Raw genomic sequence first — 144,179 nt, 5'->3', positions numbered from 1 at the left:
CACAGAGATGGATGTGCTTGTTTATTTTTACATAAAGGATTAAATCTGGCCTGGATATTTGATACTGCAGGACATGGAACATCAGAATTGAATGGCATTTTGCTTTTTATAATTGTCAGTTTAGAGAAAGCAGCTTCATGTAAATATAGCACAAAACGGTAGAAGCATGGGGAGACTTCAGAAATTTCTGGCCTAATCCCAAACCCAAATCCTTTTTATGATTTAAAACATTTTTCAAATGTATTTACTTTATGTGTATGGGTGTTTTGCCTGTATGTGTATCATGTGCATGCCTGGCACCTGTGGCAGTTAAGAGAGTGTTGGATCCTCTGGCCCTGGAGTTACAGATGGTTGTGAGCTGCCATGTAGGTGCTGGGAACTGAACCTGGGTCCTCTGTAACAGTAGCAAGTGCTCTGAACCACAGAGTCATCTCTTCAGCGTCATGGGTTTTATTGTTTTTGTTGTTGTTTTAAATAAAACCCAAGTCAGAAACTCAAACATCAATTTTAAAAAAATCAAACATTCTAGCTGGGTGGTGGTGGTACACACCTTTAATTCTAGCACCTAGGAGGCAAATGCAGGCAGATCTCTGAGTTTGAGGTCACCTTGGTCACAAAGCAAGTTCCAGGACAGGCTCCAAAGCTACATAGAGAAACCCTGTCTCAAAAAACCAAACCAACCAAACAAAAAAACCCACAAACATTCTACTACAATACAATAAAAAAATGCTAACTCAATATTTAAGTGATGATCATGAAAAAATACTAAAAGTTCTTGTTTCTGTTATTAAACCATGGCATTTCTATAAGAGAGCTTACTTTGTACACCTAGTACAAACACACAGTTCACAACATGGAATTGTCTCAAATCATGTTTTGTGGCTTGATGGCATGTGCAGGAGTAAGAGCCCACATCTTGTATTCAGAACCAAGGCCGCAGTGCTGTGCGATGCAATGGATCTGAGGGCTGGATTCATCGCCCATTTGATTTCAAATTAATGTTTTTGGTGCACATTCAGAAACCCTTATCACACACACACACACACACACACACACACACACACACACACACACGAGTGAAACAGCTGTGTCCTTTGGGAATTGTTTATCTCTTATCCATAGTGGTGATGTCAGTCTACAAGAGGACCAGTGATGGAAGAGCTCCAATTTCCCCACAGCCTGGCCAGGGCCTGTTACTTGTGGGTTTTGGTTTTCTATCCAGCCTAGTGTTTGGAAGGGCTATTTCATGGAGACTTTGGTTTGCATTCTTACTGACTAAGGACACTATATAAGCCCCTTCTCATTGCTAATTGGCCATTTGTATGTCTGTTTAAAATATTTGTGATTTAGAAAACACATTCTACCTCTTTCAGAGGGACATCTGTGCTGTGTGCTCGGCTTCCTTGGTCCTCCTCACTCTCTACCACTCATATAGAATCGTCTCAAATCAGTTGAGCCAATGTGTCATTAAAGTGCCTCACCTCAGTCAGGGTACCCTTCCCTGTGTGCTCAGTGTCTCTCCACTCTTTCATGGATACCCAACTGTGCTGGTGAGTTCTAACTGTTCACGGGACACAGCCCACAACCACCTTGAAAGAGCTTCCACTGAGGAATTAACTGGATCAGGTGGGCCTATGGGTGTGTCTCTGGGGGACTGTCTTGACAGTTAATTGATGGAGGAAGACCCAGACCACTGTGGGAAGCACGGTTCTCCAGGCTAGGACTTGAAGTGGGAAAAATAAAGACAGCCAGCAAGAGACCAAGCAAGCAAATGTGCAGCTATTCTTTATGCTGTTAACTGTTATGTGACTAGGATCTTTGTGCTTCTGCCTCCATGTCCCCCCAGTGATGGATGTAGCCTGGAACTTTACACTGGTATAAACCCTTTTCTCCCTCAGGTTGCTTTTGATCAAGGTGTTTTATCACAGCAACATAAGTGAAACCAGAACTTGACAAGGAAGCAGCTCTCTCAGGGAGTGATTAAAAGTAACTGTTTTATCAGGGGTGTTACTTAAACCACAGAGAAGTAATTCCTGAACACGTTAGTTGGAAACTCTCACTCTTGTGATAAATAAACCTCTAAATACTGGTGATTTAACTCAATACAAAGCCACTGAGTCATTTGGTGTCATTCAAATGCAATGTGTCAGGCAGGCTAGAGAATATGTGCTCCATTCGGTCTTCATAGGCCCACCATCTTTCTGTCTTGTGAATCTCCATATTCAGTTCAAGGCTCCAGTAATCTCTGAGCAATGTGAAACCAACAGATGACTTCGTGGTGAGCCCTGGAGACCAAGACCTAAATCACATGGACCCTACCAAACTGCAAGCATGCTAAAACATGGAGCCCAGCTGGGGACCTGAAAGGAAAGGGAAATGAAGTCAGTGAATATATGGCCAGCATCCACCATGCTTAATATGGCAGAGAGGGTCCTGTTAGCTTTGGTCCTCTGTTACTTACTTGTCCTCTGGCCTTGGGCCTCAATAATGATGGTGACACCAGGCAAAGCATCTTGGAATTTTTTATAATGATTTACATGCTAATTGAACATCAAGGAAATAATTCGGTGGCCACATTCATTCTTCCTTTCCTCCGACTCTTTCTTCTTCTCACCATTAGACATTTCACTTTTTTAAAAAAACTTATTACATTTTATTTACTTGTTGGGAATGGGCGTGTGCACAGCATGTGTGTGGAGGTTGAGGGACAACGTTCAGGAGTTTTCTCTTTCTACCATGTGGATCCTGGGGATCCAACTCATGGCCTGGGGCTTGGAGGCAGGTGCCTGTATCTGCTGAGCCTTCTCACCAGCCTATGGTCACGTTGTTACCCACCCCGACCTTTAGCTCATGGTCTCGAGTGGTCGTTCCCCACTTAGCCCCATCTTTCTGGGTAGCAGTACATACTTGGCAGTGTCACTTGCTTATGGGAGCAGTTTGGAAGGACACTGAGGACACTCGGACAGCCACGTTGACAGGATGTGCTATGGGTAGGTAGTGGATAGGGTTAAAAGAAGCCAGGTGCACAGTGTGGACCTTTCCTGTGACTTTGGAGCATACAGCTGGAGCTTCGGCCGTTATCTATGATTATCAGAACTGAGTTTTTTTGTATTGCATCTCAAGCACATCTTTCTCCCTTAAGGTTTTGTAAAAGCTGCCCTGTACCTCTGTTCTCCCAAATTAGTGCTCTTTGCTAGCAATCAGCATATGCTCTCTGCTTTACCTTGAGTCAGGATGTGCTCAGCACAAGTCAGTGTGAGTGTCCAGGGACCTCATTCGATGGTGATTGTGTCAGAGATGCCTGTGTAAAACACTCATCAGTATATCATTTTGTTGCTGTTGTTGTTTTGAAGTAGGGTCTTGCAATATACCCCTGGAAGGCCTCCCACTAGAGAAAATTCTCCTGCCCAGACCCAGCTGGGTTTGTTTTGGGACTGCATGAGTGGATATGTAGGGCTTTTCATTTGTGAATTTTGTTTCAATATGGTAAACATGTCATCACAAAGAATTGTTAAAAAGCAATGACAGCCAAATAAAATATTATATTTATTTTTTATTGTTGTTGTTGGTATTGTTTTTGGAGACAGGGTCTCTCTATATAGCCCTGGTTATCCTGGAACTCACTATGTAGATCAGGCTGGCCATGAATTCACAGAGATCTGCCTGCCTCTGTCTCCACCTCCCAAGAGCTGGGATCAAAGGTGTGTGACACCACGCCCAGCAAAACATTTTTAATTCATGGTGAATCCAACCTGTGAGTTTGGCACTTGGAAGGTGGAAGCAAGAGGATCAGGAATTCGAGGCCATTTCTGCTACACCCCAGTACACACTGAGTCAGAGGTCAGCCTGGGCTTCATCAGATGAAATGAAGCAAGAATGGTTCGGTAGAGGGTGCTGGTCTGGCGAGGTTGGGTCTGCTCCAGGCTGTGTGACCTGCTTCGGCATAGAAGGAATGACTGATGGGTGAAAGGATGAGTATAGATATTATAAACGCTTCGGGTGATCTTCAGTGATGTAGCATGAAGCATGAACCTGTGTGAGGTGCTGGGTTCAGACCCTACAGCAAATCAAACAGTTGTTAAAATACTGCAAGCAGAAAATATCCAGCTGATCTTACCTCAGCCTGTCAGAGAACACTTTGGGCTATGTGAGGGGGAAAAGATTATTGGGTTGGTGTTCATGTTCCACTTGGAAATCTCACACTTAGGTCTAAACCAAATTAAAGAAAAACAATCTAGATTGCTTTTTCTAGTTCTTAGGAAAAAAATTGTAAATGCTACCACCAAGAGGAAATGAAAGAACAGAGTAAATGTCTTCAGGAAAAGGGTTAATGATACCACCATTAGCATAAGAGAAACGAAACTCCTCAGAGTGCAGGTGAAGGCCTGAGGAGGAAAGTTCCAGTTGGGTCAGGACTACAGAGAATATGTAACCCTGTAGAGGTCCAGGGCTTCATTCCCAGAACCCACAACAGGCAGCCCAGGGCTGCAGGGAACCCGAAGCCCTCTGGCCTTCATGGGCATCTGCATGTGGTGCTTGCCAGAAGGCATGTTAGACACCCCCCCCCCAAAGCTCAGGCCTCCGGATCTCAGCCAAGGACGGAGGTCACCCCAATCACCAGGCAGTGTCGAAAGCTTGATGCAAACTGCACGAGGCTTTATTGTTGTTTAACGAGCTAACCCCATGTTAGCTCGGGTCTTTCACCCACCTGCCATGGCGGATGGCTAGCAAAGACAGTTTGAACCGGCTGCATAGAGATCTTGTAGGGCAGCGTAAGGGGAGTGTCTAGGGGTATGCAGAGGCTCAGGATTGATGTGCCTCCAGGCTTGGAGGGCTTGCACTGTGTTGATTGGTCAACTGGTTGTTATGGCCCATAGGCCCTCCCAGGGTGGTTGCTCTGCATGTCATTGCTGTGCACTTGTCCATAAAGCACACCCAGAGCCATAAAGCATAGCACCACCAGCTAACTTCTGATTGGTTCCTTGCAACAAGGCAGGCATCTAACTTCTTAGTGACTAAGACAAGGTCAGACAAGCTGTTATGGCTGCCGAAATGGGGAGCTGGTTCCTTCAGGCAAAGGGGGATAGATCTTTGCACTCCAGCCCAGTCACACACACAAAACCAAACCAAAACAAAACAAAACTGCCCCCAATTTAATCTTCTTAGTGTGTTTATTTCAGAAGCCTTAGAAACATCTAAAATACTTTTAAATTGAAAAAAAAAAAAATCCAAGAGATCAGACTATTCAAGGGGAGCTATGGAGGAGCAAGAACCGGAGGGAAGGCAGAGATTTGGGGACAGGAGGGGGGCAGGGTGAAGAGATAGAAGGGAGGGCAGGGGTGCAGGGATGAGGGAGGGCAGGGGTGCAGGGACAGGAGCACCTAAATGCAGACCAAATGTCGCTTTCTGAACTTCTGCTGGTCTGACTGGCTTCTGTGCCTCCAGCAACTCCTAGGCTGTCTTCTGGGAGCCAGTGGCCTCTCTTGAGGACTTGGGCTGGAGGATGTCACCAAGCCATTCTTCAGTGCTTTTTGGGTTGGGTCACTGAGGTAGACTGGAGCCGCTACTTTTATCTTTTTAAATTTGGGATGAGTTTGTTTGTTTGTTTGTTTGTTTGTTTGTTTGTTTTGAGACAAGAGGCCACATAGCCCAGGTTGGCCTGGAACTCAAAGTAACAGAGGGTGACCTTGAACTCCTTACCCTCCTGGCCCCACCTCTTGAATTCTACAGTTGCCACCAAGTGGTGTTTGTTCAGTGAGGGGGACTGAAGCCAAAGTTTCCTGAATGCTGGCAAACACTAGAGCAACTAACTGTGAAAGGGGAAATTAATAAAAGTCTAAAACCCAGACTCCAAAGCCCAAATAGAAAACTCTGAGTTCCCAGAAGGCAGCCTAGCAGACAACGTTAAACAAAGGTCCACAGGACTCAAGCCCTTAGACCAGAGATCACTCCCTAGAATGGTGTCCACATTCCTCTGGTCCAAAGAGGATCAGATAGTTATCAATTGTAGAAGTCTCCAGCCCAGGAGACAATTAACAAACTCATTTCATCTGCAGCATCCCGCTTAATTGCACCTTGCCTGAAGCATACAATCTTTTCCTGTCCTGTGTAACCACGGAAGTTTTGTAATCCTGGGGCTTCCAGCCCTACAATTTTGCCTTATAAAAACACCCCTCAGTCGAAAGTGGGTACTCCATTTGGTCCCAAACCAATGAAGTTCATATCAAGTCAATAAAGAAACCTTTGTCCTTGCATTCGGTGAGTCGTCTCTTTGTTGGCGTGTTCTTTTGAGGTTCTGAAATCAGGGCACAACAACTGAACTATGTGACAGCCATTGTTTTATTTAATTTTCCCATCCTTTCTCCAGCATCTAGGTTATTGCAGCAACTTCAAGTGAACTCAGCCTCTGTCTCTTCTTTGCCCCATTCATGGCATGCAAAACAGATCCATCTTTCTGAAAGGGAGTCTTCACCATGACCTGTAACATTGACTGCCTCACAGTTTGTGATTGGGGCTCAGTTCAGGGTCTGCCAAAGCCAGTTTTTGCTCAGGTATTGACTTCAAGTTGAATTTGACTGTCTTTGTTGTGTGTGTGGTAGTGATGGCAAAGGGTGGGGTGGTGTTGGATTCTCAAGACAGTGTTTCATGTAGCCCAGGCTGGCCTAGAACTCTATAGATAGGAGGATGACCTTGAGTTTCTGATCTTCCTGCCTCTACCTCCAGCCCTGGGATCATAGGCATGCAGTACTCTGGCTAGACTGTATTGTCATCTTGTTAGTATTTAATTCTGAATTGTTCTGTGAAAGTCAAAAGCAGCAAGGGGTAGAACACTAGCCTTCTCTATATAGCACCCAGATTAACATCAACCCTTTTCTTTATGTTTTACAAATCCCTGCTGAACTTTGATACATTATTTTAGGTTACTTGGTTACAAAGTGTACAATCATTGTCCAAGGCATATATTCCAGTCTTCTCCAATTGCCAGAGACTGATACAAAACCCCTCACGATTCCTATGAGTAAAATATTCAAACAGAAAGGCTGTCTCATCCCTGCCATGTGCCTACTGGATCCTTCACCCCTCAGTGTGCCTCAGTTGACAACCTCATCAGATGTACACCTGTCAATCATGATGGCTGACTGGCAGGGTGATTACTTATAGACCAGAGTTTTCTACTACACTTGCTCTTAGCCAGAAGGCATGTACCCAGAGTTTGAGACTAGTTTGTGCAACATAATATCTTTGTCTCAAAAGAAGACAAGAAAAAAATCCCACATGCAATGAATGAGTGAATGAATGAATTAATGAATGAGCACCAGTGCTCACTCCCTCTTCCTCATTCAGTTCAGGGCCCTGTCCATGAAATGGCACTGCCCACATTCAGGGTGGGTCTTCCCATCTCACCCCAATTAAGATAATCCCTCATGCCCAAGGCCAACCTAACTCAGACCATCCATTGTAGAGATTCACTTTCCTGAAGATTCTACATTGTGTCAAGTTGAGCACAGGTTTGCTGACCTCATGTATCCAGGGGGAAGATATTATTTGATTTACTGTTCACTATTTAGTCCAGGTTCTCCGACTTTGACTTTTAGAAGTGAAATATCTTCAAAGGAAGTTGGGCAATACAACTCATACCTGTAATCCCAGATTTTAGGAGATGAAGGCAGGAGGACCAAGGGTTCAAGACTAGCCTTGGATACATAGTGAAATTGATGCCAGCCTGGGATACAAGAGACTCTTGTCTCCAAAACCCAACTAGTAAAACCAAAAATAAATAACTGTGTTACAAACTATCTTTAGAAGAGATGCAAAGATTTTGACTGAGTATAAGCACTGACCTCAAAGCTATGGTGTAGCCTATGGTACAGCAGATATTTTTCATGTATGTGGGTGTTTGCCTAAACGCATGCTTGTGCATCATGTGTGTGCAGTGTCCTCAGAGTTCAGAAGAAGGCATTAGAGCCCTCGAACTGGAGTTGCAAACGGTTGTGAGTTACTGTGACCCGGAGTCCTCTGAAACATCAGCCAGTATTCTCAGCTGCTGAGCCATCTCTCCAATCTCATTCAGCAAGCATCTTTGTGCCTGAACCAGCATACACATTCCCACACAAATCTGTTCCTGGATTCTTTCCACAGTAGCTCTGCCACCCAGTTTGACCTCCCCTCCGCACACAGGCAAGAACAGAGGAAGATGTGCCAGTGTGCGCTGCAGGTGGTGGCGGTGGCCTTCTTAATGTTAAAGGATCAGGTTGTCCTCAGATCGTCAGCTGGTGGAAGATGTGTTGATCTCTATTACGTCATCTCTGCTTCTCTCCCTAACTGCACCAGTGCTGTCTCCATCTCTAACTATATCATCTCTATCTATAGCAAGACATCTATAGTAATACTACATATGTATGTGCGTATGAGGTTCTGTTACTTTACATAGCTCAAAATGCTCTCTGAGAGGTTAGTCTAAAATCAACTCGTGTTCCGAAAGACTTTGTACTGTAGCTATATGTCTTCAGCTTGCTTTGCAGACAGTCTTAGCTCTTCGCTCTAACCTAGCAAGCAGAGAGAAGGCTAGCCACCAACCACCACCCACCTCCTTGGTTGAGCAGCTATACCATGTTCCTGTTTGCTAGACAGCAGTCTGCACCTGGGCTGGACCCTGGCTCATAGTGTAACAAACACTCTGTTTTCTACTCCATGGCAGCACATGTCATTACAGGGCACACGCTTTGCTGTTCCAGAACCCCGTACATTCCAGGCAGTGGCGTGTATTCAAGAGCTGGGCAGACAGAATTTCTGTTCACAGGGAGTTCTATATAGTCCTATGGGATAAACAAATAGAGACATTATGAAAAATTGGACAATTTATACAAAATTACAAGAATGTAAATAATGTTTGCGGGGACTGAGGAGATGGCTCAGTCTTTAAAGCACTTGCCTCACAGTGTGAGGACTAGAGTTCAGATCCTCAGAATATTGTGTAATGACCAGTGGATGTGGCTCTATTGCCAGATTGGACATGGAGACATGGGATCCCCAAAGCAAGCTGGAGAATAAGACTAACCATATCAGTGAGCTCTGAGTTTGATTGAGAGAGTCTGATTCAATTGACTCAATTGAGAGAGAGAGAGAGAGAGAGAGAGAGAGAGAGAGAGAGAGAGAGAGAGAGACATATACCACACACACAAAATGGGAACATAAAAATAGTATATGAGATTCATATTTCTTTTGAGACAATCTCATGCATCCTAGGCTGGCCTTGAACTCACCACACAATGAAGATGACTTTGAACTCCTGATCCTCCTGTGTGTTCCTGCCAAGTGCCAGGATTACAGATGCGCATCTATTGTAGAATAGAGCAACACTTCAATTCACAAAACAGAATTAGTAAGGCCAGGCACTGGTGGTGCACACCTTTAATTCCAAACACTCATGAGGCAGAGGCAGGTGGATCTCTATGAGTTCAAGACCAGCCTGGTCTACAGAGAAAGTTCAGGCAAGGGCAGGCTCCAAAACAATACAGGAAAACCAAAACAAAAACAAAAACAGAATTAGTATTCCTAAGGTCTGAGCTGATGAGGCCAATTTTCTAGACAAAGACAGACCAAAGCAATGAAGAAACAAAACCAAGTCTGGACCAGGCCATTTCAAAGGCTCTTGCCATCTAAGGTGGGGACAGGAACAATGGAAAACTAACTGACTGGTTAATGTTTGATTATTTCAGGGTTTTTGTTTGCTTGTTTGTTTTTTGGGGGGTTATAATGATTAAAGAATGCAAGAATGCAGGAAATAAGGCAGAGGAAACATCATTACCATGCATGAAAGTTAGCTTGCTGGGGGAATCTAGAAGTTACCTCTCATTTCTTTGGCTTCTTGAAAGGTCAAATAAATGGCTTAGGATTGGTTTGATGACATGGAACTTTTTAGTATGGTGACTTCCCTTTGATGGTGTATGTATGTGTGTGTGTGTGTGTGTGTGTGTGTGTGTGTGTGTGTGTGTGTGTGTATGTATGTATGTATGTATGTATGTATGTATGTATGTGTTCCTCTGCATATATGCATATGTGCAGATGCATATGGGGGTCAAAGGTTATTTTCCTCAACCAATTTCCACCTTACCTGGGTTATTTTCCTCAACCAATTTCCACCTTACCTTCTGAGAGAGTCTTCCACTAAACTTTTTGATCCCTAGGAAGATAAGGATGAATTCATCTCTAGAAGTTTCCTTTTCAGCCACCTGGCAGTTTCCTGGGGTTTCAGCCCTCAGTCTGGAGAAGCTCTACGCTGTGCTCAGTTCCTGCTGTGGACATCACTCAGCATGTCCCTCCAGACACACACGTGGTGCTCTGTAGGATATCCTGGTGCTGATGTGGAAACCCTCAGGTGAAGTTGGGCAGCCAGATCAAAGGAGGCACAGTTGAAAACAGCCCCTCCCCATACACACACACTAAGTGCTTCCCGATTAGACAAGGCTAGCCTTGACCTTCCTGGAATACCTCAGCCTTCATATCAATACAAGTTTCCAGATTTCTCCTCAATTACCTTTTGATCTATACTCCAAACTCTAACTTTTTAGCTTGTATTTGATATAAGGAGAGGGAAGGCCTGGTATGTTAAGTGCTATTTATGGGCCTCTGACCACTCACTGTCATTTTAACTTTCACAGAGCTTCGTTCTTTTTGTTTGTTTTTGAAACAGGGTTTCTCTGTGAAACACTCCTGGCTTTCCTGGAACTCTCTCTCTGTAGATAAGGCTGGCCTTGAACTCATAGAGATCTGCCTGCCTCTGCCTTGAAAGTGGTGGGATTAAAGGTGTGTGCCACCACCACCCTGCTAAAGCTGCATCAAAGAGGTCATTTGACTCTTGTCATACTTTTGTTGTGACCAATACCTGGGAAGAAGGCTATCAATTTCTGTTTTGCTGTTATATTTATTTACTTTGGTGAGACATGCATACCACATGTCAAAGTACAACTTGCAGTAGTTATTTCTCTCCTTCCACTTTGTGACCTCAAGGATCAAGTTCAAATAGTCAGGTTTGGTGGCAAGCACCTTTACCTGCTAAGCCATGTCACTGGCCAGGAGGAATTGTTTACAGTTTGAGAAGTCTTAGTCCATCATGGTGGAGTGGAACAGCTCACATCTCGGAAGGCCAGAAGCAGAGTAGAGCAGTTGACAGGAAGGGTGCATTCTCAGGGGTCTCAGTCCACCAATGGATGGAACCCTCCCTTAGGTCAGAGTACTCATGAGACAAGCCTCTCCAGGAACTACTGACAGACACTTAGGGCTGTGCTTCACTGATGAATCACCTCTCAGTTCAGCCAAGCTGACAGCCAAGATTAACCACAATAACTCTTTGAAAAGAAACGCTTAAATAATAAAAACATAAGCAAATTCATCTCAGAAAGAAATGTACCATTTTCCCAGAAGTGGGGTTGCATCCCTTTAATCCCAGCACTAGGGAGGCAGAGGCAGGTGGATCTCTGTGAGTTTGAGGCCAGCCTGGTCTCCAGAGCAAGTTCCAAGACCACCAAAGCTACACAGAGAAACCATCTTGAAAAATAAACAAAACTAAAACTAATTTAAAAAGGAAATCTAATACCATACTCCCAGGCACCCAGGCTTCACATAAGGAGATGTGATCAACAGTTTTCTCTATCATGCTGGGTTGTCTACAGGGACACAATGTAGAAATGTTTCTTCACACCAGCTGGAGTTGGCACCCATCTTTAATCACAGGACTCAGGATATAAGTATTCAACTTTTCCTCATGTTCTTCCTTTTCATTTTATCTACACACAGAAATATGCACAACCCCTGGGTACTTTCAGTTCTTCACAAGAGTCATTTGGGAAATTGTCAAGTTTTCTTTAAAGAACTTAAAAGGGATGTTGGGTGGTGGTGGCACACACCTTTAGTTCCAGCACTTGAGGCAGAGGCAGGAGAAATCTGAATCCAAGGTCAGCCTGAGACATTTTTTTCACATGTGAAACATTGTTTTTTTCACACATGCACAGAAGGATGGAACTTTGGGTGTGAGCAGGAGCCCTCAGAGGATTTAAGTCCTATGTTAAGATGGACCGTGTTGATTGTCTTATTATGGAAGCTGAGAGGGATACTGCCATTTAGTAGATGGGTCCAGGGGTGACAGATGTTACCTGCTCCTTCCAATAGATGTTTAGAATCGAGCTCCAATTTACCTATCAATCCTCCCTCCATAATTCTTCCTTCTTTCTTCTTTCCATATTGGTGTTTATCCCATTCACTGTTGTATCTCAGTGGCCAGACCTATAACTGGAATTTAGTATCTCAAAATGAATGTGTGTAAGGGAACAGGAGGGATGGGGGGTGTGGAGAGAAAATATTGGGAGAAATAACTGGAATTGGGGGTATTTGGGGGGTGAGGTGGAAACCTAGTGCAAGGGAAACTCCATGGAATTTATAAGAGTAACCCTAGCAAAGACTCCTAGTAATGGGGGGACACAGAGCCTGAATCAGCCATCTTCTGTAACCAGGTGAGGCCTCAAGTAGAAGGATTGGGTTACCAACAGTCACAAAACCTTCCACTTACAGCTTGTCCTACCTGCAGAGTGTTCTGGGACCATGAGCCTAGCAGAATCCTCATCAGAGAAACCAAAGAGACTTCATCCAGCAACTGATGGGAGCAGACACAGAGTCCCGCAAACATTAGGCAGGGCTCAGGGAGTTCGATGGAAGGATTGGAGGAAGACAATGGGCCAGGGACATCATGAGAACATGGCCCACAGAATCAATCGACAGGGACTTGAGGGGGCTTGAAGATATCAGAGAGCCTGTATGGGTCTGACCGAGGTCCTCAGCATTCAAGTTATGGCTGTGTAGCTTGGTGTTCCTGTGGAAGTTCCAACAACGGGAGCAGCGGCTGTCTCTGACTTTTGCCTGCTTGTGGGACTCTTTTCCTCATACGAGGCTGCATCTTACAGGCTTGATGTGATGGTATGTGCCTGGTCTATTGTAGCTCGTTATGACATGTTTGGTTGATGTCCCTGGGAGGCCTGCTCTTTTCTGAGAGGAGGCAAAGGAAAGGTGAACCTGAGGGAGAAGGGAACTTGGGGGGAGGGGAAACTGCAGCCAGGATATGAGAGAAAACAATTCACCTTACATTAAAAAGTTCTCAGCCGGGCGGTGGTGGTGCACACCTTTAATCCCAGCACTCGGAAGGCAGGGGCAGGCGGATCTCTGGGAGTTTGAGACCAGCCTGGTCTACAAGAGCTAGTTCCAGGACAGTCTCCAAAGCCACAGAGAAACCCTCTCTCTAAAAAACAAAACATTAAAAAGTTCTAATAATATTTACCCTAACAAGTGAATTTTGTCACATGTGGTAGCCCAAATCACAACTGTATGGCTCAAGGGTTTTATTTTGAGCAAATAACCACATTGCCACTATTCAGATTTTTTTTTTTTAAAGTGTGTGTATACAACTTGTGGGAGCCATGTTTGTGCCACAGCAGTGTGTGGAGGTCAGAGGACCGTCTCAGGTATCTATTTGTACCTCAGCACAGGGTCTCTTAGGTTCATTGCTGCAGATGCCAGCCTAGCTGGTCTGCAAGTTTCTTAAAATTCTGTCTCTACCTCCTGTCTCACAGGAGTTCTGGGATTACAGACACATACTTCTGCACCTGATTTTATAAGGGACCTGGGGATTTGAACTCAGATCATTAGACTTAGCAACAAATGCCTTTACCCACTGAGCCACTGCCAGGCCCACAAGTACATGCTTTGAAAAACAATTCAATTAAGACATCTCCAGTTTGTGTAGTTAGGATCCAAATGTGAGAACCACTGTCAGCTCAAAAGCACCAAGCAGGTGGCTAACTGTGACCTGCAGATGGTAGTTGATGGGCGTGGGGCTCCATGGGTGGAGCTGAGGAGGTACAACTGGCAACTGGCGGGGGGGTGGAGCATTGGGGGGGTTGGGGGTGGCGAGGTGAGATCCCTCTCCAAACCACTGAGATTTAGACTTTGCAGCTAGAACTGGGCCAGAGTCCACCAACAGAGACATTTGCCGAGGTGTATAGGCCACAGGTAGGATATGCTCCCCAATGCCTCCCCATTTTTGTTACCAACAAAAGGGCAAGCCAGGAAAAGGGGAGGAAAGGCCCCCTGGCTTGTTTCTACTCTACAGTGACCTTCTAGTGCCATCTACTGGAAGAGACTAAAAGGCCAAGTGGTAAAACCAGACTAGTATGTAAGGCCCTGTTTTAAGAGCCAATAATTTAATAATTCAGGTAAGGACACTAACATAGTGACAAAAATGGTTTCCTCCGTCTTTCTTGCCTTTACATATCTCCTGGTAATATCCTAAATAAAATAAAAATAGAATAAATACAAACAGCACATTGCAGGAGTTGGCTCTCTCCTTTTTACATTGTGGGTCCCAAGGATCAAACTCTGTAAACCAGGCTTGGTGGCAGGCACCTTTACCCCCTGAGCCCTCTTGCCAGTCCCATAAAGGTTAGTCTACTCTTTACTATCCTCTACGCACCCATTCCTATCTCCTGAGCTCTCTCCTATCAGATACTCCATGTATTCTGTGTGTTTATTTAATGCTTATTTTCAAGATTCTAATTTTTATAGACTTTATAGCAAAAATCTGCTTTACACAAACTCTAAATGTTTCTGCAAATACAACCATCAGTTTTTCTTGTTTCTAGCATCTGGCTCTTGTATCTTGAACAAAAACAGTTCTCTCTTGGTTGGGCATGGCTGTGAATGGCTTTAAACCCAGCTATTCTTGCCATGGCCATTTCACACAGTACATGCACACCTGCTCATCAGACACCTTGGTGAAGGCTAGGTAATCCTGTAGCCAGTGTTATGAAACCTATGTGTGGCAGGGCGCTTCCCTTGATGGCCCATCAGAAGGCTTGTGACTGGGGATGAGTTGAGAGAGCTCTTGCCTAGCAGGCCCAAAGCCATGAATGAAATCATCGGCACTGGGAAGACAGGGGGCTTGACTGGAGCAGATCGCAATCCTTTTGTCTTCTCTTGAGCTTCGTCATTAGTAGCAGGGCTGAATAGAGACAGTCAGGAGTGGATGGCAGGAGCAGCTTCAGAATGGCAGCAATGGCAAAGGTGGAAGCAGTTACTCCCCCAGTGGCTTCCATGGTAGCAACAATGGTAAGAAAATGGCTGGAATTTCCAGAGTGGCCAGAGGCAGAAACAATAGGAAGTGTAGGTCCTTGGAGACAATGAGCCAGAGAAAGGAAAGTGGGCCCTGACTATAGAAGAGTTTCAGGGAGACGTAAGATGTCTAATGTCCCAGGCTCCAGAGCTGTAGCCCAGGCCTGTTACAGGAACTGAGTGTTCCAACACACAAGACTGCTGGGGAGCTGGCAGCTACTACCCACTTCTGCTACCTGCTGCTCGGAACCAAAGACAGCTGCCAAGTGCTAAGGCTTCTGTGGTTAAAACATCTCCAGCTTAGTACCTAGAGCTGCCTTGATTGACTGGCTTCTACAGCCTCTGGCACTTAAAGTTCCTGGATCTGTCAGCTCAGCTCAAGGGCCTTGGGCACTAAAAGACCTGTCTCTACCAGTACCAGAAGAGGGTTCCCATGCAGACTCACAATTTCTATACAAGTAGAGCAAATGGACCACGTTGGAAGACTGACATCTATTGCTGCGAGGTCATTTAATCCATCCTTACCAACAGAACCAAGTCATTGACTTTGGGACCCCCAAATGCCCAAACATCAGTAGCAACTGCCCAAGATAGCTTCATCCCACAAATCCCTCTCCTCTGGTTCCTTCTTCTTTCTGTGGGAATGGTGTCTGCCTCTGGTGGTGTCCCGTCTATCATGGCTGGTCCCCTTTCTGTGCTTGGACTTCTCTGTGCCCAGTGGATCTGCTGAGGCCTTCTTTCTGCTAAGGCTCCTGTCTTTGAGTGAACCCCTCTCTCTGTGGTGTTTCCTTTCCGCCATCCCTGGCTCTGCATTGGTGCCTCCTCCCTGCTCCTGGTGCCATGTCTTTTCCTTTCTGTCTTGATTGACTGGCTGGTTCTGATGCCTGAGATATTCCAGTCTTGGTCTGCTGTGAGGTGCCAGGTTTTCCCCTGCCAGCCCTTCATAAGAGGGTCTGGGGTGCTCTCTGAATGAGAACATTGGAGCTCCAGAGCTGACATGGTCTCTTTCTTGGTGAACAGAGTTCTCTGCCTTATTTCTGAAGTAGACCCTTGGATTTAATCCCCTGGCTTTCTGCTTTCTAATGAAATCTTCAAGCTCACATTGAAAAGAGTCATTGGTCTGAGGCTTTTCCATTACACTGACGATGAATGGATTTCTCTAGAAAAAATGGGAGAAGACCATCTGTTAATGCATCATTCTGCTAAAGACATTTTCTCTGTCCTGAGGGAGAGTGTTGTGTACAGATTATACAGTCCATAGCGAATAGTCACTAATGTTGGACATGGGTACTTTTGACATACTGGGATGGGAAAGTATAATGGAGGAGGAAAATGATTGCTCTTGTTTGTTTAGTTTAAAATTTTTAATTATGTGTACATGCATAAGGATTTGTACACAGTGTCCACAGATCAATGGTGTCCGATGCTCCTGGGGCTGACAGGTGGCTGTGAGCCTCCTTATGGAGGTGCTGGGAACCAAACTCGGGTCCTCTCCTAGAGCAGCACATCCTCTTAACTGTTGAGCCATTTCTCTAGCCTGCTTTTTTCTTTTTCAATGTGGTGACTTGGTCTTACTGAATAGCCTTAGCTGGCCTAGAACTCACTCAGTAGAACAGGCTGGCTTTGAACTTGTGTTCCTTCTATCTCTGCCTCCAAAGAGCTGGGATTACAAACACGTGTCATAGCTAGTGGGAAACGAGTCTAAACTCACTGTAAATGTTAGGATCTATACAGAGGAATAGACCACTTACTTGAGTGGGCATTCATTTGTGTGCTGCTGCATATGTGTGCTCAGGCTAGAGGCTAAGCCCAGGTGTTATTCCTCAGAAGCCTTATTTTTTGAGACAGGGTCTCTCGATGGGACCCAGGGCTTGCTTGCCCTTTTGGGTGGGATGACTGGCCAGTGATCCCCATGGATTTTCTGTCTTCTCCTCCTCAGCACTGGGCTACACTTTTCATGTGGGTGCTGGAGATAGACTTGGGTCCTCCTCTTTTGACTGAGCCATTACCAGTGCTCAGGGGTAACATTTATTAATGGGTAGAAGGGTTATCAATGGCGGTGACAGGTTTAAATCAGGTAGTTTGGGCTAAAGAGATGGTTCAGCAATTGAAAGAGCTGGCTTCTTTTACAGAGGACTGTTTGGTTCCCAGCACCCACAGGTTATCACACCACCATCTGTAACTCTAGTTCCAGGGAATTCTATGCCCTTTTTTGGCCTCTGCAGGCACTGCTCACAGATGGTACATAGACAGGCACTCAAGCAAGCTTACATACACAAAATAAAAACAAATCTTTAAAAACTCAGGTACTATTCCATGTATAAGATTAAGACATTTAAAGAGGAAAACAAAAAGAGACTACCATGCAACCAAACTAAGTTGAAATCAAGCTGTGTTTGTTGTTGCAGGCCATTCATTAGTCCTAGGACTTGGGAGGCAGAGGCAAGTGATCTTCATGAATTTGAGGTCAACCTGACCCACACAGCAAATTCCAGGCCGGCCAATGCTACATAATGAGACCGTGGGTTTTTTCTTTTCTTTTCCTTTCTTCTCTTTTCTTTTCTTTTCTTTTCTCTTTTCTTTACATGCATGCTCAGTACTTTATTCTTAAGTAAGACTGAAAAGTAAAGTTTTAAATGGACAGTTTATAAGGATAAGTTATAACCCATTGGCTCAAGTCATCATTTTTCTTTTGTCTGCATAGATGTCTCCTCACTGGCTGTCTTCTGCTTTTGTTGATGATCTCAGAGTCCCTCTGCTTTCTCTGAGAGGTAGTCAAGCTATCCTCTTTTCTTTCTCCTTGCTAATTTCCTGGTTTTTTTTTATTTTTCATATTTTTCTGGTGGGCAAGTTCTCTTTGATTTCCTTGGGCCATTCCGACCACCAGCCGGAGCCTGGAAGACAGCGACATGGAGAAATAACGGCTGCTTGCGCTCGCAGCAGCTTTTGTTGCCTGGCGCTGAAGAAGGCTGCCGTGCCTGTGTTGTTTTTTTTTCTTTTTTTAAAACATGTACTAGAATTAAGACCAGCAACATCTAATGGGTCACTAGTGGCCTCTTCTGAAAACTTGACTTAATTTTTACTGTATGGTTTTCTTTCCATTTAGCTAAGGTAACTGTTCTAACAAAAAGCTGTTGTGGTGGCAGTACCTATTATACAATCTAATCCCTGCTATTCTACCCTTCTGGGCTAATTGTCCTATTATAAGTAGAATTATAAATACAACTCACTAAGTGTGAAATCAGATTTGTCATGCTGGCTTGAGATTTAGTCTCCTTCTTCTAAGAAATATATAGTCACGGGCTACGTAACATTTTAGTCAAGGACAGAATTCATATATACAATGGTGGTCCCTTAAGATTGTATTACTGCTCAGTGAGATGAATCAGCAGGCAAAGGCACTTGCTGATGACCTGGGACCTACAAATTGTCCTCTGGACTTCACATGCCCTGTGGCATGTGTGCAAGCACACACACACACACACACACACACACACACACACACACACACACTAAAGATATAATAAACTTTTTTGAAATGAAAGTCTCTTTAAAGCAAAACAAAACAAAAAGACTGTGTGGCTGGAACACACAGATGTCTTTGTTAGAGGTCACCTAACATTTCTCAATATATCACCCTCATTGATAAGCAATGCACAGCTCTGTTAAGATCCATTTCCTGTTTCTATTTCATAATGAATGCAATAATTAAGAGAGCTGCCTGGTATGCTGGAACAGCTTTGGAATGTGATTTTATTTCTAACCAACTCTCTAAATTTAGGTTATTTGTGGTTTTTAGGTCTGGCTAATGAAGCAGCAGTGTTCTGAATACAGAGTTTGCCATGGATATAGGGTTCATACCCAGGAGGCAGGCTCTGGGGCCAAGGCCCCCATTCTTGGGAAGGCCTGACACCCTAAGTCTAAAGCAGATGCAGAAGCTGGAGATCCCACTAGGGACTTAAGTCCGTCTCCCTTTCCACTGGTCTTCCCTGTCCTCCCTCCCTTTTTTGTGAGAAAGGGTCTCATGTAGCCCAGGCTGGCCTGGAACACTCTGTACGAAAGGATGACCTTGAACTTCTGATCTTCCAGCCTCTACCTCTTAAGCCCTGAAGCTATGTGGGTGCACCACCTGCTCGGGTTTGTGTGGTACTGGAGGGCAAACCCAGGGCCGGTGCTCACCACCAGCTGAGCTGCATCCCCAGCCTTGGGTTTTATTTTTTCTGTGGAGGGACTGAAATTGAGTTCAGATTTGGTTGAGGTGAAATGATTTTCATTGGCTTTGGGTCGTTTCCTCCTATGGAAAGATGAAGAGTGAACTGTTGACAGTGAAAACCCTTGGTCAGTTATTGGAAGGTGGTCAGCACCCTGGTGCTCGGAAGAAAGATTCCAGGGAGAAAAGACAGTGCCTACCCACAGGGCACTGGTGTGGCTGGGTTTCACTTCCTGATCCTAGTCTGAGTCTCTTTGAGCAGGTCACACAATAGGTGACTTAGGAGCCACACAGTCATGTACTCATGCATCACCCTACTGGACTGTCTTGTTTTCAATACCTCAGCTCCTCCTGTGGAAGGGTCTGTGGTGAGTCAAGCTGGTGTTTATAGTGTGTTCCTGCATATGAAGTATTTGCTGGGGTTCTTTGAGCTGTACTAGGCTTGGCCTTGAGCACACACCAGAGCTTCCAGTATTGTTTGAAGTTTGGATAATACATAATCTTTGACCCCACCCCAAAACCAAAACAATGGATGGGGATATCATTCAGGAGAATGTGGGATGGCCATATTTAATCTCTAGCACGCCCCAGGTGAGGCAGGTCTGATAACAGGAAAGGCAGGGCTGTTCTTTTGTTTAGGTTTTTTCAAGACAGGATTTCTCTGTGAAATAGTCCTAGCTATCCTGGAACTCACTCTGTAGATCAGTCTGCCTCTGCCCCCAAACACCAGGATTAAAGGTGTGCACCACCACTCCCCAGCCAGGCTGTTTTATTGGGAAGTGGATGAGAGGAGATCAGGGTCGGTGACACAGGGTGGAATGACTATGCCTACTTCTTTCCTACTAATGACCTTCTTTAACTAGGACTTAGACATTGGCAGAAATAAAGACACCCAAGCTTCACAAAGTCTGGCCTGTCTGCCTACCCAGCATCCAAGGAGTTTACCTAGTGCCCTCCATTTTGAAAATCTGTAATTGAACCCCTCAAGTTTTTTTTTTTTTTTATTGCATTCATTTTTTGTGTGGGCATGTATATAAATGGGGGGTACATATTCTGTGAGACATGAATGGTCAGAGGCGGGGTGAAGTGGGGTGGGAGGTGGTTGGTTCTATCCTTCTGCCATGTAGGACCAAACTCAGGCCATCCCATCAGTCTTGGCAGTGAGAGCCTTTACTCACCGAGCCATGTCACCAGCACATCCCTTTTAAAATTGGGCTTGGACTAGGTCACTTTACCTCCACCTCAATCATGGGATTACAGGTTTGTGTGACGAGACCCATCCAGTCCTAGTCTTTATTCTTCTACTTTGACCCACCTACAAGCCATTTTCCAAGAAGCAATAACAGAATTGATTTAAGATTCATCTGTGTCATTGTCAGCCAAAACCCCCATGTTTTTGATGGGGGTTGGTGGCCCACGCCTTCAATCCTAGCACTGGGGAAGAGGCAGAATCAGGTGGATCTCTGAGTTGGAGGCCAGCCTGGTCTACAGAGAGTTCCAGAGCAGGCTCCAAAGCTACAGAAACCTTGTCTTGAAAAACAAAACCCAGCTGGGCGTTGGTGGCGCACGCCTTTAATCCCAACACTCAGGAGGCAGAGGCAGTCGGATCTCTGTGAGTTTGAGGCCAGCCTGGTCCACAGGTAGAGTTCCAGGACGGCCTCCAAAGCTACAGAGAAACCCCGTCTCAAAAAAAAAAAAAAAAAAAAACAAAAACAAAAAAAGAAAAAAACAAAACCCTAACAACAACAAAACATGTTTCTCCTTGGTTTAAATGATACTTACTAAGATCTCAGGCTGCTCACTTTGAGTCTCTACTTATTCATCATTTTCACCCTGTTTAGGATCCAGGTTTCCTCTCTCTGGTCATGAAACATGAACTGGGGTTCCCAGAATTCCTACCCCCAGTGCTTGCCTAGTCAAGATGACTAGACTGTCCTTCCCTGCTTCCTATTTTTCTTGTATTACAAAGTGAATACTACTATTTGTACAATCGAAAGAAAAAAAGCTTAAGAAATACTTAGTTGAGAAAAAGAAGGAGGGAAAGGAAGAAAACGCCATGTTGAGACCAAACATTTCCTTCTGCTCAGAGTTCTTCCTAGAAGCAGGAGACTCCAGGTGGTGCTCACAAGGAAATCTCATTTGTCAGGGTGCTCCCTCGTCACCAACACCCTTCTGTCCTTACCCAGTGAGAGGTTATCTTCTGCTCTTTGCTCCTTCCCCACCTCAAGGCAGCTGGCTTTCCCTTTTCCTTTTGAGACAGGGCTTCATCTATCCAAAGCTGGCTTTGAACTACTTGGTGACCTTCCTCCTGCCTCTACCCCCAGAGCACTGGAATGACAGGCATGCCCCACCACACCCAGTTTTATGCAGGGCTGGAGCTCCGTGCATGCTAGACAAACACTATCAATTGTGTTATACCCCTAGCCCTGGCTCCACTTTCAGTATCTAAAATGCTCCTTCCAGGGTCAAACTGCCATATATCGCTTCTGGATTGGGGACACTCTTACTTGGGCTCCTGAGTCTGTTTCCAAACCCACACTCGGAACAATCCTTTTAGTTTCCTTTTATTTGCTCGCAGGTTTCCCTCCTTCAGAGGGAAGCTCAGGTGGTCTCCCACAGGCCTGGGGTCCCTGCATCCTCAGGACAATTTTCCTCTTGCTCTGGCCTTGCAAACACACCGTCTCTGCCGGAAGGGCACACACAAGCCCACTGGTCTCGGGGCCTCTGTGCTCCAAGTCTCTAAGCAAGCACAGCAGAATATTAATCATTACCAGGAGCTTGGTTGGAATGCTTTGATGACCTCCACAACATCCCTCTCCTATCCCTTGCATTATCATTCCGTAAGTTTCCCCATGTGCAAGCTTAATTGTCGATTCCGATATGGGGTATGATGGCGCATGCCTGTAACCCCAGCACCAGGGAAGCTGAGGCAGGATTTTGAGTTTAAAGATAGCCTAGCTTGTGAGTCCTAGTTCAGCCTGGGCTGCAGTCACGAACAGCTGATTCCAACTCTTTCCCTTTCTACCCGGCCCCATTCTGCTGCTGTCGGCACTTGGCTCACCTGGTCCACACAGGGCAGCAAGAACCAACACACTTTCAGGTCACATGTGTTCCAACTTCCCATACGTCCACTCAAGGTCCTTATGAGCAGAGATTCTGTAGCCACCAGTTTCCTCACCCTAGCCAGTTGTGCCTGGCAGCAACTAGGTGCTTCACAAAGAAACCAGCGAAGACCGGCCCTGGCCTCTCCCAATGTGTTGAGGTCCACTAGGACCCCCAGATCCATGGAGCCCCCCCCTTCCAGTCCCAGCGTCCCCTTCTTGTACCTGAGCCATGGTCCTTACTAATGCTCCAGAATGCCACCAAGCATCAGAATGAACGAGACATACGTTTGGGTCAGTTCTTATCCGGAACCATCACCTTGCATAGTTTACTGAGAAAAAAACGGCCACTCAGAAATGGATTTCTGGCCTTGCGAGCCTTAGGGATCACCAACGCAGAAGACCTGTGGGTACCACAGAGCACCAATGTCTACCTGGCTAGAATCTGCAGAAAGGGCTTCACACGGGTGGCGAGTTACAGTGAGCTCCTGAAGAGAGCAGCTGCTGTGCTCTCCTGGACTGGATGCCTGGGAGCCGGAAGTAGGAGGTCACGCCCCTTCCTTTGTTTTGGGTTCTGGTGCTTTCTGCCTTCTCCACCTGAAGTTCTAGATCACAGGGGAAATAAATCCAATCTTACACCTTACCCTCACTTGAGTTCACTGCCTTGAATGGAAAAACCAAAATGTAGCCAGATCAGCACTAGTCAATCCTGTCTGGAGTTTATCCCCCCCCACCCCCCCCCCCGCCCCAGCCCCTGCAAACTGAGTCTCTGTATAGCTTTGGAACCTGTCCTGGAACTCACTCTGTAGACCAGGCTTGTCTCGCATTCACAGACTGCCTCTGCCTCTGGAGTGCTGGGATTAAAGGCGTGTGTCACCGCTGCCTAGCTGCTTTTTTTTTTCCAAGTTCAAATTCTGTCTTTATTTATAAAATATTTTGATAAAATATAATCCCCATACTTACAGGTCTCTTCCATTGAGCTTATCTTTTAAAAGTACATAAAATATCCAATTTTTAGCATACCGCACCCCCACCGAACAACTCATCTTTCTCCTTTTTGAGACAGTTTCATAACATTGGTTGACTTCAAATTTTGTCCGGAGAAGACCTTGATTTACTTCCGGATCTTTCTGGCTCCACTTCTTGGGTGTTGGGATTACTGGTCTGTGGATTTCTGTGGCATTAGGGATGGAACCCAGAACTAGCCAGCCAAGCAAGCATGCTTACAAGCTACAATCCTTAGTGCTGTACTTAAAAAAATATTGTCAAGTTCAGCAACCAATCTTACAGGGCTAATTTTTTCCTATTCATCTTTTGGATGTTAACGTCTAACAATTATAGAATCTAGTGGCATCATGGTGACATTGCATTTATGTGTATATCTGATTCAGTCCTATTGTGGATGCCATCCTGGGGATGGCTGTTCTGAGACACTCTGACCTCGAAACAAGGCTATGCTCAGGGCAAAGTCACCTCGGTCTTCAGGCAAGATCATAACCTTGTCAAAAGAGTTAATCCTCTCAAACCCTAGTTGCAAATGCAGATGCCAGTGTAGGGTGGGTGGGCGGCCATGCTTGGCATTTCTGACACAGGGCAAGACTGTCATTGCCTTGGGGCTAGACTACCGCTAGCCACAGTAAATTCCAACTGCAACTGTTCCAGTATCTTTGCCCACTGTGGCTCTACCACAGAATAGCTAATGAACTCTGCTTCAGAGTTCCTCTGTCCTCCACGAATTCACTCATAACCCATGTCTCTGGTCCCTGGCTGCTGTTGAAGGGACCAGCTCCCCATTTCGGCAGCCATACAGTCGAACACATACTTGCCTGACCTTGTCTTGGTCACTAGGAGGTCAGACGCCTGCCCCTTTTGGCAACCATGACAGTAACACATGCTTGCCTGACCTTGTCTTGGTCACTAGGAGGTCAGATGCCTGCCCCTTTTGGCAGCCATGACAGTAACACATGCTTGCCTGACCTTGTCTTGGTCATTGGGAGGTCAGATGCCTGCCTCGTTGGCAAGGAACCAATTAGAAGTTATCTGGCGGCGCTATGCTTTACAGCTCTGGGTATGCTTTAGGGACAAGCGCACAGCAATGATGTGCAGAGCAGAGCAACCACCCTGGGAGGGCCTATGAGCCATAACAACCAGTTGGCCAACCAACACAAGGCAAACCCTCCAAGCCTGGAGACACACCAATCCTGAGCTGTGAGTACCCCTAGACACTCCCCTTACGCTGCCTTATAAGATCTCTATGCAGTGGCTTCGCAGCGTCTTTGCTAGCCATCCGCCATGGTGGATGGGTGAAAGGCCCGAGCTAACATGGGGTTAGCTCGTTAAACAGCCACAATAAAGCCTCATGCAGTTTGCATCAAGTTTCTGCCTCCACCTGGTGTTTGGGGTCGTCAAGATCCTGAGCTGACATCCTGGGGGCCTGAGCCTCCGGGGGTCTTACACTGACCCTGCATGGCAGTAACTCCCTACCCCCTCCGCCCCCACTTGTGCTCTCCACCCACCCCTTTCCTTCTTGGATTTTCAGGTTATCCTCGTTTGGGTTTCTTAAAAAAATACTGACCAGGCAGTGGTGGCCCATGTATTAAATCCAGCACTCAGGAAGCAAAGGCAGGTGGATCTCTGAGTTTGAGGCCAGCCTGGTCTTCAGTGTGAGTTCAAAAACAGCCATGGCTACACAGAAAAACCCTGTCTCAAAAACAACTCCCCCCACCAACCGAATTCAAGAAATAAACACAATTTACAAAACAGGATATAAGGGTAATTGTTTTTTAGTTCTAATTCTGCTGTGATTTTTTTTGTGATTGTTTTTGGTTTGGGTGGTGGATAAGTGTATAAAAATATATTTGATAATGAAGTGTAAAATAGAGAAGTTCAAAATGTCTGCTCCAATTGTATAAAAGTTCATGAGCTGTAGTCTCCATGTCTGGTTAATTTTGATGTGTGATTTAAAAAAAAAACAAAACTGTTTTAATAATACAGTTTCAGAAATTAAAAGTAAAATTGGGGGGCTGGAGAGATGGCTCAGCGGTTAAGAGCACTGACTGCTCTTCCAGAGCTCCTGAGTTCAATTCCCAGCAACTATATGGTATAGTGGGGTCTGATACCTTCTTCAGGAATAAAGGTGTATATTCAGATAGAGCACTCATATACATAAATAAATAAATAAATCTTTAAAAATTAGAAATGGAAGTGTATTCTATTTGTGTGTGAATGCTAGTGCATATATACTATGCATGCATAGTGTGCCTGTGGGAACTTGCAAGGCTCACATCTCTCCTTCCACCATGGGAGTCCTTGGGATTGAACTCAGGTCAACAGGCTTGGTGGCCAGTGCTTTTATCGACTGAGCCATATCCCCAGCAACTGGTTTCTGAAACAAGTCTAATTCTGAAGCCTGGAATGGTCTAGAACTCACCATGAAGCACAGCTGGCCTTGGTATTGCAGCAGTCCTCCTGCCTCAAACCTCCTAAATACAGGGATTAAAAACACAGCTCTCATAATCCAGTGCAGTCCCCCTACAGACACCCACCATAGCCATTCTGATAAATATTAGATAGAATCTCATTGTCAGTTTAATTTACATTTCCCTGATGGCTGAAGAGATCAAGTATTTTTATTACATATTATTGTCTGTTTGAATTCCTTTTGAAAAGTACTTCTTAAATTTTTTGTCTATTGGTTAAATCACTCATTGTTTTGTTGCTTAAAAACAATTTTGAGAGTGGTCTTACTCGGTCATCCAGGAAGACCCCAGATACATAATCTTCCTGCCTTAGTCTTTTTTTTTCTTTGTTTTTTCAAGACAGGGTTTCTCTATGTAGACCTAGCTGTCCTGGAACTAGGTCTTATAGACCAGGCTGGCCTCAAATTCCCTGCCTTAGTCTTAAAACGTTGGGATTATAAGCATGTGCCACCATGCCTTATTCAGAATTATTTTAATATTCTGGTCATTTCATTACTTATCTAGTGGACAAATATCTGGCAAAGATTTTCTTATTCTAGAGGTTTTTGTCTTCATGGATGGCTTCCTTCTTTATGCATATTATTTAAATTTTGATATAGTCCTCTTTATCAATTCTAAGTTTTATTTCCTAAACTAATGAAATCAATTCTTCCCCTGAGATCTTGAAGTGTTTCCCCTATATTTTTCCTCTAATACTTTCAAAGTCTCAGGTCTTATATTAAGTAAGGCCTTTGATTTATTTTGAGTTTTTTTCTACAGAGTGCAAAATAAGGATCTAGTTTCTATCTTTTTATACAAATATGCAGTTTTAACCAGCACTGTGTGTTAAGGATGCTGTGTTTTCTTCACTGTGTGTTTTGGCAACTTTGTAAGAATCAGATGGCTGTAGATGCATAGCCCTATTTCTGGATACTCTAGGCTGTTCTACTGGGCTGTGCTTCCATCTCTGAGGCAGTAGTATGCATTTTTGTTACTATGGTCCTGTATGACATGAGGTATTGTGATGTTTCAGCATTGTACTTTTTTTTTTTTAAACAAAGTCTGTCTACGTAGCCCTGGCTGTCCTGGAATTCACTTTGTAGATTAGGTTGTCCTTGAACTCATACAGATCTGTCTGTCTCTGCCTCCCAAGTGCTAAGAGATTAAAGGTGTGTGCTAACAGGCCTGGCAGCATTGCATTTTTGTCTCAGAGTCCTTTGGCCATCAGGGTCTTTTGTGTCCAAGTGTAATCTTTTTTGTTTGTTTGTTTGTTTTTTGTTTTTTTAAGACAGGGTTTCTCTGTGGCTTTGGAGGCTGTCCTGGAACTAGCTCTTGTAGTCCAGGCTGGCCTCGAACTCACAGAGATCCGCCTGCTTCTGCCTCCCGAGTGCTGGGATTAAAGGCGTGTGCCACCAACGTCCAGCCTCCATGTGTAATCTTTAGGATTGACTTTTCTAGTTCTGTGAAGAATGCCTTTGATACTATGGTAGGGACTGCACTCAATCTGTAGATCTTTCAACAGTATGACTATTTTACAAAATTAAGTCTCCCAATTTATAAACATACAAAGCTTTTCCACTGTCTAGTTTAATTTAAAAAGTTTATTTTTAGTTTTGTGTATGAGTCTGTGCATTTGAGTGCATGTCTGAGGAGGCTGGAGGTATCTGGCCTCCCTTGGGCTGCACTTATGGGAGATTGTGAGTTGCCCTGTATGGGAGCTGGGGACTGGACTCTGATCCTCTTCAAGAGCAGTATGGACACATTTCAACATCTGAGTTATCTCTTAGCCCCTTTTAATTTCTTTCTTCAATGTTTTATTGTTGTATTAAAATTTATTTTTACATTTGTGTGTGTGCATGTGTGTGCACTAGTGTGCATAGGAAGGCCAGAGGACAACTTCTCTCTTCTTCCTTAGGGTTCAAACTCCGGTTGTCACATGTGGTGGCCAGTGTCCTTACCTGCTAGGCCATATCACCAGCCCTATTTTACAATTTTTATTGTAAAGGTCATTTACGCCTTTGAAATTTATTCCTATTTTTAAAGGATATGTTGAATAGGATTATTTTCCTGGCTTCTTTCTTAGTGCTCTCAATATTGATGCATAAAAAACAGACTTATGGACTGGAGAGATGGCTCAGAGGGTAAGAGCACTGTTTGCTCTTCCAGAGGACCTGGGTTCAAGTCCCATCACCCACATGACAACTCACAACTGTCTGTAATTCCAGTTCTAGAGGACCTGACATCTTCATAGAGACTTTCATGCAGGCAAAACACCAATGTCCATAAAAATAAATCTAAAAAATACCAGTACTTATTTTTGAATAGTTTCTCTTTTTGAGATTATGTGTTCTTGCTGTGAGTTCTAGGTTTGACTTGAACTCACAATCCTCTGCCTTAGCCTCCCCAGTACTAACATTATACACAACTATTTACTACCATTTTGAGATGTCTCATGTAACCCAGACTGGCCTGGAACTATGTAGCCAAAGCTGGCATTAGCCTCCTGACCCTCTTGCCTTCATTTGCCACATAGCACAATTGCATTTACTGCCATACCTGCTTAACCCCCTGGTCTCTAGGCTTCACCCTCTCTGACTTTCCCTAGAACCATTCTCCAGGAAGCAGGTGGAGAAACTTCAGAGTTCTGATCGTTTTTCATCTACCTCTTAAGCCTGGGGTTAGCACCATCATGCCCAAACAATCATATAATTTTTTTATTACTGTTTCTATTTATATGCTGAATTATGCTTACTAATTTGTGTATATTGAATGATCCTTGCACTTCCAAAACAAAACCAGCTTGATTATGTCTATCTTTTTGTTTTGAGACAGGATTTCTCTGTATAGTCCTAGCTGTCCTAGAACTAGCTTTGCAGACCAGGCTGGCCTCAAACTCACAGAGATCCGCCTGCCTCTGCCTCCCGAGTGCTGGGATTTAAAGTGTGCAGCACCAATGCCCGGCTCTTGTCTATCTTTTAATGCTGTTTAATTTGTAATCATCATTATTATTTTTTGCATTTATATTCATCAGCAATTGTGCTCTAAAGCTTTTTTTCTTTTTCTCAGACAGGGTCTCTCTACATAGCCCCAGATGTCCCAGAACTCACTGCATAGACCAGGCTAGCTTGAGATCTACCTGACTCTGCCTACTGAGTGCTGGGATCAAGAGCAAGTATCACCATACCAGGCCTATAGCTTTCTTTTTGTGTGTATCATTTATCATGTTTTGGTAGATATAATACTGTACAGACATAATTTTGTCTCCCAACAAAGAAAGCTTGGGACCAGATGGATTGAGTTAAATTTTACCAGGCCTTTGAAGAACCACTATGAATGCTTCTATTAACTATTCTGTGAAACAGAGAGGGAAGGAACTGCACTGCCCCTAAATTAATTCTATAAAACCAATACTAAACCTACCAAAACCCGATAAAGATACATGATCAGCTGAGTATGGTGAAGCATGCCTGTATAATTCTAGCATTTAGGAAGTGGAGGCAGGTCTTCAAGAGACCCTTTATTCTCATCTATGTTCTTTTGTTTGTTTGTTTGTTTTGTTTTGTTTTTTGTTTTTTGTTTTTTGTTTTTCGAGACAGGGTTTCTCTGTGTAGCTTTGGAGCCTATCCTGGCACTCGCTCTGGAGACCAGGCTGTCCTTGAACTCATAGAGATCGACCTGCCTCTGCCTCCCAAGTGCTGGGATTACAGGCGTGCGCCACCAACGCCCATGTTCTGTTTTAAAAAATCTTTTATCATCTGGGTGGTGGTGGCGCAAGCCTTTAATCCCAGCACCCTGGAGGCAGGGTCAGGCAGATCTCTATGAGTTTGAGACCAGCTTGGTCTATAAGAGCTAGTTTCAGGACAGAAAGCCACAAAGAAACTCTGTCTTGAAAAACCAAAAACCACAACAACCCCCCCCCACAAAAAAATCTTTTATCATTCATCCAACATCATGTATAGGGTCAGAAATGATATGAGCAACCTGTAAAGATTCTCATAGGTGTAGGTATCCACGCTATTTGTGCTTCTCTCTCTCTCAGTGCAAAGGTTATGTCTGGTGTGGGCCTTCAAGTTATGCTTGTTTGGGGCTGGGTCATCAGCTGCAAGCCTTTGTCTTCTCATTAGATTGTTTATGTATGTTTTCCCTGTGCACTATATGTGTTCCTGGTACCTGAAGAGGTCAGAAAAGAGCATTGGATCTCCTGGGACTAGAGTTACAGACTGTTGTGCGTCACTATGTGGGTACTGGAAATTGAACCCAGGTCCTCTTCAAGAACAAGTGCTGTCGAGCTGGAGAGATGGCTCAGAGGTTAAGAGCAGTGGCTGCTCTTCCAGAGGTCCTGAGTTCAATTCCCAGGAACCACATGGTGGCTCACAACCATCTGTAATGAGATCTGGTGCCCTCTTCTGGTGTGCAGATAGACATGGAAGCAGATGTTGTATACATAATAAATAAAATCTTTAAAAAAAAAAAAAAGCACCCCTATCTACATCCTGCCCTCTGTCCTGGCAGCAGGTGCCCTAGTCTCAGCAAATGCTCGAGCCTCCGGTGAGTCTGCTGTTTCCCAACCTCTCCCATCAACCCCTGCTCGCTTCTGCCTGAAACATCCTTCCCTGGACAAGAGTGGACAAGCCCAGACTGGAAGGCCCACCCTGAGTCTGGACACACCTCACCCCTGTCTGCACCCTGCCCTCTGTTCTGTGGTGGGTACCCTAGCCTCAGCAGGTGCCCGAGCCTCAGAGTGGACCAGCCCAGACGGGAAGGTCCACCCTGAGTCCGGACACACCTCACCACTGTCTACACCCTGAGCATGAGGGTAGGGGAGAGGGAGCTGCCAGAATGAGAGCAGGAGAGGAGGAAATGGAGGAGCAGAAATATTGAGTTGGGGGGAGAATAGAGGAGAGTAGGATGAGAGATACCATATTAGAGGGAGCCATTTTAGGTCCGAGGAGAGATCTGGCACTAGGGAGATATCCAGACGATGGTGGAGAGGATAACCTAAACGCCCTACCCCTAAAATGAGATTGATAACTACTTTTTTATGCCATCTTAGAGCCCTCATCCAGCAGCTGATGGAAGCAGAGGCAGACAGCCATAGATATACACTGAACTGAACTCTGGAACTTAGATGCTGAGAGGGAGGAATGAAGATCAAAGGGGTCGGTACCAGGCTGGTAAAACCCACAGAAACAGCTGGACTGAACAAGGGGGAACACATGGACCCCAGATGCTGTCTGGGAGGCCAGTACAGGACTGATCCTGACCTCTGAATATGGATGTCAATGAGGAGGCCTCTGCACTCTAGGGGGCCCCTGGTGGTGGATTAGTATTTTTCCCTGGTGTAAGAAGGGACTTTGAGAGCCCATCCCACGTGGAGGGATGCACTCTTGCCCTGGACACATGGGGAAGGGCCTAGGCCCAGCCCAGGATGATGTGGTGGACTTTGTGGAGCCCCTGTGGAGGGCCCTACCCAACCTGGGGAGTAGAGAGAGGTCGGGGTGGGGTTAAGTTGAAAGATTCACCAAAGTCCAAGCAGGACTAGGTTGTAGCATACAGTCTATAACCTGTCCTGTATTTCTCTCCAGGTGAAATGAGGGAACTTATGTTCCCAGGAAGGTTATATTTACTTCTGGAAGCTTTAACTCTATTTGGAGGCAGTGTGAAAGCAGGAGCTGTCTCATCCAGACCAAGGTTTATTAGTATGGGTAGACTATAACAGGGCACACACTCAAGCAGCCCCCAGTCTGTTATCTACATGTGGCATTACACAAACTGGTGGTGTATCCCTGGAATGCCTCTGAGTGGAGGAAGTAATCAAACCAATTTCTTGGATGGAGGGGGTTCGTGGGAGCCAAGCCTTCTGTGGGATAATCTTTTTGTACACTGTGAAGATGTGTCTCTGCCAAGGCTCCTTCTGATTGGTTTAATAAAGAGCTGAATGGCCAGTAGCTAAGCAGGAGAGGATAGGTGGGACTTCTGAAGAGAGATAGGAACTCTGGGAAGAAGAGAGGCAGAATTTGCCAGTGAGACACAGGGAAATGGGACATACAGTATGGAGGAGAGGTAATGAGCCATGTGGCAGAACATAGGTTAAGTTATAAGAGCTATTTGGGTGCTGAAGAGATTGTTCAGTGTTTTAAGAGCACTTAACTGCTCTTCCAGAGTTCAATCCCCAGCAACTATATGATGACTCATAACCATCTGTAGTGGGATCAGATTCCTTCTTCTGGTGTGCAGGAAGACAGAGCACTCATACACATAAAACACATGAACACAGATATCTTTAAAAAAAAAAAAAGTTACATGGGAACAAGCCTAAGCTAAGGCCAAGCTCTCATAATAAAAAGTCTCCATGTCATTATTTGGGAGCTAGCTAGGGATCCAAAAAGGTTTGACTATATAAGCCCTTTGTCAACTCTGGTCTTAGGCTCCAACCTAGTCATCCCTGCCCCCAAAACCATGTGACCAGTCTTGATTCTTGTCACAGGACCATTAATGACCATGTTCCCTTGCTCACCTCTTCCCCACAACCCAAATTCCCCATTGGATTTGTGAGAGACATTCCTCCTTATTTACAGTTGTCCCTTAGGGACCTTCTCCCACCCTTCCAGTGGAGCACTGCATCTACGGAGACCCTCAATTGTCATGGTTCACTACTTTCTGATCCTCAGAGCAGTCAGTCCTGGGTGACTTCTGATGGGCACTTCTCAAAACAGTGCATAGCACTTTGAGGTTTTGCTGGGCGACATAATAGAATTCTTCTTTAAAGCTTGCTTGTCTAGGGGACAGTTTCAGGCTAATCTTCTTGATGGACTTAAAAGCTTAAAGGCGTCTAAAAACCAGTTGGTTTTTTTTGTTTGTTTGTTTTTGTTTTTGTTTTTCCTGCAGTTAGGACTGTGGTTTGTTGTTACTGTGAGTGGCTGGCACTCTGGCTTACCTTACACTTGTGATCTTTGGTTCTCCTTCCCCCTGGCTTGGGGAGCAGGGACAACTAAATTGCTTTGTACTTCTTTGCATTTCTCTGTGGTATTTAGACTTCTTTTTCCTGTCCTTTTCATTACTTGCAGAGTTGAATGAAGGATAATCTTATCTTGTCCTTTGAATTTATATTTTTTTTTGTTTTGTTTTTAACATGATACATCTTCCCAACTTTTAACCAGAGTTTCTCCACCTCTGCTATTTTGGTTCAGTTTCTTTGTAGTGGAGGCTGTCCTGTGCACCCACGATATTTGACAGCAGCGTAAATGAAGGCTCAACTTCATTTTACATATTGTGTTTCAATATGGAATGGGGCTGGAGAACAGGGGACATTTTAGGACAAAAGGCTTCTGTCCTGATTCAAAAATTGTGCTAGCCAGAGTGGCTTCCTCAATATGATCAATACCACATATTTATAGTCTTCTTTAGCTCAATATCTATGATTAAAATGTTTTAAAGGAGCTGCCATGTTGTATTTAGTCTCAATTAAGTGTTCAGTTGTATGATGCTAACTGTTGATTTGAGTCATTCTGAAGAAATCATGGAACTTTGGTGTCTTACTATTTGTACAGCATTGCCAAGAATAGAGTAACATTCTTTTTTTTTTTTAAAGAAAAATAATTAGTTTCAATTATTTGGAAAAATTATGGCGAACCATAGATTTTTATTATAAAATGAGTAAGTCTGATACAGTAGTTAAGGAATTTTTAAAACTTTTTAGTGTATTCTACCTCCAAAATCTTTCCTCTTTATTATAGTGTGGTTATTCTTTTCCACTTCTAAAAGAAAATCACTACAACAGAGCACTGACACAACACAACATCCAGAAGTTAAAATACTTTATTATAAACATTTTCAGAATATAAACTGATTTTGTGTGAAGACTCTGAAACTTTTAAAACTATGTGTAAGATAAGATTATTATAATGTATTTCACTTTCCAACCCAGAAAATACACTGCAAGTTAGATCTAAAAAAGGGTATCTAAATTGCTTCATAGAGAAATCCAGTGAGCATAAAAATATGTGACTCAAAACTAAAACAAACCCAACCAAGAAACAGATTCTGCAAAGTCTGTTAATCCTCCAATTTTAAATAAATGATCTCCCACAGGAAAATAATTCCACTACCACTGCAATTTGGTGAATCAAAGCAGAGCCACTCTCTTAAAGGGAAATTCTATCATATGTAAGAAAAATTAATAAAGCTTTTAGAAAATAGGAAAGTAATCTCCATGTTGGAAAGCAATCACACTAAATTCCTCATGTTCACGTCATTAGAAGTCGAAACTTCTGTCCACATAGGAAAGTGATATGAACATGAATGCACATAACCAAGCTCCTTGCATGTTATTTCAGTTGAGCCTCAGGAGAACTGACTAAGGAGCTTCAAAATCCAAGGATAGACTGGTCCCAAAGCATCTCCTCCTCCGTCCTTTCTTCACCTTGTTCCTTTTTTTCCTTTCTACGCTTACGGTCCTCTTTCTTAGAGACTACATCTCGGCTTTTTCTCTCTTTTCGATTCTTAAGCTTTTCTGTACTGTCCTGTACAGTTTCTGTTTCTGCCTTTGTTTTCTTTCTTTGGATGCTTCTGTGTTTGTTTAAATCCATTTCCTCTGAACTCCTTTTCCTCTCGTGTTTGGGCCGTTCTTCTCCTTTTTCTCTGCTCTCCTCTAGATGTCTTTTCCTCTTCTGGTGCATTTGTCTATGACTGGCTTGAGGATCAATGGCACTGTGTCCTGAGTAGAGGTGCTTGTGAACTACAGATTCTACACTATATGAGCCACAGTTGTATTCTTGTTGACTAAGGTTCAGGGGGACTGGTTTTTCTGAGAAGCCATCCCTGGTAAATTGACAGTAGCTCAGAGAGTCTAATCTCAGCTTTCCATGAGCTGGTAACCACTGGGGCAAGCGGTCTTCTGTCTGTGAACTACTGAAGGATCGTGGGTACCTATGGTTGGTTCCCGATGGGAGTCTTTGATCAAACATCCTATATCTGGGACTGGAATCAAACTCCTCTCTGTACCCACAGCTTTCCAAATAGTCCCCTCTCATCCTTCTGAAACACGTCTTTGGCTCTAAGCCTCTGGCTTTCTGTACTTTAATATAATCTTCAAGTTCATCTTGAAAAGAGTCATATGACTTGTTTGAATGCTTCATTAGGTTGACAAAAAGGGATTCTCTGTAGAAAAGATGGGAGAAAAAACCTTACTAGATTATTTTGTTCTGAAAAATTCATTGTTCTTAGAAAGATTAAAATAACAAAAGGAAGACCAAATTAAAACCTACTTCAACAAGTGCTAAATATTGATAATATATATCAAAGAGCAGTATCACAATGGTCAAGTATCTCACAAACCAAAAATAACTTCACTATGCTTCTACATTGGGAGAAAAAGTATAGAAAGGAGCTGACACATGGGATGTTTTCATTCAGCTAAAAATGTAAGGTAACAGCGATGTGTGAATCACACATCTGTGGCAGTGGCCTGATCTAAATGTTAGATAATTTCTAAAGCTGTGATGATTTAGTTTCCTGTATTATTGTTTTCTAAGACAAGCAACAGAACCACAATAACGTAATTTTTAAAATCTTCTTTACTCAAATAAATGAATATACTTACCTGACTACAGTACTCTAAGGCTTACTAATGAAAGAATGTGATGTTTGTAAAGTGATTTAGGAATGCTGGAAATGATAAACTCAGCTACAAGATGAGAACTACTCTTAGGGACAGGGTACGAGGGAGGAAGAAGGAACAGAATAGAGTTCTGGGGCATCTGTATAGCACTTGGATTCCCTTCTGTTACTTCTGACTGGTATAAAGGCATTCTAGAATGCCTTCTGGTTTGTTCTCTCCAAGAAGAGTTAAGTATGAGGTAGAAACAATAGGGACAGAACTTATGTAGAAACGTTTTAGAAGAAACTCACATATACCAGAATTTTTATTAGATTTTTTTTTCTTAGGCTTGGAGGGATAGCTCAGCAGTTAAAGGCTAGGCTCACAACCAAAAATATAAGATTTTTTTTCTTGATAGGAGGGAACAACTATTCCTGATTCTCTTTCTTTCCCCTACATCAAAATACATTTCTGGGGATCCATTTTCTTTATAAAATTAGGAGGCAGCAGCAAAACCCTATGTACAATTGAATATTCCTTCCTTTTGAAAAGTACAGTACAACAAAGCACTCCAGAGTCATGAATGACCAGTGATTATTCTGAAAATGGGAAAATGACCTGAAACCTATTTTGGTGAATTAGAAAAATTAGGTGCCATTTTAAGTTGAGAAGCATAAAACCTCTGATTAGAAAAGCAACAATAAACTTGATGAAGCAAAGGCATACTATTTTGATACTTCAGAAGAGCATGTATACAAATGTTCAACAAACACAGGAAAAGATGTTGCAGATCACTAGATATAAAACAAGTGTGAATTAAAGCCATGGTGAGGGATTGCTACACATTCACTGGAATGACTGAAAGACTGACAGAGCTTGGTGAGCACTGCAACTATGACCTCTCTGGCAGGAATGGTAAAGGGGACAATCACTCAGAAAACAAGTTAAAACACACTTATGTACTGACCTATAGTCATACCATTCAGAAGCATTTACCCCAAAGAGAAGAATGTCTACACAAGACTTAAACATGAGTGTTTATAGTAGTTTCATTTTTAATAGCCTCAGAAAGGAAAAAGAAAAACAAAAAAAACCAAAACACCCAAATGTAAACCAATAGGTAAACGGGTAAAGCAACTGATGGTCTAACTAACCTAATAGAATAAACATCAATGCCAGCATCCACCCACTGACAACTGGACAAAGGGGATGAAACTTGGAGACACACTATGCCAAGCAAAACAAGACAGTCCCTAAAGACCTCAATGGAATGTGAGTAAAACCTTACCGTTATCAGGCTGAGAACTTGATGGTGAATGATCATATTCAACCATTAATTGCTTCAGTTTTTCAGCATGAATGCTCCACAAAGTGAAGACTACAACAATCAGGGAGCTAAATCACCGAGTAGAGATTACATTTATTTTTGTCTAATACTCAACTCTCATTCACCTGAAACCAAGCACAATTTTGTCACAAAGATTAAATATTCATACACACCCAACCAACACAGGTCAATCCACAAAATACATCTTTATTGTTTTGTTGTCAATCTGAAACTTTTTACATTTAGTGTGTGTGTGTGTGTGTGTGTGTGTGTGTGTGTGTGTGTGTGTGTATGTATGTATGTATGTATGTATGTATGTGTAGAGGTGTATTTATGTATAGAGGTCAGAGGACAAATTACATGAATCAGTTCTTTTCTTCTAACATGCTGGTTCTGGGGATCAAACTCAGGTTGTCATGATCCAGAGGCAAACATCTTTATCTACTGAACCATCATGCCAGCCACTAAAAACTTTTTTTTTTTTTTTTGGTCTATTTAATTTTCGAGACAGGGTCTCTCTATATAGCCCTCTCGGTCCTGGAACTCACTATGTAGACTAGGCTGGTCTCAAACTCAAAGATCCAGTTGTCTCTGCCTCCCAACTGCTGGGATTAAAGGTGTGTACCACCATGCCTGGTGAGCATTTTTTTTTAAACCCTGGAAAAAATATTTTGATTATTAATGCATTGTGCCTGTTCTCATCCTTTTTGTCCTCCATTCTGGTTTTTCTAGACTTACTTAGTCCTGCAGGAGGTCCTCTTTCTAGCATTCCTTAATCCCCTATGGACCTCTTGGTGCTGTCCCAGTGACTACCTACCTCTTTTCTATCACCTACCCATTTCAGCAATTCCTTCTAGGGCATCTGCACTCTTTTATGACACCCAGTAAATTGCAGAACCACTTTCTACTAGGGACCCTCAGTGGCCACACTAGGTTGGGTTATCAGATCAGTGCACTGCTCTGATCATTACTCTCATCAGAGGTGAGAATCAACAGAGAACCACAACTGGACATGTGTGGAGAGTGACAGACTTTGGAGAACTCAGTCCTAAATAGGATGTCTTCATTAAACTCCTATTTTTAAGGTTCAGGGATTAATGTGGAAGAGAAGACAGAAAGATTGTAAGAGTCAGAGGTGATGGATGACTCTAAGAAAACTCCTTCTAGACAACATCAGGACTGATGCACATATGAATTCAGACTGTGGCAGCACGCAAAAGATCTGCATAGGTTCAAGCCAGATGGGGTCTCAGCACTGAAAAGGGAAAGTGGTCACAAAGTTCTACCCCTAACCAAGAATCTATTTGTAATTGATCCCTGCTTGGAAAGGGAAAATTAGTCTTCTCCAATGGAGTCATATTGGAGATACACCTAGAGGTTTATCAACCACACTCCAGGGCAGGTCCCATGTCCAGGAGTATTTGCCTATCAAAAAAAGTTCATTTGTTTACATTGCTTGTTTGTTTTGTTCCATGTGTATGTGTGTGATAGAGAGACAGACAGAGGGAGAGACAGAACATGAAGTTGGGTAGATAGGAAGGTAGGGAAGATCTGGGAGAGGCTGCAGGAGGGGAAGAACATGGCCAAAATATTGTGTTCTAAAATTTTTAAATGCATCATCACGATGGTGAGATGGTTTAGTGTAATGGTGCTTGCTACCAAGCCTAAGGATCTGAGTTTGATAACTTCTGGTAGGAGAGAACTGACTGGCTCCTGTTGAGTTCAATTCTCTTTAACCTCAATATATTCACAACGTGGCACACATGCCCCCAACCCCATTATGATATTGGCTCAGTGGGTATATGTTTGTCACATAACTACAAAGACCCAAGAGTTCAAATCTCAGGAACACATGTAAAGGCAGGTATACTAGTATGTACCCATAACCTTATTAATTCAAAAATTTATTACTACACTAAGAGTTTTAATCAGGCCAGAATGCTAGCATTAAGAAAACAATAGCTAGGTAGTGGTGGCGCACACCTGTAGTCCCAGCACTCGGGAGGCAGAAGCAGTCAGATCTCTGTGAATTCAAGGCTAGCCTGGTCTACAGAGCGAGTTCCAGGGCAGGCTCCAAAAGCCACACAGAGAAACCTTGTCGAAACAACCACCCCCCCCCAAAAAAAGAAAAAGAAACAATAAATGTTATCAACAACTTTGGGGGAAGGGTATGTATTGCTGGTAGGAATATAAATTTGATCAGACACTATGGGAATGTATATGAAGGCTCTCCAAAAAAATCAACCAAACAACAACAAAAAGCCCTACAGCCTGGTCTACAAAGCTAAAGCTACACAGAGAAACCCTGTCTCAAAAAAAGGCCAAAAAACTAGACCTACTGTATAATCCAGCTTTCTCACTTCTGGGTATAAACCTCTATGATTCAAGCCAACATATTTACTACAGCACTTTTCACAATAGCCAGGTTACAGAATCAAGTTATCCATGACAGACAAAGAAAATGTGCAATATAATGCATAACAGAATTTTATACAGACATAAAAAAGAATGAACTGTTGTTTGCTAGAAAATTAATGAAAACTAGAGATCATCATATTAAGTGAAATAGGCCAGACTCCTGGGCAAATATGGTTTCTCTTATTCATGGATCCTAGACTGTACATGAAAAGGCACACACACAAAATATTTTTTTTAAAAAATACACTTTTTCTGGCCATTATTAGGCAAAACACAGCCATGTGAATAACTTCAGGTTAAAAAAATAAAAGTGCTGTATGGGGCTATAAAACATAGCCCTCCTGCTGCTGGAATAATGCCACAGCTGGATTTTAGTCATCACAGAAAATGAGGAAGTGAGCCAGTGGCTCAGAATAAAGACTTAAAGATGCTCTGCTCTTCTCTAATCACATTATGAAGATGTCCCAACTAACAGCCTTGCATTGTCTACCTCTAAATTATTGTAAGAGAAAAAAAAAATCTCTGAATGAATTTAAAACTGTTCACATAATAAACTAAACTTGGTGGCAACATCTTTAATTCCAACACTCAGGAGGCAGAGACAGGTGGATCTCAGTGAGTTCAAGGCCAACCTGGTCTACAAAGTGAGTTCCAGGACAGCCAGAGCTGTTATACAAGGAAACCCTGTCTCGAAAACAACAAAAAACAAAAACAAAAACAAAAAAAAAAAATAAAAGACAAAATAAACCCCAAAATGTTGGTACAGGGAAAAAAATCAAGAAATTAACATTTATGAGTACAATCATAAATGATTTTTCTTGAACTTACTTTTATCTGAGTTGAGTATTTACAATCATAAAAACTAATTTAAAAATTCAACACTACACAAAGAACCAATAAAAGTTAAAAGAACTTAAATTTTTTTTAACACAACTCAAATGTCAAAAATAACACTTTGAAAGCTGGGCGGTGGTGGCGCATGCCTTTAATCCCAGCACTAGGGAGGCAGAGGCAGGCGGATCTCTGTGAGTTCGAGACCAGCCTGGTCTACAAGAGCTAGTTCCAGGACAGCCTCCAAAGCCACAGGAAAACCCTGTCTCGGAAAAAATAAAAACAAAAAACACTTTGACTACCTAATAACTTTTCTAGAGAATTAAAATAAACAGTTGGATGCCTGATTTTACTCAATTCTACAAATATGGCAAACAGGGGGGAGGAGGGGAGAGAGAGGGAGCTGGGACTGACATGTAAAGCAAGCTTGTTACTAATTTAAAAATAATAAAAAAAAAATGAGAAAAAAAGAAGAGGCAAAGTGACTTGCCCAACAATTAATGGCAAAATTGAGACCTGAATCCAAGCCTCCTCAAGCCAAAGCTGAGAAATAACTATAATCTTTGATAAGTTTAATCTTTAAAGAATTTTTAATCTCAACCACATATGAACTAAGATACAGTTTCAGACAAGATTACCAATGGATAAAACCAAATGAAATGGTTGGCAAGATGGCTCAGCAAAGGGCACCTAAGGCCAAACCCAGTCACCTATGTCTAATCCCTGGGAACAAGAAAGGCGAAAACTGACTCTGCTGTCCCTGATCTCCCCTCAGTGCTGTGGCAGGTATACACCCCCACACAAAATAAATACATGTGTGTATGTGGGAACCACTCAGATGCTGTCTTTTTTTTTTTTTTTTAAAAGCACAACTGACTTTTATGTTTCATTAAAATAAATGTACCTAGTACTTTTGCATCCAAAATATCAAGCTAGAGAGATCAAGTTTATCCAGGTCTCTAAACATAAAGAGACCAGAGTAGGAAAAGACTATTGTACTATTGTACACAGATAGTAGTGTTTAATGGCTACCCCCGCCAGGACACCATTGTTTAAACAAGATACAGAATGGAAGCCATACCATATAAAGGAGAACACTAAGGGATTCAGATTTCATGTACAGCACTGGTTCTCAACCTTCCAAATACTTTGACCATTTAATACAGTTTCTTATGGTGACCCCCAACCATAATATTGTTTTCGTTGCTACTTAACTGAAATTTAGCTACTGTTGTGAATCATAATGTAAATTTATCTATGTTTTCTGATGGTCCTAGGTGACCCCTGTGAAAGGGTTGTTTGATCCCCCAAAGGGGTCTTACCCACAGGTTGTCAACCACTGATGTACAGCTATGGCTATGGCTGTACATGAGTGACTAGCTGTGTACCCGTGACTAGCTGAGAGTCATAAATCATCTGGGTCAGTATCTTCATCTATGATGGAGAGGCAAGTCCCACTAAACAGTTCCCAGCTCTCACTTTCTGTGATTTGAAGTCTCTATTTAAAAGGCTGTCAAAGGTAAAAACTACTACTTACTACCATTTTCCACATCATCGGAAGCCACTGATGAGGTGGATACAGTGGAAAGGGGTGAGGGGTGAGCTTCAGAGTTAGAAAGACCTGAATTAAACTCTTATTATCCAAATATGTCAGCACATTATTTCTTTTCTGAGTCAGTGTCTTCTCCATTCAAAAGGACAGTAACATTTACCACATAGGGTTCTTAAAAGGATTAAGTAAAATGTCACGGATGAGGTTTATCTGCTACTTTTAAAAGCTTCCAAAAGATAGTCTCTTTTTCAACCTATCTCATAATGAAAAATCTTTGATTGTTCAAACAGCAGCACCTATACACAGATGTCTTTTATTTAAAACCTGACTGCAATCATTCCTGGTTATCTACAGAGAAAGTAAAGGAAGCAAAAACACTGGAGGAGACTGTTTTCAATCTTCAGTTAGTATATACCATCTCAAATTTTAATTTTCCAACTGCTTACAAGGTTATAGTAATAGCTTTTTTGCTCATGAGGATGTCAATTTTGATATGAAAACATTAAGCAAGTCTAATATTTAATATGGCAACATTCTTTCAAACTTTGAAAAAATTAATTTGTTTATTGTATGTTGGGTGTACATGCCAGAGCAGGTGTGTGTGTGGAAGTTGGGGTATAACTAATTGGAGTTGGTTCTTTTGCCTTCCAACAGATGGGTTCCAGGACTGAACACAGGTCCTCAGATTTAGAGGTGCAAATCTTTATCCACTGAGCCTCATGGCCTCAAATTAGCAATCCTTCTTGCCTCAGCCTCATGAATGCCTGTAATTATAGATGTATGCTATCACACCTGGATGTAGCATTTTCCTGTAGTCCAGAAAACATCACTCTAAATGAGAAGGTACCTGGAAACCAATGATTAGGCCCTATAGAAGTGGTCGGAGACACAATATTGAAATATGAACATCGAACCTGTTCATATTGGTAGCAAACAGTCTCAAGAAATGAAGTCAATTGTATGAGTCACTTATTATAAACTAGCTAAACCCCCCATATATCCCTGTGTTCCAAAATTTGGGATTCAATCAACTACAGATAAAAAAAAATCATGTTTATAGAGTAAGAAGACTTATTTTCCTTGTCATCATTCCCTAAACAATACATAACATTTAAACTGTACTGGGTCACTGGGTATTTCAAGTAATCTAGAGATGACTCAAGTATACAGGAGAATATATAAAGGCTATATACAACTACACTAATTCAGACTTGAACGTTTGCATATTTTGTTACAAGAGGTAGGGGGTCTGGAATCAATTCCCTACAAATAAACATGACTGTATACCATAATGTTCTATGAAAATCACAGGGAGGAACCACAAACCATCTTCACCTGTGGCAGGCAACCTTTTACAGTTGGGAAGTATTTAGATTGGATTAATATTAAGATTGGATTAATAGCAGTTATAAGTGCTTGAAACTGCAAATTTGATTTCTCTACACACACACACTCTTGCCTTCCTCCATGAAGGTGGCTTTCACCAGATGCTGGCATCTTAAAATAGAAATCACCAGCTTCTAGATCTGTAACATATCTTTTTAGATAAAATAGTGTATTTGGCTATATCAACATAAAATGGACTAAAGACAATTTTATTTAGCATTAAAATTGTACTTTTTTGCAGGTATTTATTTATTTATTTATTTATTGTTTGAGACATAGTCTCCCTTGATAACGTGGAACTATTTAGGACAGGCCAGCCTTAAAGTTGAGAACTTCCTGTCTTTATCTCCTGAGTGCTAGGATTATGGGTATATGCTAAAATGACTGCCTTTTTGTAGCTACTTAAATTGGAAAAGTGGTGTTATGAAGAAGAAATGTCTATGGTATATTAGAAGAAAAAGGTATATACTTCCAATTTTAATATATATATATATATATATATGTATATATATATATACACACACACACACACACACACACACACACACACACACACACACACCCTCATTTTTAAAATTCCCTTTTACCGTATCCTTGGCCTAGGATTACTAATAGCAAACACAACCCATATCTAGGAGACACAGCATCCTGAAGAATGCCATAAAAGCTACATAACTCCCCAGGGTACATGGATATATTTACAACCTACTGTGTTAAATGGCCCAGTGAATCACTTAGAAACTATCCATTATTTTGGCTCAGAGATAAAGGTTTGAAAAAAGTCTGAAACATCTTTCACTTCCTAGACACACTTTATTTCATTTGGGTTTCTAAAAGAACTTATCTTTGAAAGTTACTTATTCTTGATTCTGTATAATACTGCTGACTCATGGACGTCTGATTTGGTTCAATCTTGTATGTTAGCTATATTTTATTGAAAATAACTGGAAAAGCATACCTTGAACGGTGTTTGTTACACATATCTGTACTATAGTTGTTTTTTTTTTTTCAGAAATGAAAAACTCTGTATCTATGCTGGTTATCTTTAAACTAAGTCTGACTTCAGCACCAGTATGTAGATTTAAATTTAAAAGGTTTGCTTTAAAATGTGTGCTCAAAAAACTGTTAAGAAACATTTCAGAAAGAATTTGAATATACTGTTTTGCAATTATTTTGAGTTGTTTAAAAATATGTAGTTTGGCTACATTTGACTGTTAAGTCAGTAGGGTAAAAAGGTTAATGTAGTTCCCACAACTTCCCTCGATTCCAAATTAGTGCACATAAGCCAACCAAAATGATACTCTTTCGGTATGATCTCACTGTGTTCAAGCTGGCCCCAAATTCCTGCACTCATGTGATCCTATTCATCAGCTTCCTGCTTAAAAAGTTTTACTGGTACTATTTTGAAAGTGAAAATGGATCTGTAATGACTGGAAGCAGAATAATTCTTTTGTAACTTCTGGAGGGGTTTCCTACCATGGCCTTAAACACAGACACACACATACATTTAAATTCCAAGCATCACTTTTTTTTTTTTTTTCAAATCTACCAGCAAAACTGGAAAATTCAAGTTTGTTTTAATAACTATTCAGATATTTTCTTTTTCTAAGACAAGGTCTCATAGTGCAGCCCAGGCCAGCCTTGGACTCCTGAGCCTTCTGCTTCAGCCTTTGAACACTGGGATTACAGGCATATATTACATGCCCAGTCCAACTTTTTTAGGGGGGTGGGAATGGGTGAGGAACAGTTTCTCTGTGTAGACCAGACAGGCCTAAAACTCAAGAAATCTGTTGTCTCTGCCTCCCGAGTGTTGGGATTAAAAGCGTGAGATACCACACCTGACTTTAGCCTATCTTTTATAACTATCAAAAATAAAATAATATATTGAGTTCTAAACCAGGAAAGGTGGTACATTCCTATAATCCCAACACTTGAAAGGAGAGAAGATCGGGAAGGAGTTCCAAAGGCAGTTTACCTGTAATAACTAGGTAACTTTTTCAACTGTTTCATCTCTTTTTACTCAAATCTTCTTGATTTTGTTTAAGAAGAGATTTTTTTTTTGAATGTCATCAAATGGCTACTAAGAGTCCAAACTTCCATGTTCTTCCATGTTCTATGATTACTGTCCCAGCACACAGCCACAACATGGAAGGAAAACAATCAAAAAAAAAAAAAAAAAAAAAAAAAAACCCTACTAAAATCAGTCCAAAACTGTAAATCTCATCTACACAGGCCTTCAGAGTTTGGTTACTGTTAAGGTTCCTCAACCTTGACAATACTGATATTTCAAGTAGAATAATTCTGTTGTGTATGTGGGGGTAGTCCTGTGTATTTAGAAATGTTTGTGGCATCTCTGACTTACACCAAATTGATTATCTATAGCATTTGCTTACCATGTCCTTTTGTCCAGTGGCAACAAGGAACGTCTCTAGACATTGCCAAATGAAAGGGAGGATGGGGAGCTTGAGACAGACACATTGTTGGTTGAGAACCACTGGGCTAGTCCAATTACCCCACTCAAGTAAATGACATAACCCCAAATCATAAACTGCGGGACTTTCTCAGGTTCATACACTTGTAGAAAAACTAGCAATAAAACCTATTCTTGGTGAAGACTATCTCACTGGTTTCATTTTTACCATCTATGAGTAGTATAGAGGTTATAGCTCAATAGATTATCACTTAAGTCTTTTGCACATATTAGAATCGTTGAAAGTAGATGAGAAAACTGGCAGAAAAGTTGGTCTTGTTTTTCCATGAAGAACTAATTCTAAATCATCCTGTGATCTGACTTTAGAACTAAAAAGACCTGAAGTGTTGACATACTTGGTGATATGCAGGAAGTTTTAAAGGCAAAAAAAAAAAAAAAAAAAAAAAAAAAAAAAAAAAAAAAATTCAGGCTGAGTCTGGTGGTGCACACTTTTAATCCCAGAACTCAGGAGGCAGAGGCAGGTGGATCTCTGGGAGTTGCAGGACAGCCAGCCAGAGCTGGCTTGAAAAAGCAAAAATAAACAAATGTTCAAACTAAAAAAAAAAAAAAAAAAACCTCAGGACTGAAGATACTTATTTTATTGTAACAAATTTCCAGCAACATCACTACTGAATAGAAGTGTTCATAAAAATGTTTTAAGGATAATACTATTTTGCTGCTGTGCCATTTTTCCAAAGTGAAATGTGTAAAAAAAGGACATAAAATAGATATCATGAAAAAAATTACTTTTAGCGTTATGTTTACAGATATTCTAGAAAATGGAGTCTAAACTGTATAATATTCTGGCTTCTATTATCTTTCTTCCTGAAGATAAGGAACAATATAAGGCAAACGCAGCAAATACTAAAAATGTTTTTCCGTTTCTGGGTGTTTGACTAAAATATGCAGTGGGGACCAAGTACCATGATATAAAGTTATTTCCAAAACTGCTTTAAAGAGTTATCTCATAGGTGTAGGCTGTCTGAAGGTGTGTAGTACCCACAAGACCCCACAGATTTCTACTGGGATAGCCAACAGCTTTTTGTATTTTGTAAATGTGTTGGTGAGACTACCAAAACTCTCCAAACACCATCCATATAAATTGACTTAACCACAATTTAACATGGTTCCTAGTGGCCTACAAGTCCCCAGCCCCACATTAAGGAAAACTCCTGGCTGTCAAGTTTACTGTTTATTTTAGCCCTCACTTGATGACAGGTCTCTGGATTCTGTGTTTGTGATGCTCAGGGCCTCAGGCATGCTAGACAGGAGTTCTTCCCATAGCAGAGATCATCCTTTTAAAGTTGCTACCACCCACCCTGCTTTTTTTTTTTTTTTTTTTTTTTTTTTTTCCTGAAGCAGTGTCTCACTGTGTAGATCTGGCTGACCAGAAACTCTTTTATGTTGACCAGGATGTCCTTTGCCTCTCTAGTGCTGGGGATTAAAGTGGAGCAGCACCACACCCAAAGGCTCTTTCCCATCACTTTAAGCTTATTTCCCACAACTCAGCAGGGTCTTTCAAAGACTATAAAATCATTTCTTTGAAATGTAATTAGGATGGCAGAGGTGCCTTCCCAGTCTCTGTGGAAGGACAGGCGCCTAACTTCCAGATGGCAGAAGCAATGACTAACCAATTTTTCACCTCTCCGGTCTACTTCACCTCGGCCTTCTCTCCTTACACTTTTTTAAAAAAAGGCCCATTTCATCCCTCAGCTTGGCCACTGGTCAGTTGGTATGGAATAAAATATTGCTTCTCACCGCTCTCACGTGGGCAGTACATACTAAAACTAGAACCACTACGTCAATGTACGTTTGTGCATTTCTTAAAACTTGTCTTCCGGGGTCTCCAGAAGCCTAGAAAAGTTTCAGGGTGATCCCCCTCCACCTCACCTCACCATTCGAGCAAACGTTCAGCTCGGCAGCTCCCACGCTACTTTCCAGAACCCTCCTGACTCCCTGCCACCTGTCCCTACGTGGCCTGCCGTGAAGTCTACACTCCACCAAACCCAGGCTGCCCTCTCCGGGGGTGGCTTGAAGACGGGGCTTCCTCGCGGACCCCCACTTCCCTCGCCCTCTGCCGGGCCGCCTCTTCTCCTGGCCCCCTCGGACCTCGGCTTCCTCGCCAGGCGGTGGCGTCGCTTGGCCGTGGCGCGGCGGGTGCTGAGGGGGTGGTGAGGAGAGAGGCGCTCCGAGGGCCGCCGGCCGCGCCCGGGTCGTCGGCCATTTCGCAGGCGGGGCGCTCGGCCTTCACTAGGCCGCGGGAGTTGAGGGCTGAAGCTCGGGCCGCCCCCGCCGCCGGGCGGGAACTCACCTTCTCTGAGGCAGGGGCGGGCGTCTACAACTACTGTCCCCCTCCCCGCCAACAACGCCGGCCGGGGGTCAGAGGCTGCGGTGGAGGTGGCGGAGAGGCAGGAACGCCGCTGCCGACGCCGCCGCCTCCGCCGCAGAGCAGGCGGGGTGGGGGAGGAGGCGGAGACCTAACTTCCTGAGGGGAAGTCGCCGCCACCACCCGCGGCTGACTGGACGACGCCAGCGCCATGGCGGGCGTGGCGCGCAGACGCGCATGCGCACCACGGCGCCCACGGCGCGCCCGCCGCTTCCAAGCCCCGCCCTCCATGTTTGCTCCGCCCCTTCCCGCCATTTCGGACTCTAACCGGCTCTGTCCGTAAAAGTAGTGTCTTGGTGTCTGTCTGTCCTTCCTTCTTGCCGCTGGGGGAGAGGCTCCTGGTGACACAGCTCACCCAGAGGGCCGAAGTGAGTCTGGAGGTGTGTGGGTCCACCGGCAAAGTATCTAAAAAACGCACACCTGGCTTTTCTCCTTCTTGTTACTATGCTCTTAATAGCAAAGTAAGTTAAGCACAATCCCTGCTCAGGACACATTGCCAGCCTAGTCCTTAAATACCTTCTTTCCCTCTCAGGTTAGGCACGTATGTGTCTAGTACTCTTGAATGCACACGCGGTATGATCATCTGATTGTATCCAGTCTCCCCGCCCCTAGATCACTACATTTGTACGCTCTTACTTTCCTAAAACACACACACACACACACACACACACACACACACACACACACACACACACACACACACACACACACACACACCCACCACATGGATACAACATCTCGCGCAAGCACTGCTAAACTATGCTTAGTTTTCTTTACATTTTAATTATTTTGTGTGGCGTGGAGTAAGGGTGGGGCTCCTTATACCATATGCACCCCAGAGGTCGAACTCAGGTCCTGGGCTTGGCAGCAATCTTCTTTACACAAAGAACCATGTGTGTGATCGGGTCTCCCCGTAGCCCAGGCTGGTCCCAAACCAGTGACTGAAGGGTTAATCACCTAAAAGCCTCAGGTGGTCTGAGAATCTCCCAGCTGACTAAAGCTTCTGATAAGGCGACCCACCAGGAAGTCCTGCTTCCTGACTGCAGGAGAACTGGCCTGCAGATGGAATCTTCCATTCTCAAACCTCCCCACTTTCAGGGCTACAAAACCACTACAGGCCCCACACGCACAAGCCTGCAGCCCTTCTGATTAAAGATCAGTTCTGTTTCTGGAGATGCCTGTCTTCCTTTCATTTCCACTCGCCCCCATCAATCCTTATCTAACAATAACAACCCTGCTGGAATTACAAGGGTGAGCCAGAAAGCCCCCCTGGGTTTTTTGTTTTTGTTTTTGTTTTGTTTGAATTTTTTTTTTTAAGATTGACGACTGTCTTTGATTTACAGGCTGTCATGGAAAACAGGGTCCTTCTGCCTCAGACTACCAAGTGCTGGAATTCTAAGCACCTTTACCCACTGAGCCATCTCCAAAGGCCCTGATTCCTGTTAATACTACACTATTGTGTAACTCAACATGCTGTATTTGATTCCTTTTCCAGAAATTGCCGCTTCCCTACTTCCTACAAACTCTGGTGGGAGGATCACCTAGCCTACACACAGGTAAGCAACCCATTACTGAATCCACGGATCCTTTAATAACACAGGAAGGGGAGAGAACATGAGATTTTTGTTTGTGCTGTAATTAGACAGAATGTGCTGGGCTATTTATGTGAGGGCTTGATGTGCATATAAACTTTTCTCTCTTCTCTCTACCCTTTACAATATTTATTTTAAAAATATTCTTTATTATGTAAAAACTTGCAAATAAATAGAAACATGATGTTCTTAAAGATTTGTTTTTAATCATGTGTTGGGGAGGGGTGTGTGCGGGTGTGTGGATGTCCAAGGAGGTCAGAGGTTTCACAGCTGGTTAAATATGTTCTGATGTGGATGTTGGGAATCTGACAGGTACTTTGAAAAAGCAGTGAGGAGCTCTTAACCTCTGAGCCATCTTTCCAGCCCCTCACTTTTATTTTCAATGCCATTCTCCGTTTATATATAGCGCCCCCTTTATTCGGTCTCTGCACTTTCTTTTTGCGTTTCTCACATTGCTTGTGGAATGAATGAATGAATGAATGAATGAATGAATGAGACGGTGAGTACCGGGAGGTAGTGAGCATTCTGAGCATTCTATTATTAGCCTCAGCAGTGGCAGGCAAACAGTTTCTGTAAAAGGTCAGCAGTAAGCACTTCTGGCTCCGCTGGTCATGTGTTTTCCATGGGAACAGTCTGCCATTGTACTATGAATACAACTATAGAAGACAGGTAAGCAAGTAAGTGTGTTTGTTTTTCTGATACGGTTGTATTTACAATAACTGAAATTTGAATTCTGTCTAGTTATTTTTGCCACAAAATTTATGTGATCCCCCACCCCATCCATTAAAGATAATAAAACTATTTTTAGTTCACGGCTGTAAAGGACCCTAGAAGTCTTCTGTCCTGAATGAACTTGGTTGTCAAGTAGAACGGAAGTTGAAGGGCTGTCCTTTTCACTAAAGAGTAGAACAATGTAAATGCTTGCAGCTGCCTTAATTTGCCACTAGATGGTAATCTTTGCTGACACCTCCACCACCAGCCTAGGTGCTAGTGCCAATGCCCATTGTCTCACTGATGCTGGACAACCTTAGATAATGAAGAATCTCTGCTCATCTCCAAAACACAGAGGGATATTTCAGGTAGGTTAGAAAAACTATCTAGGGTCACCTGAGTCTGGAACTTTGCTCTTTAATATTTATTTTTACTAGAGTCGCTCATAGTGGCACACACTTTTAATCCCAGCACTTGGGAGGCCAGCCTGGTCTACAAAGTAAGTTCAAGAACAGCCACGGTTACACACACACACACACACACACACACACACACACACACACACACACACACACACAAAATCTGTTTTGAAAAACAAACAACAAAAAACAAATAAATAATTTTTTTTTACCAATTTAATATTACATTTGTGTATCTGTATGTAGATATGTGCACATGTTCCCAGGAGCCCTCTGAGACCAAAGGTGTAGGATCTCCCAGGAACTGGAGTGAGAGTTGGTTGTGAACCTCCAAACATAGGTGCTGGGAACCTAGTTAGGGTCCTCTGCAAGAGCAGTATAGCACTCTCAATCCCTGAGCCATCTCTCCAGCCTCTAGAACTCTGTATGTTATCATAGAGAAGGTTTCAATATATACTGGAATTTTTAAAAACGAATGTGTCTTTTTGTTGACTAAAGGAACATTGTATTCCTTTTGTTCAGCACTGCACTAAGATTCTTTCTGTATTATAAAGTCATGTTATAGGCATCAATTCCTCGTGCAAGATTTGTGTACCCAGGATCAACCTACTTTTTGAGTGTTCACTAACATAGTGAATACATTTGAAAGTGCAAAGATCTGGCCACTTTCTGCCTTCTAATGTAATTCTTCTTCTCAAACATCTGAAAATGAGCCCATTTACATACATTCATCTGTAACATGCATATTAACTTATTGTAAGTTAATTTTCATTGTCTTCTGTGTTGGTATAAACTAATAGTTTGTTTTAATGTGAGCTAGTAAATGACATTCTTCCTGAATTTCATTTCAGATTTGTTTGTTTTGTTTTGAGACAGGGTCTCACTGTGTAGTCCTGGCTGGCCTGAGATTCTTTTTGCGAAATGGTTAATTATATTTACTATAATAAGAGAAACATGTAATATTTTATGTTAGATTCCTATTGGTGAAGTAGCAAATTATTACCAACTTAGTGACTTAGAATAACATAAGTTTATTATCATCTTGCAGTTCTGGTGAGCAGAGGCAGAACTGGGGTTCCCTTGTCAGTAGGGTTGAGTTCCTTCTAGAAGCTCTGGAGTGGGAATCTCTTTCTTTCCCTATTCTAGTTTCCACACATCTTGGTGATTTCTTGGCTCATGACCCACCCACCCCATCCCTGAAATCATCAGGAAAGTACTCTGCAGTGTCCCTTGTTCCTCCACCGTTATCTTCTCTGTCCCTGCCTTCTTCATATGAGGATCACTTTGATTACATTGGTCCCACCAGGATAAACTCCTCCTGTTGGAGCCCATAAAAATAGTTCTGCTTCATCTTGACTTAAGGTCAGAGAGTTCAAAACTATCCTTACTCTTCCAAGGTTAAAGTCTTAAGAACTAAGAACTTTTTTTGTTGTTGTTGTTTTATTTTTCGAGGCAGGGTTTCTCTGTGCTTTGGAACCTGTCCTGGAACTAGCTCTTGTAGACCAGCCTGGCCTCAAACTCACAGAGATCCACCTGCCTCTGCCTCCCAAGTGCTGGGACTAAAGGCATGCGCCACCAACTTCCGGAGAGAACTAAAGTTCTAAGGCATGGCTACTGTTTGGTCTAAGGCGTGGATATCTTACCTATATAACAAGAGATTTGGTCTAAGGTGTGGTTACTAAATGTTTGGAGAAATAGGGAAGAAAGTCTGTTCCTTGTATCAAGATAAAGAAGTCTTTTGACTTTTTCCCCTTTTTGGTCGGGGTTTATAAGAATTTTGAGAAATAAACTTGGGCCATTCAGTATTCACTGGAATGCCCTCCCGACTCTATTCTGTGTCTCTGTCTTTTTCTTAGTAACTTTAATTTGTCTACGTGCCATTTATCAATCCACACTCCCCCTCTCAAGTGTGAACCAGGCAAGTCAGATGTATGTGACCCAAAGACAGTTTCCTACACCCTCCCTGAAAGATCCTAATTTGAAAATTTCCTCCTAGCATGTGTCACAGTCCATTTGCTGATGCCCCAGCTGAATATCACAGATCAGTTTATAAAGAACATTTCTTTTTGACTCACGACACTGGAGGCTGGGGAAGTCCATGATCAGGTGTCTGTGGAGAAGTCCTCTTATTGGTAGGGCTTTATGCAGAGGTGCAGGGACATTGCATTATGGGACAGAGCATCTGTCTCACATCTTTCCTCTTATAAAGCCACAGTACTGTCAGATTAAGCATCCCAGATGGCCTCATTTAACTTTAATTACTTTCCACAGAACCTTCAAATAATACAACTGGACTATGTTTACATCCTCTATTTACCTCATGAGTCTATTTCAACATGAATTTTGGTGCACTCTATAGATAACACTTGTAAGGTGACATGTATAGTTTTGGGGACTTGAACATCTTCTAAGGGCCATCAGTCTTCCTAACACATAACTGTACTGTGATCAGATGAATAGGCACAGATAAAGCTAAAGCTCAGAACCTAATGTCTTTGTTTTTCATCTCAGTCTCAGGGCAGGTAGATTTCTTCTTTGACCATGGTTTAGGCTGACCGTGTCCCAGTACAGCATCTAGAGTAGGTTTGAGTTCTTGCCAGACTGAGCACTATCCTCAAAGCGAAGGCTGTGAATTACAGAGCAGGGTTGATACAGGGCACTGATTGGAAGCTAACTCCTTCATACTTTCATTTTCACCCTCTTGGCATTAGTGGTATTTAGTTTTTTGGTTTTTATTGTCTTTCTTATTCCTCCTCTTCCTCTTCTTAACTGTTTGAGAGAGGGTCATACTTTTTAGCACATGATCTCAAACTCACAATCCACCTTCCCTAGCCCCTAAAGTAGCTGGTGTGGTGGTTTTGAAAGGGGTAAACTAAACTAAAAGGCTTCACTTCTAGAAATGAAGGGACCAGACCCTCACTCAGCCCCCTGCTTTAGCAGCCATGACAGGCTACAGAAAAGACACATAGGCCTCTGACACAAGGAAACTCCAGATCCCCTGGCCTCCTGGGGCCCAGGGCCAAAACTGAACACAAAGAAACTCCAGATCCCACCCCCCCACCACCAGATACTTGGTTCCTGAGAACTGTTTGACCACCAGGAAAAACCAAAACCTCCCTTGTAGTCTCCGGGATACAGTTCTAAAAAATATTGGTATCTATGTACAACAGGCCACCTGCAAGTGATAAGACAAAGCCATAGAAACCACAAAATGTTCCCTCTCAGCACTGACCAATGAGAATAATTGGTACACAGGTATTTCATGCCAAAATATGACTTTGAGAAATTCTCCTAATTGTTTCCAAATGTCAACCAATCAGAAACCAACCTGTATCTACTGATGTAATCCTGTAACTTTTGTCTTTAAAACCTAGCAGTAGACAGGGAACTTCACTCGCTCTGGAGGCTGCTGCGTCAGCTAGCCAGACAGGGTTCCTGTCATGGTTGGATGAATAAAATCTTGCTTTTGCAGTTTGGTGGTTCTGTCTGTCTTTCTTGTGGTCTCTGGGGTTCTTTGCAACTTGGGCACAACAGTTTGAATGAAAATGGCTCCATAGGCTCATGTTTGAATGCTTGGTTCCCAGCTGGGGGACTGTTTGGGAAGGATTAGGAGGTGCGGCCTTGTTGGAGGAGGTGTATCATTTTGAGGTTTCAAAAACCAACACCAATGTAGCAGAGTGGTGGTGGCTCATAGCTTTAATCCCAGCACTGGGGAAGCAGAGACAGGCAGATCTCTGTGAGTTCGAGGTCAGCCTGGTCTACAGAGTGAGTTCCAGGACAGCCAGGACTATTTCACAGAGAAACCCTATCTCAAAAAACAAAGCAAAACAAAACAACAACAACAACAAAAGCCCAGTCTCTCTCCTTCTGCCTCCATCTTGCAGGTAAGATACAAGCTCTCAGCTACTGCTCCTGCACCCATGCCTGCCTGCCTGCCACAGTGCTTCCTGCCATAATGGTCATGGACTAACTGTCTGAAACTGTAAACAAGCCCCCAAGTTAAAATCTTTCTTTTTTAAGGTTCCTTGGTCATAGTGTCTCTTCGTAGCGATAGAACAGTGCCTAAAACAGCTGGGAGTGCAGGTGGGCATCACCACACCCAGCCCTGATGTTTACCTTTTCAGGCACTAGTCTAAAATGCTTTTGAGTTGTTTTGCTTTTCGGGATATATCTGAAATCACTGAGATTCTCTAGCTCCCATGTTTCGAGAATCAGGACTGCTGTATGTCAAGGGGGTTGGATGTGTTTCCAAGTCTCAAAGGAGTTTTGAGACAAGCAACTTGGCTGAAGATGCACTGGAACTCCTTGGCTGAAAGCACATTGGAACTTCCGGTGTATCCTGATAACTGGAGGAGACTGTGACAGGATAAAGAAAGCAGAGCAAAACAGCCACCACGGAATGAGTGCTTTATGGCATGCCAAGAGCTGTGCTGCCCTTGAACATATCACCTCATTTAAAGCTTTCCATGGCCCATGGAGGCAGAGATTGCCACGCTTGTTCCATAGGTTCCCTTTTCAGGTGGTAGCAGCAGACTCAGTGTTTGTGAGCTACTACAGTTGTAAAGATGTGGGAAGGTCGGAGGGTCTTCCAGAAACCAGTGTGTCTTGGTTTGTTTGTATTGCTGTAACAGAATGTCAGAGACTGTGTAATTTATAATGAGCAAAAATGTATTGACTCCTGATTCTGGAGGCTAATGATAGACCTTCTGTATCACAGAATGGCAGAAAGTCCCCTGTGGACAGAAGATGCGGTGGGAGAAGCCGGACTCATCCTTTTTTAAAGCAGGAATCCATTCCCTTGACAATGGGGTTAATTCATTTATGAGAGCAGAGCTCTAATGAACTAATCATTCCTGAAGGTGCTGCCTCTCCACACTGATTATGGTTAGGTCTCAAATTCAGGACAAGTCTCACTCAGTACCTGTGCCTCCTCCCAGTGCCCCTCACCCTGTCCCCTCCCAGGGCTGGGCCTCCTCTTCCCTGCCCCCAGCCTGATCCCTATATAACTTGCCTGTTTTAGCTAGCACCTCTCTTGACCTCTTGGCCAGGGCCACCTCTCAGTCAGGGACTCCTCTCTTGCTCTCCCATCCCTTCTCTCCTTTCATGGTTCAGTTTAGTCTGCCAGCCATGTTCAGCCTGGACTCTTCTCTTTGCCTGCTTCCTCCCTTATATCTACAATAAAAATCTTCTCCATACTCCTTCCTTCCTTCCTTCCTTCCTTCCTTCATTCCTTCCTTCCTTCCTTCCTTCCTTCCTTCCTTTCCTTTCTCCTCTCTCTCTCTCTCTCTCTCTCTCTCTCTCTCTCTCTCACTCCTTTTTTATTCAGTTATGTTTTCCGACACTTAAACTTTGAGGGTCAGACTCAAAGTTTAGAATCTAAACAGTCTAGAATCTAAACATACCCAGAGACTAAAAATACTACATAGAAGCTAGGCCACAGCGCAGAATCCATGAGGGCCTTTCCCTCAACCTCGCTCAGTGAGATCCAATGCTGGCTAAGGAGTGCTGTTAAGTTCGCAGGGATTTTAGGATTATCCCTATGGTGTCCTTCCTCCTGGGTGAGAGGGAGGGCAGGGCACGCTGATGTTTTCCTGGCAGCAGACATTGGCTTGAGGGGAGTTGGTAGAAAGGTGGGGATGGGTGCTGTTAGTTTCAAAGCCTGGCCCTCTGCATCCAGCTCTCTGCACCATCAGCGATGCTCTAAGCACAGGGCACCTCTGACCTCCATGCCATGGAGTGCGCTGCTGGGAGAGACCCAGGGACATCTGGTATGTGTATGCCAAAGGCCCATTTTAGTTTCTGCTATTTATTTCTTGCCATGGGGAAAGACGGGGTGGGATGGGCCAAGGGGCCCATCTCACTTGAGAAAGTCTGGGTCTGACAGCTGAAGGGTCCCAGAGCAGCCAATATTACCTTGCCTTTTCTCTCTGTCTCCCCCAGTTGTCTGCTTTTGATTGACAGAGACATCTGGAGGCTAAAAATATCCTACTGACCAAGTGCTCTTGATTTCAACTCAAGATGAGCACGACTGCAGTCCAGAACATACCACATGCAGGGATTATCTTCAAACAGGGTTTCATGCCAGGACCACACTAGCCTGTGCTCATTTTCTGTCTTGGCATCTTTTCCAAGTGGTGAATGAGACCCTTGTCAGGTCACTGCTTGTTTGCCTTTTCCCTCCTGAAATAGTGATGAAGGGGGAGGTGAGGGCCTAGTTCTGGAAAGGAGCAGGGAAGGGGAGGTGGCCTGTCCATTTATAGTCCTGCCCTCTGGGACATGAAGGTGCTAAATAGCAGCAAGGACAAGAGGCTTGGCTCAGTGTGAGCTACCCACACCACAGGTCTGACAGACTCTGAGATGACAATAGGCAGCATGGAGAATGTGGAGGTCTTCACTTCAGAGGGCAAAGGCAGAGGTCTGAAGGCCACGAAAGAATTCTGGGCTGCAGATGTCGTCTTTGCTGAGCGGGCTTATTCTGCAGTGGTTTTCGACAGGTATGGCATGCAGGAAGTGGCCTTCTCCACTACTGGTTTGACTGGTATCACACTCTCAAATTCTGAATCCCAAAATCATCAGGTGAAGGAATAAAGTTCAAGGGATCCTTAATTTGTAATTAAAATTTTTATTACATTTATTTATTTGTGTGTGTGTGTGTGTGTGTGTGTGTGTGTGTGTGTGTAGAACACGGACACCACAGTGTGGAACATATACTTGTCACAGTGAATATGGGAAGGCCAGAGGATAATTTTTGGTGTTGGTTCTCTCCACCATGTAGCCTCCAGGGATTGAACTCAGATAGTCAGTCTTATTGACAAGTGTCTCTGACAATGAGCCATCTTGCTGGCCCTTCAAATTTCACTTCTGATAGCTCTCTGTTGGTATTTCTTTTCTGCAAGGAGTCGTTGTCTCTAACTCTCTATGGCCCCCATCGGGGTGGCGAAGCTGAGTAGGGGTCTTTAGGCACATTATCACAGAGAATGTGGCTGGGAGGCTGGGGGTGGGTGGGTGGATGTGGTGAAGTGGGAAACATTTTCTTACAAAAATCTCTTTTAGAGTCTTTGGATATACAAAAGAGGCTAAAAGTCTGTATAAACCCATTAGACTATAAAACATTTGTTGAAATTTTAAGAAATCAGTACTAATTATAAGTAATAAAAGAATCCACTTACTTTCAAAAGAGTCTTTCCCAGTTTCTACCTCAGGGGTAACTTGTGCTTTACTTTAAATCAACTTTTTCCAGAACATTCTTATGTTACCTCAAACATTGATTTGCACTGAGCAAACTGGATAGCCACAGTTTGTTTGCTTGCTTGCTTTTATGGAAATGATATGCTTCAGGGTCAGATGAGCCTGCTTTTTCCTTTAAACAATGTTTCTGACTCTATCCTTGTGAGGACAGTAAGTCTACAGATACCTTGTTTGTTTTTGTTACTTTAAAAATTGTGTGTGTGTGTGTGTGTGTGTGTGTGTGTGTGTGTGTGTGTGTGTTCTTGTATGTAGGTGTGCATGTGCCATTGTGGACATGTGAAGGCAATTCTCTCCCTCCCCTATGTAGGTTCCAGGGATTGAACTCGGGTCCTCAGCTGTGGCAGTGGGCACCTTTATCCCCCGAGTCGTCTTGCTGGTCTTGATGCATCTTGTATATCCCCAAATATCCAGTTGTTTTAACTATGTGTTGAGCTTTCCATATTGGTCTGTAAACCACATGGGATATCATGTAGTAATATTACTGTAAATATTCCACCCTGTAAATATATGTACAACATTTTACTTGTCTATTTTCCAATCAAGAGACATTTAATGGGTTCCCATTTATCTAAAAATCTAACATTCCTGCAATTAAAATGTGTTCCAGTGTGCACACATACACAATGTGATTCTTCTCTAGCCATCGGTGTGCACAGCTACATGGTGTGATTCTTCTGTAGGGCCATTGGTGAGCACAGGTGCACAGGGTGATTCTTCTCTAGGGCATGTGATTAGGAGGAGGTTGCTGTTTTCAGCTTTAAAAGTATCTGTTAAAGCATCCCCATTTCCCTACAATCTTGTCTATATGGAACTATCAACATTTTAAAATTTTAAAAATAGTACTTAATCTTTATTTTAAAACAAGCAAACAACCTCCCTACATAGTGATTACATTAGAATGACAGTATTTTCTGATCACAGTTGGAGTGACATGTCTGGTGTTTGTGTGGTTTGAATGAAGCAGCCTCTGATAAGCTGGACAGGTGAGTGGCTACAGCATCAGCTGTCATGGGGTGGGTGCTTCAGAGATAACTTGGTTAGTATTTAAATTCTCTTTCCTCTGACCACACCTTCTAAGACCTTCAGGAAAACGCTGTGAACCAGGGCATGTGGCTCATTGTCATCCAAGGAGTTAATCAGAAGCCCAAGTGACACAAATAGCAATTCAGAGAAGTGTGTGTGTGTGTGTGTGTGTGTGTGTGTGTGTGTGTGTGTGTGTGTGTGCTGAGTACAGGTATGAAGTCAGCTAAATTTAGAGTTAAAATATAAAAATACAGCAACACACAGATGGCACATGCTATTCTTGGTTTGGTCACCACCATTGTGTACCTCAAAGTCCCTAGAGCCAGTCTAGCCAGATTCTGTTTCAAGACTCTGGAGTTGAGTGGGGTTTTCCAGTATTTTTTTTTTTTTCTTTTCTAAGACAGGATCTCACTATGTAGTCCCAGCTGGCCTGGAACTCACAAGGCTTGCTTCACCAATGTTGCCTCTCCCTACCTAATTCTGGATGAAAGATGTGTTCCACCGCACCTGGCTCTCAGTAGAGAGTTTTTATTAACTTGCCAGGCTCCTCCTCCTGGTTTATTTCATTCATTTTACTATGCAGTGGAGCTTTTACTAGAGGAATTTTTCTTCTCCATTTAATAACTTGAACGTCTTCCACGTTTATCTTTGAGTCTGTGTGCAGGTCATGTGTGGGCGTGGGGATGCTGTGCCCTGGATGGTGTGTGTGGGTCAGGTCAGGTGTTGATCCTCATCTGACACCTTGTCTGGGGCAGGGTTTTTTTTTATTGTTTTTGTTTGTTTAGTTTTTTTGGAGACAGGGTTTCTCCGTATAGCCCTGGCTGTCCTGGAACTCACTCTGTAGATCAGACTGGCCTTGAACTCAGAGATCCTCCTGCCTCTGCCTTCTGAGTACTGGGATTAAAGGCGCACCATGACCACAAGGCAGGGCAGGATGTTTTGTTTCATCTGTATATGGCAGGTTGAGAGGCCTAGAAGCTTTTAGAGATTCCCCAGTCTTCACCTCCTAGGAGAGCTGGGATTATAGATGTGTGCTATGCCATCTAACTTCATGTGGGACATGGGATTTGAACTCAGGTCCTCATGCTCTGTGAGCAAGCACTTTGCCTGCAGTGCCATCTCCTCAGCCCTTCTTGTGTTCCTTTTTATGGTGATACCTAAACTTTAAGCTCCTTTCTTGTTTGTTTAGTTTTATTAGTTTTATTTTTGTGTATATGGATATAAGAGTTGGAGTGTGCATGCATTTGTGTGCATGTGAGGCCAGAGGTTGCTGTTGGGTGTCTTCTTCAATTACTCTCTGTGCTACTTTTTTAATGTACATTGGTGTTTTGCTGCATGTTTGTATGTGTGAGGGTATAAGATCGTGGAGCCACAGATAATTGTGAGCTGCCATGTGGGTGCTGGGGATTGAACCAGGTCCTCTGGAAAAGCAGCCATCTCTTTAGCCCCTCTGTATGGTATTTTTGAGACAGGATTTCTCACTGAGCACATAGCTCACCAACTCAACTAGACTGGTTTCTAGGAAACTCCAGTGATCCTCCTGTCTCTGCGTCTCCAGTGCTGGGATTAAAGTTTCTATGGGCGCTTGTTGTGATCATTATTCTGCATAAGCGCTTTGCTGACTGATCCATCTCTCCAGCCTTTTTTATTTTAATTTAGTTTCTATTGACATTGCTTTTCTTAATTTTTCATGTCCAGCAAGGTAAGTTAATTCTGTGTCAGGCAGAATGAAAAGATAAATGGTTTCATTCTCAACAGTGACTTGGGCTTTGGCAAGGAGAGGAGATACTATCTCTGTCTCGTGCTGTCTGTCACCACTATCACCATCAATACCTTCACCACCATCGCCATCACCATCATCATCTCAGTAGGGCAGAGCTCATCACTGAGCCATTCTCCCAGCTGAGTTTAAAGGGTTTTTTGTTTGTTTGTTTGTTTTGTTTTTTTGAGACAGGGTTTCTCTGTGGCTTTGGAGGCTGTCCTGGAACTAGCTCTTGTAGACTAGGCTGGTCTTGAACTCACAGAGATCTGCCTGCCTCTGCCTCCTGAGTGCTGGGATTAAAGGTGTGTGCCACCAACACCCAGCTCCTGAATAGGTTTTATAATTTGCTTTGTTTATTTAAGAGGTCCTGTGGCTCAGGCTGGTCTCAGACTCATCCTATGCTGAGGCTGGCATTTAGTTCCTGGTCCTCTTGACTCTACTTATCAGGTGCTAGGATTATGGACGTATGCCACCACACTTGGCTTATACTTTGCTTTTAAAATTGTTACTGAATGCCGGGCGGTGGTTCCTTTAATCCCAGCACTCAGGAGGCAGAGGTAGGTGGATCTCTGTAAGTTCAAGACCAGCCTTTTCTACAAGAGTTAGTTCTAGGACAGCCTCCAAACAAAGCCACAGAGAAACCCTGTCTTGAAAAAAAAAAAAAAAAAAAAAAAAAAAGAAAGAAAGAAAGAAAAATTGTTACTGATTTTTGCTTTGCTTTTTAATAAAAATATTTAACCCCACTAAAAGATGCAGGCTCCAAAGTATTTTCTGAGGATGCCTAGATCCTTTTAAACCCTTGACACCAAGTTTCATTGCTTTTAGGTAGAGGGTCCTGGAAGTATTGTCTAGAGATGAAAAAGGCTATTCTCCAGGCCCTTCCCTATCTGCTGAGGATGCTGTACACAGAGTCAGGCCACAGAAGGGAACTGAATCACATGACCCAAAAGAGCTTACAGTTTGAAATTCTGTAGATTGCAGTGGGTTAAAGTGCAGCAAGAGAGGAGTTCTAAGTGAATAAAATGGAGCTTATTCTGATTATTATTTTAATATACTAGAAAGGCACAGTGACGCTGACAATGGGCAGTGCTAGGAACCCCAAAATCTCAATTCTACCTCCCTTTATTGAGATAAGGTTTCACTATGTAAAACCCCATGTTGTCCTCATGCCTCTGCTTCCTAAGGCTCCATACCTAACTCAATTGTGTGTGTGTGTGTGTGTGTGTGTGTGTGTGTGTGATGTGCTTATGAGTGCAGTTGCCAGTTCAGATGAGGGCTTCAGATTTCCCAGGAGTGGAGCTATAGAGGGCTGTAGGCCACCTGACATGGGTGTTGGGAACCGAACTCTGGCCTTTTGGAAGAACCATAAGCGCCCTTAACTGCTAAGTGGTCTCCTCAGTCCTCTCAATTCTCTCCCCCTCAACAACAACAGTAAATAATGATAGTGTTCCAGATGTCTTGAGTTTAGAGATAATTTAGCCTCTGGATTCTCCACGGATCCTAAGCTAGGGAAACATCAAAGTTTGTGTGAATGTACATATGTGACTTTTGTTTCCTAGGAGAAAGTCAATAGCTTTCGTGGCTTTCAAATGGTCTTCAATAGAAAAGTAGAGACCCACTGAGTTTATGTATTCCTTTCTGACACATAGGGAAACTGAGACCTAAAGGGATATTAACCTTTCCCAGGTCACAGTCACGGGGCAAGCTTGAGTGTCTCCATTGTGTCTTATCTAAGTCATCACTTACTGCTCAGACAACTTGCCTAACATGTGCAGGAAAAGGATATCTACTATTAACTTCAGAAAAATCAAAAGTTGATTCTAATCAAAAGTTGATTCTAATCAAAAGTTGATTCTAATCAAAAGTTGATTCTAGAGCCAGAGAATTGTTAGGTCCATAAAACCAGGTAAGAAAGAGGAATATGGTGGCTGGTGGCAGGACAGTTTAGTGGTTCAAGGACTAGCAAAGCCTGAGGAATTGAGTTCAGATTTCTACAACCAGATGTGGTAATGCATCTGTAATCCCAACTCCTCTGCATCGAGACGGGAAGTAGAGGCATGAGTCCTCAGGAGAAACTTATGGGCCTGAGGTTGTCCTCAGAGAGAGAGGGAGAGAGAGAGACAGAGACAGAGAGAGAGAGAGAGAGAGAGAGAGAGAGAGAGAGAGAGAGAGAGAGAGAGACTTTAAAAACAGGAATATACATGTGATTAAAGGGGGAAGTGCTTGCAGTAATAAGTTGATATATTATAATCTCTTGTTGCTGTAACAAATTACCATAGCCCTATAATCTTAAGACAACACGGGTTCTTTATACACTCCAGTTAGGAGTCTAAAATGGGACGATGATTCTGTTTGTGTTCTTTTCCAGCTTTCAGAGGCTACTCCTAGATAGAAAGAAGGCTCACAGTTTTCTTTCTGCATCTTTTATATTTTTAAATTTTATGTGCATGAGTGTTTTGCCTGCATGTATGCCTGTGTAGCATGTGCATGCCTGGTGCCCGTGGAGGCCAGAAGAGGGTGCTAGATCCCCTGCAACTGGAGTTAAAGGCAGCTGTGAGTCTCAATGTGGGTGCTGGCAAGTGAACCCAGATCCTCTGTAAAAGCAGCAAGTGCTCTTAACTTGTTGCTGGAGAGAGATGAGCCCTCTCTGCAGTCTGAAAGCCCTTCATCTTAACTACATCTGCAAAGTCCCTTCAACACATTACCAGGTTCTGGGGATTAGGACCTGGACATTTTCAGAGACCTTTCCCAGCCTTCCACAACCATACCCTATTATATAAATTTTCTAGATTAATCCAATTCATCACAAAAATATGTTAAGAAGCAAGGACAGTTACTGGATTTTTCTTTTACATTCTTTTTCTTTTTTCCTGTGCTACAGGGTGAACCAGTGTCTGCACATATTAGGCAAGCATTATACCAGACAGGGTTTCTCTGTGTAGTCCTGGCTGTGCTGGAACTTGCTCTGTAGGTCAGGCTGGCCTCGAACTCACAGAGATCTTTCTGCTTCTGCCTCCTAAATACTGGGATTAAAGGGGTGCACCACCACTCAGCATCCCTTCCAAATGACTCTGGTTAAGAATTGAAAGTACCCAGGGGTTGTGCATATTTGTGTGTGTAGGTAAAATGAAAAGGAGGAACGTGAGGAAAAGTTGAATACTTATAAAGAAATTGGTGTCAGACTGTTTTTGAAAATCAAACCACTTAAGAGCTTTCTTTGGCTCAGTGGGGACAGCTGAGTTTTCAGTCAGTGTTTTCAATGTGAGCCTTAGAGAGACAGGATTAGCCCTGTCATATTCAGTAGTACACACAAGGCTTCTAATCTGATAACAGCTGGTGAGTGGGGAGTAGAGGACAATTGATGCTATAAATGGAAATAATTTTTTTATGTAGAAAGTTTATTGGGGGAAGGGAAGGGAAGAAGGAAAGGGAAAAGAGAGAGAAAGAGCATAAATGGAAATAATTTAATAACAGGATTAGAGAAATTCTTGAGCAATTAGTTCAGGACATGATAAGTGTCTGCTAGATTATTCAGGCTTCTCTCTTCAACATTTAAACTTGCTGAGAATAACTGAAATAGATTTAGAATTCTGCCTTTTATTTGGCAATTCTTGAGTATAGAGACAAGATATGTTGACATACCACACAAACTGTTGTGAGTTACATTTCTAAATTTTACTAAATAATAATCTAACACAGAAGTTTGCAAATAATTGACATTTTATTTTATGACTGGCTTTTGAAGACAAGTCTTACAAAGTTCAGGCTGGACTTGAATTCTGTGTTGGAGAAGGCAACCTTGAGCCACTGATCTTCCTGCCTTTGCCTCTAAATGCTGGGATTCCAGGTGTGTGTCACCGTGGTTGGCCCTATTTTTTTAGTGTTTTGAGGCAGGGTTTTGACAGGGTTTTACTATGTAGCTCGGACTGCCCTGGAACTATATAGATCCTGCTGCATTTGCCTTCCTACTGTTTGGAGTTGCAGACCAGCAATGACTGCCTTTAAAATCCAGAATAGAAGGGGAACTTTCTGGCAGTATGAAGTCACTTTTACTCATTCCTTTCTGAGGGTGTGACTTGAACTTAGAATCAGAGGTGTCAGCTGGAGAACAGAACGTATCCAGCTGTGACTATGGGTGTGTGTATCTCCTCCTGTGAGGGCTGTTGTGGAGCAAACATTGAGGATTGTAGTAGACTTCTTTTTGTGTGTGTGTCTCCCTGTGTGTGAATGTGGGTGCATCCATGCAGTGATACACAATTGGGAGTTGGCTAACCCCTGGTCTGGTTCGGAAGTGCATCTCTCTGCCCAGCAAGTCTTTCCTGGTGTTTGTCAAGAGGACAGCCTGCGGGCACATCTGATTTGAGGGATGCTTCTCTGGAAAGCCCCCTTCCAAGTCAGCTACCTCTTCAGATCCTGTAGATGGAAGGGCCTGGGGACCACTGCCTAGGCATGTCTTAGGAGGGAAGATTTCACTTCATCTGTACCCTGGCACATTTGGAAAGGATAGTTTAAAGAGCAATTATTTTTAGTCACATTTTGGGAGAGAGGCCTTTAGGCTTGCCATAGGTTGGTGTGTTTCAAAAGAATGGTTCTCTAACACTGCTTCCTGGTTCTCAGAATAATTTTGTTAAATATTCATTTTATCTTTACTTATGTGTGTGTGTGGGGGGGGGGTACCCACAGAGGTAAAAAAAAAAAAAAAGTGTTAGATACTTGGTGTTGGTGTTGTGTTGCAGGATCCGGATGCGTGTCCCTTGGGGGTGGGGGAAAGCAGACGAGACACCAATGAGACAGCATTAAGAACAAATTGAAACAACAAGATCAGTTTATTCCAGGAAGGGTTAAGCTTTATATACTCCTAGACCCTGCCTGAGGGGAGGAGACCACTGAGCTGGCATCTGCTGAGGTGACGTGGTCGCTGTCCATAGGTCCGCATCATTTCTCTCAATCTCAGCTGCTGTTGTCAAGGCCCTCTGGCAGACCCAGCCCAGCTGTCAGGAAATATCTACTGTGCATGGTCTAGGCTGGCTGTCAGGCCCTGAGGGTTAGTTATCCCACAGTGCTGTGGTTATAGGTGGTCGTGAATCACATCCAATGATGTGAGTGTTGGGAACTGAACTTGGGTCTTCTGGGAGTGCCAGCAAGTGCCATCTCTTCAGACCCATTTAAAACTGTCCTGATATATTTCAGAGCAGTGTTTCTCAGGCATGACTTTCAAGCAGAGACTTAGAGCCACGGGTCTCCCATTGCAGACAGACAGGGCCTTCTCTGTGGCTGCTGCTGGTGCTCTCTCATCATTTCCTTTTCTCTTTGGGATGGAGGCTCTACCCTTGCTTTGAATTTTGTCGTTTCCTTTGGCTTCTTTGATTTTATTTTCTTCTGTTCTCCCAGGAGCTGTTGTGAGATTTGCTTCTCTTGCTTCGCTTTCCTTTCTCTGAGCTGTCCTGTTGCCCAGACTCCCAGCTTCCAGGGACTGCTGAAGCACACTCTTCCAGAGGAGGGTGAGGCAGGTGATAGAGCTTCAGTTGAGCTCGGTCCTTTTCCAGCCCATCCTGCTGTAGCACCTTCCGGGTAATTGCTCTGACTCCTACAAGCAGCCTTTCTCCCTGTTCTGGATATCACACTGTGAGAGCCTCTACTGCTGCTAAGGGTGCTGTGTGCAGAGCCCTAAGGCAGGAGAGATGTTTCCTCAGGCTCCTGGCAGCTGTTATGAGCTGCAAGCTGCAGCTGCTCCTGACATCATCTCCCCACCCCCCACTCCTTGGAAGGAAGCTTTACTTGGGGTAAGGGAAGGGATTCAAGGAAGGGAAGAGAGAGGAGAAAGAGAGAGAGAGAGAGAGAGAGAGAGAGAGAGAGAGAGAGAGAGAGAGAAATGTCTATCTGCCTCCTCAGAGAAATGGTGGAAATAGAGCTGCCGACATCATCTGTAGTAGCTGTGTGGGAATTCCTTCCTATGAAGGACTCTAGTGAGTTTTTCTGGACTGCTACTTAATCTGCTTAGTGTCACTCTTATGGCTTGTGGAAGTTGGTGTTTTAATAAAAAGTGATGCTAAAAGTAAATAGCCAGGGCTGGGGGGGGCGCAGTGGGTTAGATGCTTGCTGCATATGCATGAGGACCTCAGTTTGAATCCCCAGCCCCATGTAAACGGATGGGGCAGTACTTTGGCCCCTGCAGGGAGTGGAGACAGGGACATCCCCAGTGCTTGGTGGCTGTCTAGTCTATATGAAACAGTGAGTTCCAGGTTCAGTGAGAAACTGTCTCAAAAGTAAGGTGGAGAACAATAGAGGAAGACACTAGATGTTGAACTCTGTCTTTTCATGCAAAATACATGCAAACACCACACACACACACCCCACATGCCACTGGCCATGTAACACCAGCCTATAATTCTAGTATTTGAAATGTTAATGCAGGAGGATAACACATTTGAGACCAACCTGGGCATTATAGGGAGACGGTCTCCACAATCAAACACACAGGACAAGACTAGCAAAGCCAGACAAATACTGTCCTTATGCTTGAACAAGGAAGCATAAGGCACTGCCTAACCTGTGCCTAGCTAGGTATATAATAGTCAGTACAAACCTGGGCCCAGAAATGCCTCAAGGATTGACATGGAGCACTGAAAGACTGCATCAGGCGGCCACATCACCTACTCTGGTCACATTGTTCCTTTCTGCAAATGCCTGCGATGACTTCCCGTTGCCTACAGGATGATGATGTGGTACTGAGAGTGACTTTCATGCCTCGGCACTTTGGTCATCTCTGGACATCATTTCCCAGAATGGAGCATCCTATGAGCTCACCTTCCAGCATGTGTCTGCATGCCACCTGTCCTCAAGCCTTTGACTTCCATCAGTGCCTCTTCTCAGAAGACCTTGACCTTCTCTGAGTACAAACTCAGTCTGCCTTTAGAGAGAACATCGCCTCTTTACTGTCTTGTGGGTTGAGTTTCTGGGTGCCTTGCCTCCCCACCTTGGTGGAAGGAAAGTCTGTTCTTGGATGCTTATTGCAATTCACCTCCATCTTCATATGTGTTTATGTGCCAGCTCATCCTGGGGTCTACTGGGAAGCAAAGTCTATGTGTTCTTTAAGACCCCTGTGACAATCTGAATGGGTTGTCCCCATATTATCGGACATTTAAATGCTTGGTCCCTGTTGGGGATGCTATTTGGGGATGCTTAGGAATCATGGTCCTGCTGGAGTAATATTCACTGGAGGTGGCTTTCGAGAGCTTGAGGATTTGCTGCCCTTGGAGCTCACTTGTGGTTCAAACTGTGAGCTCTCAGCTGCTGCTCCAGTCACCATGCCTGCCTGCTGCCATGCTTTCCTGCCATGCTCTATGTGGTGGAGATGGGCTCTTACTCTTCTAGAACAGCCTTTCTGAATTCCAGACAAGCATTCTACCAACTGAGCTACATCCCCGGCACCCAGGCTGATTTTTTAAGCTGTTTGAAGACACAAAAGCATTAGCTCAGCCCTATTGGCTCCATAGTATTTTTGCAGGGTTGTTCATTCACCGTGCAGACTCCTTGTCTCTGCATTATCTGCTACGGCTGGTTATGCCCAAACAAGGAGCTGCACACAGCTGCCATTCTAGTGCTCTTGACTCTGACAGATGACAGACACCAGGACATGGCTGCAGAGTGGGGAGTGACTGGACACATTCCTCCAGAGTGGAGAGAGAGCACTCCAAGCCTCTGGCAAAGAGGTGCCTGCCCTATAATCTGGGAGCAGGGTCTGGGAACAGGGATTTAGGAAACTAATGCCCCTGTGAAGACAGTAACACAAGAGCATATTAGAAAGAGAATTAAGAGGGCTGGAAAGGTGGCTCAGTGGTTAAAAGCACTAGCTGCTCTTCCATAGGTCCTGGGTTTAATTCCTGGCACCTGCATGGTGGTTCACAACAGTCCGTAACTTCAGTTCCAGGAGTTCTCACACCCCTAGTACACAGACACACATGCAGGCAAAACATCCTTACATATAAAAATACAAAACATTAGCAAGAGTGGCTAGAAACATCACTTTGAAAATTGTGAAGTTTGGTGAAGTTGGAAATACTACTTCCTGTGGACAGGAAGTTAGAGGAGAGGGTGATTCTGGCTGAGGGTCACCTGACCCTCTTTTTCCTGGAATCCAAAAGGAATTTGGGGACCTGGTGTCTTTTGGACACTCTGCATCACTGGGAAATAGGGGGGTGGTATTTCTGTCAGGGAAGTGTCCTTGTTCCCAAATAGAGCCCCTCCCCCTCCCAACTGTCTTCCTTTCCCATGTTTGCCTGAGAATGTGAGGGCGCTGAAGGAGAGAAGGCTTGAGTTCCCTACCCAGTCTTGTCGTGGGGCATGGGACAGGCAGGGAGGGATGATGTCTGGGGAACTTGTGCCCAGAGCTGAGTGCTGTTATTCTCATTACTCCTTTTAACTCTTGACAATGAGAAAACTGGAATTTCTATTATTTATTTATGTATTGTGTCTATGTATGTGTATACTGTATGGAGTTGTAGGCAGTTGTAAGCTGCCCATTTACACCCTCTAGAAAAGCAGGAAGGAAAGAGAGAGGAGAGAGAGAGAGAGAGAGAGAGAGAGAGAGAGAGAGAGAGAATTCTACTTGTGTGTGACAGAGATCAGAGGGTGTTGGATCACCCCTGGATCTAGAGTTTCAGGTGGTTGTGAATTGCCTGGTGTGTGTGGGTGCTGGGAACTGTCCCTGGTCTTCTGGAAGAACAGCGGGTGCTTTTAACTGCTGGACCATCTCTTCAGTCCCTGGAACTTCTTTATAACTTTCTTCTTGACTAACTTTTTTTTTTTTTTTGTGGTTGAGTTTTGGGGTTTTTTTTATTGTTTTTTGTCAAGGTCTCACATATCCCAGATCAGCCTTAAACTGACTATCGACCTACTTAAGGATGACCTTGAAATTTGGATGTCCCGTCTTAAGCCCGAGCGCTGAGATTGCAGGTCTATGACACCATGCCCCGTTTACTTTCCTATTGATGTTATAAGACACTGTGATCAGTGCAACTCACAGAAGAACACAGAGGTGATTTCAGGCTCACAGTTTCAGAGGATTAGAACCCATGGCCATTGCGGCAGGAAGCGCAGCAGTGCTGGAGCAAGCCATGGTGCTGAGAGCTCACAACTTGAGATAACCAGGTGGCAGAGAAAGCTATCTGGTAATGGCATAGGTTTTTGAAATCTCAAAGTCCACAGTGACACACCTCTTCCAGCAAGGCCACGCCTCCTAATCTTTCCCAAGCACTTCCAAATGGGGACTAAATATTCAAATATATGAGCTTATGCAGAGCATTCTTATTCAAACCATCATACCCTGTGTATGCAGTGTTGGGCTGAGACCCGGTAATAGGTCACTCATATAATATTTACTCAATTCCAGGACACACATTTACATATTTGTTTTCTGAAACAGAGTCTCTTGTGTCCACTCTGGTCTTAACCTCCTGTGCTAGGAACTTAGGCATGTACCATCAGGCCCAGGTTTTGTGAGCTTCCTGTATGCCAGGCAAGCATTGTGCCAACTCAGGTAACTTTCATTTTATGTTTTTGAGACAAAGTGTCATTCTGTAGCCCATAATGGCCTGAAATTCACTGTATAGTCCAAGGTGTCCTCAAATTCACCTTAATCTTCCTGCCTCACTCTCCCAAGTGCTGGAATTATAAGACATTACCACTCTAGTTTGCTTAATTGAAAAACTATTTTTTATTTTATATGTATGTGCATTTTACGTGTGTGTGTGTGTGTGTGTGTGTGTGTGTGTTGTGTGTGTGTGTGTGTGTGTACGATGTGCAGGCCTGGTGACCATGTTGGTCAGAGAGGGCATCAGATTCCCTGGATTTACAGATGTAAATTTACAGACAACCATGTGAATGTTGGGAACTGAACCTGGGTCCTCTTTGAGAGCAACAAGTGCTCTTAACTGATGAGCCATCTTCCCAGCCCCAGTTTGCCTAATTTTAAAATTTGCTTTCTGATTTTGTGTTTTTTGTGGGTATTATTATTATTATTGCTACTGTTATTATTGTGTGTGTGTGTGTGTGTGTGTGTGTGTGTGTGTGTGAGAGAGAGAGAGAGAGAGAGAGAGAGGGCATGAAGTTTGGTGGGCGGAGAGATGTTGAGAAGTTGGGAGAGGAAAAAGCATGGTTCAAATATATTGTATGAAATCCTTTTCTGTAAAAGAAAATGACAGTTACCAGTATAAAAGCCATCCAGATGTAGTTGTTGCTGTTCCCATTTTCACATAAGAAAGCATAGGCTCAGAAAAGATAGGGACTTGCTCAAGGTGACACAGCTAGTTAGATAACGAAGTCAGGAGCTGAATCCAGCTTAAACTAATTCAAGATCTGACTTTCCACATTCCCACCAGCAACAGGAAAGATGGGAACTAGAGAACTAGGCCTGTCTACCTGTCTTTTTAAAAAAGAGCTTATTTATTTATTTATTATATTATTTATTATGTATACAGTGTTCTGCCTGCATGTATGTATGCCTTCATGACAGAAGAGGGCACCAGATCTCATTATAGATGTTTGCAAGCCACCAACCATGTGGTTGCTAGGAATTGAACTCAGGACCTCTGGAAGAACAGCCAGTGCTCTTAACCTCTCAGCCATCTCTTTAGTCCATCTGTCTACTTAACATTTCTCAGCATACTTTAACCAGGAGAACAGGTTACTCATCTCTACGTTTTTGCAAAGTGTCTTCAGGAATAAGAACGGTAAAATCCCAAGATGCCCCCAGATCTGGAATTAGAACGTGAATTTTAACAAGGTCTCTGAGGATGTGTGTGTACATCGAAGTTGAGAAGTACCGTTTGCATCTTCCTGTGTACCAGTTCCAGGGTTACAGCTCAGCCTTGGTGGCAGCTGTAATAAAAACAAGTCTTTCCTCCAAATTAAAGGGAACCTGTAATGCTTCCTGTTTTGTTTTGCATTTTTTAGATTTTATTTTAACTTTTTATCCCCCCGCCCTGTGTGTGTGTGTGTGTGTGTGTGTGTGTGTGTGTGTGTGTGTGTGTGTGTCTTATGGTAAAATGATTTTTGCAGAGTAGCCCCTGGGATAAAATGATGGGTATACCTTTGAAATCTTTAGGCCCATGTCCTGGTAGTTGGGGGAGGGGAGTCCCCAAACCAGGGAAAGGTGAGGAGATCCGGCCCTCAGGAATAGGCAGGAGAGGAAACAGGGTAGATGGCAGGGTATGCCAGTCATACCTTGTAACAGTTAGGGGCTGAGGGATGCTGGAAGAGCCAGGAGGCCAAGTCCGCTTTGATATGTTAGTCACCTCAGCCATTTGTCCCTGGTTTGAAACTTAAGAATGTCCTAGTTTCATTTCTGTTGCTGTGGTAAAATACCTTGACGAAAATAACATAGAGGAAGAAGGGTTTACATGGCTTAAAAATTACAGGTCACATCCCATCATTTCAGGAAAAACTCAAGGCAGGAATTCAGTCCCATCACAGTCAAGTGCAAAGAGGGAAAACATGTCCTTGTTTGCTTTCAGTTAGCCAGCTTCACTTTTATCCTGTTTGGAAGCCCCAGTCCCCGAGGGATGGTATCATATACAATGGTTATGTATCTTCACATCAATTAATTATCAAGATGTCCTCCACAGACATCTCCACAGGCCAACCTGATCTAGTCAATTCCTCATTGAGACTCACTTCCAGTCGAATCTACATTGTGTCAAGTTGACAGTTAAAACTAACCAGCACAATTAGGAAATATTCTTGAGCTTACTGAGTTTCCCTGTTTCTCAGCCACAGGTGAAGATTTTATGGTAAGAACCTCAGAGATCTGCCCACAGCTTTCTTCTGATCAAAGTGACTCTGAAGACGTTTGGGTCCTGCAGTTGGAACTTATTTCTATGGAGCTAATATGACAGTTCATGGCAAGCAGATCCTTTTATAATTGTGCTCTATTCAAAGAGTATTAAGTCAGTTCATAGACACCTAGAGGCAATGCCAGTTAAGGCACGATCCTTCCTTCTGTGTCAGTGTGTGAAACCTTGTCCCAGTAAGCCAGAGGTTGTGTGGATCAGAGAAGTGCAGGGCAGGACAGGACATCTGATTCATCCTTGGTACAGGCAACAAGTACAGAAGTAAAAAGCCTTTGTAGCTGAAATAGGAGGGTCAGACATTCAAGGTCACCTGTGTGGCTTAGCTTAGACTCTATGAGACCCTGTCAAAAAGCAAAACACGAGGTGGAGAGGTGGCTCAGCAGTTAAGAGTGTGTACCACTTGTGCAGAGGGCCTAAGTTCAGTGTCCAGCATCCACAGCAGGTGGCTCACAAATGCCTGCAGCTGTTCTCATGCCATTGTACATGTGAATTCTAGTGCATGTACTCACACGGAGGCGCATGCATGTGTATGAGTGCGTGTACACACACACACACACACAGACACACACACACACACACACACACACACAGACACACACACACACGCTCACACACACACAATTTCTTAAAAAGCAAAGCAAAACAAATAAAAATAATAAAATAAAAGTAATCCCTTTTTAAAATCACCACATGGCAGTGATTCTAAATAATGTCAACAATAGCTGACCAGTGATAGCTTATGTCCAAGTAACTGCTGTTAACTGAACTTCAATGCTCACCTTTAAGTATTACTTATCCTTGAAAACGTTGATTTTTCTCCTCAAAGTTAGTTTGACAGACTCTCACGTGGATGGTCATCTCCTAACATAATGTGGCCTCGTCTACATGAGTCAACTTAAGAGTCATTTCTGAGGGTGCAGTTGCTCAAGCTGGCTCTGGCCACAGAGCATAATGCCAATACCTATGACACTGCATCCTCCAGTATTTTAAATGGATAAGAAAGGAGCAGCCATTGTAACAATGAGGAAATGGGGCTCTAACACTTGTGGTTTCCAAGGGAGCATTCCAGGTTTGGTTTGGTTTTGCTTTTGACAAAGTCTCACATGCCAGAGGTGTGGAGGTAAGGGGACAGGCAGTCAGAGTGGGTACTAGCCTTTAACCATGTGGGACCAAAGGTTAGAAGTTAGATCATTGTTCAGATCAAGGCTTAGTAGCAAGTGCTACTGCATCATCTGAGCCGTCTCACCAACTCTTAAATTTTATTGAAAAAACTAAAGTGTGTGTATCACTATTGAGTTATACCCACAGCCTCTAGTATTTAACATTTGAAGCACAGAAATTGATGAGAACTGTGTTCCATAATTTTTTTGGTTAGTACACAATATAGGTAAAATTTTCAAGTATGAGATACAGATGTGTATATATGAATAAAAATATGAAGAGTCGCTGTTAGAATGTTCTAAAACATCAGTTTGGAAATAAGATATCAGAGAAGTCCTAAGGGATCTCTGAACAGAAATGTGTGGAGTTAAAAGTGACAGGTAGCATGACTGTGTCTGTGTCTAACCTGTCCTCTTCAGATCCTGTCCTGGTCCATTCCTTTGCCTTCCTGCCTTAAGTTGGTGTTTCCCAGCCTGAGGCGGATACTTGTCCGGCTTCTTTCCCAACCTACGTCAGGCTCTCAGACTTGTGGAAGACTCCAAGCTCAGGATACCAGTATAAAAGATGACCAGACAGTTCAAAATGACCTTGGAAGTTTGGAATGCCACACTGAGAGCAGCTGGAATAAATGTGAAGCTTACACTTCCAGTTAGACAACCGAGTGCCCTGAGTGGCTCTCTGGCAGTGAGATCTGGGGCTATCTTAATGCAGTATATGTCAGAACCTAGCATAGAGGTGGATTGGATGCTTTGGGAGACCGACATAAGCCTTTAGGGAGCACAGCAGAATTCTACAGTTTAGACCTCAATGGTACCCCAAAAGGCCCAGTGTTGAAGGCATGGTCCCAGCCTGTAGCACTGCTGGGAGTAGTGGATCCTTTAGGAGGTGGGAAGTGTGCCTGTGAGGGGGTGTTTTTCCCAGCTGCCAGGAGGTGAGTGACTTCCTCTGTCATGCACACTTGTCATGAAGGCCTAAAAGCAAGGGACCACCGACCAAGGACAATAACTCTGAAGCTGTGACTTAAAACTTTCCCTATTTGTAAGCCTTTCTTCTCTTAAAATGGATTATTTGGGGGCATTTTAAAATTATACTTCTCTCTCTCTCTCTCTCTCTCTCTCTCTCTCTCTCTCTCTCTCTGTCTCTCTCTCTCTGTCTCTCTCTCTCTCTCTCTCTCTCTCTCTGTGTGTGTGTGTGTGTGTGTGTGTTGAACACATGGGTGAACACTGTGAAAACTGTCGAAGGACAGTTTGCAGGAATTCTTTCTTCTTACTGTGTGAGTCCTCAAGATTTAACTCATGTTGTCAGCCTTGGTGGCAAATAGTTCTATCCACTGAGCTATGTCTGCAGCTTATCATTATTATTATTATTATAATATATGGTTATTGTTATTATTGTTGCCATTATTATTATTACTACTGTGCTAGGGATTGAACCCAGGACCTTGTCTATGCTGAGCATGCTACCGCTAAGCTACAAGCTGGTTCCATATGCATACATGGGAGAGTAGCTCCACTCTGACATCTTGATTAACCCTCCCTCCTGAAGACCCCACTCAAAACACATAGTCTAAGTGTTTCCACTGCCTCCACACTTCTAAATGGCAATTACAACTCACACATCTAGACTGTACTCCAACTGTAGCAGGGCGTATGGAAAGGGCACTTTACTGGCAGGCAGGAGACCTGGGTTCCAGTTTTGACTCAGAATATGGTCTTTACCATTTTGAATTTTAGACTTGCACTTTTCAAAACGAAGGTCTCATGCTAAATGTCTCTTCTGGATGAAATTAATCCTTGAGCAGACAATTTTAACTGTGAGCAAAGTAAATCTGTTTTCTTCTTTTTGTTGTTCAGACTGGCTTCAAACTCTCCACCCTCACCTCTGTCTTCCAAGTGCTGAGGTTTCAGGTATGCTGTCCGCCAGGCTAGGTCTCTTTTCTTTATGGCTTACCTAGTTTGTGGTAATGTGTTATCTGCAACAAAATATGGCCAAAGGCATCCCCTGTTTTTAAAATGATTTAATTTTTATTTTTTAAATATGTGAATATGTGTAGCCAGGCTGGCAAAAAAAAAAAAAAAAAAAAAAAAAAAAAACCAAAACCTCCTGATCTTCCTGCCTGTGCCAGGATGCACCACCACAACTGGTGTGAATGTGTGTATATGTAGGTGTAAGTGTGTGGCCACTGAGGCCAGAGGTGTCAGATTGCCTGGAGCTGTCATTACAGGTGGTAATGAGCCACCCGCATAAATGCTGGGACCAAATGCCTATGCAAGAGCAGTATTTGATCTTAGCTGCTGAGCCATCTCTCCAGCCCCAGCCCTTCTTCTTGACTTGAATTTCCCCCCTCTCCACTTTCAGCCTCATTAACGTTGTGTGCCACACCTGCTTCAAGAGGCAGGAGAAGCTCCACCGCTGTGGCCAATGCAAGTTCGCCCACTACTGCGACCGCACGTGCCAGAAGGATGCTTGGCTGAACCACAAGAACGAGTGTTCCGCCATCAAGAGATACGGGAAGGTGCCCAATGAGAATATCAGGTTGGAGCTGGTCCCTATGATAGGGCTTGGGATTTCCAAATGTCAGGCTGGGTCAGCAGAGGTGATAACAGCAGCATTCCCAGCCCTCAGGATGCCAGGCTGAGTGCAAAGGTCTCAGGTCCTTAATTGCACTCACCCCGTTAGGTCCGAGACAGACACTGGGCATCTATAGCAGTGAGGAAAGGCCCACAGGCCCCTGCATAGCTCCTCAATATTTAATTACAAAAAAACCCTGATCTTCCAAACTTTACACATTGTGGAAAATTATTTCTGGTTTCTCTGGAGAACAAGAATAAAAATGAAGTTCTGACAAGATGCATTGCAGCTAAACAGCATGTGTCTTAAGAGGCGGTTTTCCAAGTCAGTGAGCTCGCTGTACAATGTCCTTCTTGCAGCCCAGACACAGGCACTGACAATGCAGACCTCCACAGGAGCCACTGCTAGGACCTCAGCCTAGCACTAGAGTTCCAGCTGAGAGCTCCCAGGTGCTGCTGGCCCTGCTGGCGTTGTCCGTGCTGGGATGTGGTTAGGTGTGTAGGCTGACCTAGGAGCAAAATGGGTGAGGATACTGGTAATTAAAAGCATTTGCAGGGTGTATGGGGCATGCCAATCAAGAACGGGGCCATGGAAACTTTCAGGAATCTACAGGATGAAACTCCATTAGCCTCAGCAGCCTCCTTGTTCTATCTGCTGGAGTCATATTCTTCAAGACCTGAGACTCCCGATCTCATTCCTCGGCGCAAATCCCACTCACTGATCACATCTATTACCGACCTGAAATCTGTCACCCATTGTTCTTTCTTCTTGGGACCATATCCCCAGATACTAATCTTTCCCACACCATAACCTGAACCTTACTTTCCCCATGGTGCTCTGGGCTCTGTGTAGAAACTTTTGATTCCCAGGCACCTGGATAACCTAGAAGTGCACATTTGTTGTTGTTGTTGTTTTTGGAGACAGGGTTTCTCTGTGTAGCTTTGGAGCCTGTCCTGGAAGTAGCTCTTGTAAACCAGGCTGGTCTGGAACTCACAGAGATCCACCTGCCTCTGCCTCCCGAGTGCTAGGATTAAAGGCGTGCGCCACCACTGCTCAGCTAGAAGAAGTGCACATTTCTAAGAATAATTCTTACCCAAACAGAAAGAAGTAGGGCCCGCACTGTGCCAAGCAAGAGGAGAAATCTCTCCCTGCAGGAGCATGTCTTCCTGGACCACAAATCCCCAGTCAGCAGGTGACAGTGTGACACTGTGGGTCTCTGGGACACAGAATTCGTTTTGTAGGAATGTACCACCTAACAGTCAGCAAGAAAGCCCTTGGGGTGAAGTACACCACTCTCTGTTAGACTCAAAGGCCATTAGGGTCCCTTCCTGTCCCATTTTGCCTTGCTTCCCTCAGGATTTAGGTCTAAGACCCAGGATGCTTCATGTCTGTGTCCCAGGCCCTCTGTGACTTGGCTCCTGCCTGTCTGTCCAACTACCTTCCATCCCTATTCCCTGTCCTCTATGCTGCTGTCACCAGGCTTTCTTGCTCTTGGGTCACAGATTAGCATGTCTGCTCTTCCTTCAGTCCCCAGAGCCGGATTCTCTGTCCAGTCCAGTTACTGCTCAGATGTGTTTCCTGGCTCACTGCCCTGATTGACCTTAGCTCCTCTCCCAGCCACTCTTTTTTTTTTTTTTTTTCTGCATAGTACTTAGCACCGCTTGAAAATGCTCTTGTGTACTGAAATCTCTCATGGTCCAAGGAGCATCTTGATAGAGGTCTATCCTGACACTGTGCCTGGCATGCACCAGGCCCGGGTGCTTGCTGAATGGGTGAATAAATGAATGAGTGAATGAATGATGAGTGTGTCTAGGTCTCTCTTACGCTGTCCTCCCCTCGTTTCCCAGGCTGGCAGGCCGCATCATGTGGCGGGTGGAGAGAGAGGGCACTGGGCTCACGGAGGGCTGCCTGGTGTCGGTGGATGACTTGCAGAACCACGTGGAGCACTTCGGGGAGGAGGAGCAGAAGGAGCTTCGGGTGGACGTGGACGCATTCCTGCAGTACTGGCCGCCGCAGGGCCAGCAGTTCAGCATGCAGTATATCTCACACATTTTTGGCGTGGTATGGCCTCGTGTCCCCTCCAGCAACCCTGCTCTTTCCTCTGCGTCTGTCTCCCTCCTCCTTCCCTTGTTCCCAAAGGGAACGTAGAGTTTGGCTTCTGTTTCCATGACAATGGCCACTAGCCCAGGCAGCCAGAGACATGAAGTCTGCCCTCTTGTGTCCCAGGAATAGTAGAAATACCTACTTTCCCTTCTGGTTCTGAATTCAGAGGCAGATTCTCACACTAAAATAAACCTAGAATCTTCCAGTATGAAGTATTTCTTATAATAGAAGGGCCACAGCAACTCTGGGTGTTATCCAACTAAGAAGCTTCCGGAAGCAAACCAGCCAGATTCAGGAGAGAAGGCCAGAAGTCTGGAAGTGACAGGGACTTAAAATGATGCCATTTTATCCCACCATATTTTTCCTCTCTTCATTTTCTATCTGTCTGTCTGTCTATCTATCTATCTATCTATCTATCTATCTATCTATCTATGTATCTGTTTGTCTGTCTGTCTATCTATCTATCTATCTATCTATCTATCTATCTATATCTATCTATCATGGTATCTTACCATGTGGCCCAGGTTGGCCTTGAATTCCTAACCCTGTATCTACCTCCTGAGTGCTGGAATTCAGGTGTGTGCCACTTCTCCTACCTCAGAGTATTTGCTCTTATTTGCTTTGAACACACACACACACACACACACACACACACACACACACACACGCTATAGAGCATGGAGAAGTAAACCAGTATGGATATTGGAAAGGACTCCTGAGACCTACATATGGAATCCAGGAGCCAACATTCATATCTGTGGTGTCATTAGGCTAGAACTACTGGAAGTGTCAAAATGGTAGTGCTTTGGTCAACAAGGGACTCCCCTTATGGCACTCATCTTGGGGATCATTTGAAATTACCCAGGAAACAAAAAAGGGTCTGCAGACTCTAGGCATCTTCAGGATGAGAATGGGCTGTCTCAAAAAGAAATTGATTGATTTTATTATTTATCAGCTTCATACATGCACATAATATATTCTGATCCCTCTCTCCCCACTCCTATTATTTCCCTCCTATCTGGGTTACCATCCCCTCCCCCACCCCTACCTGTCCCTTTCCCAGACTCATGATTTTTGGTTCTGTTTTGTGACTCATTTAGTTTAAGCAGAGGCCCCTATTTTTCCCACTCTCTCGGCAGCTGGGGGGTATTCTGTACTGGATATGTGTCTGTTGACTGACCCTCCTCCTGTTCTCTGGGTAGATCAACTGCAACGGTTTCACTCTCAGCGACCAGAGAGGCCTACAGGCAGTGGGCGTGGGCATCTTCCCCAACCTGGGCCTGGTGAACCATGACTGCTGGCCCAACTGCACTGTCATATTCAACAACGGCAAGTGAGTACTCTTTGTCTGGGCTTGGGCAGTGGGGATCCTACATACTTTGACTTCAACTTGACTTCACTTGATTTCAACCAAAGGCAAACTTTTGAACTTGACTACCATGGATATCCAGTGTTCAGCAACCCAGAGTCTCAGTCCAGACTAACTGGGAGGAGAGGAAGGCTCTGAGGTGGATGTCAATTCCTTGAGACTGTCTAGATGTGTTTGATAAATCATTAACTACTGTTCTAAAACTTGAACTCTGAGATTACTTACCTGGAGTCAAAGCACCAAAGAAGGTTTCTTTTTTATTTTATTTATTTTTATTTTTTATTTAAACTAGAAACAAGCTTGTTTTACATGTCAATCCCAGCTCCCTCTCCCTCCCCTCCTTCCCTGCCCCTCACCGACCCCCTATCCCATCCCCTTTCTGCTCCCCAGGGAGGGTGAGGCCTTCCCTGGGGGAATCTTCAAAGTCTGTCATATCATTTGGAGCAGGGCCTAGACTCTTCCCTGTATGTCTAGGCTGAGAGAGTATCCCTCTATGTGGAGTGGGCTCACAAAAGCGTTTCTAGATTTAGCAGGCCAACAGAGAAAACTCTTGCTGCAGCCATTGAACGTCTGAGCTATCATAAGGTTCCTTTGGCTGAGCTGTGCTGCACAACCGTGCCTGCACAGATGCTAGTCACTGCTAGGATTGTGGGATAACAACTCCAAACGTGATCTCCTCCCCTTGGCCAACCTCACCCAGAAGTCAAAGAGCAAAGGAACCCGGGTGACGCTGTCCAGCCCTTTGCCCTCATGAAGGCACAGATCAAAGACACATGGGCAAATGCTTGAATCTTGGGAGTGGGGCACAAAAGGAAAGGGATCAATAAATAACCTGGGGCCTGATTGTGCATGGTTGAGGCTGGGAAGATCTGGAGGATGAAGGAAGTTTTGGGGAGAAAGCTGCTGACTGACGGCTCAAAGGTGGCTTTTATCTGGTATAATACACCATCTTTATGAGCAAAGGCAATGCATATTGTTCAGGCTTCATCCACCAGACAGTGATTTCTGGGTCTCAGCTGAGAATCAGGTTGATGTGGCAACATAACCCGGACCATGATTTCTTCCTTCCCTCCTGTTTCTGACCACAGCGTCTATAGCCATTGAGAAAGATTGGGAAAGCTTGATTTGGATTCTGAGAATAATGTTTTCCAGCATGTTATGTTTCTCTGTCTAAGCCTCCAGGCACAATTGAATCTAGACCTCGTGGAGTCTTCCTACGAGGGTGTGTTGCTCAGGTTTAGCCTGGTTAGCAGAATGAATCATTCTTAGCCATGCACAACTTTGAGATGGCCCTTCTGTAAGTGCCAGTTACCCAGGGTCCTTCTTGTCACTGTGTAATGATCTAGGAACCTAGGACCCCTACTTCAGGGCATCTCTGGTGTCTGCTGTAGATTCTTTTCATCTACTAATTGTGAGTGGCCATGTGCTCCCTGGGTTTGTTGGCTTTTATGTAAGAGAGGAGATCATTACAGTCACTGCCTGTCTGCCTACCAAACTGGAAATACCCCTGAATGTGGTATTACTGGACCAATTTTAACCACAATATGAAAGCTCTACGGATGCAATTCAGAACTCTTCCCCAAGAGAGTCATCCAAGAGGCTATGTTCTTTCATCATGCTTGTCAGTGGGACAGTAATAATATCCCTATATTTTTTTAGCTGTCTGTTCTCAAATGTGTTGTCTCATGACAGTTTCATTACTAGTTTCTAAGAGGAAGAATGAGGACATGGGGAAGGAAGTCAGTTGTTCAACAGTGAATCCCTCTGTAACCTCATGTCATAACCCAATTCCAATGCCCTTTCCACCATACCAATGCCCTTTCCATCATACCAGTGCGCTTTCCATTGTACCAGTGCGCTTTCCACTGTACCAGGCAGCATCCTGGCAGGGGAGGGATGGAGTTGGTTGTGATCTTCAGTGCTCTGATTGCGTTAGCCCAGAATGCTGTGCGCTCTTCTGGCTGTAGTGAGCAGCCGATGGTATTGATTTCCTTGTGGGTGTCTGTTTTGTCTTTCAGTCATGAGGCAGTGAAATCCATGTTTCACACGCAGATGAGGTGGGTCAGTCTTCTCACACATCCCTGTTTCTCTGACCCATCTCCCTCACTTGCCTGGCTTCCGGGACCAGCCCTTCCTGACTCCTTGGCTGCTGTCACGATGTGTCATGCCCTGCACTGCGGTGTCTCGGCTTCATTGAATGGCAATTTTCTATGCACTTGCAATCACTATCTCCTCCTCACCCTCCTACCACTTGGCTTGCCTCTGTTTTATTTTGTTTGCTTTCTTCTCCCCACCCCACCCCCACCTTTCATTCCTGACTTCTTCATGTTTACCTCAAAGCTTGAACTTTTCTAGTTCTTCATTTCAGCCCCAAACGCCGTTGTCTCCTTACTATTGTCCTTACCCCATTGTCTCCTTACCCCATTGTCTCTGCTTACCATGAAATAAGAATGCTTATTACTAACCAACCAAAGAACTGTGTGATTGTCTGTAGACCCAGCTTTTCATCCAAGCCAATAGTGCCCAGAGCTGTGATATTTTGGTAAATATGTACTCATAGTATACTTTTTACTGATCAAAACTATGAGCATGTGGCCTAGGTATTATTTTACTTTGAACCCTTTGATAGTTCATTCTGGAACCATTTTGAGTGACCATGGCCCAGGAACATACCTTTAGTTTACCCTAAATTCCATGTTCCAACATGGAAGAAGTTTAATGAAGGTTTTGTTTTTGGGTTTTGTTTTTTTTTTTTAATATAGTTTCTCAGAACAAAGAAGGCCATAGACCAAGCCAAACTTAAAATTTGTACATTGGTGGGTACAGCAGGGAGGCAGGTATGGAAAGATGGGAAGCTTTTTCTATAGGCCCAAGATGCTATCTAATGACGTGCTTAGCTTTTGGATTCAGAGAAGCTAATAGTCTGCTAAGTTAATAAATTCTACAAGGTCACAGGATATTAGTTCTGACACAGAGGTGGGCAAGGCATGGCTGTTCTGGAGGGCTAGAGCCAACCTAGAAAAGATAACCTCTGGACCGGCAGCATTCCAACCGTTCCACAACCCTGAAATTCTAGCCAGCTAATCAGTCCTGCAGCCAAGTTTCTTTTCAGGAGTCTTCACTCACAGCCTCCCTTTATGACCAATCACCACATTTTGCACATTTTTGGGGGACCGCATGTTATTTATTAAATACTATAAGGTCCCTCATAGATAGGAGCATTCATTTCTAGAATCTGTTGTGGATGAGGCTGAGTAATGGGCAGGACAGCATTCATTAGGAGAGAGGAATAGCTGGCAAAGGCTGTTAAGAAAGAAACTCATGGATCATATCAAAACCAGTACACATCGTGATCTGGATCTGAATTTCTTTTTATACTCCCTGTGCTGACATAACATGTAACATAGGATGACAATATCTAAACTTAAGTAATCAAGAACACAATTTAGCCTAATGGGGGCAAAAGTAACATATGAAACAAACATTTCTAAAATAACCAAAATTTACATATTTTAATGAGATTGATTATATAGTTCCCCCTGTATTTACAGTTATTTGTACTCTATGAACTGTCTTGCTTACATTAAAATGACTTGAAATGGGACTTTAGGACAAGTCACTGCAGGATTGTCTCCCTTTTTTATTAGTAAAAATTAAATATTGTTTAATTAATTTTTAAGTCTGGTAATTATACTATAGGACATTTTAGATACAAATTAAATCAATAAACATCAGTACTGAAGGAGCAAACCATCATGGATGGTGTTACTAGAGATTGATGTCATTCATCTAATTTGGATAAGAACAGTCAACCCAAAACCTTTGGATATCTCTAGAGTAAATGGAGTGAAAGTTTAATTTAAAAACTTGATGTTTTGTTTTGTTCATATTATATTGAACAATGAGAATATATATATATGTATATATATATAATACACACACATATATGTGTGTGTATGTGTGTGTGTGTGTATTTATTAAAAAAGTGAAAAGCTTGAATCTTTCACACATTAATTTTGAGTAAGTTAGGATTTAGGATAAGCAAATAGTCACAACAAAAAAGCATGATCAAATGAAAGAATACAATATTTTAACTTCATTAAAACCTAGATTAGTATTATTTTATCACTTAAGAATATATCAGGCAGAATAATGAATACCATAAACAGTTTTTTAACAGCTAATTACAAAAATATGTAAGAAACATAACAAGTGAGAGAAACGTTTAGTAACTTGGAGATGAATATCACGCAGCAGTTTGAAGGCCACATTAATTTCATGCAATGTTCCTGGTTGATGTGGGAAACTTTCTTATCTCCTGGGCACAGCCTGATCTTTTAATCAGAATGGCATCTTTGATGTGATGTCTTTTTTTCTTTCAGTTGATAGAATTGTCTCGGTTTGTTAATCTACTAGATCAAGTTTGATTGACCTGGATTCACTTGTCATTCCTCAGTGACAGGGTCCTAATGGGGAGGACCAGATGATGAGAAGCTAAAGAAGATAGAAAAGCTGGGGTCCAGTGATCTTTCACAAGTTATGTCTTATGCCAAGCAAGTTTATTAAGAAGTACAGAATCTTATAAATAGTTTGTGGGAGAAAAATAGGACAGTGTCAGCAGAAAGCCACCATACAATGGGACAACGTCAGCAGGAAGCTAATCAAGCAATATTGCACAAGGGGAAGACAGGATATCTCAGGGCATCATAGACCAAGCATGCAGCAGTGGCCTTGGAACTGATAACTCCCGTTTCTTCAGGGAGAAAAGCCAAGTTCCCAGGAATAGAAACTTTGATTCCTTTGAGTCTCTGGCCCCAGCCCCAGACTGTGCCTTGCTAAACCTGCCCTTGGGCAAGGATACAGACTAGATTCCTTCTGCCCTTTCATCAGGGCATCCGAGAAAGCCTTGGGCTGCCTAGCTCTCACCATTTTATAAACAGATTTAAACATCTGTCCATGGAAATAGGAATATTCTAAATGGACATAACTCTCTAAACACACACACACACACACACACACACACACACACACACACACACACACACACACACACACACATTTAAAGCAGTGACTGATTATTCAAAAGCAAAGGCTTTTGTCCAGTGGGAAAACATATTAAATCACAGGTTTTAAATGTCCTTGTAGTAAAAGGATACTAAGAACAAATCAATCCTTGAGAGAATATCATAGAAAATCAAGCATTAATTTTAATCTTAGGGTATTGAATTAATCTTTAAACTTTTATAAGCTCTTATACTGTTTATAACTAAGTCACAACTATATTTTTAAAACAACCTTCTATAGCATACTTTAATATTAACATTATTATTATTACAAAATTTAGGAAAACAATTTTAGTAAGATAATTTTAAATGAAAGCTCAGGAGGCTATATCTAAAACAAAAAAAACATATGATATCTTAGATATCTAAAAGTTATAAACACAGATAAAGTACATTGACTTCTAACCTAATGTAAATATTACTCGTTAAAGATCCAAGTTATTATAACATGCAGCTTGAAATGCATTTTTTGTTAGGAAAAGCATCTACTTTTCATTAGTGTTTGTGAGGCATCAAAAGCACAAGGCATCTAGATCAGAGTAAAGTTTGGCATTTATAACTTCATTATTATTTTTTCTAAACTAAAAAAACAGAGATGAGTAATTTCTAAAAATATGTCATTATGATGTTATACAATAAAGTGATCTGTAAACTCTAGGAGATCTGAATTAAGCCATAAAGTAGGTTTTAAATAAAAAAAAAATAGGGTTTTTTTTTTCTTTACATAGGTCTGGCTAAAATAAGGACCTTGAAAAACCTGTTTGTTTATGCATTTGTTTTTAAGGAAGCAGCAATGGTCAAAAATGTCCTTAAGATATTTGTTTTCATATGCATGTAAATGTATTCATATATATATTTATATATATATGCTCACACAGAAAAAATATCTAAAAGCATAGACATAAGTTATTCTCTTATTCTTTGGAATGAAGAGTTTAGTATCTCAAGGGCAGGCAATTATCTACTAGGAAAAATGCATTCTGCAGTAAGAGCAATCATCTCTCTAAGTTAATTTATATATTAAAGCAGTAGGAGCCATGTAGGAGAACAGAATTGAGATAAGGATTGAGGAGATAACATCTTGGCAAGATTATGTCTGGTTTGATTTGTTTGATTATGTAGTCTTATCTTTAAAAAGCAAATTTAAAATTTTAATTTCTTTATTGTTTATACGTGTATGGATGCTTTGCCTGTATTTTTACACACCATGTGCATGCAGTGCCCACAGAATTCAGAAGGGAGCACCAGACCCTGGGACTGGAGTTAGATCCAGTCTGGATCAGCCATGTGGGTGCTGGGAGATGAACCCATGTCCTCTGGAAAAGCAGCCAGTGCTCTTAACTGCTGAGCCATCTCTCCTGCCCAGATTTAATTTTTTTTAATAGAAAAACTTATGTTAACTGTCCCAAAGAAAGATTTAGGGCCATTTGTCATCTTTGTTGGTTTTACCTATGTGGTTACATTGATTAAATACACTTTTTGTCTTTCATCTTTATTCTGTTTCTTAAACTTTTAGTTTGACTATGAACCAAAATGAAGCTCGGCCAAGTTTACAACTTTAGCTTACATAAGCATTTACTTATAAGCCAATTTGGCAGTAAGTATATTATGCAAAAATAAACAAACCATAGCCAGGTGTAGACAGATAGTCTATCTAAGTAGTCAGACATAAAATATATTTTAGTAAACAGACTTTGAGCATTACTGTTTGTTGGGTTTATATTTTCTATAACTCTCATCATGAGAGCTTTAGTAGACACATATCTAATAATTTATATATAGTCCAATGTAATAAAAACTTGCATTTAACAGTTTAAACATATTTTGAAGATCATATGAATTTTATGTTACTCATTATATAAATGGAATAAAAATATATGTATATTTTAGGTATATATATTTAGAATCTGGTTTAGAAGGAAATCCTTGTCAAAATATGTATATATAGAGGTTTATGAAACATTCAATATTCCTAAACATATCATTTTAATAGGCTATAAGATGTTTAGAGTGCTCACATTTATAAAATAGTATAGTATATATTTGTCAGGCCTTAATATATGATCACAATATTTCAATTTAATCAGCACCTGCACTTTAATTGGGCATGCAAAAAATAATTTTAGCATATAGCAAATGTTTAAAAAGAGAAGTGAAATGTCCATAGTTTGTTAAAAAAATTTTGACACAAACATCACATAAAGACAACAAGAAACACAAAACTAATTATAGATAGATTCATAGCACAATTACATAGCAGTAAGTGCTTCTGATTTTTAAAAAAAGTTTCTCTATTCCCTCAAGATGTGAGATACAGTACCATAAAAGATCTAGTCACATAATCTTAAGGTTCTCTCTCTCTTTCTTTAAATAGCTAAGGTGTAGTGTTTTTATTTTGTTTTTAATGTAACCAAGACTGCTTTCTAGCAAGTGTCTTGGAGGTCATAGCTTGTACTAAGCCAGGTATGGCCATCCTTCCACAAGAAGTCAATTAAAAGAGACAAATTCAAAATGGAAAGCAGAAAAAGAAGATTTATCTCATTCAGGTCACATTGTGAAGTTGTGAGGAGGAGAACAAAGAGATCCCGCAAATTTGTCAAGTCCATCTTTAAGGTCCTGAAGACCAAAGTTTAACTAGAGATGAGATATGCATGTCTGAGAAGTCCTGGTCAAGGTACAGTTCTGCCTTCCTCAAGGCGTGGTTCTGCCCTCCATTGATTCATCATCATCTGGTTTTTAGTCTCATCCCATACATTGTTAGAACTCTGTGAAATCTCTTTCAGGAGATAAGTTTCCTCTGAGGCCCTTCCCTCTACCCAGAGAAACTCCCATGTCCTTTGGGTCCACTCTTGGCCGTAGTCTGATAATCAGATTGAGAGATATGAGTGCATCTAAACATCTTTCTATCTGCCAGCTCTACTACAAGGGGGGATCAAGTTTTATGAAGATGTTCCCCAGAAAAGCCATGTGTTACTACATCTGACCCAGGAGCAGAGGAAGGATGGGTCTAGGAACATTTAGTGGGCTTCTTGTTAGAAAAACAGATGCAAAGGAACACAGAAGCCATGTTTAACAAACTCATCAGTCAAATAACAGACAAGGAAACTCAGCAAGATGCTTGAAGATGGGTTTCAGCATAGGTCCCAAGGAATCATGTTGAGGGATGCAGGGGTTACCTTTAATGGACCTAGGAGTTCCCTTAAGCTGTAGGGACCTTGACTCGGGACAAACAGAGATTTTTGTCTTCAAGGCTGACAGGAATGTTAGGACTGGTTTGTATAATGAAGACACTGCGAACATGAGAATTAAAGGAAAAAGCTGCTCAAGGAAAAGTGTAAGATAGACAGGGGACACAGCAAGGCCAGAGAAAGGGGAGACACCTACACTAGAATATGCATTTTGTTTTGATATAAAAATCTAAAAGAGGGCTGGAGAGATGGCTGAGAGTTAAGAGCACTGGCTGCTCTTCCAGAGGTCCTGAGTTCATTTCCCAGCAACCACATGGTGGCTCACAACCATCTATAATGAGATCTGGTGCCCTCTTCTGGTGTGCAGGCATACATGTAGGCAGAACACTGTGTACATAACAAATAAATCTTTAAAAAAATGATGTCATTAAAAACTAAAACAATAATTTTTAACTTTAGCATATAATTTAACTCACATGTGGAATTTTTTGAAGACCTCTTCATTATAAATTACCAATGTTAGTTTTAACAGATACTCTATGTTTTAATTAAAGCAGGGTGCCTGTTTGTGTTTTTTTTTAAAACTTCATTGCCTAGGACTTTGTTCAGCATGCAGAATAAACCATTTTGGAGGTAGTAAACTGTTGTTTGAACGAGAATGGCCACCACAGGCCATATACTTGAATGTTTGGTTCCCAGTTTGCAGAACTATTTGAGAAGGATTAGAAGGTGTGGCCTTGTTTAAGGAAGTGTGTCATTAGGTGTAGGCTTTGAGTTTAAAAAGGTCATGCCAGGCCCAGTTTTGTCTCTCTTTGCCTGCTATTTGTGGATCAAATGTGTGCTCTCAACTACTGCTCCAGCACCATGTCTGCCTGCCACCAGGCTGTCTACCATGATGGTCATGGACTAATTCTCTGAAACTCTAAGCAAGCCCTCACCTAAATGCCTGCTTTATAAGTTGCCTTAGTCATGGTGCATCTTCACAGCAGTAGAATAGTAACTAAGACATAAATGTTTAGGTCATCTCTAGATCCCCATTTTCCAAGAGTTTGCATGTTAGTAATGATCACATATAAAACTAGAGTACCTGACAGCAAACATTTCCTCCTATTTGGAAACCTTTTTCCATATATATAATGTTTTTCTTTTCTCCTAAAAAAATTGCCTGTCCATGCTAGCTAGAGAATATATGTTTTGCATCAGTTTTACCTGCTGCTTTTGAGATTGATCTTTTTAGGTTTTACCCTGAGACCTCTCCCACTGAGACTCAGGATACCACATGTTTACAGAAATGTGAGGGGCTCAAGACACTGGCTGGCCAATTCTCCATCATGTGTCTTCCTGGGCAAGCCAACACAGTTCCTTCAGCCCAGGAATGGGGCATATTTGTTTGGTTTTCCTAAAGATCATTGTATGGGGTATGGCCCCTGATGTCACCACACTTTTTTGGGGAGGGAACAAGTACCTCTTGTCTTTGGCATCTTTACTGACAGGTGCTCATAAAATTCCTAAGCTAAAGTCTTGGTAAAGTCACAGGAGAAACAGCAGAAAAACACAAATATGAGTTTGAGGAGTGTCAGGAGACAAAGGACAAATAATAATAAATCAAAACATTTCAATGACAATGAAAACCAAGACGAACAAAACAAAAACCAAAGATGCCTTCAAAGTTCCAAAAGGGAACAAAATACTGAAAACAAGCCAAACAGAATCCAAAATGCTTTTGGAGATCCAAAAGCAAGCAAGCACACTAAACTAAATGGCTAGATTTTCAAAGCAAGCAAACAAACTAAATACTTTAACCAAATATTTAGAAATCAGGCCCCAAACACATCTTTCAAAGAAAGATCCTTGTTAACCAGCTAAAAATAAAGAAAATGAACCATTGACCAAGCCAAGGGAGGTCCAGAACCCCCTCCCTCCTACCCAAGAACTCACCAACAATTCACCTGAGGAAGTTAATTCCAGAGATCTGAGAATAAAGGCCACTGACCTAAACCATCATGGCCAAATTAATTACAGCAAGCAATTAATTAAAGCAAGCTTTTATATTCATGTTCACAGACTGCCTCCCCCTAAGGTGGGGTTTGAGAGGTCAGCATTGGATGTGAGGAAGACAAGAAGACTCAGGGGTTTCCAAGCAGGGGGAAAATACACTGGATTATAGGAGCAGAATGTAAGCATAGTAAATTGATCATCACAACCTTTTGAAACAAAGACATGATTGCAAGGTGTTTCTAACAAGGTAATCAGCAGCAGCGGTAACAATAGGTAGTCACAATAATCTTTTGAAGAAAAGGTTGGGTTGCAAGATGGTCATTATGACTTCTTGAAGCAAAAACATGGTTACTGTTTCCTGGAGCAGGCAGTACAGAACCATTTGTAGTTCAGGTCATAGGTGGGGCATAGCCCAATCCTTGAGAAACAGATTTAATCATAAACAGAAATGAACCTAGTTTGTCTTTACTATAAGATGGCCTTTAAGTCTAAGATGGAGGCAGGCTGGTTTACCAGAAGTAACAGCAGATGGTCTGGACAAAATGGGTCCATGTCTGTACTTGGCTCCTGTTCAGCTGATTCCTCTGGTGAAAAGTGGAACATTTTCAGAATCTCATGTTGTGGCGCCATGATTATTGATTCAAAATCCACAGTTCTTCTCTTAAAAGGAATAAGAAATTGTTTATTTTGGAGTCATTTTGAGTGACTATGGCCTGGTTATCCCAAATTCCATGTCCTCTGGACTTTTTTAAAATGATGACCACAGAGGTATCTGGATTTAAAATGTTGTATTCCAGCCAGGTGGTGGTGGCACACACCTTTAATCCCAGCACTCGGGGGGCAGAGGCAGGCGGATTTCTGTGAGTTCAAGACCATCCTGGTCTACAAAAGCTAGTTCCAGGACAGGCTCCAAAGCTATAGAGAAACCCTGTCTGGAAAACAACAACAACAACAACAACAACAACAACAAACAAAAATTGCATTTCAAAGTTTGGGCTTTGGCGTGAGGGGCAGGAGTGGTTGGTTTATCTGTGTCTGTGTGTACTGCTTACGACTTTGAACAGTGCTCACCATGTCTTGGGCTAGGGTTCTAAACCTGTAGTGTGAAGCTCAAAAGTGCATAATTATGCATTTGGGCAGTAGGGCAGGAGAATCAGGAGTTCCTAGTCATCCTGGAGTCCAAAATGAGCTTGAGACAGCCTGGGCTATATAAGACATTGTTTCAAAACAAATAAAACTAAACAAAATAACAAAATAAACAATAGCAAAAAAGCAACTCTCAGGGCCTCCCAGGTTCTAAGGCTCCTTCATTCTAGCTGTGTTCCTAATGTCTGCAAGAAACACTTGGATGGGTTGTTTGCTGACAGTGTGGTAAGCTCCATTATTCACCTGCAGAGTATTGGAGATGGAAGGGGTCTTGCCCAAGGAGGCTGGGTGGGGGAAGGAGCCAGCTAAGCCTTCAATTCTTGGCTCCTGCAGTGATTGTTTTAAGTGATTGTTTTGACCACCGTTTGTCTCTCAGCTCATTATTCTGAATATAGATAGTTCCTAATGTAAGGTGGCTTGCCTTAACAGCTTTTATGTTTTATGGTGATAGCAAGCATGTAAGGGTATAACTATGAGGTTTCTCACCTTTAGTATAGCGATAAACCAACTATTGGAGACATTCAGCTCTTCATTATAAAATAGGCTTTGTGCTAGCTGATTTTTGCCTGCCTATTGCATGCGATTTGAGCACAGTTAAGGCAGGTGAAGCTAAGTACCATTAGGTGTATTAAATGCATGCTTATAGTGTTTTCATTGTGTCATGGATTTATTGGGGCACACACTGCTATGTATTGAGAAACATCTGTAGTGTAAAATGGGATGAGGACCTATGTATCCTCTTCTGTCCCCTTACCTCTTCTCTCTCTCTTATTTCCAGTCCTAGGGATGGAACCCAAAGCCTCAGCTCTTAGACAAGCAGTCTAACCCTGAGTTGTATCTAGTCCCATTTCTAATTTTTATAGAGACCACCATCACTAATCTTCCCAGGCTTGCCTTGAACTCTGTTATCCAGGCAGGCCTTGAATTATTGCCTCTGTCTTTGGAGTAGCTGAGATTATAGGCGTACTGTCATATTTCTGTGACATAAAGTTAATTCTTTTTTGGAAATTTTCTTTCTCTTCCTTTCCCTCCCTTCCTGTGCCTTTTCCTTCCTCCTTTTCTTCCCTCTTCTCCTTGTCATCTTTCATTTTTTCTCTTCTTCCTTTCCTTCCCTATCCCCAACTCTCTTCCTTCCTTCCTTCCTTCCTTCCTTCCTTCCTTCCTTCCTTCCTTCCTTCCTTTCTTCCTTTTTGGTTTGGTTTTCCCAGACAGGTTTCTCTGTGTAACTCCTCTGTGTAACAGTCCTGCATGTCCTGGAACTCACTTTGTAGACCAGGCTGGCCTCAAACTCAATGAGATCCGTCTGCCTCTGCCTCTCAAGTGCTGGGACTAAAGGCGTGTGCTACCACCGCATGGCTGTCTTTCTTTCTTGATAAAGAGTCTTGCAGATTTATCCAGGCTGGCCCTGAGCTTTTTCTGTAGCCCTGGCTGACCTTAAACTCATAATCTTCAAGAGTGCTGAAATTGCAGCATGCATCACCCCACTCTGGTTTTGATCCCCCCCCCATACACACACTATTTAAATAATCAGAGATTCCTGAGGTCTTGCATGGAATCAGAGTTTCTGGAAGTACCAACCAATTTGCCACCAAATCACACTGGATCATGATATGCCACTATGGTGGCCAGCTCTGTAAAAAGGGTCTAGTGGGGAATACATATTCCCCCAAATATGTCATGCCTAAAACATAGAACATGGAGGCTGGAGCTATAACTCAGTAGAAGAATGCTTCCAATTTGCCTTCCTATTGCACTTGGGCACTAGCCACCCACTGTCCTCACTGGCCCAGGAGTGGCTCCCATAGGACATCTTAGAACATTAGTGGAACTCTAAAAACAAGGCCCTTCTCCATGAATCACAGACCCCAGAGGCAGCTGAAAGCCATCTGCTGTCAGGCTGAAGGGGATAAAGGGTTCCTGAATTCTAATCTTGGTCTCTGTCTCCCAAGTGCTCTGGGGTCTTGAGGGAAATGACATGTCTCACATCGGCAGCCTTCTTTATGAAATGAGGGTCCTCTGCAGCTTGGAAATGCCAGGGTTTCCCCATGGCCTTGAGCAGGGTCACGTGACCTGCCTCCCCACCTGTCTTTTATCACTTCAGTTACAGCTCTTACTGAAAACTGGGAAGTGTCCCTGGAATGGCAGAGCTCTGGCTGCCTGGCACCACCAGGGATTAACATTTAAACTGTGCTCCAGCCAGACAGCCAATGCATTGTCTGCAAAGGCAGCAGACTACATCTTCAGACGCCATCTCTGCTGGGAGATTATAATGTGGGTGGGAGGAACCCAGGCGAGCAGTCACTCTGGAGCTCAGTCTTGCCCTCTGGGCAGTGGTCAGCCCTGCCTCTGACGGTGTCTGTCTCTCTGGTTATCATTCCTTGCACTCTTACCTCAGTCTGTGGATGTTTGAGCCTAGGCACTTCATGAAATACTGGGTCTAGTTAGTGTGTCAGTATTGACCTTGTTCTGCTCAGTGGACATCCGGGCTGTGTGTGTTGGTGGTGGTTACCTCAGAACAAACAATCCAGTGTTATCAGTAATATGTACATGCAGATTCCTTTCTACAATATGGAGTGTAAGTGCATCTTTTAAGATAGAATATGAATAGAGCCCCTTTCAAAGGGAACAGAGGAGCAAGAGGAAGGTGGCATTCAGGCTGTCCAGTACTCTGTTCAGTTGTTTTTATACACATTCGTTCTCTTTCTCTGTTATCCTAACCTCAGTGATGGGAGCCAGCCTAAGGCTTATGCATTCTTAGCATAACTGTTCTACTGAGCCCAGCCTGCAATGTTATCACATGTCCTCTACTTATAGGAAAGGCTGTGGAACCTGAAGTAGTCACCTCAGATATCTGGGCCTGCATATCCCTGCCACTCAGCAGTTCCTTCTTTGTTTATCTTCTCTGAAGACAAGGAAGGGGCTGCCTCTGAATCTGGTGTGCTGGGATCCCGATTTTCAGGTGATGTCTGACACTCTTTCTGAGTGGTGATGACAAAGAATCCCTGCCCGGGAGTGAGACTCCAGGCTCCTGGGGATACAGGAACACAGTTGAGAACTGAGCTCACAGACCTTGTCATTACTACTTTCTCCCCCTCCTCCCCTCCTTCTCTCCTCCTACTCCCCTTCTTGCAGTCTGACTTTGTGGTTGAAAGTATATGGCTGAGAGGCACTGTGCTGGCTTTGCTGGATGGATGGCAGTTCAGGGGTCTTGTAACTTCGGCACCTTCTGTATACAGTAAGGTGGGTAGTTTTCTGAGTAAATGGTGGATCATGCTTAGTCTGAGAGGAAATTTAAAAAAAAAAAATACTGCAGTCATTGAAGGCCAGCCTGGTCTACAGGACAAGTTCCAGGACAGCCAAGGCAGTTACACGGAGAAACCCTGTCTCAAAAAACAAACGAAAAACTGTTGCTAACAATCAGTCAGCACCACGTTCCAACAAACACAAAAGTGAATCAGCTAACAATCCCAGCCTTTTTATATTCAGATTCCTTTGGTGGTCTCCAGTGAGCATAAATTCTTACTTAATGTAGGCCTGAACCATTGAACAGAAGCATAAAGTAAAGGGGGTTAAGGTTTAGTACAGAATGTGCCAAGATGGTGGCAGCTCAGCATGTATATTACAGAGAATGTAGTCTCCAAACTAAGGAAGTGATTTTTAGATCTTGTCTTGTTTTCTCTTTGGTATTATTCTCATTCTGTTACAGATCAGTAGCTGAGTGTATGAAACTGGACATACATGATATGTAGAGCTTTAAGACCAAGTCTGGTCCTTTATGGGTTTTTTTTTTTTAACTGATTCCAGAAAAGTTAACTGAACTGAGCAGATGTGACATTGAAATGTGTGTGACAACTCTGCTTTAGGTTGTGAGCTTTCTGGAGGCCATGGGCATTTTTTCAGAGTCTTACTGGAAGCTGTTGTCTTTGAAACTGGGTTCCTGGAACCCCTGGAGAATGCTGATCATAGGTTGTCTTTGATTCCCTTTTGTCCTGCTCCAGAATTGAGCTCCGGGCCCTGGGCAAGATCTCGGAAGGTGAGGAGCTGACGGTATCGTACATTGACTTTCTCCACCTCAGCGAGGAGCGCAGGCGGCAGCTGAGGAAGCAGTACTACTTTGACTGCTCCTGTGAGCACTGCCAGAAGGGGCTGAAGGATGACCTCTTCCAGGCAGTGAAGGAAGACCCTAAGGTACACACACCTCTGCTTCAGGGTCCCAGGCTGCCTTCGCAGGAGCTGGGCAAGGGTGGGGCTTATCGTCTTGAGGAGATGGCATGGGATGGAGCACAGAGCAGGGCAGGCAGGTCCCAGCTGATACTGGGGAAAGTCTGAAGAAGCCAGTTTTCTCTGAGAAAGGAGAGCAATGGCCTGACTGCATGGTAATAATTATGAACACTGGACAAGATGACCTGTATAAAAGGGCTGCCACACAGGCACTCTGCGGGGTTGAGCTCCCCACCCTGCTGGGACTGGTTAAGTAATGTGGAGAACTTCAGAGATCAAAGTCCAGTAGGCAAAGGGATTTGAATATGGCTTTCCTAGTTCTGTAGAGATGGGATCTATGGAAATGGGGCAGGCTTACCAAGGGGATGCCAGGAGCTCAGCTGAGCTGGGAGAGAGCCAAGCTGCCAGGAGAGGGAGTATCCAGTTAAAGCCACATGCCAAAATGAAAGTGAAATATTTAGACACTTACAAATAGTATAGACAAGAAGCAGAAACCAGAGAGGGTGCCAATTCCTGCTCATCCATTTCCTCCCTCGGAGCACACAGGGGTGGAGGGTGGGTCAGCGCAGGCATGGCGCCATTGTTCTCTATGTCGAGAGAACTCTGTCAGAAGGCTCAGGCAGTTTTCTAGATTTGTGATTAGAGGAACAATGGGGAAAAGCTCGGGAACAAAATAACTGGCTGCCAGGTCAGAGTGGGGAAAAGTGTCCTCAAGGCTTCCTCTTCCCCAGGAAGGAGGTCTTTCTAGAAGTCCGCAAGAGGTTAACTGGGTGCTTCCGTGTAACTGGTACTCCACCACTGTCTGTGGGATACACATACATGAACTTCTAAACTCCCTTCGGAATGCTGTGTGTAGGAGGAAATGTGTTCCTGGTCAGAGCAGAGGTGCTAGGTGAATTCCAGGGTGCTGGTCATATGACCTATCTCATGGCTCCTTTACGTAGTAGCATATGTGCTCATTAGTGTTTGTAAAGCATGCTCTAGCCGGGTGTTGGTGGCGCACGCCTTTAATCCCAGCACTCGGGAGGCAGAGGCAGGTAGATCTCTGTGAGTTTGAGGCCAGTCTGGTCTCCAGAGCGAGTGCCAGGATAGGCTCCACAGACAAACCCTATCTCGAAAAACAAACAAAACAACAACAACAAAACACGCTCTAATTCCCCACCCACCCCCATGCACATACCACTCCAGTGCATCTCCTCCTTTTTTTTATATAATTTTTTAATTTGAATTAGAAACAAGATTGATTTACATGACAATCCCAGTTCCCTTCTCCCTCCCTTCCTCCCCTACCATCCCCCCCCAACTAAAACCCTACCTATCACATACCCTTTCTTCTATTCTTTCCCCTGACTCAACCTTTCTGCTCCCTCATGACCTCTGCATCCTTCCTCTTCTTCCCTTCTCATTCTCATAGCTCCCTCCCCTCTCTTCCCATGCTCTCAATTTGCCCAGGGGATTGTGACCCTTTCCTCTTCTCCAGGGGACAATGTTTGTCTCTTTTAGGGTCCTCCTTGTTTACTAGTTTTCTCAGTCAGTGTAGATTGTAGGCTGGTAATCCTTTACTCTATGTCTAAAATCCACATAGGAGTGGCATCTCCTCCTTTTATACCTGAGCTGTTTACACAACTTTCTGGCTAATAACTTACTTGTATTCTTACTATATTATATAAACATTTTCACCAAGAAGTTCTACTTCTAAGTATCTACCCAGAAGAGACACACAACGCATCTGCGATAAGACACATGGTAAAGATAGACTGCAGTGGTGCTTTTAGGAACAATAAATTACCGGGGGGGGGGGGTACCTCAAATCAATACACATAAGGAAATATATTAGCAGAAGAATGCCCTAAACCATTCAAATGTATGAAGCAGTGTCTATATGCAGCTCTTCACTGAGTGAGATCTGTTCCTCAAAACAAGTTAAGGGGCCCAAAGATGCCATGCACATATCCTAGAATGCTAGAGTTGTGATAGCTGATGCCCTAAACTGGGTAGTGTGAATCTCAGTGTGACCAGCCTTACAGATCTGAGAGCCAGGGGCCCAAAGTCCAGCCGTTGGCAGGCTCTGCGGGAAGGATCTATTCTAGATGCTTGTAGATGTTTTCTCCTGTCCTTGTAGAAAGCTATCTCTCCTGGTGTCTCTTTACATCTTCCCTTTTGCTTTTCAGTCATCTTCAGTTGTGTGGGGTTAGGAATCCACCCTACTTCACTCAATATGACCTCATCTTAAGTAATTGTATCCGCAAGGACACTACTCCCAAGGAAGGCTGCATTCTGAGGTCTTGGGGCTTAGAGCTTCACTGTATAAATTCTGAAAGGATGGCATTTAATTTGTAACATCATGTCTGTTTACCATGTTATGAAATTTAAAGGGGACATGTGTATGCACACTTTGGCATGCAAGCAAAGTCAGTATCCATGTAGAAAGAAATAGAAAGAAGCTGTAACCTTATAATGAAGGTCAATGAAGCATGGGGTAGAGAAATTAGGTCAGTCCTTAAACACAAGAGATAAAGTATTTGCGGCCAAGGATCATGAGGTTTTTTGTTTATTTGTTTTTTATTTTTACAGAAGCAGTCTCTTTTTTACAGAGTTGAAGTATTGTATTCTGGGACTTGTATACTGTTAATATTTTGGGCACTACATAGAGAATAAGAGTCCACCAGAGCATTAGAGGTCATGGAGTTTTGTCCAAGAGCCTTGGAGCCTGGCCCTGCGCATGTGTTTCCTAACACAATCATTCTGCTACTTAGTTATATTTTTTTCTAAGTAGACAAAATCTTCTTTTACTCCTTTCAAAATTATACAACACATAGTAGTTTAGCTCTTTATATGTTTTTGGTGGGTTTCCACAGATCAGAAGGTGATGGGTGGTCTTAGGTCCTACTCTATCTTTCTAGAGAGGTTGTTAGTAGTGACAGCATGCCAATGTCTCCTAGGTTGACCTGTCTCTGATAAAAGATTGATGATTTCTGCTTGAACTTAACTAGATTTAAAACAAAACCTTTCTAATATTTCCGAAACACCATATTGGGATTTCTATTTTTAAAAATGTAAGTTGCATTTATTATCTGGGTGTGGGAGGACATGCCTTTAAATCCAGGGAGGTAGAAGCAGGTGGGTCTCTATGAGTCTGAGGCTAGCTTGGTCTACACAGTGTGTTCCAAGAAGAGCTACATAATAGAGAGACCTTCTCTCAAAAACACATAACCTCCCCCAAATAAACAAGGAACAAAAACCACATTTATTTATTTATGTGTGTATGTATGCATGCATGTATGTGTGTATACATGTATGTAAGTGTGTGTGTGCGTGCATGTGGAGATCAAAGAACAATGTTCAGGAGTCGGTTCTCCTACCATGTGGGTCCCAGGAATTAAATTCGCTTCCCAGGTTTGGTGGCAAATTCCTTTACCCATTGAGCCATCTTGCTGGCCTCTTAAATTGGGTTCTTTATTAAAGCAAATAAATGAACTCAAAATAAAAGTAACTCAATCTTGGCCTGGAGAAATGGCTCAGCAGTTAAAAGCACTAGCTGCTCTTCCAGAGGTCATGAGTTTAACTCCCAGTATTCACAGTAGCTCACAACTGCTTGTAGTGAAATCAGATGCATGAAGACAATAGTCAATATACCATTGTGCACAGGGGAACTCTTATGAGGCCCCATCCCTAGACGATGAACTACAGGCAGTCAATGTGTGCTGAGAGAGGGAGAATCAATTTTCCCTGGTACATTATTCAAACCAAGTGGTCCTCTCTAAACACTTGTGAACAACCCTGAGAGAAAGTGGAGAAACATGGGAGAGATTGAAGTAGGAAGCAGGGGTGGAAATGATAGGAACACAATGCTCATGTGTGAAATCCTCCAAAACCAAATAAACTAAGTTAAGGAAGCAAGAAAAAGAAGCACAAGAAGCTGTTGGAAAAGCCACAGGGATCTTTACACATTTGGAGAAATGAGATGATCATCACAGGCAAGGCCCTGATCCTACATTCCAGTGAATGTCAAAGAAGGCAGACGCTTGGAGATAGTTTACTTTTCTTTCTTTTTTGATAGTAGTGGGACTGAACCTTGGGCCTTGTGCATGCAAGGCAAGTGCTCTACCATGGAACTACGTTCCCAGCCTTCAGGTACTCTGGGATAAAATGGGCTGCCCCATGAGGTGATCTCAAACTGGATGCCTCTCTCTTTCCCAGCCCTCCCCGGAAGTGGTGAAGGAGATGGTACAATTCTCAAAGGATACACTGGAAAAAATAGACAAGGCTCGCTCTGAGGGTTTGTATCATGAGGTGAGAGCACTTTTAATAGAGGATAGCGATGGGGAAGCCGGTGGGAAGTAAGGGAGGGATGTGAACAGAAAAGGGGGGCCACTGAACAGGTCGTGCTTCCTGGGAGGCTGTTTCTCTCATGCCCTTCAATCTTAGCACCTATCAAAGGTGTATTCTCAGTGACTGCTCAGCCCAGTGAATTCTGTCCAAGGAGAGCAAACATTGCTGGATCCATGTGTTAGCGGGAGTACCCGCAGCAGCTCAGGTGGCATCAGAAATGAAAGAGTAACAATGGCTTGGGGGGGCACTGAGAGTGGCCTGCTTGCTTTGCCATCGCTGAACATATGCCTCTTACATTCTGTTGCTGCCCACTGAAACGTTAGCTCCTAAAGCCCCACAGAGTCTCACCTGGCTCTATACTATAATCAACTGTGTAAACATTTCATGCTCCTCCTCCAATCAGGACAATTTCTCTAAAAAATCTCTGCTAGAGGGATCTAGGTATCAAGATTTCATAGTTTCCATAGGCTTTCAATGTGCCACCAATAGCTCTGTGGTGATATTGCTGTGTTAGTTTTTGGAGACAAGGCCTTGGTAATGTAGGCTGTCTGTGAATTCTCTGTCCTCCTGAGTATGGGGATCACAGGTGTATACCACCATATCCAAGAAGTTACTTGGAATTACTCTCAACAGCTTGTTGGAAGTCAATTCTTGTGTCTCATATAACCTGGGATCTGTAATGAATATCTAAATTGTCAGTATAACAAAAACTCGGGAGTCAGAAATTAAGATTAAAAACCTACTAAAAGCAAGGGCAGCTGACCCTCCCTCCATGTTTTTTCCAAAACACCTTCCCCAGAAATCCTCCCTTCTCTCTTTCTGTCCTTTCTAGCAGACCTCCTTAGTCCTCCAAGAACTCCATGGCTAATCTCAGTCAGCTAATTGCTGACTCAGCCCTTTGATCAAGGTGGTTTTACTGGGATGATGAAATGGCTGTGAACAATTCTCCCCCAACAGTGATCTATCCATTCTGAAATAGAACAGAGGCACCATGACTCAGCGGCATGCCCCTGCCAAGCTCATTACACAGCTTGGATGAGCCAGGTGTGGATGTCACTGGGGTATGCTGGTATGGCGGTTATCTTCACTCCATATCTGTTTCATTGCCCTTCTTTTCCTCCTCCTTTACTGGTTCATCCACTGCACATGCATGAACCCTTACTAGGGTGACCAAAGCAAGACATTCTCTTTCTCCCCTGAGTCCTGTCAGGTGAGAAGAAGCCATGAAAACAAAGTTTCACGCATAGTGAGGAATCTATGGCAAAGGCACGTGTTAGGAACTAGAGTAAGTGGTGGGCTCCATGGGCTCCATTCCTCTGGCTTCTCCGTCTTCACTTCTACCTCCCAACAACACCACAGGCTGACGACTAAGCCTTGAACACATAGGCCTTAAGGGTGGGCACTTACTCAAACCACATTAATGTATTTACATTGTGTATATCTATACATATGTATGCATATGTGTGCGTATGAACTCATGAGTTTAGTGTATGTGTAGACATGCACACATACACGCATATGTAGTTCCCACGGCTCTGCTGCCTACTGACGTCGAGTAGGCAAACTCCCTCACTTTGTTCTGTCTTCATTATGTCCAACCCTTTCCCAGGACAATGTCTTAGGCAGGAAGATCGTTTTGTTAGCTCAAATCACAAACCTTGTTTTTTCCCCCCGCTCTATTTCTCCAGTTTTCAAAGAGTGAGCCTAGTGTTGTCTTGATGCTCCACCTATCAGCTAAGCATATACTCTGGTACAGTGATGATGGATGAAGCTGTGTCTCCCTCCAGGTTGTAAAGCTGTGCCGGGAGTGCCTGGAGAAGCAGGAATCAGTGTTTGCCGACACCAACCTCTACGTGCTCCGGCTGCTAAGCATTGTGTCAGAGGTCCTCTCCTACCTCCAGGCCTTTGAGGAGGCCGCACACTATGCCAGGAGGATGGTGGATGGCTACATGTAGGTGATGGTCCTGGGTCTCAGGTAGTTTCCCGGAAACTCTCTGTTCAGGGATGCCAAAGAGATGGCACACATTTGATTGCTCCTCCTATACCTGCAATGGCCATGGTCACAGTCCACATATCCACAGGTTACAGTTGCAGTGGTACTTCTCCTTACAAATTAGGCTTTTGTCATGGTGCCCCAAGCAGTAATGATTAAACAGTCAGAGTTGAGACTCAGATGTTGTCATCGCTGTTATGTTTGTTTGTTTTTACTTCCTTATTTGCCACTTGAGCAGCATTTTCTGCTTTGGATTTTCCTAAATGAAGCTTGACTTTAAATTCTTGGAAAGTTTTTTTTTATTCTCTCTTTAGCAATCTATGACCAAGCCTTTACCTCACGGGCCTTGGGGGTGGACACTTACCCAAACCATAGCAATATATATTTCTATTGTGTGTACATTTACATATGTATGCATGTGTGTACATACATACACACAAGTATAAAATGTGTGCAGGTATATACGTGTACACATACACTTTTCACAGCTCTGCTATGGAGAGGTCATTCTTGCTTTTGAATTGTAACATGCTGCTTTTCATCCCTCCTCCACCAATGTTCTCTCTTCTATGTTCACATTAGCCTAAGAATTTGTGTTTCTGGTCAGTTGAGTAATTTGTCATAAGAAGGCTTTTCTTTAGTGGATGCTTCTCACTAAAAAATTCTGATGAATGGTCCAGCATGTTAAGCAGGAGCCCTGCCAGGAGAAGAAAAATACAGTGCAGTCCAGGCAGGACGATGAAGTTATATTTCCTACCATGTACCCCAGAGAACTGGGGGTGCTCCAGATGGTACCTAGCTCCCTATGCTCCGGCTCAGAGTACAGCTGTGGTCCTCTTTGTCTATGAAGCCTTGGCTTGGTGACCCAACTCTCGGGCTTCACTGTGTAGAACATTAGCTCTGGCTTTTGGTACCCCACAACAAGTCTCTGGTGCCTCACAGCAAGAGTGGGAAGACTAGATGGGCTTGCTCAATAGGAGTACTGGCCTGGGCGTCATTTCCATTTGCTGTGACAGAATACCCTGGCTAATTAGCTTAGAGGAGGAAGGATTTCTTTTGGCTACATTTCTATCACTTCTGGGTAGCTGAGGTCACATCGCACCCATGCTTAAGAGCAGAGAAGGATGGACGAATGAATGCAAGATTGCTCTCAGTTTGTTTAGGATCTCCTGCTCAGGGAATGGTGCTATCCAGAGGTCCTCAAGATGGCTGTCCGCAAACACATCCACAGCCAACCCAATCTAGAAGATTACTCATTGCACTTTTCCAAGTGATACTAGATTGCATCCAGTCGACAATAACTGTCAGGAGTGCTTTAGTGGTTCTTCTGTGCTGTAAGATGTAAGGAAGGTTAGTACGATGAGTCATGATTTCTTCCTGTGCCTCTGCAGGAAGCTCTACCACCATAACAATGCCCAACTGGGCATGGCTGTGATGCGGGCAGGGCTGACCAACTGGCATGCTGGTAACATTGAAGTGGGGCACGGGATGATCTGCAAAGCCTATGCAATTCTCCTGGTAACACACGGACCCTCCCACCCTATCACCAAGGACTTGGAGGTAAATAGCATCCTGGAGGTGGGCAATCACTGTCCTGTTTGAAGGTTTCTTGAGGTGGGAGTCCTGGTTCATCTGGACTTGGCTTTATGGAAGTCTGTAGACTGCCAGCTAGGCCAGAAAGGACCTTAGGATGTGTTAGCCTTACCCATTTGATTACGTATGAGGAAACAGAGGCCCAAGGGAGGGGAGTACTCATCTCTGGTTATCCAGTGGTTATCCAGTGGTCAGAGATGGCTAATTTTATATCTACTATATTAAACTAATTAAAGGCGGAGTCTCTGCCAATCTTACTTACCATGGTGTCCTGGGCCTCTTAACAGCTAGCTCTTCTGGATATGCCCTGAGTGGTTTTGTGGGAGAGCAAAGACTTTGTTGTGTGTTGTACAACTATAATCTTCCCAACCTGCTGGGGTTAAGTCCCTTCACCGAGGTCCTGTAAGTACAGAGGTCAGGATCTACGGTTCAGACCCAGGTCCTCAGCTGTCAGAGAGATGAGGAGTTCTATGCTAAAAGCAACTCTTCAGCTGCTGTCTCGGGGTCCAACTCCCAACTAATGCTACACCATCAGTCCAGAATGCTGCTCCCCCACCCTGCTCTCTCTCACTCTTTCTCTCTCTCTCTCACACACACACAAACACATGTGTTTCTGAAGGGGTAGAGTTGACTCTTACTGACCATGGGTCATTTAACCAGAGATATGTTAGGATCGTGTCTTGGAGACATGTCACTCTCAGTGTTGTTATCTGTGTCCCACAGGCCATGAGGGTGCAGACAGAGATGGAGCTGCGCATGTTCCGCCAGAATGAGTTCATGTACCACAAGATGCGAGAGGCTGCCCTGAACAACCAGCCCATGCAGGTCATGGCTGAGCCCAGCAATGAACCAGCCCCGGCTCTGTTCCATAAGAAGCAATGAGGACCTTGTTGGGGCGGGGGGGGGGGGATGTGTCTGGGAGCTGGGGAAATTACTGCTGTGTTCCTCACTATCATTTTGCTTCAATTCAACTCAGCTTAGCTCTATCTCATCCTAGACCACCTCTTTCTATATGTGTCGGGTGCTAGATTCCATCATCTATTTCATAAAGAAGCCCCAAATATTATGGGGCTAGAAGGAAAAATGTAAACAAACAAGGCACAGCATAATAATAAATACAATGGCAAATTTTATGGAGAGGTTCAGAGGAGGTGTGTGTGTGTGTGTGTGCGCGCGCACGCTCGCGCGCATGTGTGCACACAGACACATGAACTATGGGTGGCAGGTACTTAGAATCTCAGATGACTACCGTTTGTCTGTGCAGGTCTCTGGGGCTGCTAGCCTCACCTGTGCCTGGGAGTATTTAGGGTTTGGCAGAGTGGGATGGGTGATGTCCCGTATCCTCAGGCTGGCTTGGAGTTACTAACAAAAGACTGGGGCTGGATTTGGCTCTTTGAGATCCACTGAGAGACAGGAAACCCATTTGGGATGGTGCCTAGAAAGAGGCGTGGACCCTGTGTAGACCACCTGTGGTCTCAATGCCTACACTGAGCTTGAAGCACAGTTTTAGAGATAACTCTAGAACACACAGAGAGAATTTTTCCCTCCCTGGTCCTACTCACCAAGCCTGTAGCTCCTTGTGATGTGGGGGCTACTTGAGGAAAAGCTCAGGTGTTTTTTGGCCATTGACTTGTAGAAGTGAGAAGGCATTTCAGGGTGGAGCTGAGGGTGTGCATGCCTGACCACGGTGGGCCCAGCACAAGTGGCTTGTAGGGGTTTCAAGCCTTGGTAGTCTGCATTGGCTTAGGCTTCATCACTGGCCCCAGGGAGGCTCTGCTCTTTGTAACCAGTGACTGTTACTTCCTATGTTTAATTTCTTTATCCTGTCCATGCTCTGGGGACTTCTGCCCTTCTTAATAGAAGGCAGTTCACCTGGGCTAGAATCTCTTTCTAAGTGTGCCCAGTTTATTCTCATTTTCTGAGAGGCCCATTTCCATCTGAGAAATGAAGACCCAAGGATGACCTTTCAGTTTCCAGGACCCCAACTTTCTCACCAACATGGTGGGGGAGCATGAAGTAAATGCCTTTAGTTGAGGGTGTCGCCGAAACTTCTACACAACCACAATGGACCCCAGAACACTAACATCTTGAAGTCACACTAAAACACACATTTATTTCTGCCTAAAATGTTAGTCTATCCATCTCTACCCTTTCATTGGCGAATAGTCCCCTGCTTCCCCTTGAGCCATGCCCAGCAGCTGAGGCCTCTGAAGAGGCCCCTCCTTGCAGAATATTAGTACCTGGCCCTTGACTCTTGTTGGAGGATTTGTTCTTCTCCAGAAACTTCTATAAAAGACAGACAGTTACTTCAAGCTCTATCTCTCAGGCCAGGGACAGCATTAACATTGTCTTTGGGAATCCTACAGGTGCATTCAGGTCATCATCACTCCTCTTCCCCAGTAGAGATCCTGCCCCAAATTCTCTTCCTTTCTTTGTCATCATTGTGTTTCTTCGCATCTTCCTTAAATCTGTTTTCTTCAGAATTAGTCACTGTGTTGGTGCTCCTCCATCTCTCTCCTAACCATAGACCATGGTTTTACTCGCTCACTAGCGAATCTGTTCCTGCTCTGGACCCCTTGCTTCCTGTGACCTCCAGAGCTTACTCCATTACCACCCTTCTCCATCCCGGGGCCTTGCCTTTCACCCACCACAGAACTTCTTTCCTTTCTCCTTCCCTTTCTTTCCTTTTCTTTTCTTTTTCCTTTCTTTTTTCCTTTCCTTTTCTCGTCTTTTCTTTTCTTTTTTTCTCTTTTCTTTTCTCCCCTTCTTATATTTTTGAGACAGGGTCTCTGTACTTAGCCCTGGCCGTTCTGGAATTCACTCACAGATAGATGCCTGCCTCTGCCTCCTGAATACTGGAATTAAAGACATTCACTCCCAGCACCCCTGGGCTTCCTTAATGAAGTCAACAAACATGCTGAGGGCCCTTGGATCACATCTTCACAGCTGGGAGTTCTCAGTTGTGCGTTTGTTCTGTTTCTCTTCGTTTTCCATTTCTTTTCAAACTCACGGCACACTGGTTTCTACCTTTGCCCCTCCTTTAAAATGTCTCTTTTCTAGTTCCTTACATTGTCCAGCCTCTCTGTTAGCAGCACACCCCAAACTTGGTTTCTATGACCTCATTCCTTTGTGATGAGCTTCTGATGTGGTTTCTCTGGCTTTCCCTGGTCTTGTTTCTCATCTGCCCCTGATATGACGCTGAGTTGATTTTGTCCTTGGTTGATTCTGTTCTTGCTCTGCACCCTCCTAGCGTGAATTTAGGTGACACATTATGTGATGATTGCATTGAGGTTTCTGGTTCTCAGGTCTGTTATCTGATTTTACAACTTGAACTCCAGCCCCTCACATCCTCTTGGGTACGTGCTCTGCAGGCACCTCAAAGTCAGCATGCTGCAAATGAGACTTCCCAACACCTCTCCTAACACCTAGTCATTCTCAGAACACCACCCAAGAATACCACCTCTTCCATCATTTGTGGGTTCCTGAGGGAGGGACCACATCCCTTTGTGCATCTTTCTGTCTTTAGCACGGGTCCTGGAACACGATAGCGCTCATTGAATCCATAAATGGATGAAATACATATCTCAAAGTTAAAGAGTTGCACAACTGTGTGTTTTGAGTGTGTTTTTGTTATAATAGTCAGCAAGGCCCATTCACCCCTCTGTGTTTGTGGGACTTGGCTTCTGTCTTTCTGACAGTATTTCCAGAGGAGCATGATCTCATGGCATTTCCTGTGATGATGGAGTAGAGGACTTGTATCTGTGATGTTCGATACTAACAGCTGGTGACTACTGAGCACTGGGATAATATTAAAGACATGAAAATTTAATTTTATTTATTGTCAATTTTTGTTTTTTTGTTTTTGCTTGTTTGTTTGTTTGTTTGTTTTGATTTGATTCGCAAGACAGGGTTTCTGTGTATAACAGTCCCAGCTGTCCTGGAACTCATTTTGTAGACCAGTCTGGCCTTGAACTCCCAGAGATCTGCCTGCTTCTGTCTCCCAAGTTCTGGGAATAAAGGCGTGCGCCACCACTACCAGGCCAATTAATTTCTGTTTAGCTAGGGAAGGTGGCCAGTGACTGCTGCATTGAACTGTAATTTTAGAGAACTGCCTTAGTGTTATTTTAAGAGCATGGGTGCTGATGAAAGCCACTTAAGTCTGCCTTATTCACAGCTATCCAGATACCAGACTAGTTACTTCACCCCACCTCAGTTTCCACATGTCTCCCTCGCCTAGGTTGGCAGTGAAGCCTGGGTTTTTAAACTATAAAACCCTTAGGGTAACACCAGGACCATTGGCAGTGTTTAAAGAGAACTTCATAGTGTTATACCACATTTCTGCCAGGGTTTCCATTTCCCCAATTAGAAAGGTAAGGAGTGAATTGTGGTGCACTGAAATTGGCTTTGTCAGCTGTGGGAGCCAACTGTGTACATGTCTATCAATACCATGTTTACTGGTATCACACTGACAGATAACTTGAAGTTGGCCATGACAGGAATGTTAAGTCCATGCCCATTGCTATAAACTTAGAGCACCCATGTTAACCTATAAAAGAGGAGAGCCAGAATGGATCCTTAGAATGATCAAGTGATGTCTTCTTAAACTGGAGCGGAGACTGTCCTCTCAAGCCTCAACCCCCTCAGAGCCACACTGAATATGTCTAAGACTTCTATGTGCCACCCTCACCATGAAGCCACCTGCATTGGCCCTGCATTGGTGAACCCAAGCACTAACCAGACATAGTCATCACCTGGAGACTCTCTCAGGGTCTGCCTCTAAAGATCTGAGATGGAAAACTGTGATGGAACCTTCACCATAGCCAGATGATTTTCCGACTGAGTATTTCATGTCATCTCATTTACAGTGTGTGAACCCCTCAGTAAGTACCTGCTGTCCCCTGGGTCAAGTGCAAACTCCTTTCCAGGGTGAAAAGACTCACTGTAGAGACTCAGTTCAGTCTGTGTCCTCTCATGCACATCCCCTTTCATCATATCTATTTGCAAAATAAATACCCCCCCCATGCTCTCAGACCTCCCATGATTCTTTTCTGATGTGGAACACTGAAAAATTGTGTATGCTCAACATGTATACGAAGAGTGATCAGGACCAGTGAGATGGCTCAGTGGGTAAGTGTGCTTGACATTAAACCGGACAACCTGAGTTCAACTCCCAGATCCCACAGAGTGGGAGGAGAGAACAGACTCCTGAAAGTTGTCCTGGCCTCCACAAGTATACCATAGCACCTGCATACCCTCTTCCCCAAGTAAATAAAATGTAAAAATAAATAAACAAAAAAGTACACAGAAGCTTGGGCATAGACCACTCTAGAGTCTCCCCTCTTTTACCCCGTCAAACTACGTTCTTTACCCTAATACAGACAATTATGAAGAAAAATAAAAAGGAGAGAGACAAAAACAGAAAGGGGGGGGGTAAAAAAGGAAGCAGTATTTGGTAGACATACTTAATATGTATCAGCCATGGAAGTGTTCTCCCAGGAATGAGAGCCCCCCGTTGGTGAAATGTCCACAGGCTAGACAAAGGCGGGGCATTAGCTTGTGTGTTCACACACAGTGTGTGAGTGTGTTGGGGTGGGGGTAAAGAGAGGAGGGGCCAAGGTGAAGATGTCAGATCCCATCAATGGCTGTTTGTTCAGGCACTAAGTTCTCTGGGCACCTGTACAAAATCCAAGTTCAGAATCCTCCAGGACAAAAATATACAACGCCTCCCCAACCTAGAGCTAGTCTCAATGCAAGATCCTGTTAGGAATGATTTTGGGGAATACTGTCTGATCCCTAGAGACTTTGCTGAAAAATCTAGGAAATAATTTTTCTTGCTTCGAGCCAAAGAACTTAGCTGTTCACTGGTGGACAATGTAAGCCCCTTTCCCCTGCATCGATGCTCAGCTTAGTTTCTTTGGTCATGATAGTTTTTGTCAGTGCTCTGAGTATCATGCTGTTCCAGTTCTATTCTGATGCCATGCCAAACACCACAACAAAGATCAGCTCATGAAGAAAAGGGTTTATTTCAGCCTACAACTACCAAGTAACTGTCCATCACTGAAGGAAGTCAGGACAGGAACTCAAGGCAGGAACCCGGAGCAGGAACTGAAGCAGAGGTTGTAGAGGAACATTACTCACTGGCTTGCTCTCTGGCTTGTGTCCTGCCAGCTTTCTTACACAACCCAGACCCACTTGCCTAGGGATGGTGCTACCCACAGTGGGCTGTGCAATTCCACATCAATCATCAGGCAAGATGATTCCCCACAGACAAACCCACAGTCCAATCTAATGGAGACGGTTCTTCAGTTAAGGTTTCTTCTTCCTACGTCACTTAAGGTTTGTGTCAAGTTGATAACAAAAGCAGTATACACACCCCATTAGCCACCCCTGAGGAATCTGAGAATGGCATTTGCTTTACAAATCATTTCCTGGCTGCACTATGCACTTTATAGCAGCTGTAGCTATGATCCAGAATCGTTAAGTAAGTCAGCTTAGCTGTATCTTCAAGCCAAATACTTCTTAAATCGTCTCCTTATCAAACACATAATCCCAAAAAACAGTTGCTTGCAAAAGAGTCAAACAACATAAATTATGTAAAAAGCTCTCAACCTCCTGATTCTGTTCCCATCCCAGGAACACTGTCATCTGGTGCACCAGTTCCAGAAAGACTTTTCCCTAGGCACTCATGAGTGGATAGTAACAGCTTTACTTCCTGCCTCAACACTGTTTACATGAAGGATATTACATTGTCAGTATCGCTCTGAAACTTATGCTAGACAAGGTGGTTATAGGGCTGTAATCCCAGCATTTGGGAGATGGAACCAGGAGGATCAAACATTCCAGGTCTTCTTCCATTACCCAGTCAGTTCATGGGCTACATGAGACCCTCTTTTTTCTGTAATACACTTCATGTTAGAAATCTTTCCATCTCAGTATATTAAACCTGACACCATCATTTATAGCAGATGATTTCAAAGAGCATGAATCTGCCACTTAATCTAACCCTTTTTAAAGATTTGTTCTATTTTAAACTTTGTCTCTGTCTGTCTCTCTGTCTCTCTGTCTCCCTGTGTGTGGGGGGGTGTGTGGGTGTGGGTGTGGGTGTAGACACAAGTGCAGTTTCCCACAGAGGCCAGAAGAGGGCATCTGATTCCCTAAAACTAGAGTTAGAGATGGTTTTGAGCCTCCGTACATGGGTGCTGGGACCAAACTCGGGTCATCTGCAAGAACAGTAGGTGCTCTTAACCACTGAGCCATCTCACCAGCCCCTTTACTCTTCTTCTTCTTCTTCTTCTTCTTCTTCTTCTTCTTCTTCTTCTTCTTCTTCTTCTTCTTCTTCTATTTCTTCTTCTTTCTCTCTCTCTCTCTCTCTCTCTCTCTCTCTCTCTCTCTGTGTGTGTGTGTGTTGTGGGGGGGCACATGCATTTCATGGCACATATGTGATCATCAGAGGACAACCTCATATACTGGTTTTCACTTTCTACGCTGTTTGAAACAGGTAGCCGATGAACTGGTCCATGAGCATCTGTGGACTCTCTTCTTTGCCTCCCTCTTCTTGTGGGGGTGCTGAGATCATAGATGCATAAGCCACTCTGTTGGGTTTTATGCAGGTTCTGGTAGTCTGAAGCCAGGTTGCCAGACTTGTGATAAAGTGCTTTACCCACTGAACAATCTCTCCAACCCTCTCTAGCCAAAAAACATCTGTTTCTACTTTATATTGTTACTGTTCCTTTCAAACTCAGAATTGTGTGCATGCCAGGCAAGTGCTCTACCACTGAGCTATGTCCCAAATCCATTTTCTTTCTTTCTTGTTTGTTTATTAAGATCTAGTCTCACTATGTAGCCCAGGCTGATTCTCCTGTCACTACCTTCTAAGAGCTGGCATTACAGAAGGGTGTACCTTTATGCTTTCTGTACATGTATACAGTACTTCTTCAGAAAGATGCACAGTGGTGTTGCAAGGTGCTAGGAACTTCACTGAAGATGTTAAGGGATTCTGTCAAATGGTGTCCACCATGGGCTTCACCAGTTTATATCTCTACCACTGAAGGTAGAGCCATTCACAATATTTTTACAAACTTGTGTGTAAGCAAGGTTAACCTTTCCTGGCTCTTTGTATTTGGGCACATCATCTTACATTCCCACCTCAGTTATAATTATGACAAAAATAAACATATTATTCATTGGGAGTGGCTTATTAAATGTCCTTGACCTGCCTGTCCATTGACTTGTTGGACATTTATTTTAATTTGGGGGAAGAGTTTAATATTCTATAACCTTCATTACCTAAGCCACAAATATACTTTCCCACAGTACTGCTTCTCATGAAAATTACATTTACATTATCTTTTTTCAAGTGTAACCTTCAAACTTTGATGATTAGTTTGATGAAGTCAAATTTATTAATCTTTTCCTCATGGCCTTTGCACTTTATATAAGAAATACAGTGCTAGGGAGATGGCTTGATAGAGTGCATTCTGCTGTCGGTGGCTCACATCCCACCGCTGGAGGAGGAGGAGGAAAAGAGGAACCCTTCCTGTTTCCTTTGCTTAAATATGAGTCTCCTTGCTGTGTCACTTCCTGCCTGGATCACCACTTTTCTACTACATTTCCCAGAATCCTCTTTGACTCCTAGTCCCGTCCAACTTGCTGTCTCATTGGCCAAACAGTATTTTATTTAACAATCAATAAGATAAACATACACAGAAGTGCTTCCCCCATCAGCCTGGTCTTCACGATCCCTGTCCTTCTGCAGAGACACCCTCAGACTCACTGCATCCTTCTTGCTCCAGCTTCTTGCTCGTATGTCTAACAGAGAGAGGGCACAGTGGATACTCTACAGATCTGGCCACACTTGGCATTCAAGTTAAGGATACCTGAGACAGAGGTTGGTATCCAGGGTGAAAATTAAAGTACAGATCTGAGCTGGTATAATGATATACAAATTATAATGACAAAGTCAGAGGTGATCACTGCTCACTGAAAACATCAGGGCTAGGGATGCAGCTCAGTGATAGAGTTTATACTCACAAATGCGAGGCTTGGGTTTAATTCCCAACACACACGCACACACGAATGCATGCATGCACGCACACTAAGAAAGAGCAGAGCCACAATGAGAAGCCCTCAAGAAGAAATGCTTTCAAAACAAAGGTAACTTTATTGCATAAATTTTACACTGTAAAAGAATACAAAACACAGCCTTGTCTAAATTCTCTTGCTGACTCTCTTGTAGACAATGTCGCCCAGTGTCATGGTCTGAAATTAAGAAGAGAGATCATGAGATATTTCCTTGATGATGAATTGTAAAGCAAAGAAACAAAAAACAATCTCCCTTAATGGCTCCAAATGTGCTAACACATGAGACTACTTTTAAAATTTCCATTTTCTTTATGGGCATAGGAATGGTTGGCAACTTTTCTAAAACACCAGGCAGTGTCTTGTCACTTCTCTTGTTTGTGTGAAAGGGTGTCCTGCCAGCCACTGAATTGTTTCCTAAATCAACAACAGCTATAGAAAAACCATCCAGAGCAGTCCAATCCATTGTCTCAAAATTTCATGGAGATCTATTACTGTCCATTAACAGCCTATGGCTGAACACAAGGATTTGTACATGGATGCACTGGGTAACTAGACTGGGACAGTGGGGACTGTATAATTTTCCTCTTAAACTTGTGAATGAGGCGCATGAGAACACTGGGCATGGGTTTGTATGGCAGGATGCTTGCTCAGCACACTCAAAACCTCAGCATAGTAAGAAAAACAAAACACATCGGTTTTAGGGTTGTTGTTGAATGGCCCTTCCACCCCTCTCAGGTCTCTGACTTTGTGTCTTATGTTGTCAAGTGGAAAAGGAGCTCCTTGGCTGCAGCAGTCATCCCTTGGGTTGGGGTTTTATCACTTATCAGCTGCATGGTCTTGGATATGTTAGCTGGATTATAAAATCCATTGTCTGCACTTCCCATAGGAGAAAGGAAGACGAGGGGAGATGCATCTGAACTCAGTCCAGGGTGGCTCCTCTCTGCTCACCAGCTCTGCTATCAGAGTGAGGGGGCAAGAGTGGGGACTGAATGTTGTGTCTGCCTTCTGTGAACTAAAGGGCATTCTGGATACAAAGGAGAGCTGGAAGACCTGACCATGGCAGAAACACTACCAATTATCCTGCACACTTGGGGCGGGATATTACCAACAGCTGGGCATGGAGGGTGATTGCATAGGAGTGCACACCCAGTGTGTCATTCATTAGCCACCATAAACTCAGTAGAAGTGTGACTTCACACCAATGCCAAGTGGGCAGAGGTGTTTAGAAGGCACCCAAGCTTTGGAAGATGGCAGCCTTTGTGGCTTGTTGGTTAGTGCTGAGGCAGAGGGAAAGGCTGTGGCCACACTCTGACATTTTCAAAAGGAACAGCAAGGAAAGAGCCCAGATTTTGCTAAGAAAAAAAAAAAAGCCTCCCTTGTGGAGGTTTTGCACCGATGGGAAGTAGTGCTGCAGGAGGCACTGAGGCTCCTGGACAGGAGATCTGCCGATGGAGTGAAGTCTGGGACATCTCCGGATTGAATGGACTTCTGTCCCATAGGGAGGTTTGCGGCCCCATCTCAGCAGAGACAGGAAAGGGCCAGCTGTGCTCTGCATATCCTGACCTGTGTCTCAGCGCACCAAGTACTTCTCACTCCAACCCCTTTAGGTGCTGTTGGGATGGGGGTAGAGGCAGGCAGTGGGTAAGGAGGAGAGGCTGAGGTGGTGGTAGTGGCTGACCCTGGGAGAGGAAGGGCAGCCTGGAGGTGGGAGACACCAGGTGAATTAGAAAAGGGTGCCCCTTCCTCAAGACACTGCTCTTCTGTCTGTCAGAAAATCACCCTAAGAATCCAGCCCTTGTTTGGTCAGAACAAGATGGCTGCAGATGTACTGAATACAAATCCTCACAGTCTACAGCATGAACAGCTGCCCCTAGGGCTTCTTGAGTGCTGAACAACTGTGAGAGAGATTAGTGCAGGGGACAGGCCCAATTCCTGGAGCTCATCTGGTCATAGCCTTACATTCCCTATTTAGAAAAGTGTTGTTCAAAAGACTCAAGACAATACGTATCAACTACGTGGAACATAACCGATCCTCTTAAGTGGTAGAAGACACTGACAAAAGTCAAGGTCTCGGGGAGGAGAAGATGGGAGAATGAGAGATATCAGACACCTGTCCCCCACCCTTTACTTCTCCATGCCCCTCAAACACCGGGATGGCAAGACCAGAGTGCCAACTTACATTGGTGATGGTGTCGCCGTTGAGTTCAGTCACCGACGTCATGCCTTTGAAACTTGTCACCATTTTATTGTCTCCTTCCATCTTAACCACTGCCTGCAGGGAAGAGAGATCATGACCCGTGAGGAAAGGTCTAGCGATGAAGCTAATGAGGTTGCTTCCCTGTGTGGTAACAGCTGACGGTGAGTCAAAGGTCCTGTTCATCTCCAGTTCTCTAGTGCTGAATGGAAACAGGGGTGTTTATGAATGAAAGAGAATGTCAAGCTTGCCTTAGTGGTTCTCTTGGGGTGGGGGTGGGGGAATCTAAAATAAAATGTAAAATCCCATTTTGGATCTTATGGAGGGAGGTTGTAGCAGAGGCCCAGCCACCAGCAGCTGTGGGGACAGTTTGCTTTGGTAGCTGTTTACCCTTTCCTATTATGGTGCCAATTCCAAGCCTTAGACATCAAAGATGGCAGTAAATAGAAGCACAGCTGTGGCTGGGCACAGTGCAGCGCTTATAATCCCAGCATCCAGGAGGCAGGAGCCGGAAGATACTGAGTTTGAGGCCAGTGTGGGCTACATGTCAAGATGCTGGGGAAGGGGGGGGGAGAATAAGGATAAAGGAAGCAAGGGAGGGATGGAGGAAGAAATCTAGTCATGAACAAAAGACACAAGGTCAAAACTCGGCCTCCACAATGGGCCGTTGGAAAACCCATGACACCCCACCGCTGGCCATGAGCAGATCAGGAGAATCCCCTCCACCTTTCACCTTGACGTGCAAGAAAGGCGGAAGAAGTAAGCACAACCTGAAAAGGTAAAGAGACTCCTGCTGTGCCTGAGGCACAAGGCCGCCAGGAAAGGCAGGTGTAGAGAGAACAGATGCACAGCCTACTGACTACCCTGGGCTGTGCAGGCTTCATAGGGAGGGGCAGATAACAGGACCCACAGCACCTGGATCTCTCTGCTATTACCTGTCACCACTCACACAGCCCACGGCCAGCTGGCATTGCTGCCTGGAACCACCACCCCGAGATGAAGCTGCCCTGGCTCAGATAAAGGTTTTCACTGACAGTGATTTCCCGGCTCTCTCCTTGGAGGACTCGGAGCCAGGAGCACTGTTCCTGGGAGACCATGTGACTGAGGATCCTACTCTGTGCCCATTTTCTCCACCTCCTCCATAGTGAGAGCCCAGAAGCCACGAAATCCCTGAGGCAAGGAGAAGTTTCTTCTCAGAGCTCTCTCAGTCTCCTGCCTGAAGTGGGTTCAGCGACATGGTCTCTGTTAGGAGAATTTTTGGGGAACAGGAGGCGGGACTACATACCTTGACCTTTTCCCCAGTCATGGTCTCCAGCTCGCATTCCTCCCCCAAGGTGAACTCGTTCTTGACCACTTTGGGCCCATAGGTGAGGGTGAGTTTGACATGCTTCCCGTTGTGCTCGATTTCTGAGATCCCCTTGATGTCCCTCCCCTTCTGGATGAGGTCATCAGGCAGACCTGCAAGAGCCCATGTAAGTTAGAGACCGGAGAAGAAGAGGGTTCACTGCAGGTTCCCGAGGCCCCACACACTTCTATATAGCAGACCTGTGAGCCTTTGGCCTCTGAGAGGGAAAGTCAGTGGCCTGCAACTATCTTCCCACTTAGTATTGTTAGTTTTTGAGCCAGGGTCTCTTGTAGCCTAGGCTAGCCTTAACTCATTATATAGTTGAGCATCTGATCCTCCGGCTTCCACCTCCCTCGTGCTGGGATTACAGTCATGTGTCTCCATACGGGGCTTATGTAGTCTGGGGATTAAACCCAGGGCTCCGTGTGAGCTAGACCAGCACTCTAGCCACTGACCTGTGATAAAGACCCTCATTTGCCTGAGGCCCTTTCCTCTGCGGCTTCCTGCTTTTTACTTGCCCTCCCTCCTAATTTGTTAGTGGCCTTGTTCTTAGGGTAGGAACACTTCATCCTTCAGGATGTTTATCTTCCAAATCAAATGGTCCCCCACACAAAGTGGGACCAGGCCAGGCAATCTTGCTATGGCCTCTGGAGTCAAGGCTCTTGTGGGTAATGAACGAAAGTCCTTTGCCCTTGAATAGGGCTTTGCAGATTTCGGAGCAAATCTGTGCTTTTACGTGAATGGAGATTCACAGCAAGAGTAGAGAACCTGTCATACAACTAAGGGGGTCCTCAACTTCGTGAGCTGTGACTTGTCTACAAAAGAAGCTCTGAGTCCTGGGATGACCTGAGTGTCCTGTTTTCCCTGCTCTTGCTTTTTCTCATCTCCTGCCTGTAGGCACCCTCCTTCATCCACTTCCTCTGCCCACAGGGCTGTCTCTTCCTGGAACATACTCTTTTCTCCCTGGTCCCAAGCCACCACAAAGTCTTCCCTCCTGTACCCTGGGGGAGATGTGGGGTATCTAAATAGGGTCTCTGGGACCCAGCACCTTCTTCTAACTCCAACTCAAATACTTCCTATGTGGTGACCCTTGTCATAGCCACTTCCCCTTTCTTGGCTTCAGTTGTCTCAACAGTGATAACTCAGTTTTATGGTGAGTATTAAATGTGGGCATTGCAGTACCTGGTATAAAGTCATACATATCAAGGGACACTTCATTGCATTTATCTCCAAATAGTTGGTCACTACTGTAGCTTTGTCTCCAAACATTGGTCAGGGTTGTAGCCTATCACATTCTGTCTCCCTGGTGTTTGTACAAGCACAGTGCTTGAGTTGTGGTTGGTCTTGAACCAATATTTACCAGAAAAGTGAATGAATGAATGAATGAATGAATGAATAAGGCCATGAACCAGTAGACACACGTACATCATTCCAGTTCAGTGTCATCTCCACAGCTCCCAGTGACCTTGTCCAGTGAGGAAGAGACCAGGAAAGTCACTATAGCACGCCTCAATTTGGGATAGCCTGGACCCTTCTTCCACCTCAATATCAGACCTTGACTAGCTGCTGATGGCAGGGCTAGACCCTCTTTCTCGTTGCACCAGCTCTGGTGTCCCATCCAGCACTCACCCATTGCCTTCATGAAGGGCTCAAAGTTCTCTTGGCTCTGCAGTTGGTACTTGCCGGAGAAGTTCATGGTGGCGATGAGGCTTCCTTTGCACAGCTGACCACAGCAGCTCTGTCTGCCAGGCCACCCACTGGTGGCTATTTTATAAGGGGCTTCTTCCTCATCAAATATAGGCCATAGGTCAGTGGTTGTCGATTTCTTTATGGCCAGGTTCAAACATTAACTCCTGAGAGCAATGGTCAACGATAAAAATCAGAATGGGCAAGGCAGAGGTTTGTTCTAATTCAGCAAACATTAGTGAGTGCCAATCAAGTGCAAAGCTCTCTGTAATGTTGCCTTTATGGTGACTTATCACCACTAATGAAATAAGTGTGTGTGCATGAAATGTATGTGCACAGATGTGTACGTGCCGCAGATATAGGTGAATCATGTCTCTAACAGTGTACACATGCATATATACACATGTGTATGTGTTTTTACACTTGTGTGTATGCATATATTTATATACATGTAGCTACATATGTACACACACATATATGTGTTTATGTATATATGTGTGTTACATGGGGAGAAATACCTTTAAACTCAAACCTTTTTCACATAACCTTGTATTTGTTTCTCAACCTTTTATTATTAGACAAACATAATTTTACAAACATGTCATCAGTATTGTATCCTGAGAATTCTTCCTCAATGATTCCAAGTATTTCCACAGTCCAGGCAGACCTCCCTTTTGAAGTGCTAACAGGGCGTCTCTGTCCGCAGATGCTTACATCTCTACAGCATAGGTGTAGAAATTTAGATGTGTTATGTTTGGTAAAGACAAGTAAAGGGAAGGAAGAAGGCATTGCCTGCTGACTTGCTCCATCCCTGCCTCAAGGCAGGAGCAGGGAGCTGAGTTGATACATGAGAGTGTGGTCTGACCGGAACAGGCCTTGGGCAGAAGGCAGAGGGATGCTTCATCCCCTATGGAGATGCTGACCCGCCCCCCCACACACACACACAGTTCTTGTGTTTGAGGCAGTTCTCAGCAAGTGCCACTTCACACCCTATTTCTCTATTCCATCTAGACTTTAGCACCAGCCTCTTCACCCATAGCCTTTAGTTCTCCGTCCTCTAGTCCTCTCTACTATGAGGCTACATAGACTGTTTATACATCAGAACCTGGGGTATGCCATGCCTCAGTTTTAAACCTCTGATGGCCCCTAGTGCTCTAGGGCTCACAGGTCCTGGATGACACAGAAGATCCCTGTGTCCACTGTCCTGGCTGTGATGACTACTCTCAACAGAACTTGTACGTCGTTATCATGAGCTCCCCGCTTTGTCTTGGAAAATGTCTGTCAATGCCTAGACTTCTAGCGCAGCTGTTAGGCTTGCAAAAGCCATCTCTAGTCAGACCCCCTTTCTCTGGAGGTCACAACCATAGGGCCAGCCAAAGGTGTCAGGGGTGTCTTCTCTGTGTTGGAATTTGTGTCTCTTCTGCTCTTTCTCCTTCTCCCAGCTAATGGAGCGCTTTATAACACTCCCCACCCATCCTGCCTCCTTCATTCAGCTGGGATGACTTCTGTACATTCTGTCCTCACTATGCTCGATTCCAATGCCTGGCACATGGGATGAGCTCAATCAGTGATGGGTCAGCAAAGGAAGAAACATCAAAAGATAACGAGGCCGCGGCTCTTGTGGTTAAGAGGTAATGAGAGATATGCAATAGTCAGCTCAGCAAACCAGTCCTGTAATCAGTGAATCATGAGGCCAGGAGCAAAGCGACCTGAGGGCGAGAGTGAATATGCACATGCGCATGGGCATGCGCGCACATGTGGCTGGGGCTGGGCTGAGAGCCAGTGGGGAAAGATGTGAAAGGGATGTCAACTGTTGCTCCGGCTGACAGCCCGCTCCTCTCTTCCCACCCTTGGTGTTCTTTCTCTTTTCTCTGCAACTCCGCTCTGTCATTCCAGCCTGTGCTGAGCCCACGGTGGGAGAGTTTACATAGCATCCCCTCTGTTCATGGACAGTTCCCGCCCACTTGCGTCATAATCACCAAAAAGATCAAATGCTTATCCAGTCCATCTGTACAGCAGCTCTCTACTCCACCTAGAAGCTTGTTGGGTTGCGTTATCTACCTCTAGGCCACAAGGTTCTGATCAGGCAGATCTACAGTGGGGATGAGAGGGAGGAATTTGAACTGATGAGAGCCCATGGCAGGGGCGCCAATGCCAGGAAAACAGCTTAGGACCAACAGGCCTGCCACTTTACAGTTGGGGTGTATCCTATCACCTCAATGTTTTTGGCACACACGTTTAATCTCAGCACTCTGGAGGCAGAGGCAGGTAGATCTCTGTAAGTTCGAGGCCAGCCTGGTCTACAGAGTGGGTGCCAGGTTCCAAAGCTACACAGAGAAACTCTGTCTCAAACAAACAAACAAACAAACAAACAAACAAACAAAAAGAAGTCTTCAAATCTGTACACCACAACCCAATGCCTGAGCCTTTCTCACTCATCTCTCATAAATAGTATTTATGTGCACTTGTTATGGGGGAGGTCCCTGCCTTTGGCATGATGAGAGCATCACACATATTCTGGCCCCAGCCCAGCTAGCCACTCCACTCTGCCTCCCCTGTTGAGCCCTCTTCTAATAGTGTTAAGGACATGAAGTGATTCATGGTCCACACATTGAAATAATCCACAGGAGAAAGATGCACACAAGCACACAGATTAACCCAATTAAGACTATACAAGTCCTTTAATTTTGGTAGGCAACCAAGTAAGCCAACACCTCTCTTGGTTGAAGCTCAGGGGGACAGCATTAAAAGGCAAAACTCACAAAACATCATAATTAAAGCTAGGTGAGGGTCAGACAGTCCTTGAAACATCCATTCTTGGATGTAGTTATTTCAGACATAAACAGTGATTATTTTTTACTTATACCTTCTTCTGTTAGCTTATTTTATATTATGTTTGTATAAACTTAATACACCTGGACCATGGTCAGGGTCATGGAAGTCTCATTTGTGTTGCCAAGGTGGATATGTATTGTGAGATAGAAGGCCAAGAAGTGTCTAAGTAAACACAAAAGAATGTAGAGTTCTGGAGAGTCAGAACAAGATGGTTACTTCAACATCAAATTAGGGCTGTCCCTGAACATCCTTGTGTGGAGCACAAGAACAGGAATGGGCACAGTGGTTTAAAGTATGATCCTCTTGTTCTGAATCTGGAATGTGTATCTTTTAATGTGACTTACAATATGAAGGGGACAATCTAGACACTGATCTCCAAGTGGGGCACTGAATTTTTGTATTCACATATATAATGAATTTAAAAGTCTATTCTATTAAGAAGTTGCACTGGAATTTTCTTGAGGGATTCCCCCCCACCAGTGTGTGTGTGTGTGTGTGTGTGTGTGTGTGTGTGTGTGTAAATGACTGGATGAATTACTTGGTGAAAGCTTGTTTGAAACTCCAACCTGGGCAGCAAGAGCCAAGACGGAGAAAGCAATGATTCCTTTTGCAGAAGACTAGAAAAGGCCTGGAGGGGAAGCAGAGGAACCAGTGTGGCTGTAGTCAGTGCTCTAGTGCCTGCCAAGCCTGCTGCCCTCTTGCTCAATAGGCCAGCCTCACACAAACAAGTGAATAAACAAGAATAAGAGGAACCAGTGAGAATTTAGAGAACAGGCCATTAAGACACCTCCATCCAGCCCAGCAGGGATTCCGAGAAGGCCAGTGTTGACTTTGAGCCTAGTGGTTTACTCTAAAGTGAATACTTCCTTTGTTTTAAAGCCCTCTCTTCCTCCTACCTCAAAAGCTTTTTAGATGTAGTTGTTGGGCAGGGGATATGGCTTAGTTGGTAGAATGCTTGTCTAGCATGCACTGTGCCCTGGATTCCATCCACATACCATATATAGTGGATGTGGTAATGCATGCCCGTAAGGAAGTGGAGGCAGAAGGGTTAGAAGTTCCAGGTCACCCTTGGCTACATAAGGCCAGACTGGGCTATGTGAGACTCATTTGTGCAAGAGTAGAAAATGATCAGGGACTTAGCTTTGTTTCTGGATTGAAGCCATGGAGCTGAGGAAGCTCTTGTAGAAGCAGAACACTTATGGGGATACCCTGCCTCAGAGGACCCCACAAATCTGAGAAAGGACCTTAGGAGGTTCTGAGTCTCAGGTGGCCTATGCCTATCTGATGACCATGCAGGTGTGGAGCCATGCGATGCAACTATGACCATACCTGAACTCCCTTCACTGTCTGTCCTAGAGAGCCACTGCCCCAGGGGTGTGGAGTCAATGAAGCCTGGGACTTGGTGTTTTGGTGTGGTGCCATGATGGCTACAGAAACCTAAAAAGGCTGGGTTTGTGGGCTTATTGTAGAGTGTAGAGGCAGCATGCCAGCATGAAGTTGGGAATTTGAGTGGTGGCTCTGTAGCAGCTAAATGCTGGAGCTGGCAGCTGTGGCCTTCCACAGGTCCAATTATTCCCCTAGCTTAAGAATTGAGTAGTTTGAGTTGCCGGTGGTAGCTCAGCCCAGCAGAAGTTCTGTCTCCTCAGTTTTAGGGATCAGCAGCTGCCATCGATTCGGGTTCTCAAGACATCCACATTTTCTTGCAGAAACACTCCTACCTTCTGTCTGAGGCTGTGTTCAGATGTGTCAGACAGCTTTCTTCCAGGACAGGCATGTATGCTGTCACTAACCTGCCTGATAGGAGCTCCTGGCCCTCGTTCAGCCCTCTTCATCTACACCTGGCCAAAGAGCTAGTCCAACATGATTGAGTATTAGCCTAGTATGCACATGATCCTTGTCATACAAGCTAAAAAGATGGAAATAGAAGAAGGAAGGAAGGGAAGAGGGCAGAAAGGGGGGATGGGAGCCTAGGAGCTTTGCAGTCTAACACCAATGAAATAATCACCAAGGTAATAATGATAGAGCCACTCCCACCCAGCCCACCTATCAAGTTTTCACTTTGGGGGGATCTGTGGGCAGTGCCCTCCATATACCATGCACCATGATGCCTGTGGGATATCACACTCATATAAAAATCTCACGCTTGGGTCTTCTTCCCTTGATCATAGATATCAAGCTGTAGCTTTCTGGGGCTTAAGGTGGGCATGGGAAGGAAGGCGAGAGATTTCTTCCACAGGGTAAGTCAATATTAATTCCAGAGGCTTCTGGGAGGACCTGAGTGTTGGGTAGCTTTCTGGAATCTGAGGAAGAGCAGGACACATGAGCAAATTTCTACTGGAACCTCTGCTTGGCCTCTCACTTCCTGTCTACCCATCTGGGCAATGCCTACGAACCTCTACTTGGCCTCTCACTTCCTGTCTACCCATCTGGGCAATGCCTACAAATAGTGACCAATTCGGGGGACATAAGGCCGAACCAATGCCTGGCATGGAAAGAGAAGATGCAACAGACTCCCTGACAGACGGACAACCTAACAGGAAGAAAAGCGAGTAAAGCAGACTGGGAGGTTTAAGACAGGGTACATCTCCCACCCATACCTCAGGCACGAGCATTGGTAGACAACTCCAATAGCTTTCTTATGTCAAGATGTGGGGTGGCAAATGTGTGAGTCTTGGGGCCACAGAGTCTAGTCACTATTTCAAAAAGCAATACTGTGTGAAAAGCAATACTGTGTGGGCATGGTAGCTGACACCTATAACCCCAGCACTTGGGAGGCAGAGGCAGGGGATTTCCTTGTGTATGAAGCCAACCTGGACTACAGTGTAAAAGCCTTGTTTCAAAAAACAGAACAACAACAAAACAAAACAAAACAAAAACCACAGAACACAGGGGCTGGAGAGATGGCTCAATGGTTAAGAGCATTTGCTGCTCTTCCAGAGGACCTGAGTTCAGTGTCCAGCATCCACATGGGGTGACTCAAAACCACCTGTAACTCCTGCTCCAGGGGATCTGATAGCCTCTTCTGGCCTCTGTGGCCACCTACACACATGTGGTCCTAACTTACAAACAGACACATACACAATAAAATGAACAATAGTAATAAACAATGGAAAGTAACAATTGTGCATACTTTTACATAACAATTAGGTGAGAGCAATGGCATATTTCACCTACTCTCTGAGCATACATGAGAGGAGACAAAACTCAACTGCAGTGATAAAGTTCAAGTGACAGTCAAGAAAAAAAATTAAAATTCAAAAAAACTTCAATACCAAGGGCTCAGCTTTGGATTTTGGTCAACTCAAAGTCTCTGTCTCCTCTTCTGGTCCCACTAGCCACCTCTCTCCTCACATAGCCTCGTCAGATGGACAGCATGGAGCCTGTGGAGAGGAAGGAAGGGGCACCCTCTTGGCAGTCAGAATACAGTAGATATCCTTGTAGCAGCAATCCTTTCTGCACTTGTTTGTGACCCCATTTCCTGCCTTGGGATGCAAGTGGTGTCTGAGGAGCCCATGCTTCCCCCAGACCTGGGCTATAGAAGGAAAGAGCTTGGGCTAAGGTACTACCCTTCTTATGCCCACAATATCACCCTTGAGCCTCATCGGGCCTCTACTTTCCTGACCTGCTAAATGGTCTCAATATTCTTTGCCTGGTGAAAACTGTCCTGTGCTTTGGGAATGCAAATCTCCAATCACAAGGGGTCAAGACACTTGGCTTTTGTACCTTCCAGTTTACACTACAGTGTAAAAACCTTGTTTCAAAAAACAGAACAACAACAAAACAAAACAAAACAGCTTGCCTAGAACCTGGGGCTTCACTCACATTAGGCAAGGTCACTGTTCTGGGATCCAGTTGTAGTTTATCTCCTGGCTTGAGGGGCCTTGCTTCCCATCTCCCTGGGCTACTGGGGGATGTCTCCTGTCCTAAGTTTGCTGAAAGTTCAGGATCTTTTGCAGGCCTGAATCCTGGTCTTTTGCTTACAGGTCATGTGGATTCAAGCTGCTGGTCACTTGAGTCTATGTTCAGGTCTGGCAACCAGCCCAAATGACATGATCTCATTGCTTTTCACTGAAGCCTTTAGTTCCCTCAGAGTTCCTAGAACCTGGGGTGGGGACAGTTCATCTGAAAACTGTTAAGGTTTAACTCCCACTCTCACCCAGGCTTAGGGAAAACAGGCAAGTTCTTTAAAGAACTTCCCTGCAGCTGGGGATATTGCTTGCTGATAGTGTTTGCCTAGCATGCACAAAGCCCTGGATTCACTTCTGAGTTGCCCTGTGGTAACTGCATGGAATTTCCCCGTGCAACAGTGCTCTGCCCTAGAATGGGAGCCATCTAAGTAGACCATGGTGGGGTTTAGTTGTTGTTTTTTTTAGAAATCTATCTCCTTGGAAGAGCTCACTGTGGGGACAACAGTCAAAGCAGATACCAAAAACAATTGCAAGTGCCTGGGAAGATGGCTTCAAGAGTAAAAGTAATAGCTGTGTAACCTGAGTTTAACCCTGGGAGCCCTTGTTAAAGCAAAACAAATGCTGTGACAGTGCACACACCTGTGATCCCAGAATTCCTTTGGAGAGATGGAAGGTGGAGACAGGAGGTTTGTCTGGAGTGCGCAGCACAGCAGCAGGAATAAGAGCGACCCTCCCCTAGAAGGGTGGGAGGAGAGAACCCATCCTGACATCCTGACTGCTGTGCTTGAGCTCCTAAAGCCTGCCGTGACACATGCCACGAGCCTACACACGCCTAAACATAAGCAAATAACTAAGTAAATAGACAAATATTTTAAAGTCATAGGTAGTGGCGTGCACTATAAAAGGAAATCACACTACATGAATTACAGAGAAAGTGCACTCAGTGTGGAATTCATGAAATAAATAAATAAAAGGGTTTTGAACCAAAGGAACCAAAAATCAATTTAAATCAAATGTGTGCTGAGTTCCAGGTATTTCCAGCATAGGTCAATTGTTGTTACAGGGAAATTATTATTTTTTTAACTATCCTCTTAAAGACTGAACCTGGGGCTTCACTCACACTAGGCAAGCTGCAACCCTAGCCTTGTTTCTGAACACACAGCAGACACATTTGCACTGAGCATGCTGCCATGCCATTGAATGCCAGAGACTTGCTGCTATCTTAGAGTTTCTATTGTTGTAACAAAACACCATGACTATAAAGCAAGTTGTGGGGGAAGGGTTTATTGTCTTACACTTCTACAGCACTGTTTACCATAGAAGAGAGTCAAGACAGGAACTCAAGCAGGGCAGGGTCCCAGAAGCAGGAGCTGATGCCGAGGCCATGAGGGGTGCTGCTTACTGGCTTGTTTCTTCTGGCTTGCTCAGCTTGATTTCTTATAGAACCCAGGACCACCAGTCCGGAGTTGGAACCATCTACAACGGGCTGGACCTTCCCACACTGATCACTAGTTGAGAAAATGCCATACATCTATCTCATGGAGGCATTCCCTCAACTGAGGCTCCTTCCTCTCTGATGACTCTAGGTTGTGTCAAGTTGACACACACACAAAAAAAAAACAGAACAGCTGCTCAAGGTCCAGACTATTATATGTTGTTGTGGTGGCTTGAATAAGAATGACCCCCATAAACTCATATATTTGAATGCTTCATCATCAGGAAATAGCACTACTAGAGAAGGATTAGGAAGTGGCCTTGTTGGAGGAAGTGTGTCACCGGGGATGGGCTTTGAGGTTTCTAAAGTCCAAGCTAGTCCCAGTGTCACTTTCTTCCTGCTGCCTGTGAATCCAGATACAGGGCAGTCAGCTACTTCTCCAGCACCATTGTAGGTAGAGTTTCTCTGTGTCCTGGCAGCCACTCCCAAATAACCACCCTGAGACTTATTATTAATTATAAATGCTCGGCCAATAGCTCAGGCTTGTTACTAGCTAACTCATATTTTAAAATAACCCTTATATCTTATCTATGCTCTACCATGTAGCTTGGTACCTTTTCTCAGCACAGCAAGTTCATCTCCTTCTCTCTGCATCTCCTCATGATTCTGAGACTCCTCCCTTCTTCCTCTTAGTCTGGTTCTCCCACCTAACCTAGCTACAGGCCAGTCAGCTTCTTTATTAAACCAATCACAGTAACATATATTCACACAGTGTAAAGGAATATTCCACACACCATGTCTGCCCACAGGCAGACTCTATGATGATAATAGATTAAACTTCTGAAACTGTAAGCAAGCTCCAGTTAAATGCTTTCTTTTGTAAGAGATACATTGGTCATAGTGTCTCTTCATAGCAGTAGAACACTGGCTAAGCCAGTTATGAGCACAGTAATTTGACTGTGCACACTAAGCTCTCTATTCTTATAGAAACATAATTGTTTAATCACAGAAGAAAATATGATATTTCCATATTGCCATTCTTTAGCATATAGGCAGCAAAGTAGTATGCCTTTTGATTATATTGTGCTAGGATGCTTGTTTTTTCTTTATTCCTGTTTCTTTTGCTGACTTGAATTTTATTTAAAAATATATAATTCAGTGAATTTTGGGTTGGTATTAGGTATTGGGTTGGTATTTGATGTTCTCAAATGGTCCTAAATATACTTCTGCCATTTTTGTATGATATATTTATGTGAAGTGGTATTTTCAACATTGACCATTCTAAAATCAGAATACTGATCAACTCTGAAACATGTTACAGTGCCTTATGCCATACAGTGTCAACTATTCCGTCAAGGTTTGTTTATATAAAAATATACAGGCACATCCATCTTTTTACCATACAAATTTGCTTTGCTTTTATCTTTAACAAATGGTAAAATCACATGTATACCAAAGAATTATTTTAAAGTAAACTTCTTTGAAAAAATTTTAAATTTCATTTAGTGTGTGTGTGTGTGTGTATGTGTGTGTGTGTGTGTGTGTGTGTGTGTGTGTGTGTGTGGTGAGTGTGTGTATGGTAAGTGCAGGTTCACACATGTATGTTGAGGTCAGAGGGCAACTTTGGAAAACTGATGCTGTCTTTCGCTGTGGGTTCTGGGGACTGGAGTTAGGGGGTCAGGCTTGTGTGGTAAGTGAGCCTCTATCTATTGAGTCTCCCAACCACCCCAAAGTAAATGTCCTTCTAGAAAATGCTTTTGTCACAACCCTGTACAATAAAGGAACTTCTGGAGGCATCATCAAGCTCTATTACAGAGCTATAGTCCTGAAAACAGCTTGGTATTGGCACAAAAATAGACAGGTACACCAATGGAATAGAGTTGAAAACCATGATATTAACCCACACACCTACGAATTTGGATTGACAAACAATCCAAATATATACGCTGGAACAAAGAGAACATCTTCCACAAATGGTGCTGGCATAACTGGATGCAAACATGTAGAAGACTGCAGATAGACCCAAGCCTTTCACCCTGCACAAAATTTAAGTCAAAATGGATCAAAGACCTCAACATAAACCCAGCCACACTGAACCTACTAGAAGATAAAGTGGGAAATACCCTTGAATTAACTGGTACAGGAGACCGCTTCCTGAACATAACACCAGTAGCACAGACACTGAGATCAACAATTAATAAATGAGACCTCCTGAAACTGAGAAGCTTCTGTAAGGCAAAGGACACAGTCAGCAAGACAAAATGGCAGCCCACAGACTGGGAAAAGATATTCACCAACCCCACATCTGACAGAGGGCTGATGTCCAAAATATACAAAGAACTCAAGAAGCTAGTCTCCAAAACACCAAACAAACCAATTAAAAAGTGGGGTACAGAATTAAATAGACAATTCTCAATAGAGGAATCTAAAATGGCTGAAAGACACAATAGAAAGTGATCAATATCCTTAGCCATCAGGGAAATGCAAATCAAAACAACTCTGAGATACCATCTTACTCCTGTCAGAATGGCTAAAATAAAAAACACCAATGACAGTTTATGCTGGAGAGAATGTGGAGAAAGGGGAACACTTCTCCACTGCTGGTGGGAGTGCCAACTTGTACAGCCACTTTGGAAATCAGTATGGCGACTCCTCAGAAAATGGGAATCAGTCTACCACAAGATCCAGCAATTCCACTCTTAGGCATATACCCAAAAGAAGCACATTCATACAACAAGGACATCTGTTCAATGATGTTCATAGCAGCACTATTTGTAATAGCCAGAAACTGGAAGCAGCCTAGATGCCCCTCAACTGAAGAATGGATAGAGAAAATGTGGTACATTTACACAATGGAGTACTACTCAGCAGAAAAAAAAAAAAACAATGGAATCTTGAAATTTGCAGGAAAATGGATGGAACTAGAAGAAACCATTCTGAGCGAGGTAACCCAATCACAAAAAGACAAACATGATATGTACTCACTCATATGTGGATTTTAGACATAGAGTAAAGGATTACCAGCCTACAATCCACACTGCCAGAGAAACTAGTAAACAAGGAGGACCCTAAAAGAGACAAACTTTATCCCCTGGAGAAGGGGAAAGGGTCACCATCCCCTGAGCAAATTGAGAGCATGGAAAGAGGGGAGAGGGAGCTATGAGAGTGAGAAGGGAAGAAAAGGAAGGATGCAGAGGTCATGAGGGAGCAGAAAGGTTGAGTCAGGGGTAGATTAGAAGAAAGGATATGTGATAGGTAGGTCTTTTAGTTGGGGGGAGGTGGTAGGGGAGGAAGGGAGGGAGAAGCGAACTGGGATTGTCATGTAATACAATCTTGTTTGTAATTCAAATAAAAAATGCTTTTGTCATCATTTTACTTTATGTGTATGGATATTTTGTCTAGAGTATATCTGTGCACCATGTACATACCTGATGCCTATGGAGGCCAGAAAAGGGCAAAAATTTGAGGAACTGGATTTACAGACAGTTGTGAACCTCCCCAAGGTGCTGATAGTTGAACCCTGGTCCTCTGGAACAGTAGCCAGTACTCTTAATTGTTTGACCATTTCAATAGTCTCTTTCTCTCTCTTTCTTTTAATTAAAAGCTTATCAGCCAGGCATTTATGGCACACTCCTTTAATCCCAGGACTCAGGAGGCAGAAGCAGAGGCCGAGGGATCTCTGAGTTTGAGACCAGCCTGGTCTACAGAGCAAGTTCCAGCACAACCAGGGCTACACAGAGAAACCTTGTCTCAAAAAACCAAATACATAGATATAGATATAGATATAGATATAGATATAGATATAGATATAGATATAGATATAGATAGATGTGTGTGTGTGTGTGTGTGTGTGTGTGTGTGTGTGTGTGTGTGTGTGTGCACGATATGAAGATGGGCTGTGCACATGCCACTGTGATCATGTGGCCACCAGAAGACAACTTGTGGAGTCTGTTCTCTGCTTCCACCTTTATGTGGGTTCTGGGGACCAAGCTTAGGTTATTAGACTTGCAAGCACCTTTGCTCACCAAACCATCTTGCTGGCCTGTAAATGTCTTTATGGAAAAAAAAAAAGGATAAGTGCATTTAAAAGACAACCTTTTCTCTACATAGTAACTTCTTAGAACTGCCCTGTCTAAAATGAGAACTTCTGCTGTTTGCTTTATGGTTCTCAACGACTTCTTGACACTGTGGAATGGAAAAGCCCGGGGTGATGTGGGAAGTGGTTCAGAGAATGTGTTGACTGTTCTAACTAAGGAGCATAAAATATCTCACTAGCCCAGAAGGTAAATTCCAAGCTTTGACTGCAAAAGCAAATATGCTTTGTCCTCTGGTGTCTCTCTGTCCCTTGCCCTGTGAGGTTGAGTGCTAGCTTAGTTGGCTTCTAAGTTTGCATGACCCTTCAAAGCAATTCCTTTTTAACTTGCCACACCTACCCCACATCCTAAATTCTGGCTGCTGAGCTCTGGGCTGATAGGTGTGCAGCCCTTTCCAAGCCTTGGTGTCCACACACAGGCATCCATCAGGCATCCCTCTCCAGAAAGGTCTCCTGGGGTCTCTGTGCAAAATAGTATCCCTATTTATATTCTATTCTGTTGTGTTAATAGAGTTAAAAAGATGGAGAGAGGAAGACGTGATTGAGAAAGCACCCAGCATTTCCTCTCATTGAATTCTCAAAACAATGCTATAAGGTAAGCATTATTCCCCGGCTCTTTCTCAGATGAATAAATTATGTACCAGTCACCCACTCAACAGGAATACTCTGACCTACTATGTGAACATTGTGCTGGGGTTCTATTTTGAATCTACAAAGGAACTCACTATGTTGTAAGGATCATGAAGGAAGTTAAAGCTGCCTTTTAGATTAAATGAAGTTGGAATAAAATCTTAAAATGTAGGGATTATTTGAATTAAGAGAAAAATGGGCTTTTCTGGTTGGGGAGAGAGTCAGGATACCTTCATGAAGAGATAACAAAGCATTTGAAAGCATGAAAATGCCTGTTGAAAGAGTGTATGAGTGGTAGAAAGATACAGAGGAGGCTGGAGAAGCCAGGCTAGCGGACTGGGTGGGAGCTGGAGACAGGGCCTCGGCAGATGGGGAAGGAGCCTGGACTACCCCCGTACAGCCATTTTAGATGTATAGAGATTTAGTAGTGATTATACATTTGAGCTAATATATGCTAGAAAATAAATAGCAACTCACCATCTTACAGATACTATTGTCTAGAATAAGTCAAGTGTCTTTTGTTTGTTTGGGGTAGTAGAGATTGAACTTGGACCTCATATTTGGTGGGCAAGCAAGTCTACCATTGAGCTATGTCCCACAGTCCCCTTTTCATGGTACTGGGACTTGAACCCATGGCCTGTACATGCTAGCCAAACATTCTCTCTCTGAGCTACTTCCTTAACCCAAGTTTAAGGAGCATCTTAGAGAAATCTTGATTACTTCTTCCTTCTACTAGAAAGTTCCTTCATAGTTTCATGACATATATTAAGAATGGGATAGTCTAACTTAGAAAATATACATTAATTAGAAATTGCAAAAGAGTATATTTCAATGATGAGATGGATCACTCAAGTATTGAAAGAGCAAAATGAGGAAGAGGTTTGTTCTTTTAATGCTTGGGATGGAATGCAGGGGTCTGCCCCTGACTCTATAGGCTTGGAGCTGGCTGTTGGCTATAGGTGTGGATGCAAGCAACTGGTGCCACATTGATTAGGATTTGAGTTATAAAATGGAAGTAAGGATGAAGGCTGAAAGACACAGGCAATAACTAGAATAGAGCATATCAAGATGTGGCAGATTCTGGCACCAGGAGATTAGAACTTGGGAGTGGGCAGGAGATGTGAACTGGAGAGTTTCTTCGGTCTAAACAGATCCCTTGCAGATCTGTGATAGGTGAGCATGAGGGAATGACAGGGATTGGGTGCAGTTACAGACTCCTTGTGTGGTTACCATGGTGATGCCAGTGCCATCTGCTGAGGGGCACAATGGAAAGAGAAGCAGGCAGCCTTCTCTTTCCCCGTCTCCAGGGAGTATTTTCCTTTCGCTCTGAACCTCTCACTGTAGACCTTGTTGTCATTGCTCTCTTCTTCAGCTATATCCAGGTTCACATCTTTCTTTCTGGTTGACAAGGTGCTTGGTGGAAGAAGGGTACAAAATTCACTCTGTCTCCAACCAGACGCTTTTATAGTTTATTCAGATAGGCTCAGTGACTATAAAAGATAACAGTATCTATAACGAGGTAATGACAGCCATTCCTCACCCGCCTTTAGCTTCCGGCAGACGGTTTGTCCATTGTCAGATGTCCTATGTGCCCTCCAAATCCTGAGGGCAGGAGCCAAAGAGATGGCTCAGTGGTTAAGAGTACTTACTGCTCTTGAAGAGGACCCAGATTTGGTTCTCAGCACCCATGCTGGGTGGCTCATGACTGCCCATATCTCCAGCTCCAAGGGAACTGACTCACTTTCTGGCCTCTGAGGGCACCCTCACAAGTGTCACACACACAAGCATCTTCATGCACATGTATGTACACATGTATTAAAAATAAAGCAAATCTTAAAAAAAAAAAAAAACCTTAGGGCCATCTGCAGCATCTATACCAAGGCCCCCACAGAACCAGTCAGAGACAAATGAAAGTCATTAACAGATGTTTTGACTTCCCTTCCCTGCTTCTCTTCTGTCTTAGTTAAGGTTTCTGCCGCTGCCGATAAAACACCATGACCACAAGCAACTTGAGGAGGAAAGGGTTTATTTAGCTTTCACTTCCACATCACTGTTCATCACTGGAGAAAGTCAGGACAGGAACTCAAACAGGGCAGGGACCTGGAGGCAGGAGCTGATGCAGAGGCCATGGAGGGGAGCTGCTTACTGGCTTGCTTCCTCAGGCTTGCTCAGCCTGCTTTCTTATAGAACCCAGGACCACCCACCAGCACTACCCACAATGGGATGGGTCCTCCCACAGCAAGTCTCTAAGGGAAGAATAGAGGAAAGAGAGCAGGATGAGAGATACCATATCAGAGGGAGCCACTATAGGTCCGAGAAGAGATCTGGAACCAGGGAGATCTCCAGAGACCTACAAGGATGACACGATCTGACAATCCAGGCAATGATGGAGAGGATAACCCAAAAGCCCTTCCCCTAAAATGAGATTGATGACTTCTCTTTATACCATCCTAGAGCCCTCCCCAGTGGCTGAAGGAAGCAGAGACAGACATCCACAGATATACACTGAGCCGAAATCGGGAATTTAGTTGAAGAGAGGGAGGAATGAAGAACGAAGGGGTCTGTACCAGGTTGGAGAAACCCCCAGGAACAGCTGGCCTGAACAAGGGAGAGCACATCGACCCCAGATGCTGTCAGGGAGGCCAGTATAAGACTGATCCAGACCCCTGAACATGGATGTCAATAAGGAGGCCTCTGCACTCCAGGGAGCCTCTGGTGGTGGATTAGTATTTTTCCCTGGTGCAAGAAGGGACTTTGAGAGCCCATCCCACGTGAAGGGTTACACTCTGGCCCTGGACACATGGGGAAGGGCCCAGGACCAGCATAGGAAGACTTGGTGGACTTTGCAGAGCCCCCGTTGAGGGCCCTACCCTGCCTGGGGAGTGGTGGGTGGATGGGGTGGGGGTGGGGGGGTGGGGGAGGAGAGTTGGGGGTGAGGGGAGGGAGAGGGAGAAGGGACTTGAAATAAGCTTGTTCCCTAACTAGAACTAATAAAATAAAATAAAATAAAATAAAATAAAATAAAATAAAATAAAATAAAAAGAAAATGCTCTACAGGCCTGCCTACAGCCTGATCTTATGGAGGTATTTTCTCAATTGAAGTTCCCTCCTCTCAGATGATGTTAACTTGTGTCAAGGTGACATGAAACCATCCAGCTCAGCATCCCTCGGTCAATGAGATTCTGTGGGTTCCTAAATGTTTAAAGAACTAGGAGGTTTGAAAGAGAAGTTCTTATAAAACAAAAAGACACAGTTGCTATCCTTTGCTTTCAGCGAATCAATCTTTGATTGGGAAGATTTTAACTTTTGGGAAATAAACATAATAAGTCCAATGTGAAACTAAGCATGGCAGTTTGGGGGTTTGGAAGGATGTGTATATTTATTTCTTTTTGCCTATCCTGTGTAAGTCTCTGGAGATCTTTATGCATCTTTGCATCTCTGGGCCTTATGAATGAGGTTGAGAAAGGCATTCAGGTCATGTATCTTGAATGGCTGATTGAATAGATAAGAATAAAACAAGTACCGAAGATTTCATTTCCAGGCGCCTGCTGGCAGGATCCTTGATTACCTATGAGAACAAAAGTCCTGCAAAGAGAGAAGATCAAAGAGAAAAAGATATGATAATAAGAGATCTGAGAGGAAAGGCCTGGATTCTACTCAAGTGCATCTTTATAAACGTTTATAGAAGGGCTGGGGATACAGTTTGGTTGGCAGAACCCTTGCCTATTACGTGAGAGCACCTAGGTTGCAACTCCAGCATAGTGTGAAAGCAGCTATGATGCACATGTCCATGGTCTCAGCATCATGGAGGTGAGAGGGTCAGAAGGCTAAGGTATCATTCTCTGCTCTGCAGTAGGTTCTAGCTGGGATGGAGAGCCTGCATTTCATAGAGACTCTGAAGCTCCTGCCTTTGGTGTGAAGTGTCTTCAATAAATAGCCGGGACAGCACAGGGCATACATAGAACTTACAAAAGTACAATGCCCACTGAGTGGTCAGTCAGATCACCCCACAGATCAGGCGTGTGTGCAGGGGATCGTTTTCAATCATGTGGACAGCTCTGGACTGAATTCCTCATTTCACTGAAGCTTTTGACAATTCAGTTAAATTTCAACTACATTTTATTTGACTGAACTATTCCCTGATAACTGGGTACTGGGACTGTCTACCCTCCCTGGCTTTGCTGATAATAGTATGTAAGGGAGTTAGCTTTCAAAATCAGGGCAAAGGGAAACCTCCATGTCTTGAGCAAGAACAGCAATGCTGATCCAAGAGGGATGCAAACCTTTATTTACAGAGATGTATGGCCCTGGCAGGGCAGCCAGAATGCAATGGTGAACTTTATCCTACATGGCATAGCTTACCAATTCTCACTCGTGTCCACAGGAACAGCCAGAGTGTGATGGTCACCTTTGTCCATACGGCCAGGTTTACCTAGACTCACTCGTCCCTAAGCTCATTTCTAAGAACCTGCTTGGCAGAGGAGGTGCTGACAATTACCTCATCTTATCAGAGAGAACGTGCATTGAGGGAAAGTATGTTGCCTGAGGTCACACCCTCATGAGACAGTAGGGAAAATAGCCCTTCTGAGAGCAATCCCCAGAGGCCTCTACTCCCTAATCTGCATCATTTCACAGCTTCATCCAAAACATAGGACAGTGTCTGTATTTGAATGTAGAACGCTTACTGGGCTTTGGAGATTTCCCTTTGTCTCAATCAAGGTTTCTATTGCTGTGATGAAACACTGTGACCAAAAGCAACTTGGTGAGGAAAGGGTTTATTTGCCTTACTCTTCCACACTGTAGTCCATCACTGAAGGAAGTCAGGACAGGAACTCAAACAGGGTAAAATCCTGGAGGCAGGGTAAGATGCAGAGGCCACAGAAGGGGTGCTACTTGCTGGCTTGCTCTTCTAGGCGTCCTCATTCTTCTTATATAACACAGGACCACCAGCTCAGGGATTGCACCACCCACAACGGGCCTGCCTACAGCCTGATCTTATGGAGGCTTTTTCTCAATTGAGGCTCTCTCCTCTCTGACGACTTTAACTTGTGTCAATCTGACATAAATCCAGCATGCACATGCTTGCTACATCACTGGAGAGTTTGGGACTCTGTATTATTGTGCTATGGCTTTTCCTTCTAGGCATAACGTAACTAACATGTGACCATTGCAGAGTAGAGACTTCTGAGGCCTGCCAATAAAACAAGAGCTATACAGAGATAGTTAGATCTGTGGTAATGGTAAGGTGACCACACACTATGTGAGACCATGGGACCCTCGCCTGGAACTGCAGCCATTGCACTCTTCTGCTTCTCACAAGTCACAAGTGAACCGGGAGACACTAGGATACACAGAAGCAGAAGGTAACTGCAGGTGAGACTCCATGACATAGCTTCCATGAAAACATTAGCAGGGATGGGGTGGGACTTTGTGGTGAAGCAATTGTTTGGGGTCACACAGGTACCTGTAAGTGACCTCCCGCCCATGCTCTATCCCAATAAACTCACTGGTTCACCATGCTGGACTTCACTGGGATTTTTACTTTGGTCTGTTATTTGGTGCCCTATCTGGGGCACAAAGGCATTTGTACACATCTCCCAAGGAAAAGTGAATTCTGTCAGCACACTGTTGAGTTATAAAATCAATTCAGCAAGCACACTGTTGAGCTGTAAATGGTAAGCCTGGTGGCTTTGCAGTCTTTTCTTGTTAGACCCAGTGAAGTCATGCAGGGGCAGGGCTCATGTCTGACTCTCAGATGGTGCTTTCTCTCAAAATTTCTAAAGGTTCAGAAGAGAATCTTCTCACTCTGCGCACACAGAATGCTGTGTCCATCTTCCATGTGCACCCTGAGTTATGGCGCCTAGTTCATTTCTGACGTTAGATTTTTCAGTTATTACTATTGCAGTGTGACATGTGGCGTAAGAGTCCCCAGCTTGCACATAGAGGTCAGAGGACGACTCTGTAGAGTTGGTTCTTTCCTTCCCCATTTATGTGGGTTTTAGGGATTTAACTCAGGTTGTGAGGCTTGTGCAGCAGGTTTTGTTTTTTCCTTCTGAGCCATATGGTCAGCCTGCCTCTGATAATTTTTTAAGACTGCAACAATTCAGATAATATTCTCCGGTGAGAACACTTGCCCGGCTACCGCACTCTCATAAATGAGCTGACTCCAGTTTTCTGCTGGATTTTCAAGAACAGTAAACCTTGTATCTAAACTGCTTCCATAAACCTCTATATCCAAATATCTTGCCGAAATCTCTCCCTTTCCCCCACTAAAACCATCTGCTGCTTTCCAGACTGGCAAGATGGGTTGATAGGCAAAAGCACTTACCATGCAAGCCCAGTAGGCTGAGTTCAATGCTGGGACTCGTGTAAAAAGTAAAACTGCATGTAGTGGAGCATATCTGCAATCCCAGACTCCTGTGGTGAGATGGGAAACGAATAGGAAAACTGTCTGAGAGCTTCTGGGCCAGCTAGCCTGGAGTATGCAGTGTAGTGGAGAAGCAGCAAGAGACTGACTCTGCCTCAAGAACAAGGTGGAAGGATAGGGCCAATTCCTACAAGTTGTCTTCTGACCTCTACACAGGTGCGCAGCACCTGTGTGCCTACACACACACACACACACACACACATACACACACACACACACACACACACACACACACACACACGCTAATAATAGATACACACTTCAAATGTAAAGTAAAATCTTGCCTTGCCCCCTTTTCAATGTGTACATCATTTTTTGTGGCACAATAGTCCATTGTGGTGCCCTGCTGTTCCCAAATAAGTATCATTGTTTTTTACATGCCCTCTCTGATTATTATTTAGGTTGACATAAGTATTTATTGAAGAATGGATGAATAAATGGAAGGGTGTATGAGCCCATTTCTGGGTTGCCTTGGAAACAAACCCCTGTGCTGCACAGGCATCTCTTCCCTGATTTTCTATTAACTCTTGTTGGTCCAGATCGATCCGAGGAAGGAAGCTCAGGGAGAACAAACGACTTCGTTCCCAGGGACTGAGTCCAACCCAGTCACTATGATGGTTTCTCAGCCACCAAATCTCACTGAGCTGGTGTTCTGGGGTACTGTTCCAAGTGCCAGGCCCCTGCATGGCTTCCGCATGGAGCCTCTAAGGCAGAAAGTGCATTGTGACATTGGCTCTTCATGCAGAAGTGACACAAACCTCCATTTTCCAGCCCACATCACCCTTTCCTTTGACCCTCATGAGCATGCATCAGGAACAGATGAGGAGTGTCCCATAGTCACAGAAAGAGACTTAAATTTTCTTTAGAAGGGAAAATGGAAACAAATGAGGCACAAATCAGCAAGCTTCTTCTGCACTTCATCAGACAGCATGACCCAGGCCATTCCAGAGATTGCCCTGCTGAAGACTGGAGGTCTGCTGGAGAGATGCCGTGAGCATCCTGGGATCTCTCCATGGAGCTTTCCCCCTCACATGCCCTGCAGGTTGAGCACTATCTTCTCCACCCAACTCTCCATCAGCACCCTGGCTTAGGAGACTCCCTTGGATCTCAAGCAAGCATGTCAAGACTGCCTCTTGTTGCATCTTCTATTCTCAGACTCAAGCTGCCACATCTTCAGTGACTCCTGGGGAGGATCTCCATCCTCCATCCCCACCTGTGCCTCCGTTCTCCTCAATAGACTCACGAAACAGGCACTGTGAAAAATTGAAATGTGAAGGACTGCAGCTACATTTACACGTTGTGGAGTCCTGGATACACAGTCCTGGGGTGCTTTGGTCTCCTTCACTGCCATATTCCCATTTATAGAATAAGCAAGTTGCCGATCCACTCACATAACAAATACTTATAAAGCATTTAACTAGTAGTTTTCAGAGTAGCAATCGTCTCAAGGATCAAACCTGGCTGCCATCTGAGGTTGCTAGGTAGATGGATAGACATCAACCATCAGGGTTGTTGTAAAGGACAAAGACTAGGAGTCCTGGGGGCTGAAAGCAGCTCCTTTCCCCAAGGGAAAGGAAGAAGTTGAGGAAGTTGAGGGTGTAGGAACAAGGAGCCTGGAGAGTGGATAATTGACTCAACTTTTCCTAAGTCTGGTACCTTAATGCTGAAATGTGGGGCTAAACCCATCATGGAAACCAAGGAGCCCAAACTTGCATTCACGATGATATAAGAGACCAAAGACCTTAAAACCCCATCCTCAAAGTTCTGGCACACCTGTGTGCTGAAACTGTTGTTTGAACTCTGGGCTCTGGTCCCACCCCAAGCCAGCCTTCCTACACAGCCTTAGTAATGCTTCACACTCTTGTGTTCCTTCGTAGCACATTTCCCTACTCGCCGTCAGTGATGGGAGTCTCGTTCCTAAACCAGAAGAGAAAGAGGTTCCCTGTTTAACTACCACCTTGCCAATAGTTGCTGTTGTCCCATCTTTTAAAATACAGCATCCATAGAATGTTCATGCAACACCTCCCTGAGGTTGTCATTCATGTTTCTACAAAGTCTACAAAAATGTTTTATGTCTTTATATGTGTCTATTGGCTGTTTATGTATTTTATTTGAGGGAAAATTTCATTCAAATTCTTCCCTTGTTTCTAATTTTGTTTTGGTTTTATTCTTGAGCTAGTTGTCAAGAAGCCTTCATGCATTCTAGATAGAGTTTTGTTTTACCAAGTACATGACTTGTAAATATTTTCATTCATTTTATGAGCTGTCTTTTCATAGTCTCAATGGTGCCATTTCAAGTAGAAAAGATTTAATTTCCACTAAGGCACCAGTGGTTTTCGTGTTTGTACTTTTGGTATTAAATCTAGAAACTACCGCCTAACCTAATATTTTTATACATACGTTTAGGGTGTGTGTGTGTGTGTGTGTGTGTGTGTGTGTGTGTGTGTGTGTGTGTGTGTGCCCTGACTCATTCGTGGAGAGAAGAATTGGTTCTCTCCTTCTAATATGTGGCTCTGGAGGTCAAACTTAGGTCATTCGTCTTGGTGGCAAACATCTCTGATCACTGAGCCATCTTGCTGGTCTAGATCATTAACATTAAAAGGCTCATTGATACATTGGTTTTCTATGTTCTGTTTTCTAGTTATTTACTATTTCCGCCTTTGTTTTCCTTCCTTCCCTTCTTTCTTCCTCCGTGTGTGCCTGTTTCTTTTGGATCGATGACACACTTTGTTTCCTTTTTATCTGCTCTGATTGTGTATCAGCTGTGTGTTGTTATTGTTCTTGTGATTGCCTTGGAGTTTGGAGTACATGTCTTACCTTATCACACACTCCCTTTGAATCGTAGTGGACCTCGCAGGTATAGCATAAAAGCTTGAAGCTTGAAAACTGTGTACTTCCCTTTCCTCCCTTTAGACCTTGATGGAATGGCAGTCACATTTTACCCTTATGTGCACACTGCACTGTGATTAATGTTTAAATGGTTAATTATCTTTTAAAGAGATTTAAATACTAATTAAAATCTTACCACGTAATTGTCATTTCCTCTGCTGCCCCTCTCTGTGTAGGTCTGGCTTCCACCTGTCATCATTTTCTTTATGAAAGGACTGACTACTCTTTGATCCTCAAAAAATTCCATACATTAGAAATGGAAGGAATGCTTCTAAGCTCACCCCATGAAGCTGATATTACCCTGATGCCAAAACTCAGTAAATATATAGCAAAACAGCAAACGCTGCAACTCAATTTCCTTTGTGGATATGGATGAAAAATTAGAGAAAGAAACAAGGAGACTGGAGCACTTGCTCATAGGTAAATTTCTTCCCACCCTCACATGAAAGCAGGGCACATTGGCTTCTTTAACAAAGAGGTGCTAGGAAATCTGGAAACCCTCACGGAGAAGAGCCCAGCCTCTCACCCTGCTCAACACTCCTTTCAAAATGAGTCAGAGGGGCTGGAGAGATGTCTCAGAGGTTAAGAGCACCCACTGCTCTTCCAGAGGTCCTGAGTTCAATTCCCAGCAACTACATGGTGGCTCACAACCACCTATAATGAGATCTGGTGCCCTTTTCTGAGCAGAATGTTGTATACATAATAAATAAAATCTTTAAAAAAAAGAAGTAGAATGCTGAAAAAAAAATGAGTCAGAGATCTTAACAAATGGCCTGAAACTTTGAAATCTCAGGAAAATGAAAGGAAACACTTCAATAACGTTCTAAGCATTACTCCTGTGGCTCACGAAGCAATATCGAGAATTGGCAAGTGGGACAACAGAAAATCTGAAAGCTCCAGGACAGCAAAGGAAAGTTCTGCCCCAGTGAAGATAACCTACAGCACTGGGAAGGCTAACAGGAAGTTGTTGTCTGAAATAAAAGAGATAGCACAACAACAGCACAAAACCAAGCCCAAAGAACAAACAACTCAGTCAATAAGTGGTCAACTTACTTAAAGGTTATTCTTTTAAAAAGTAAAAACACAAATAACCAATAAAGGAGTTTTTCAAAATACCAATAGAATAGTGACAATTCATGAAAAAAATGTTCACTATCTGGAAAATATAAACTCAAATTATATTGAGATCTTGCCTTGGTCAGAATAGGGCAAAGAAAAATAGGCAAATGTTAGTAAGGGGTCAGGAGAAAAGGAACCATTATGCCCTGCTAATGGGAATGGAAATTATGCAACCACTATGGAAATTAGTGTGGAGATACCTCAAAAAAATAAAAATAGAACCATCATATCACTCAGGTATCTACTCTTGGGTATATACTTGGTGCTGGAGAGATGTCTCAGCTGTTACCAGCACTCCCTGGTCTTCCAGAGGACCTGAATTCAGTTCCCAGCACCTATGTTTGGAGGCTCACAATTGTCAACAATGCCCTCTTCTGGCCTCTATGGGCACTGCTCTCATATGTACAAACACACATACACACACACACACACACACACACACACACACACACACACACACACCAATAAAACATTGTTTTAAAAGAGATGAACTCCACCTAAATGTCCAGCAACAGATGAATGGATAAAGGATAAAGAAAATGGGCAGGAACCTGGGAGGTGGAAGCATGAGGATTGAAGGTTCAGTACCATCCAGGGCTACATAGTGAATTCATCTGTCTAAGGCTGGCCTGACCCCCACAAGACCCTATTTCAAGAAACAAAACAGAAAAGAAGGAAGGTACATTTCCATGGTGGAGATGTGGCAGCAGTGAAGAATAATGAAACTATAGCATTTGTAGAAAAGTGAATGGACCAAGGATCATCATGCTAAGTGAAGTAAGCTAGACTGATGAAGACAAATGCCACATGATTTCTCTCTCATATATATATATATATATATATATATATATATATATATATCTCACAGATGTTTCTAAGGAGAAGTAAGAAGGGAGCTGTTTGAGAAGAAAGAGGCAAGATGGGAAAACGAGAGGGAATGGGAGATTAATATGAACAAATCATGATCTCTCTCTCTCTCTCTCTCTCTCTCTCTCTCTCTCTCTCTCGCGCGCGCGCGCGCGTGTGTGTGTGTGTGTGTGTGTGTGTGTGTGTGTGTGTAAATACGTATCAGACTGGAAAGATGGCTCAGTAGTTAAGAGCAGGTGCAACTCTTGCAAAGGACTTGCTACCGTTCCCAGTACCCATGTCTAGCAGTTTGCAATGTGTAGCTCTATTTCCCAGGGATCCAATGCCCTCTTCTGGCCTCTGAGAATAGCTGTATGCACATGATATACACACAGAAAAGCAGGCACACACATACACACGCATTACAAAAATACACAAAGGAACCTTTTATTTTTTGTATCATGGGACTGCTATGCATCAGCTTTTGTTTGCCTAATACAATCTGTATTCTGCCTTCTTTTGGGGGAGATCTTTTCACTACTGTAGAATTCTAGGTTTTCAGGGATTTTTTTTCCCTCTCATCTCTTTAAAGTATGTCCTCTTGTGTTGTGAAGTCTGCTGGTGCCTCTACTGTTGTTCTTTCCATGTAACATGTTATTTTCCTGGTTTCTTTGAATCCTTTTCTCTTTATCATTAGCTTTAAACAATTTGATTTATGATGGGCCATGGTACAATTTTCTTCCTCTTACTTGTATTTGGAGTTGGTTGAGCTTCTTGCATGTTAACAGCTTTAATAAGATTTGGAGGGGCTGTTGAAATAACTCATTGAGTAGAAGTGCTTTCTGTCAAGCCTGATGACCTGAATCCAATATCTAGAACCTACATAATAGAAGGGAAAAGTTGGCTCCTGCAAGTTGTCCTTTGCCATACACATGTGCACGCACTCAAACACATAAAATATAAATAAGTAGATATAAAACATTAGGCTATTATTTTTTCAAAATATTGTACTTCTGCCGTGTCCTGCTCAAAGCTTTTCAGCTCACCTATGCTTCATTTCCTAATTACATTTTTTTTTTTTTTGGTTTTTCGAGACAGGGTTTCTCTCTGTAGCTTTGGAGCCTATCCTGGCACTCATTTTGGAGACCAGGCTGGCCTCGAACTCACAGAGATCCACCTGCCTCTCCCTCCCGAATGCTGAGATTAAAGGTGTGCACCACCAACGCCCGGCTTCTAATTACAATTTTCTTTGTATCTGGGTTCATATCTATTTGCTTCTTTGGGTTCGCTGGTTTTTCTTTGTTTTTGTAATATCCAGTCTTTTAATTTTCATGTGTATGCACATGTGTGCATGTGCCCACAGAGGCCAAAAGGGGGTGTCGGTTGCTCTAGAACTAGAGTCACAGACAGTTGTGAAACAGCAATGTGGGCTCTAGGAGCTGAAGTTGGCCCTCTGGAAGAGCAGGGTGTGCTATTAACTCCTGAGCCATCTCTGCAGACCCTTCCATCCAGGTTTTTGTCTCAGGCATTAAGGCATTGCAGTTTTCATCCCTAAAAGTTCACTGCAGTTTTACTTGTCTCTCAGAATTTTCTTATCTCTGTGTAACACGGTGGGCATGGGATATGGGCAATGCTTCAATGTCTTTGTCTTCTAACATCTATGTTAGCTGTGGAAAAGTAAAATCAGTTGCATGTATCCTTATTATGCACATTTTCTGGTAATTTCTGACTGGATGCATATAAGCTGCAACATTGGGCAGTGTATATATTTTTTTATTCCTATAAATATTCTTGACTTTTATTCTGGGATGCTGTGTAGTTACTATGAAACACTTGGATTCTTTTGTATCTTGTAACTTGGTAGGCAGGATTGAGGAAGTGGTTTGACTAGGCTAATTATTCACCAGTGTTGACATTTTACCAGAGACAGCACTCTCATGGTACTGTCCATGGTCACTGCCCTTCCCACCCATGACGGGTTCCATCCTGACTGTTGGAAGAAGCATGACCTCTGATTTTATATGATCACCAGGAAATGTCACTCTAGTTTCTAGAGTGGTCTTCTGACTATTTGTAGGATACCTTCTAGAGTTTTTACTATGCAGCTCTCTCTACTCTGGGACATGTCCACACACTCTGACAAAGTCTCCCTGGACTCTTCATGTTGTCTCAACTCAGAATTCATCACAGTCTGGACAGGGTTCCTCAAACTGTGCCATGGCCCAGAAGTTCCTTGAGACAAGGAGCTGAGCTAAGTCTAAGGCTCATGTCACTTATTTTGAAGTTTTCAGGCCAATGTCCTGTATAATATATGTATAGTGACTTGGAAATTTTTGTTTCATATATTTTGTTAGTTCTTTGGTTTCATGCAGAGGAGGTTATCTTGTCCAGAAACAGTAGTAGTAGTGGTGGTGGTGGTGGCGGTGGTGGTGACAGTAATAGAACACTAGGAACTG

General features: G+C 43.7%; 4 protein-coding genes and 1 pseudogene across 6 annotated transcripts; 1 reads left to right on the top strand and 4 right to left on the bottom strand.

Moving 5' to 3' along the window:
* Window positions 1-15,702: 15,702 nt before the first annotated feature.
* On the bottom strand, window positions 15,703-16,291 carry LOC113837078 (zinc finger matrin-type protein 1-like). The gene has a single exon (XM_027429561.2). The coding sequence runs from the start codon at window positions 16,289-16,291 to the stop codon at window positions 15,728-15,730; it is 564 nt and encodes a 187-aa protein (XP_027285362.1). The 3' UTR covers window positions 15,703-15,727.
* Window positions 16,292-17,837: 1,546 nt separating this feature from the next.
* On the bottom strand, window positions 17,838-18,031 carry LOC100769682 (annotated as a pseudogene).
* A 15,694-nt stretch (window positions 18,032-33,725) lies between these two features.
* Krcc1 (lysine rich coiled-coil 1) lies at window positions 33,726-47,976 on the bottom strand. Of its 2 annotated transcripts, XM_027429535.1 has the most exons (3): window positions 47,819-47,976; window positions 36,812-36,975; window positions 33,726-35,084 (listed from the first exon to the last, which is right to left on the bottom strand). In XM_027429535.1, exon 3 carries the CDS (start codon window positions 35,060-35,062, stop codon window positions 34,292-34,294), a length of 771 nt encoding a protein of 256 aa, XP_027285336.1. In that variant the 5' UTR covers window positions 35,063-35,084; window positions 36,812-36,975; window positions 47,819-47,976; the 3' UTR covers window positions 33,726-34,291. The 2 variants fall into 2 exon arrangements, with proteins under 2 accessions (XP_027285336.1, XP_027285337.1); XM_027429536.1 differs by lacking the exon at window positions 36,812-36,975.
* Window positions 47,977-56,896: 8,920 nt separating this feature from the next.
* Smyd1 (SET and MYND domain containing 1) lies at window positions 56,897-104,126 on the top strand. Of its 2 annotated transcripts, XM_027429537.2 has the most exons (10): window positions 56,897-57,109; window positions 76,017-76,193; window positions 78,077-78,290; window positions 79,535-79,665; window positions 81,720-81,758; window positions 95,095-95,284; window positions 99,518-99,610; window positions 101,437-101,600; window positions 103,034-103,202; window positions 103,959-104,126. In XM_027429537.2, the coding sequence occupies exons 1-10, from the start codon at window positions 56,973-56,975 to the stop codon at window positions 104,115-104,117; spliced, it is 1,473 nt and encodes a 490-aa protein (XP_027285338.1). In that variant the 5' UTR covers window positions 56,897-56,972; the 3' UTR covers window positions 104,118-104,126. The 2 variants fall into 2 exon arrangements, with proteins under 2 accessions (XP_027285338.1, XP_027285339.1); XM_027429538.2 differs by lacking the exon at window positions 81,720-81,758 and having other exon boundaries at window positions 56,898-57,109.
* Window positions 104,127-112,442: 8,316 nt separating this feature from the next.
* Fabp1 (fatty acid binding protein 1) lies at window positions 112,443-117,551 on the bottom strand. Its single transcript, XM_027429539.2, has 4 exons — window positions 117,485-117,551; window positions 115,796-115,968; window positions 114,496-114,588; window positions 112,443-112,493 (listed from the first exon to the last, which is right to left on the bottom strand). Exons 1-4 carry the CDS (start codon window positions 117,549-117,551, stop codon window positions 112,443-112,445), a joined length of 384 nt encoding a protein of 127 aa, XP_027285340.1.
* Window positions 117,552-144,179: the final 26,628 nt, after the last annotated feature.

This window comes from Cricetulus griseus, chromosome 8, assembly GCF_003668045.3.
Source record: "Cricetulus griseus strain 17A/GY chromosome 8, alternate assembly CriGri-PICRH-1.0, whole genome shotgun sequence".
Taxonomy (NCBI): domain Eukaryota; kingdom Metazoa; phylum Chordata; class Mammalia; order Rodentia; family Cricetidae; genus Cricetulus; species Cricetulus griseus.
This window is presented reverse-complemented; position numbering and strand designations above follow the sequence as displayed.

Coding starts and splice junctions, on each gene's coding strand:
- LOC113837078 (XM_027429561.2), bottom strand. CDS start 16,291: ATGGAAAAGCCTCAGACCAATGACTCTTTTCAATGTGAGCTTGAAGAT.
- Krcc1 (XM_027429535.1), bottom strand. CDS start 35,062: ATGAAGCATTCAAACAAGTCATATGACTCTTTTCAAGATGAACTTGAA.
- Smyd1 (XM_027429537.2), top strand. CDS start 56,973: ATGACAATAGGCAGCATGGAGAATGTGGAGGTCTTCACTTCAGAGGGC. Junction 57,110..76,016: donor TCTGCAGTGGTTTTCGACAG/GTATGGCATGCA, acceptor CTCCACTTTCAG/CCTCATTAACGTTGTGTGCC. Junction 101,601..103,033: donor AGGATGGTGGATGGCTACAT/GTAGGTGATGGT, acceptor GTGCCTCTGCAG/GAAGCTCTACCACCATAACA.
- Fabp1 (XM_027429539.2), bottom strand. CDS start 117,551: ATGAACTTCTCCGGCAAGTACCAACTGCAGAGCCAAGAGAACTTTGAG. Junction 114,589..115,795: donor TGACTGGGGAAAAGGTCAAG/GTATGTAGTCCC, acceptor TCTTCCCTGCAG/GCAGTGGTTAAGATGGAAGG. Junction 112,494..114,495: donor ACGGCGACACCATCACCAAT/GTAAGTTGGCAC, acceptor TCTTAATTTCAG/ACCATGACACTGGGCGACAT.